Here is a 129,348-nt window from a genome sequence, read left to right on the forward strand (position 1 = left end):
CTGTTTTTCATTACAAGGAACAAACTTGTTTATGTAGGTAACTGGACAGTGAATGCTTCTGTTGGCTTTGGTGTTGCTGACTGGATCTAATTTGAGGAAACCTTGTAAGGACAGCTACCAGAGAGAGATATTGCCTGCAAGAAATACAGCCTAAAATGAACACTGACAGCCTCAAAGTGGAACAGACAGATGTAGTCATGTTTGCCAGAGTCCCACAAGCCCTTATTAAAAGCAGACAGGTCTGATGACTGCACAGAAAGGGAACAAGTTAGGTGTTAAAAGGAGGCAGTGTGCTCTGTAATATGTGGCTGCATTAGTGGATTACAGACAGGGTTTCACCTTTTCCAAGTGGAAAGGCACAGAGTGATGAAGAGCCCTCCATCGCAGAGATCTCTCCACTTGCAAACTGGCGCAGAAATTCAAAGGAAAAAGCAGTGACTTTATTTACTCAGCAAACATGCTGAGTAACAGTGAATCTCCCAACCAAAGTCTTATTCTTCCCACAGTGCTCAGCTGACTTAAGAGAGCACAGCAGCACTCAGTGCAAAACATTTTACCTCAGACCTGGCGACAAGCAGCAGCTTTCTGTTTAGCCTTTCCCTATCTTGTCACCCAGTTCTGGGGTGGTATGACGCCGCGTGCCGGAGATTCAGAGTTACTTCTCCCCTCAGAAGATGGAGCATTTATGATAAGTAAACAGATTTGGAGACAGGTCCTTCCACATGTGCAGACTGGAAGCTGAGCCGAGAAAGAATTGGGTGAGTCACGAACAATGCCTGGAAGCCTAAAAAAAATACCACAACAAAAAACCTGGAGTCCTCCCTACTTTGAAGACATAGTACTCTCCTCAAAAGCATAACCAGGAACAAAATGTTCTCCTGTAACACACCATTTATGGCTTCATTAGGTACCTTTATCAGTCACCTTCCCATTAATCTTAAAATTTATAATGCTGCCAGATGGACAGTCCTAAATTTAGAAACTATCCCTGTTCCTCTTGGATGCTGATTAATACAATACAAAAGCCTGGGAACAGCAGTGTAGAGCACACTGGTTTATGAGCAAGAGTCTGGAGAAGAGGTAGCGACGTGAACTCTTGTGTGGTCCAGCTGCTGGTCTGTGCCTGATGTGTCCGGCAGCGGGACTGGGCTGCCACAGGGGATTATTCATCAAAGTCTCTGTATTTGAAGCCAATTAAGACAACGGTGCTTGCTGGGTCCCATAGGACAAAACTATACACCCAGCCCTATTCACCAGGGAGCAGCAGAAGGCCTGAGGAATGATTATTACTTCCCGCCTGGGAAGAAACCATGCCCTCCCACTCTCCTGAGGTATACGGTCATGTCTCGTGGCCTTTGGCCCCAAGAGGAATTCAGTATTCAGCCTGGTATAGTAGGAAGAAAACTGGACTCCGTGGACAAGGGCAGGATCAAGAACACGCCATCCTGTAAGGGGAAGACAGCAGCAAATTGACCAGTTGTATGGTACCATTGAGCAGATTAGGAGGTCTCGTGGTGAAGAACTGTTAAAAGGATCACAAATTGATCTAGATTGTTTACATACCAAGAAAGAAGCCAAAAAAGCCGTAACTCCCCTCCTGTAAGTCAGTCAAAGCTCTTGGCACAGTTTATGTTCGATGCCGATTAAGTTTTATTCATAGGGGTGGCACTGATATTGATACCCTGTTTATTTCACTCAGGAGGGACTGAGTACTTTCAATGAAGCAAACTATGACGACATCACAGGGGGAACCAACTAACACTCAGTTTGAGTAATTCCTGAAGTCCAGCCAATGAGAGACATTAAACTCCTTGTTGTCCCTTCCTTCCTAGCTAAATTCCATTGGATTAACACCAACCCCTGTGAAATGATAACCTGCCCCACCCGCAGGAATTAAAAAAGGTTTGAGCTGTACCAGTTTCTTTGAGCCATCTATCCTAAATTTGGGTAATTCTTCCGTATTAACTAATGTTAATAAGTGTGGGGACTTGTGTGTGGGTGAGGAGGAGAGGACATGGGCATGTTCCGTTTCAGTGTAATTGATGGTCAGCTTCCTGATTATTTACAACATCTTACTAAATGATACTATGGCCTATGGGAAGCCAAGTAGATGAAGAGAATGTTACAGCAATCTAATTACTGACTCTCTTACAGTACTCTTTACGACGGTCATTAAAGCATTCCATATGGGTTCCTACCGCTAAACTAAAAAAAGAGCAGACCTAGATTTTGACATATGAACAATCTCACAGAAGACAGGGTTCAGGGTCACAGGTCAGTACAGCAGTGCCTGCGGTGCCCAAGCCGTGTCTGCAATGTAAAGGGCACAACACTGCAGCGTAAGTGAAGAAGAGGGGATGGCACGCGCAGATTAAAGCAACGTGCTAGACAGACGTGGACTCACTGGGACTCTACTGAGCTTAGGGGAAGCCTGTCCTGAACTACTGGTCTCAGTTCTGCTTGTTGATAACTCTTTTCTTGTGGAAGTGTGAACACCTTCTGTCATCTTCCTAATGAAATGAGACTAGCTGTCCAACTCCAGCTGTCAAGAACCTTTGTATGGACTCTGAATCATGATCCCTCTGGAATCTCCAAGTATAGCAACAGGCTTTTGCATTCTTGATAGATCTTCCTTTTCAGGGCACCAGTTTTCTTACTACCTCTATACATTCATACACACAGCTACACCTCTATAGCTAAAAATAGCTATGGCTATTTGTTTCCTCTCGCTCCGTCTTCTACTCATGGCATATTCTTGGACACACTCTCTCTTGCTGCCATGTTTGTTGGCTCCCTGGAACACAGTAGGCAAAGTAAGAAGTCAGCTCTGCCTTTTTGTAGTTTCTGTGATGTTGTTTTGTGATTACATTTTTCTGGTTTTTCTGGATGTCTCAAAATATTTGCTTTCCCTTTCCTTTTTTAGCTACGACAAGCTTAGTAAAACAAATAGTATCCAGGGACTGACTTTTTAGCATTTATATATTTTTGTTGTATTACAGCTTTCCAAAACTTCAAGCAAAATTACTTTCTTCTTCTCTCCAAATTTTTTAACTGCTCATCAGTTATTATTGCCTTACCACTCATCTTACTGCCCTCAGTGGCACAAACGGAGAAAAATTAAACAGAAATCCCCCTGCAAGAAGGCCAAACCTCAAACAAAACTAGGAGTTAGAAAGGTGGTAAGAAATAGCTGTTGGGATGTACTGTGGCATGTGTGGTAGCTGGAAAATGGGCCCAATTAATCTGACAGCTGGAGATGGGTGCTGAGTTCGTGCAGTTTGTGGGCTGGTGGCTGGTTCCTTCCCCCTCTCTGAGCAGGCAGGAGCAGAGGGACCGTGGCTGGGCAGGCCATTTCTGGTGCCTCAGGAGCTGCAAGGCCGGCGCCCCTCCTGCTCGTGTTTGTAACCCAAGAGGCACAGAAGACCCTCCAGTAAAAGCCAGGGCTTCAGCACGGACAGAGGCGGGAGGGGCAGACGGCCTGAGCCTGGGGAAAGCTGCCCGGGGGCGAGGCGCCGCGGCCAGGCCACCGCCGCGGCCCCTCCTCGGGCACCTCCCCGACACCCGGGTTTCCCGGTGCCGGCGCGGGCCTGCCCCGCCCCCCCCAGCCCGGGCCCCGCGGCTGCCGGCGGCGCAGACCCCCGCGGCGAGCTCGCCGGCGCTGGCCAGCTGCCGGGGCTCACCTCCTGCCGCGCCGGCCGGAGGGGGCGGCTGGCTGGGCCCTCGCGGCTCCCGCCCAGGCCCCCGACAGCAGGGCCGTGCGCCGCGACCGACGGCCGTTAGCCCGCCCCGGCCCCCTCAGGAGGCGGCCGAGTGCTGACCCTAACGGCCCCGGCGTGACGTCACAAAGGCCCACCGCCCGAACGCGTGACGTCACAAAGCCCGATCCCGACCCCGCGCGATCCCCCACCGCGGAGCGGGCTGTTCTCCCGCCCGCCCCGGCCCACAGGGGGAGCCCCGCCCCCGAGTGGGCGCCGGGCCGGGGCCGTGTGAAGCGCACCTTTTGCACGAGTCCCGCTCGCCGCGGGGCGGGACTTGCGGGGCGGTGGGAGGGGGAGGTGGGGGAAGCCGATGGGCTCAGCCAATCGGAGCAGCCGCTTCCGGAACGTCACGCGCGGCCCCGCCCCCTCCTCCGGCACGGCACGGCGGGGCGGGGCGGCCGCGGCCAAAGGGCGGTACTAGGGGGGCGGGGCCGCCTGTCGCGAGGGCGCGTGGGCCAATGGCGAGCGAGGCGGGGGGCGCGGACGAGCGGGCACCGCCAGGCGGGGGGGGCGGCGGCCAATAGGGCGCGGGCGAGGGGGCGTGGCCGTGCCGGCTCGGGTTCCGTGTGGAAAGAGTGAGGGGGCTCGGGTGCAAAGTTTGCTCGCCCAGCGCTTGCGGAGGGAGCGGCGGTGGCCGGGCCGCCGGCGGCGGGGAAGGGGCTGCGCTCGCCCTCGGGGCTCCGCTGCGCCCGCGGGCCGCTCGCCGCACCGACCACCGGCCGCTCTCCTCGCGCCTCCGCCGGGCCGGGCCGGCAGCCGCTGCCCCGGCGCGATGTGCGGGGGGATGGCGGCGAAGGGGCCGGGCGGGCCGCGGTGGTGGCAGAACCGGCGGGCGCGGCTGCTGTGCATGCTGGCGCTCACCTTCCTCTTCTTCGTGGTGGAGGTGGTGGTGAGCCGGGTCACGTCGTCGCTGGCCATGCTCTCCGACTCCTTCCACATGCTCTCCGATGTCATGGCCCTGGTTGTGGCGCTGGTGGCCGTGCGCTTCGCCCAGCGTACCCGCGCCACCAAGAAGAACACCTTCGGGTGGGTGCGGGCCGAGGTGATGGGCGCCCTCGTCAACGCCGTCTTCCTCACTGCCCTCTGCTTCACCATCCTGCTGGAGGCCATTGAACGCTTCACGGAGCCCCACGAGATCCAGCAGCCACTGGTGGTCATCGGCGTGGGGGTGGCTGGACTCATCATCAACCTGCTGGGGCTCTGCCTCTTCAACCACCATGGTGTTGGGGGCCATGGCCATTCCCATGGCCACGGGCACTCACACAGCGGCAGGCAGCACTCCCGCAGTGGCCCCAAGCCCGAGCAGCCACCTGGGGATGGCGAGGCTGCGCTGCACCGGGAGGAGACCAGCACCTTAGTGGAGAACTGCAGCAGCTCCAACGGAGTCAGCCAGGAGAAGCTAGGTAAGCCCTGCAACGCCTCTGTCCCATCCCAGCACAGAAGTGCCAGGAAAGCAGGAGAGGTCCCTTCCCTGAGTAGGGCAGTGGGCATCCTGGTCCCACCTGGTGCAGGCTTTGTGGGGACCACCTGTCCTTCCTCCTGGGGAAGAGGCAAGAAACTTTCTTAGCGGTGCTCTCGGGCACACAGCTGTTACACCTCTACCTCACACCTTTCCTTCAAGTGCTAAAAGGAGCGCCCTAAGTTGTGTGTTTGTCTTGCAGACAGGTCAGAGTGTGAAAGAGTCTTAGGGTAAAACAGTTTGCCTTGGAAAAAGTTGGTGCTGGTAGAGAAGGCACATGACAAGTGTTTTTTGCCTAGCGACACAAGCTGTCACAAGACGTTGCCCTAATGCCATCTGAACTGGCTGCACATCAAATAGAGCACAGCTCAACACCTTGGTCCTGACAGCTGGATCTCTCCGTTGGGTTGGTTATTAGCTACCTGAGAAGCTAATCTCAATCTGAACGTAACATACTGAAGTATATTCCATTGCAATAATGTTGTACTTCGTGACATCCGTATTAATAGGAAGAAGTCTTGGAAATTACCAATCAATCAGAACTGTGGAATTCATGCAGTAGGCACTGAATGTGGAACTCACTGGTGTCAGAGTACATGCGTGGTTTCTTTGAATTAGTTTTCTTTAGCTTTCTAAAGCATGCACCTTCCCACTCACTTGCACATAGGGATAAATTTAAAATCTTCCCTTCCCAATTGTGATCAAACCGTCTATTTTGTGGGAGGGAATTTCTTGAGTTATGTTTTTTTAATGGATCCAGAAGCCTGAATAGTTTATTTTGAAGTTACATAGTCAAAGCCAAGTATTGTGTGCTAGCAGAGGGAAAGGTGTGTAATTGCCATTTCTCTGCTTTAATCATATGGCATCCCTGTTACCAGGAGGCAGGGGTTTCAGTCTTCAGAACCCATGTCTCTCCTTTATTTTCAGGGCAACATCAGGAGACCACTGTTTTAGCTTAAATTGAGCTTTAATTGAGCAGAGTGAACTTTGCTACAGTTTCGGTTTTTCTGTGGTCAGAGGTTCCAATACACATTTGAGAAACTTAGAATTTTCTTTCTCTCTCTTTCTTCAGTGTTTTGACTCCATGTTGGTTTTGAAAAGACAGGTTTTGCAAGAGGATGGGAAAGTTCCTCTGAATATAGTACACCATTTTCTTGACCACATAATAAGCTCTTAATGTTGGTTTAGTTCCAACAAAGGTATCCTAATAATTAGTTTCAAACAATATAAAATTCCCTTAACCGTTGGTCTGATAGATATCTTGGCGTGTGAATTGTTCTTCCATGGTGAAACATGGTGAAAAGTTGTGCTTTTAGCCAAGTTTTGGACTAGTTCTAGACTAAAAGATTAACTTATAGCATGGATTAAAATGTATTCTGGTTTGAGCTAACTTGTCTAGAACTTCTCATGGATGTCCTTCTGGCAATAACAAATAATTTGTTGTGGGTATTTAGGTGGTAATAGGGCATAATTTTGGTCACAGCGAAACTTTGAAATAAGTTTGTATTTCCTTCTATGCCCTGTCATGATTATGTAATGGATGGAGTTATTCATAGTTTACCTGTGGAAATGTTACAGGTAAAGGTGCTTGGAGACTGGTGAGAAACTGCAAGATGTGTAGGTGAAGACTAGGGAAATGACTGAAAGTGGTACTATGCCTTCATTCGAAATTACAAAGAGGGGTAGACCCTGATTTCCTAAGGTGGAAGTGGAAAGCTAGTGATAGCCTTATGGGCTAGTCCTGCACAGGTATCTTTGTGCATATACTTCATGTGAAGTAATCAGTTTATAGTTAGATTTCAGTGAGGATGTTTCAAATGGACACGTTTTAACCTTTTGCCGTCAAAAAAAGTCTCAAGAGCTTTCTGGAACCATGTTTCCTGTTACCCACCCTTATAGACACGTCTATTGACTTTCCAAATGTTCTTTCCTTTGAGTACTTGGTACGCAGCAGAGTGTCAGAAAAGTTCCTCTTTCCTTGCTCTCATCGTGGACCCTGAGGTCTGAACTCTGTAACCTGAGATATTTTCCTCTAATTTATTCATTTCTCTGGAAAGTTACAGGTCCCATATTCCATAACTCTTAGAAGTTGTGTGGAAAATGTAGCTGGAGCTTTAGGACAGAAGCGTGGTGCACGAGGTTATGAGCCTGGGGCTTGGAACTGACCCACTCAGCCGCCTTTGTAGGAGCCCACCCCTTCTCTGTGATTACAGAATCACAGTCATGAGAGCAGAGTGGCAGAAGCTGCAGGTCATACTAACATGTTAGTGTTTACAAAGGTCTGAACTGAATAACCACGGAAGCAGTAAGAGCTCCTCGTTTCAGTTTGTCGGGCCAGTGGCCAGTCCCCATTACATTTCTTCAACACTGGAAGTTTTCTGTCCAAAGAAGAACTTTTGAAGAGAAGTAGGAGGTTAATCATGTAAAATACTTTAAATTTTGAACATTCGGAGATGTTTTTCTTTCAAACAACATTCTTCTTTGTAATGATGTATGCATTTATTCCTATATATCTAGTTAGGTGTGATGGAGTGGTAATATCACAGACAGTTTTGACAAAGGAGGGCACTAAAATGTTCATTTATGCATTGCATGGTCCATGACATATGGCTTTGGGCATCGACAGCTATATGTCACTCAACAGCTGTATGTCACTTACATAAAAATGTATTTTTAGTGCTTTTTTTCATTCTGAAATATAAATAACACTAGTTCATAGCCTCAGAGAGCTTCAGTGATAGCTTACACCGTCCTGTAGCCAATACTGCTGATAAATTCTGCGGTTTAGACCTAAAAGCTCAGCTCATTGTATCTCACAGTTCTGCTGGCTCCATGTGCCATCTCAGAAAAACTTCCTTTTCCTTGAATTCAGAACTCTTTTGGAAATGAACTACTAAACCTGAAAAGAAGTTACTATAAAGCAGTATCCATACAGCCTTTGAGCTTCTGGCCTCATAAATTTTAATATAAAATAGCAATGCAGTCCTATGGTTTAAGGGAGATTTTAGCAATGTGATTAGCCTTCTGGCTTTTCAAAAGAGCGAACAAATGTAAGTTACTTACCTACTTAACCAGCTTTTTTATATATGCTCTGTAATGCTGCATTTTGTTTAAGAAATGAACAGTGAGTAGTCAAATGGTTAAACAGCTGGAAAACGTGAAAACAGTTTTTCGGTAGAATAAATCAAAATGCGGTCATCTTCATTCTTTGCCAGTCTACATCTTTAAGCTCTATATAGAAGCAACTGCCTTCTAGTCTATTTAGATCAATTATTGGGACAACTGAATATTTCTCAGCCAGAGAAAAGGTTGCTAAGTGTTATGGGTAGAGTTGCTTGCTTTTCAGTTTCGTACTCAATGTGGCAAGCTTAATGTTGGTTATTATTTTATACGGAATTATGGTAATGTGTAGTATTATAGCGTATGTCTAATCATTTTACTGTTTTCTTGTCAGGTGATATGAAAGATGACATGACTGACCTACAAGTGAATGGGAACGCTGGTCATTATCCTCTGGATGTAGAGGAGGTTGAAGAAGACTCTAGTGCGCAGCTTAACATGCGTGGAGTTTTTCTGCATGTTTTTGGAGATGCCTTAGGTTCAGTAATTGTGGTAGTGAATGCCTTGCTCTTTTATGGGTTGTGGAATCCATGCCCCAAAGATGGGCCCTGCTTTAATCCATGTGTCAATAATCATTGCATGGAAAATGCTACTTTATCCCAAACACTTGGCAGAGCAAACAAGTCTGAGCAAGAGAGCATTACGGTGGCTGGTCCATGCTGGTTGCTATATTTAGATCCCGTCCTTTGTTTGATCATGGTTTGTATACTCCTTTACACAACTTACCCGTTACTTAGGGAGTCAGCCCTTATACTTCTACAGACTGTTCCCAAACAAATAGATGTTCATTCTTTGAACTCAAAATTACGTACCCTTGAAGGAGTTGAAGCAGTCCATGAATTACACATTTGGCAGCTAGCAGGCAGTAGGATCATTGGCACTGCTCACATAAAGTGTCCTGACCCTTCCACATACATGATGGTGGCAAAGCGCATAAAAGAGATCTTTCATGACGAAGGGATTCATGCAACTACCATTCAGCCTGAGTTTGCCAGCGTTGGCTCTGAATCAGGGAGAGGGAAATGCGAGTTTCCTTGCAGGACTCAGTGTGCTTTGAAGCAGTGTTGTGGAACAGGAGAAGATAGTACTGCAAAGAAGACAGAAAAATCTTCGTCACTTAGTATTTCTTGTTCAGAAGTTGTCATTGAATTTCCGAAAACTAGGAGGACTAAGTCGGAGAGCATCCCTTCAGTTAAGCTAGAGGCAAACACCGATCAAAATGAGCAGTTTGAATCATCTTTGTAACTCCCCGAATGGTGCTACCTGAGTTTTGGTGACTTTGAGAACAGCTATATTGCAAGAGGAAGAGACAGACGTTTGAGATGCAATTTTGCCAAGTAGTGTAATTGCTGAAGTCCTTGTTCTTGTCATATTGCTAAATCTAGAATGCTTGTTTTAAAGAACATAATGTCACTGTCATGATACAATGTGTTTGTGTTGACTTTGTACTGAGACAGACAGAAAGTGCACCAATGCTGTAACAACTTCAGAAAACCAGTTTCAACATTTCAGCAGAGACACTTTTTGCTGTGCTTCAAATTAAAATATTTTTTCCAGTGAAAAGGTGTTTGAGGGATAAGCATGTAGGAACTCAATTTGTGTTACAGATTTCTTGGACCTGCTCTTTCCTTTAATATTTGATTTGTAGATATTTTAATATATTGTTTATTTAGAAGCCCTAAGGAAACCAAAGTTCATAGAACATTTTTAAAGATATAACTACTTAAAACTGGAAACCACTTTGCAGTTTCACATATTTTTCTTAAACCTATATAATAATAGATGTGAAGGCTTTTCTAATGAATTTATCATATAGCATATTTTAAAGAGAACATCATGTGATTGTTAGAAACTGTCCCCACTTTTTCTGGTAAGGTAGTGAGGTAATTAAAATCAACTGCTTGTGAAAATATCAGATGTGAAAGGGGTTTTTTTCTATCAAAATGGAAGTTCAAGCTACTGTATACTGCTCTGTGATCAAGACATGAGACTGACCGATAAAGTAATGCATACTTTCATATTTTATGGATTTTCTGGTGTTTTTCCTTATTTCCAAGTTGTGTCTGGTCATAAAAGTCTTTGAAGTTTAAAGAATCCTTGACTCACAGTGCTATGAATGAAGAGCTGGAGCTTCATTTTTAACTGATGCTCAGTTTACTAAGATAAAAGAATTAGTTATGTCAGTAAGTGCTCTGTCGGGGAAAGTCTGCCAAGCACCGACAGTATAATTCATGCTTTTAAGCATAGACGGTAGCCTCCGTAACAAGTAATTCAGTAGTGCATTTTGCTTGTAGTTGAGTGTGTCTGTAAGCGCTTGCAGTGACTGCAGTCCTGGTCCCCGCTGTGTCCTCAAGAGTCTTGCGCTGACTTTTGAGGAAGCGGGGCAGGGAGTAGGATTTCATTCACTGTATTTCACACTTTGAGATGTTTATGTATCACATAATTTCACTTATTAAGTATCCAAATCTATGGTTTAAAATGTTAACTCAGTTAATTGACAACTGGCTCTAAAGAAGCTGTTACAGTATGCTGCCAACTTACACCTTAACAGAGGAGAAACTGGTCTATGGACTCTGTGAATTTGGCAGAGACTAGACGAGAGTTGAAGATAAAACATACAAGAAATCTAAAACCCTGACCCTTTCGATCCACCCTCAAGTTATGTATGGGAAATAATGTCTTGTGATTTAATTGACTGCTCCTATGCTCAAAACTGGAAAACAACTCAGATCTTCCATTGTTTGCTCTATGACTCTGGACATGATAAACACTCTGCCTCAGTTTCCCTGTCTTAAAATGGGGATAATACCTACCTCACAGGGGTGTTGTGAGGCTTAACTCTTGTGTGAAGAGCTCTGAGATCTGTTACTGGAAGGCACTGGAAGGAGTATAAGATACTAGATTACATGGTATTTACTACTACTACAAATGTATTGCAATACCTAGGCACAACAGAGGGAACTGAGGATAGTTTTGGCCTTATGAAATTCTTTGATGCTGTGGTTTTCAGGTTTTTAACAGTATTTAAATGTAGATTTTTTTAAAAAGAATGTTTTGTTAGTGAAGGGAATGTAGCTTTGCCTCCGGATACAGAACACCTCGCTAGTTTGCATTTCTAATATGTGTCTCGTATGATAATTGCTCCTAAGTAGTTCAAAATAGTCTGCTGCTCGTCGGACCTGGATTGGCCCAGGTCATGTCAGTGGTCTTACCCAATTTCTCAGTAGAGCATTGCAGTCAACTCTCGATTATCCATGGGTGGATTACCAGTGTTGTATGTTAACTGTGCAGTCTACAGGGCCAGACTAGCTCTGTATGGCATGCCAATGCGTTGGCCAAATGCTGTGTGCCAAAGCATTGGAAAAGTGGAGGAGCTCAGTCCAGTTTCACGCGAGCCCCCTCTCGGAGGGTTTGTTAGCTTGGGTGCAGCGCAGCACCATGCAGTTATTTTGCCTCTTGGCTGCTCAGATGCATCCACAGGAAGCTGCGGTGTGTGGATGGGTCGGTTCAGCTTTGCGCTAGCTTGGGGATGTTGGTGCTTCACAGCCATCAGCATCGCTCACCATTTTCTGTGTTTATGCTTGTTGTATAGTCTCATAAACTAACTTAAATATGTTAATATAGTATTTATGTATGGTTTTGTCTGAATTATCTTAAGTCTTTCTTCTGTTACCTGTATATGATCTAGAGTTGACTGTTAAAAGAGATCTTGTATGAGACTACATTTGCAGAATATGCTACCACTGCTAGTATACTACAAAGTATTAACCAAGTAAATTTTGAAATGAACAAAGTACTATTTTTTTGGAAATGTGTATCCTTGCTTTTTATGGTAAACTTTCACTGATTATTTTGATCACTAGTTTAAAATTGGTCTCAGTCATTAGTATGAATTGTTGCAGTCCTGCTGTATATCACTAATGCGCCATAGAACTACTGCTCTTTAGTTTATTTAAAAAAAAAAAAAAAGCCAAGACAAACCATAGTAGCACTGAGAAGCCTGACTTACTTCTCTCCTGTTGCTCTTATAAAAAAAGAGCAACTCTTAACTCTTGACAGTTGCCACCGTTGGTTAACAGTCTCAGTAAATGCATCTGAATAGATGGAGTTGTAGTCACTAATTCCATTGAAACTATTTAAGCTTTTTTTTTGTGCCAGAAGTCATATTTTTCTATTTCTGTGTCCATTGCAGGCAATGGCTAGCTTAAAAGACAAAAATCTCTCCCCCATGTTATTTTTATTATCAGGACAGGATGCAGATGTGACGACGATGATGATGATGGGGGCAGAAGGGGGAGTTGTGTGGCCTCTCCGTCATGTGTCGTGTTGCATGTGCAGCACCAGCTGGTGTTAACGGGGCCCTTTAATCTCTTTAGCCCTCAATGGTAAATTCCCTGAAAGCATATAGTCGGGTCAAGGTGGTGGCTGTACAGCAGCAGGAACACAATTTTTGTGTTTGTTCTGGCTGTATGAGACCCGACTGTAGTCTGCTAGCTTGCGATATAGCTTGATTTTTTTAACCTGATCTGTCTGTGGTTACACAGACTTGATTTGTTCTGAAGATCACAGTTCCAGAATACTGGGAGCATTCAAAAACACTGCTCAGTCTCTCTTTTTTTTTTTTTTTTTCCACAAAGCATGAAACTAGTGAATCTCATGTAAGTGAACACTGCAGTGGTGGGGAGCTGATTGTATTGTGTATCACATTCCTGAATTTTTAAAATAAAAAAATATGGAACACTGATTTTAAGGAAAAATAAGTTTGTATTTCAGTGTCTAGATTGTTTATGCTTCTGATTAAATGTGTCAGAGATGTAGCAAACATCATTGGGTGAAATATGTTACACTTAGTACGTGTCTCATCCAGAAACATGCTATTTTAGAATCACTTCTTAGATTATATCCACACCTAAGGTGCAGTGCAGAACTAATTCAGACACTCAGTGGGCTAGCCCCAGTACCGTGAAGCTTTACTTTTTAGCAGAGTAAATTGCTTCTGTGGAACCCCTTATCATGTTAGCTCAATTGCTTGCAACATCCACTCTAGGCTTTTGGTAATATGTGTTATTGCTGCATCATGGTATTCGGTATGGACATACACAGTTATGTAAAAGACAAAACTAGCCCCAACTTGTGACTCCCAAAAAGTCATGGCAAGGCCTCAGTCCTGTAAATTTCTGTATTCATGAATAGTTTCATTGGGCTGACGAGTAGTTACTTGCATGCAAGGAATTACTTGCGGGAGTGAGTTCAAAGCTTCTGCCAGTACAGCCTGGCTTTTGAAGAACGACTGAAAGTACCTAGATTTTATGCATGGATTAAAATCGGGAGTACTGTGGTGTTTCTAAATTTGCTGCAGAAATACTATCAGTTTGTTATAATTCCAGGATTTATTCCTTTTCCCCATTCTCCAAAAAGAAAGAAAAAAAGCCCACTGAGTGTCCCAAGACTTGTTAACAAGTTTAGCTAAACTGACATTGCTGTTTGCTTCTGAAATTGGGCCATCTGAATTTATTAAATGCTGCCTAGTGGAGTTTGGGGAGGAGGGATAAAGATTCTTGCCATTCTCCTTTGCCTGCCCCCTGCTTTGACTGCACTTTCTAATCTCTTCAGCTATGGAGAGACCAGGAGGGATGGAGGGGGTGAATTTTGTAGCTAGATGTTCTGAGTTCCGCGTGGAAGGAATGGGAAATACTGCTAACTATATTTAAAAGTGTATAAATATGCTCTGACTATTTTAGTTTCATAGCATAGCATCAGTTACGCCCTTTTTAGGTATGCATTTAAGTTGTTCAGCTCTGTAGTAACTTTGTTTTTTCTTTCTCTGCTGGACGGAAAGAGGTGGACGGTCCATTTGCCTGAGCTAAAGCCAGTCTTGACAATTTTCCAAATCAAACGTAGCTTTCCTGATAACAGGCGGTCTGATTATTCCTTATGACCTTTGCTTTGTGTTGTTAGCTGCCTGTGACATACAGGACCATGTTTTAGCAGGTTCACATTTATATTTTTTTGCATTCACTGTGTTATCTGAGTAGCTGAAGAGCAAAACCATGATACTGAAAAATGTCTTTCATTTATATGTCTCCAAAAAGCATATGGGATTAATTTGGCTTCTTTTTTTTCATGTCCTGGATCCTGTTTCTGAGCAAAGTTAAAATATAGTTGGCATAGCTAGTGTTCATTGATATTTCTTTTTGCCTTCTTTTGAAATAAATAATAATGTTTGGGGTTTTTTTAAGTATTAAAGTCCTGAGAAAATAAATGGAGCTCTTGAATGTCAAATACTTTTAGTTGGGATTTCTTTCTCAGGTCAGTTCCTAGGAAGAAATGCACTTTCACCATCTCCCAGAACCTCAGAAGCAAGTACAAAGAGCACAAGTAGAAGAGGAGGTTAATAAATGGGTTGTAAAGTGATGGCCTCCAACTGTCTGGATTCCAGGTGCAATTAAAAGAATAGTTGCTCAGTTCTAGTATCATGTGAAGAATTAATTATGCAAAATGCGCTTTTTTCCCCTGCATTTTTTTTCCGTAAGAAAAACAGCCTTTGAAAAGAATAAAAAAAAAAAATCTTCCTGTCCTTTTAATTGGCCGTGGTTAAATACGTAACATATGGGTCAATAGGGTAGGGTTCCTAATAGAAGTCTGTACTGTTTTCATTTAATGTCTTTGGAAGATAGCTACTTTAGAGGAGAAGATGCTTTGGTGTTTTTCAGCTTCATTTGTTTCAATTCAGAAACACTGCAGTTTGTAAAGTTTGTTGGGAGAAAAGTACTGACTGCACAAAATGATAAAGCTGCCAGCAATAATACTGAGGAGGGCAGGATTGTTATTAATACCTGCCTTGAGCTATTCGTGAGCTTGCACTGATGAGTTCATTTTGGAGCACTTCACTGGTGCAGCTCCAGCAGCTGCTTTTTTCTGCTTCCAGAGGGAAAAGTGATTCCATATTATTAGTTATACATGCAGGAGGGTATGTTTGGTTGTACAGTAAGCATTGCACGTGAGCTTGAGTTTTGCCATTTTCCGAAGCTGCTTCTACCTCATCATGAAAAGATGTGATTTAAACTTAATATGAAGGTCCTTTATGAGACATGCTAGTGTGGGAATTTTTAATTAATAGGGTGCAAAGGGAAGTTTCAGGTCTATAGCTTACTTTTGCTTGTACATGTACCTTTACCCATGCCATTCCTAGGCCTCCTACCTGAGATGGTTGCCTGACCACCTCAAGGACCAGAACCAGCTCCCAGAACAGCTCTTTCTTGCTGCTTTTGCATCGGAGGAGCTGATGCCACAGGGGAAGGGCAGGATGGGAGTGAAGCTGTGTCTGACTCCAGGCAGGCGAGCACTTTCAGCAGGAACCTTCTCCTCAGTCCGATTCTTGCTAGAATCCCAAACCTGGCATGAAACCCTTGCCACCGAAACTTTGGTTAGCGTTTACATATACGTATTTTGTGTTATCTTTTCTTTTTTTTTGTGACAATCAACACAAACTTTAAAGTAGTGCTCAGGCCAAATTGTAATCCCCCCTCCTGTCACCCAAGCTCCCTTTCTAGTCACAGCGTTGGTAGGCATCCCAGCGTTTCCCTCACAGCAGCTAGTGCAGCTAAGAATAGCCGTGGCGATGCTGTGGAACAGGATGTGCAACCTGCTGGGTTTCCTGCGTTTGTGCTTGTGTTGCTGGCCTGGACTGAAGCCTGTCCGCCATCTTCCCTGCTAGTACTGCTGGACTCGCTAGGTGAATTTGTTAGATTTAATTTGTTAGATTAGGTTTGCTGTGGGTTGGCCTACGCTTGTTTCAGTTGCGTTCTGCACTATAGGCAATTGCATTCTGCAGTATGGGCAAAACCTCAGCTGAGTGAGGTATTTACTTGCTGCCAGTCTTTCTTGCTTCAGAGTATGGCTGCCGAGTGTAAGCGGTTGCTGCTGGCGCTGCTGGCCGGCTGCAGACAGCGGCAGACGAGGGCTGCAGGCCGGGATTCAGCTTTGCTGGTTGGTTTGACGTTACCGTGCCATCCTTCTAGCTGAGGGTGCAGCTCAGCGGGTGTGCGCAGCGAGTACAGCACGGTGAGTCTCAGCAGGTAACTAGGTCATCGGTGCTTACCTGATCTTGGTGCCCATACCCTAGTTTAGGAGTGAACAACACTCCCACAGATAAATGCTGCACATATTGCTATACCCTCGAGATTTTTGCATTAGGCAGCATTGGCTGGAGACGCAGCCCATCATTCTTGTCCTGGGGTGCTCTAGGACTCTCCCCTGGTCAGTTCCAGACAAGCTCATTTTCCCTTGAGAAAGGTATTATGTGAATTAACAAAATTTGGGTGATAATTTTCACTTGTATTTTTGTGACCATGTGGGAAGGTTCTGACCCAAATGGATGGGGTTGATTCTGCGTGCTGCCAACCCCTTAGTAAGGAGGGGTTGGGTTAAAATACCAGGTAAAATCTAGGCTCAAGCAGTTCATCTTCTAAATATCCATAGTGGCAGAGGTCTTAGACTTTTACGTCATGCTGTTTTGAAGGGATTTGCTCTTGTCACATTGCTGTTCAAAAAAAGAAAGGAAGGATTGTGTTTAATTATCACAAGAATTATTAGCCAGCCTTGGTAGCTGTGTTTCCAGTTCGTCTGAAAATCTCCCTGCATATAGTAGATGCACAGTAGAGACACTGACGAGTTAGTTGGCAAGCTATCACTAAAAAGGAGGTGTTTGGTACATATGCTTCAGCTTGGAAGTGGAATGACACTTGGCACCATAATGTCCCAGTTATCTTTTTTTGAAGGAGTAGGAAAACTACAGAACTAAATATTGAGTCAAGCTGCGTGGGCAGAGCTCCCATGTCAGGACACACTGACGTCACGGTTGCAGCGTGACATCGCTGGCCGTATGTTAAAAGCTCAGAGCATCACCCAAGCTGTATACGTTATTCAAAACCTCAGTAACATTTGCTGAAAACTTTTATGGGTTTTTTTCCTTAACATATCCAGAGAAGTTTAGCCATGCAGCTTAAACATCTCACTACCAATTTAGAAGACGAGGTGGAAGGTTTTAGACCGTGGTGTGTAATTCACCTGCGTTGCAACAGTGTGTGTTGCTCTGGAAAAAAACGTGCCATTGAACCCAGAGTTTGAATGGCATTGCCCTTGTGTGCCCTTTCTAAAAGTATCTATGAAAATGAGGTAATATCAAAATAATGTTTCTCTACTGAAAGCTGTTTGGATACTAAAGTCTACAGCTTCTGCAGTAGCCGTCTGTCAACAAGAGGCTGGCTGTCTCGCTTGCAGCGCTCCTGATCGCAGATGCATCGCAAGACCAGCATCTGTGGTGCTCTTAATTGCTGGCCTCTGCCTGGACAGTTATCTTAGCTATTACTGCATGTTTGGGAGTTGCGCAACTATTAATGTGACATGGAAAAAGAAGGGGACAGACACGGGAGTTCTTTAGATTTTTTTAAGAATGGAAAATTTGATCTGCGAGATTTTTGCCAAAACTTCTTTCAGCTCTGTTAGTATCAGGAAGGCAGATCGCTTCTCCCATGGTGGTCACTCTGGTTAGCAGAGAGCAAATGAAATTACAGCATCAACGGAGAAGATGAGCAACAGAGTGTGTATGGGTTTTGGTTTTGGACTGGTTATGTTTTTTCCCCCCTGCAGCCGTTTCAGTGAGGGTAATGATGTTCTTTGGTCTTCCTCTATAGCTCTGCAGCGCTGAACAGCTTATTGCTGTGAGACCTACCCGTGATGTCTGTGGAAATCAAAGTTAGTGAAGGACATGGAAAAAAATGCTTCAACAGATCACAGCTGAAACTGAGACCTTAATCTTTTCAAGACTGAGAAGGTAGCCAGCACAACCTCAGCTGTTGCATCAGGAAAGGATAGTGTGAAGTACCAAGCTTAGCACACTGCTATAAAAATGGTGTACAGAACCAGGTAACAGTAGTTTTGTTTCACACCTGAGTGTATGAGAAGTAGCCTATATTAAGAGACTGCAGCTTGGCAAAAGTAATGTCTTTGCACGGAGGCTTTGTTGCTGGCAGTGGTTAAAATCCTGATAAAGCAGTATTTCTCCAAATGACTTAAGGTAAAGTCAAATGCAGAGAGTCCTTACGCAATATGGAGTTCCCCTTTCAAAACAGCGGTTTGGAGAGAAAAAGTCATTGGTCTGGGCTAGGACAAAAATTGCTTAAACAAGATAAACAAGGGTGGACTGCTGCCATCTTTCCCTTCCCCTTTATCTCTAAACCTTAACCTTAAATTACAAATCTGAGGTTAACACAGTGCAGTGCATCTGCAACTACTGAAACCAGCTACCTTTTAATAGATCTTATTTGTTTCGATGATGATGAAGGTTTGAAAGTTCCTCTAGGTAACAGAAATATTTCTATGCTTTTAAAGTTCAAATGCAAGTATTTTTAAATATTACTAAGAATGTTTTCAAATTAAATAATTAGTTCTCCCGATAAAGCATTTCATAATCAACAAGAAAATTATTTACTAATTCTGTATCCTTGTTTCTAATCCAAGTAGTTCACAGAACATAGAAATAAACTTCATTTTCAAAAACCTGTCCAATTTTTGCGGGCATGGTATTTTAAAAATATCAGCTAGAAAGAAAGGAGGTTTCAGTCATAAAATTTGAGCTAACTACACCATCTTGGTAGCAGGTCACTCGCCACTAACAAGTACTTTAGTACTGTGCAGAGGTCTGAGTGGCTGTAGAACATGTTGTGAGAACAGGGACCACAGCAATAAAATAGGGTGGAAAAATCTTTGCTTGAGCTTCACAAAGAAGGAACTACTTCAGTGATATGTAAGAAGAGGTATCTGTTCCTAAGTTGCATTTTTGCTTGTATTATGCATAGCATCCTGCAAAACTAACCCTTCAAGATACTGGTTATGTGATGATGACTTTACTCCAGAAATGCCAGATTAGGTCGTGTCCTGTGCAATGGTTTATCCAGGCAGCAGAAGTATGGTAGGGAAGAGTGGAGAGCATGATAGATGCATTTCTGGACTGTACATCACTCGGCTGCTCTTTGGAGTACATGCATTCCTTCTCTTAAATAATGTGAAAGTGCGTTCGGGGTTTTACCCAAATCTGATCATCCTGGTTTTCAAACAACTTTGTTCTGACAGGTTCTTTTTGAAGGAGAATATCTTAACCAAATTGGCTTCAGAGTGCCTTGCCACGACAATGCCTTCAGGTGCCACGTGCTGGCTGGCTGAGCCAGTGACACTGTATTTTCCTGTGCTCAGTGAGAATGAAAGACTCTGAACCAAGTCATGTACTGGATGGAGAGTATTAAAGACCTGGAAATGTGGAAGAATGTGCTGAAGATGAGGCTAGATTAATTCTCAACACCTTTAGCCTTTGTTAAGAAAGGGTTTTTTTTCTGTAAATGTGATTAATCCCAAACAGAGCTGCTCATATTTAGAGGAAGAAAAGCTTAAGATTCACTGAAATTTCACCAAGGTGCTTTTTGGTAGGTCTAAGCTGTTTACTAAGTAAATTGGGTACAATGGTAATGGTTGTTACAGAACTCCTTAGAGCATGTTTTCCATCTCCTACCATCTGTGACAAGTCGATTATGAATATAAGAGCCTGCCCTGGCACAGTGTTGGGAACTCTGACAGAGGTGAAAAGGGCTCTCTGTTCATGGTGCACAGGAGGCTCTGACCTCTGTCATGCTTTTCATCCATCAGACATCGCTAGATAGTGTTTAAAGAAATATGAAGTACTCTCTGAGACTAGAAAATGTGACTGCTTACTTTGCAGTAACCGTGGTTCTCTGAGTGGTCTCATTTGTCTCCATATGAACTTCAGTTTCCCCAAAAAGCTAAAATTTCAGTTTACGGATGACCTCGGAAACAGGGATGGGAGGCGGCTTGTAGAAATCTCGTGGGCGTCCAGCAGGACTACAGCCGTGCTAGGGAAAGAAGCCATCCTCCCTTCGACTGCACCCCAAGCAGACCCAACCTGAGGGATGGAAAACCAGCAGTCCTCCTGGGAGAAGCCCAGATTGCTGCTGGTTAATCCCTGCAGTACTGCACCGGTTTTGGGGCGACAGCACACAGGAGAAGTGAGGGCATCGCTACCTTGAGCTGGGACATGGGCGGGCCAGCTAACCTGTGCTCTGAGCAGCTCCTGTCGCAAAACACCCATCTAACGACAAATGCGCATACAGCACTCTCCCTCAACATTTAAAACACTCACTCTCTGTATAGGAAAGGCCTCCAAATCAAGGCCATGTATGGCATGGGTGTAAAGGGAGCCATGGGCTGGTAGAAATGGCCCTGCCAGCCATGTAGAAACTCTGATACTGGGCTACCAGTCCAGCTGTTCCTGGGATTAATGCCGCTGCTGAGTTTAGATCTGACGAATGAGTCTCAAAATTCAATTTATGCAGAAATGACTGCTTAAACCTGGTTACTTCTTCTTTCCTTGTGCAGGTGGCTTTTCTAGGCTGTCCGCTTTTTCCATGATGACTTCTAGGCAGTGCTTGGGCAGGGGTTGTCCCCTCCCAGCATAGCACTGAGCACGCGGGTAGGTATCCTCCAGGCAGGGCTGCTGGATGTTTCCTAATCTGGTAACGGGGAAAAACACCCACCACGAGAGAGTTTGCAGCGCTTCACTAAATAAGTAATAGATACTGAAGTCTCCAGGACTTTGGAATCACATGGACTCTGACTTTTCGTGCAATGCTATATAGCGTTTAGGTAAAAGGTCAAAACTATACTTACTCTAAAATAAATCTATACTGTAACATGGAGGCAGAAAGACAGACAGAATTAGTGCGGCTTCCTTCTTTAATAGGAGTCAAGCTGAGACGGAGAAGGAGAGTTTATAAATGTTTTCTGTTTAGTTTTTTTCCTTTCGCACTTTGCATGACTTCTTGTTAGAAGGCTGGAAACAGACTTCTGTTAACTCTTGGTTATTAAAAAAACAAAGAGCAGTCTTGGAAAGAAATTGGGGTCTGAACACACAGCAGGGTAATGGGAAACTTAATAAATATCCTGTTGTTATAACATCTGTCATTTTAGCATTAACAAGCTCATGACTTTAGCTGTTGTATGATCACAGCTCCACTCTGCAGATTAAGGCAAAGGCTGTTAGACCTTTCGAGTAAAAGCTTTCTGCACGGCAGGATGCTTTAACCTCTTGTATCCTGAAGCTATTTAGCTAAAGCAGCCTGAAAGTGATATTGAGACAGACTCCTGTGCGGGTCAATTAGGAGGGATACAGAAGCAGTTAGGCTCAAGGGTTTTCCTCATTTTGTTCTCTTTGATGTCCAGAAGAGCCAGGGGGAAAAAAAAAAAAAAAAAAAAGTGTGTTGTTTTCTGTTTGGTTTTTTTTTTTTTTTAATTTTGATTTGGCCATACTTTGGTTCTCTTAAAGGTTGTAGAGAAGAGATTTAAGAGACTGCCTTATTAAATGAATAAACATCACAGGCACAAAACTACAGTAGATGTCCATTGCTTTTAAGTCAGTCAATGTATACCAACCGCAAACACAGAGTGGTATTTTAGTTCATTTAAAACAGGCCTATGTAAGGACCAGAACAACTGTACAAATACTGAACTCCATACAACGTCTCTCACCACCTGTTTCTGTGATTTCTTTAGCCTGTTGACTCATATTTTTCTTTTCTGGAAGCTACGGAAAATGCCTGCCATGCTGAAAATGCTCCTGGTTTGGCTTTAATCTCAGACGAAGTTCATCCAAAACAGTTCCATGGTGATAATGTTTCTGACTTCTTTATTTTTGCTTTTACGTGTCAGGTGGTGAAATGAGAGCCCTCCATGAACTGTATGCCACCAGTGCTGCAAAGATACAACAAACATCACTCCCCCAGTACATGGCTTCTTAAGCAGGGAGGAGCAGAAGGGCTGAAAGAAAGAGGTTGTCTTGGTGCTCAGGAGAAGTCCGTACCATGTCAGGTGCAAGCAAGAGCTGTGGTTTTAGAAGAGATCTATAGCCATCTTGTCCCAGAGCACTCAGTTGTCCTCCCTTGTTGTCCTCCCTCAGGGCGAGGAAGCACCACGTCCAGCTCACAGCTGCCTCCAGGACCAGTGTCAGCCTACAGAAGTATCGGTGGACCACGTCTCATAGGATGTAAGGAGAAACCACCGTGTTCACATGCTGCTTAGATGCTTCCGAAAAGCCCAGAGGCATCAGTTTGCATTCCCAAGTGCTTCCAAGCCCCTGCATACTTCAGGAGCCTACATCCCAAGTGATTTTTCATAGAATTTAGGCTCCTTAATGCATGTTTGGCATGTTAAAGCTCCTTAAAGCATGTTTGTTTGCTTTAAACAGGATTGAGATTGTCTTGGAAATGCTACTATTCTGTTTGGGGAAAAAAATCTTACGAACAAGTAAGGCCAGGTGTACAGCAGAGATGCTACCTCGTGTGGCATGACTGGAAAGCACAGACGTGATCTGGGGCACTGGGGCACACAAAGCCCTTGCTCAGGTCATTAACAAGCAGCTGGTTTATTTTGTGTGCTTTCAACTTCTATTCCTTTTAATGACCTTAAAGCAAGAGCAGGAACCTACATCCTCCCCCCAAATTTTGAAAGTACCAGCACAAACATTTCAGTAGCTGGTGGTGGTTTCACTGGAGTGACAGACTCGGGGAGGGAGGACTTTTTTTTTAAAAAATGCTTTAACTTCCTGAAATAGTTAAAAAACCCACCTGACTCCAAACCACTATTCATTTTGAAATACTTTTCCCTTTTGTAAGTGAATTACAAGTTCAAATTCTCGCAATGTTTTGAGTAGAACAAAACATTTGGACCCCAGTAGCTTTTGCTAAAGACTTTCAGAGCTGCTAACATCTAGAAAATCAGCTATTTGCACAGGGCTAATTAGAACCTGTTGAAGAATGAGAGAAATGAATCCCAACAATGCAGTTCAACGGTAGCACTAAGATCTTACAATTAAACTGTGCTGTTGGATTATGCATATTAGCACACGAATTACTCTTTAAATGATAAATGTTGAACCAAATAATTATCTAAAGCTTCTGGGGGGGGATAATCAGTAAGGTTAGGCTGGCAAAACACAATGTTTTTCTTTTACAAAATACAAATAGAAGTACAGCTTGCTGAAAACACAACAAATTTTTCCCTGTGACTGAATTGCTAGGTTAAGCCCCATTTCTTCTTTTTGAAATACGGGTGGCACCTTATGCTTTTTTCCCTTTAAAACCAGGCAAAAATTAGAATAATCAAAACCTTGAGGAACGCCTACCAGATTTCCAGAGACTAGCTGCAAGAACCTATGGAGGTGCTAATTTACGTCCTTCTCGCTCCAGCAAAGAGGCTGCTGGGAACATGAGGCCAGCTACATGGTGGGCAGCATGGCTGCATGGACGTGTTGCTCTCCATTTGATGCCAGCATGGGCGAGTGCAGCCTTGCTGCTGTGCCTGGGCTTGCAGGAGCCAGGTGCCTCCAGAGGGGCTGCACCGCTGCACTCCTCGTGCATGGCTGCAGTCACCATGCACCACTGCAGTCCTCGTCCACCGCTGCAATCACCTTGCACAGCTGCAATCTTCGTGCACCTCTGCAATCACCATGCACGGCTGCAATCCTCTTGCACGGCTGCAGTGCTCATGCGCAGCTGCAATCCTCATGCATGGCTGTGCTGGGGTGGCCCTGGGCAGGTGCAAGGGGATTGATTACAGGGGCTTGGCCGCCAGTGCTGAGGGCAACCCCACGCTTATCTCACAAAGCAGCCCGGCGCCACCCTGCCTCTCCCCTGGGCAGCGGGGCAGCCTGGGGACCGCTGCGCTTGGGCTTGAGCAGGCTGTGGCCAGCAGCGGTGCGACACCTTGCCGGCCTCCATGTACAGCGGCAGATTACTGAGCCCTCCACCGTTGCTCACTCGCCCAGGAAGTTTTAGCCCAGCCCCCTGCCCCGTGCTGGTGACCGCCCCGGGCATTGCCTGCAGGATCAGTCCTGCATTCTCCTGCTGGTGGGTCCCTGTCCGGAGCTTCCCCACAACCGCCCCAGAAGACGCCAGCCACCCCGGCACTGCTCCTCCTGAGCGCAGCCCGCAGCGGAAACCAGCGCAAGGGGGTTTGTAGCAAACAGAGCGACAGTGAGGCTTGCCGCAGGGCTGCTGCACAACCCCAATGATGTGAGCAATTGCCCTCGCGCTATAAAATGCAATTTGCCAAAATGAAACCGCTCCAGCCACATGCACCCGACCGCAGCGTCCAAGCAGCGCTGGAATCGCCGCCACCGCAAGAAAACGGGTGGCCGCCATTAGCAGGGAAATTCATCTTTTACAAGAGCCGCAACGGGCCATTAGCTTTTAACCAGATTTTAGGGGTGGGAAACAGCTTTCCTGTTGGGCAAACCTTAAGAAGGAAATAACTGGCTCCAAACATCCAGGGGCGGTGGGGAGTTCAGAGCAGAGTTAGCTCTGAACTCCACAGCTTGAGCTCCTCGGTACAATGCAGCCAGCTCCTGCGTGTGGATGAGCCGGTGGTAGAGCTGCAGGGAGCTGCCCTTATTTATTTGTTCCTACCGCACAGGCTGAGACAAGGGCTGTGTTTTATGTTCCTCTGCAGGAAGGTGATAAAGTGCCTGGGAGCTGCTGAAAACCATTCACCAATAAATTCAAAGGGAGAGGCCATTTCTCGTGCCTTGGAAGCTTGCAAGAGCTGAGGGATGCTGGAAGGCAGAGAAGACCGAAACAGCGCATCGCACGGCAGTGTGGCAGGAGGCACCGGAGCAATTTTTCTGGTTCGTTTTGTTGCTTGGGGTTTTTTTCCCTCAATGATTTTTACTCTGCCTGTGGCTAAGCAATCAATATCTCTTTGCCACCAATAAATATTCCGGGCTTTTAAATGATGGTGCATTCCAGGGTGAAACAAATCAAGTGCGCGATTGCTGCCCTCTTGTACTCAAACTAATTCTGTGGGTCTAAATGGAAACTCAGAGAGAGATTCCTGAACCGAGCTCTCCTGTGGCAGCAGATCTGAACAGGGGGAAAACCGTCAGGTCTGGCTTCAGCCGTCAACTCTGTCGCTGACCCCTCTTCTTTCATTGAGATGAGCAGAAATTCAGGCGAGCTGTGTGAGCAGCTCTGCAGGCTGAATCCATTGGGGAGACGGACGCGGTTGAGCATCGGCCTGCCCGGGCTACTGCAGCGCCCTTGTTTCCCTTGGCAGGAGTCTGCAGAGCTGGACATGAGCTCAATGGGCTGGCATGCCAAGCATAGCCCGGGCTGAGCGGCACCAGCTCAAATGCCTGCCCCCTGGGGTGCTACACTGGCAGGGACTTCGGCTTTGACCTGTTGGTGCAGTGGCTGATCGGGGAGCATCCCCCGAGGACCTGCTACTAAAAGCAATCCTTCCCTTCGATACCCATCCCAGGGAGCCAGGTGGGAACCTGTCTGGAGCCCCGAAAAGTCTGCCGTGGCTGTGACAGCAACTGATCCCATCCCCGTGTGTCCAAGGGAGAGCAGATCAGCTTAATTAAGCACTGGGGGAGCAATGTGATTTGCTTCTTAAGCGGAGCTGGATGATTTGGTGCAAATAAATTGTTATAGGATACATTATTCTCTTTGGTTTCTTATGGTGTTTTGCTGAGGTGGTAGAGGGATCGTGTAGCAACTGCTGCTGTGTTTCTCCTGCAGCATCACTGCTGCTTGAACCCTGCAGCAGAGAAACTTTACGGGACAGTTTAGGAAATATTTGACTCCATTTCCCAACTTCTGCTACAACAAGAGCTGTTGCTTTGCAGGATTAGGATGACTGCGGAAGATGGAGGGCAAAGACACTGCGCTGCTTTGCCAGGAGCAGATGTAGCATAGTAAAACACAGCCAGCCCAGAGCAGGCGGACGCCTCATGTCGGTGACCGGCAGCCCCGCTTGCTCATCCCCCAGAGCCGTCACCACCGGGTCCTGGCCTCCTGGGTGGGGGGACCGAGATCCCTGTGGAGGGTCTTCTCTCTATCCCCCTTCTTTTTTGAGGGGAGGGTGCTGCTGTTTTAATACTTGCAATAGTGCACTACCTGTGCATTAATCCTCATTAGCTTGTGTGTACACATGAGTGATGTATGATGGGCCTTGACATTTGCTATCAAGAAAATGAAGTCCTCCCAGTTTCAGGTCACCCTGTCCTGGTTTTGTACCAAAGCTTTTCATATCAACAACCATTTTGTTTCAATAAGCTAATAATAACGCCTGCAAAGCCTGTGTATCCGCAAAAGGCTCCCCACAGCTGCAACTGTCAGCAAGACAGGAGCTAAGACTGCGGAGGTGCGAGTGCCGAGGAAGTCTGAGCCCTTGCCCGTGGTAAGTCTTAGGCAGTGTTCGTGGAGCCAGGCCCATCGCAGGGCTTCGGCTCTGTCCTAGCCCGCCTCCACTGTGCTTGCGGTTGAGTTACCACTTGGGAGAGGAGGGAGCAGCGTAAGACCAGGCTCCACAAATAATTACCAAAAAGTCTTTACTCATACTTTCTCTCCGAGGAGAAGCCTCTGGATGGCAGAGGAGGCCAGATAAACGCTTCATGTCTTCCACTGCAACAGGAACCAGCTCTGAAAAAATCTGCATTGGCATCTGGCAGGAATATTTGGAGCATCGGGACTTGGCCTGCTGCTTCTCATAGAAATCAGGGAGAATTTCGTTGTTTGCTTCTCTGGCCCAACTCTGCTCCTGTGGCTGGCAACCCCTGCTAAAGAAAAGTGGGGTTTGCTGCGGAGGGTATTTGCAGCGGCGGGGGGCACTGGGGAGGGGGCGGGCTGCCTGCTGGGAGGCCCTTTGGCCTGAGTCCCTCTGTAGCCCTGAGGCCTGATGCTCATTTTTCTTCCCCTTGGGTTTTGCCCAAGGGAGCCTGCAGGTTTGCTGCTGGCCAGCGTGCAGTGTGTGCAGCTTGGGGCCCCGGGGCTGAGAATGAGCTGGGGAGATAAGCTATCTGTGAGCATAAACGTGCCTCTAGCCTTGCACACCTTGTAGGAAAAAGCAGAATTTCTGAAAAGGAAGACACGCTGAGAGAGGGGCTGGGCAGTGCATGCCTTGTTTCTCACCCTCTTTCCATCAGCACCCACTGCTGCGTCCTTTTGGAGGCAGGCGACAGAATGAAAGATCTGTCAGACCCAGTGTGGCAGTCCCTAGGTGACAAAAATACAGGGATTTATGAACTGATGAACATGGGATACTTCTGACCCTGTGCAAGTAGAAGAAACACTCTGCTTAGGGGCTAAGCCCTGAGATCTTCCAATGACCAGGGCACTTGTGGCTTTTTTCTTGCAGCTCCTGTGTCTGGGTACCCTGATATTCATCCACATGCGGCGAGCTTTGAAACACATACTCCATGAGCCAGCGTGCTGTTCAAGAAACAGTGGTTTGGGCAATTTTTCAATCCTCCAGCACAGTTTGGAGCATAACTCTCATGGGCTGCAGTGAAACTTCCAGGCAGGCGAGGTGGCTGAGCCAGCGGAGGTGTTGCAAGGTGCTGCTGAGTGCCACTGCCATAGCAAACCCCGGGAGCAGCCGGTGACTCAGGTCTCTGCTATATTCCCTAATGAAAGACCAAAGGATCTGGTGTCTTGGTATTAATCACCACAAGCTCAGCTCTCCACTGTTAGTATCTTTCCAGGGTTTTGTGTATCTTTGCGTGTTTAGATAACCAAACAATTTTTTGAGTGCTCTGCTGAGAAAAAACACTGGTAGCAGACTCCTAGGAGGCAGCACCATGGGCTGAGTAAAAACTGCAGGGCCGTTCTGTGTTACACTTGTTGCAAAGGGAAAAACCCACGACCGCTGTGCCGTCACCATACGCTACACTGTATTTTGAAATGAGCCTGACATGGATGGGAAATAAGAGCTGGAATGGCTGAGCAAACAGATATGCAGCCAAGCAGAGTCTGTTTCCACCATGCCCTGTGGAGTTTCTGTGAGCCCGGCAGTCCACGGGATGCATTAATAAGCGAGCTGCAGCGTTCCTAACACTCAGCACATCCCTGAGAGGCTGTAAGGAATGAGCTGCATCTGCTGCAGCCAGGGGAAGCTGCATCCTTTTGCTTGCTACGCTGCTGTTTTCATGGTACGTTTTATGTCAGCTCCGAGATGGAGAGAAGCACCTGAGCACCGGGGATTTGACACCGTGACCCCACCGCATGTGTTACGCTGTGACCCGAGTCTTCATGGCTCGCTCTTTGGCCTGGGTGCTTTTAGGTCAGGTATGTAGTTCTGCCCACAGCCTGTGCACCTACCTCAAGGTCTAACTCACTGTGCTGCCTACTGCTTTTATTTGCACAAGTTTTCAAAAGTGTCATAGTGGCCAAACTTGATGGATTGCCTGCCTGAAGTAACTGGATGATCAGCTGAAGTGTTTATTTGGGTGTATCGATTCCTACTTGTGTCCTAATATTTTAATTGCTGAGTTCAGCCTGAAAACTATTTTGGGGAACTCTCTTTGGTATTCTCTGTTCTTGAAGTGAAAACCCCTTTGTCTGTACATTTCCTGCTTTCCTATATAAAAGAAAATAGGATTTTATATTTGAGTAAGTAGAATGCAAAGCACTATCCAGCAAGTCACTTTAATGTTGGGCTACTTTCTGTTGGTGGGCAAGAATACACTTCTGTTTGTTTTTCTTAGGTTTTTGTGATATTCTCTTGCTGTGAGAAATGAGCACTGCCAAGAAGAGATGAAGACATGGCTTAGCTATGAAGGGGAAGTAAAAAAGGCTGACAATCCAGGAAAAATACACTGCAAATGCAGAGCTGCTTTTTGGGCTGATTCCCCCGAGCTGTGTGGTTGCTGGGGTGCTCAAAGGCAGGCTCGTGGTTTCCTTAAAAGGCACCCACACAGACTTCATTTCCCTGCAACGCGCGCATGACCCTACGGAATTTCTGGCAAGTCCCCTTCACGTGCCTGCCAGCAGCTGCCTGTGCAAAACATGACAGTCGGATGTGCTGCCAGCCTGGGGAGCCTGAAGTTTTCCTAAGGCACGAGCTTGCGGATATCGAAGAAACGGTCAGGAAGCATCATCCCAGAAAACCATCTTAAACAGAGCTAGACTCAGAGTTGGCATTTCTCTCCTCTCCCAAAATCACCAGATGCAATTGCAGGTGCTGATGGGCTAGCTGGCATCGCCTGGCACATGGCACAGAGCTGGAATGAGAAGGTGACCCAGCGCTGCCATTGAGCTAATGGCAGCACACCAGGTATCTCCTCTTCTCCTCCTGCTGCCAGAGAGGCGGGTAATTACCGTATCCATTTTAGAAATGAAGAAACTAATGCATGCATAGGCGGAAGGGTAGAGTTTTAAGAATATGTGGGTGTCTGAGATGCAAATTCTTTGGGAAACACCACGTTGCACCTGATTTGCATCTGTAGGCATCTAAATACTTGTACCGATCTGACCCAGAGGGCCACATACAAGGGTGCAGGGAGCATAAGCAGCGGCACAGGGTGAGCTCCCGCACTCCCTCGCTGGGGATCCCTCGCTCCTTGTGGCGCCTGGGCCAGTCGCTCCCCTGTCTTTGGACCCACTCCAGGGACAAGTGCTCCTGGGTTCCCCTGAACGGCAGCGATGACGGGATGGGATGGGATGGGATGGGATGGGATGGGATGGTGTTTCCCTCTTCACCCTGCAAGAGCAGCCTGTTTTGGCAGCCTCGCTGATCCTCCCAGCTCCTCCTCCATGCTAGCTTTTCTATTTCAAATCTCAACAGATTTATTTTGCTTCAGGAGTAGGAAACCTGTTGGTTTTGCCTGCCTGAATATTGCCCCGGCCCAGGCTGGATGCTGCATGTCACCTGCTGGGCGCCATCAATGCTCCTGGGCAGGAGGCAGAGCCGATGCCCGACGCTCGCCTCTCCCAGTCTCCTCAGGACTTTGGACACTCCTTTTTATGACGATGACAGGAGTGTTGAAAGCTATCACTCAAGTTGAACTGCAAAAGAATGAGGGAGATTACCTCAGTGGAAAAATAGATATAATTATCTGTAATAGACTCAGTAACTGTGTATGCAATCATTTCCTCCTGAGGACCTTGGTGCACTTGATTAACTTCCTGGTTTCTGTGCAAAGAAGAGTGTCATCATAATTTATCATTAATGAACCATCCTGTTCCTAACCTTCATTTTCCAGTTTTCAGTACACCTGTGGCATCATTTTCTCTAGAAAAACAGCCCGAGTCCAGCTCAGATTTTTTGGGGAGCTTTGAGGGACAATTTTGTTAAAGGTCAAGAAGGACTTTTTCAGCTGCAGCCAAAGGCTTTTCCTTTCTTTCTGAGTCCAACCGGTGGGTTTCCTAACTTTGTCGTGGCTCTGAAGTCCACCTGCAGGCATCTGCTCGACTGTTTCTGTTGGAGTCTGGTCCTGCCATTTTCCCAGAGGGCATCTAGACGGGCAGCCAGATCTGGCCCTCCCTTAGCAGTGCCCTTTCTGTGTGCTTTCCCACTTTCTTTTTCCATATGAGCAAAGAACCAAAGGTCTTTGCTCCCAGTGCTGGGACTTAGATTTATCTTCATGTGGCAGGAAATGTAAGGTTGCAAAATGTTGGGTTTTTTTCCAAAGTCTTTACCATAATGGTGATAAAAATATTCTAATTGGCTTCCCTGTGTTGCGTGACCTTAGTACGATGTTTGAATGAGGGTATCCTTTCACCCATGGCCACTTGCACTGGTCCACTTTTCAAGGTCCAAAATGCGAGCCCTTTTTCCGCAAGTAATACTAAGATGCTTTAAAAAAAAAAACCCAAAACAGAAAGAAAACCTGAGGAAAAAAATTAATTCCATTTTCCTTTTCAGAGAAAACATACGAAAACAAATACGTGAGCAATGTGATGGAAAAACACAGCCTTTGTGTGGGATAGGCTTCTGCAGCTGAAATGCCAAATTCTGTATCAGTCTGAACTACTGCCAATCATCTCTTAACCAAAAATATTTGGTTATTTCCACAGCTGACTCCAGGTTTTTTACACACACACCCCCTGCAGCTGGCAGGGGACTAAGAGCAGTAGAAGCCCAGGAGGAGGCAGGTTTGGGGAAGAGGCATGACTGTCACGGTAGCAGTGCCATAGGTGTATGAGAAATACCGTGCAGAAGAAGCAAGAGCAACCGGCACTGCTGCAAACACCTGATAGCACGGGACTGGTAATGTGGGAGCCTCACACGAGCACAGGGGGTGAAATAAAAGGACTCCCTGGTGAAACTGGAAATTGTCAAAGAGGCTGGCATTCAACTGGGCAGTGGGATCAATGGGGGAGCTCTTGAGAAATGTGTACTGCCATCTCTGACATTTCATCCCTTATCGGGTTTGAGTCGCTGTCTTTTGCGGCACAGTTATGTGGTGAGGCAAGGTGGTTTTGGTGATAATGTGTTTTATTCTAGTGACCTCGTTTTTGTTGAATGTCTTGTCTTGGACCTTTTGCTGTTGCTAATATGTGTGCTGAGGAACAATGCTGCAATGCTAAGAAGATGCCAATTAGAAAACCAGTGAGGTCATTTCACACCACTTTCCCAAGCTCTTTGCCTAGGTTTCTCCAACCTTTAAAAACAAATTACAAATATGCGTAAATACTTACTCCCCAGGGCACTGGCCCTTTTGAAGGCTACCTGTCCTGCAGGAGCCAGTGCCTGTGCTGCAGGGGTTCAGTGTCACTTTGGGAGGGTCCAGGAGATCTGGCATTTACCTCTCCATTCACAGTGGCTGGTATACAGAGATGGCTGGGCAGGATGAACCGTGCCCTGGGGACATCCAGTGACCTTGGCTCCAAGTGGCCCTCACACCTCTCAGGTCCCTGCTGCAGGCTAGAGGCCATGATGGGGCTGGAGGTGGCATGGTGGCCTGTTGGGAAAGGATGCCCTGGCCACAGAGAAGGGGTGCCCCAGGTGGACATCTCTTCTGGAATTTTTTGGCACCGCCCCTTGCTGTCTTAATGCCTTCATTCACGTCACTGGTAAAGCTCCTGCACTGAGAGTAGAGGGTGCATCGCTGCTGCTCTTTCTCTCACCACCACCCTCAGCAGCCCCTCCTTTCCTGTAACTGTTCTTGTGTTTGGGAAGCTTCCCCCCCCTCCCCGATATTTAGCTATATTTCCCTCTTGCCTTTCATGTCCATCATTGCTTCTTGTCTTACTCTTTTTTGTTTTGTCTTGTTTGGAGCCTCTCTGCATGGACAGAGGGGCAGAGCTAGCATCCTCCCTCTTCCTTGCCTAGGGCGTGGCTCACATCATAATACTTTTCCTTTAGTTCCTGAATGAATTTACTGTCAGACAATAGCACAACCAGTTGAAAACCCAAGAGCAGTTACGTATAGCTCAGTATCAAACTGTCATAAATTTACTTGCTTTCAGGGTTTTCATTAAGAAGTTGATGATAGAGCAGTGAATACACTACTTGTGGGTGCTCAGAGTCAGAAGAAGTTGTAACCCCCGTCTCAGGAGGAAAGGCAAGCACAAGCTGAAACACCCAAGCTGCAATCGGTGGCAGAACATCACTGCAGGAAGCATCATGCCTTTTCAGCTGGTGTTGGCTTTCTAAGGCACCTCAAATACTCTGCCAGAGTAATTAGTAGTGATCTGAATCAGACAGCGCTATGTACACGTCTGTCTACAATGGTGACATGTTTCATCATACGTCTGCAGTCAACAGCAATTTTGAGGTGGATACACTCCCTAGCCCACATTAATCGCCTGCCTTGTGCTTGGTGTCACCCTGCGAGGGAGTGTTTGTCCCAACCATCGGTCCTTCGGGTTCCTGCTCGGGGCGAAGCTTGGGTGCTCGCTGTGAGCACTGGTCTCTGTGGCCAAGCACTCCCAAAGCTGAGATCACCCTTCATGGGTCTGCCTGGTATCTGCAAAAAGTCCTTGCTGTTTGCAGAGAGACAGTCGCTTTGCACAGGTCCTCGCATTGTCTCCATGTCGCTCTGGGAGTCCCAGGCTTCTTGGGGGCAGTGACTGCAAAGTGAAGGACAAAGCTGGAGGGAGATGTGTTTAGTTTAGCTGGGACAAGTCAGGCGTTGCCTCTACCAAAGAAAAGAGCAGGTTTTGATCCCACCATGTTTTCATTTGTTCTGAAGGGAAAAAAATGGGTAGTTTATTGGGTGCAACACAGACATTTCACTCTCAGCTCCAGAGGCTAGGTAAAGACTTCCCAGTCAAACCCTTATATCTCCGGTAAGAAAGCTGGAAAATAGGGGATATAGTGTTGCTCTTTCACCAAAAAAACATTAATAACGTGCAGCATGGACTCTGTCTTTTCTCTGACTACTCTGTAAAATGCCGCTCGTCGGGCTGTGGCATAGATGTAGCAACAGTTGGTCAGGTCCAGACACCGCCTCTTGCTTTGAGCGGCCAGGCTGAGGTCATGTCTCTGTTCATTTTATTTTATTAATTTGATTTTAATTCTTTGCTTTCACAAAAGGCTTGTAATACACGATGGAAGGAGGGGAAAAATTAACGACTGGAGTTTTGCAGCTCCTTCCTTGCTGTCTGCAGGAGCATTTTGGAAGCCAGGAAGGGGCCACGAGGGGTGAGGGTGCCCCTCGCCCCTTTGCAGTGCCAGCCGGAGACCGTCTGCGGGCCTTCTGAGGCCCATGGGAGCGCGTAGGTGGAGAGCACCCATGGGTGGATTGGTGGCCCAGGGCTACCCAGCTGTGGAGGCAACGGGCAGCAAAGCCGGTGGGGAGACCATAGCCTTCAGCTCTCCCCTCACCCAGGGGGGGAAAGGGAAATGCCTTGGCGGGGAAGCACAAAATGGCAGTAGGGGAAAGGAAAGCATGCAAGGCGAAAAGGCTTATGCATCCCTGGGGGGAGAGAAAGGTGGGAAAGGCAGAGCAGGGAGACATGGGGAGGAGATTCTGGCATGAGGCGGAGAGGAAGGGTGGAAGCCTTCCTTTCCCAGAAGGGAGCTATGGAGACACAAGCACTGTGGAGCCAGCAGTTGGGGCAGGGCGAGGGGTGTGGGTGAGAGGGAGGGAGACACAGACCGACGGTACCTGTTCTGTGCTACTTCACCTGTGACTGCTCGTGCAACTCTTCAGGCCTGCCGTTGTGCTTCATTTTTTCAGTCAGCCCCCAAGATCTCAATATAAACTTGCTTGTCTTACCCCGGCTAGGGCCAACCCTCCTGTCTCTGTGCCCTCAGTGCCAGCCACGCTCCGTCTCCTTCCCCAGAAAGCTCACTTCTCTCTGCCAGCCCATGATGGTCGTCCACAGCAGAAGCGCCCGCCAGCTCCATCCAGGCTGCCTTTCCCCACCTCAACCCCCTCGGATGAAACATGGGCATCTGCAGACACTGGTGTGATTTAGATCAGCCTCCAATATCGTCACACTTCCAGGATGACCGTGGCTTTCAAGCTGCTTCTAGGAGGTGGATGACCATGTGCAATGTGTCCTGCAGAGCTTCCCGAGCTTTGAGCAGGTGAATGCTTTGCTAGAAATTGGAATATGACAATCCTGCGTTTGGTGGTGCCTTGGTTTGGTAGGCTCTTCTAGACTTGAAACTTTGAGACATGGCATCAAGGTGCAAAATTACATGCGTGTTTGTGGTATATGTATCCAAAGTGAATTGGGATAGCAGAAAGAAGGACTAGATGCCCTTGTCTTCCAGAAGGGAGCTGGCATTTGATGGAGGCCCAGACAATCTCCTTTGAAACAGTACTAGTTTACAGGGGAGGTATGGGATTTGCGTTATTTTGGTGTCCCATTCTCTGTTGCTTGTTCTCAGCAGGGACTGTGCTTGCCCCCAGTGGTGGTAGATCAGATTTATTCACATACCTCCTGTCTTGTGTTTCAGTTGCTCTGGCAGCTCTCTAACTCCTGGTTGTGGTGGGACACCACTGCGGACGGGACACGCAGAGAGCATCCCAAGGAATTTCCCAGGCATAATGTCCCTTGGGACAGAGGATGGGGATGTCTGGGCACTGGGAAAAGACAGTCGTCGGGAAGATGGTGATGTCCCTTGTGTGAGCCAGGAAGGCTTCTGGCACTGTCCAGCCCCCAGGAGCCACCGCGGGGGTGAGAGGCTGGGGTTCTGGCCACCAGCCGGCCAAGGCCTCGCCTTTTCACATCATGGAGCATCACTTGCGGGCGAGATCGCAGTGGGTGACCAGCTGTTGTGGTTTAGGCCCAGCTGGCAACAAAGCACCACGCAACCGCTCGCTCACTCCTCCTCCCTGGTGGGGTGGGGAGGAGAAAATACAATGCAAAGGCTTGTGAGTTGAGACCAGGACAGGGAGGGATCACTCACCAATTATGGTCACAGGCAAAACGGACTCGATTTGGGGAAAAATAAATCAATTCAGTTTGTTACCAATCGAATCGGAGTAGGATGATGAGAAATAGAACCGTATCTTAAAAACACACCTTCTCCCCACCCCTCCCTTCTTCCTGGGCTCAGCTTTGCTCCCAATTCCTCTACCTCCTCCCGCCCAGCGGCACAAGGGGACGGGAATGGGGGTTGCGGTCAGTTCGTCACACACTGTTTCTGCCCCTCGAGGCGGGGGGACACTCCTCACACTCTTCCACTGCTCCAGCATGGGGTCTCTCCCACGGGGGTCAGCCCTCCATGAGCTTCTCCAACATGAGTCCTTTCCATGGGCTGCAGTCCTCCACGAACTGCTCCAGCGCGGGCTTTCCCATGGAGTCACGGCCTTCTCTGGGCCCAGCCGCCTGCTCCAGTGTGGGGTCCTCCATGGGCTGCAGAGGAATCCCTGCTCCACAGTTAACCCTCCATGGGCTGCAGGGGAATCTCTGCTCCAGTGCACCTCCTCCCTCTCCTTCTTCACTGACCTTGGTGTCTGTATGGTTGTTTCTCTTACATCCCACTCCTCTCTTTGCTGTAGCACTTCTTCCTACCTCAGCAGTCTTTTCCCCTTCTTAACTATGCTATCACAGAGGCGCTACCACCGTCGCTGATGGCCTGGCCTTGGCCAGAGGCGGGTCCGAGTTGGAGCCCGGGAAGCTTCTAGCAGCTTCTCACAGGAGCCACCCCTGTAGCCCCTCCCCTGCTACACAAACCCAACACACCAGCTGATGGTCTCCTGCAGCCCCGTGGGCACCCGGCCCCATACAGAGATGGGTGCCAACAGACAGCTGAGACACCTGCTTACCAGGCCGGAGGCACTGACCTGCCACAATGTCCTGAGCTGCAGCTTTCTTCAACAAAATCACAGGAAATCACTTTTCTCTACCAAATATGGCCTCATGAGCCCAGGGAGATGTGATGCTGATAGGCGTGCTGCCCAGCTCCCAGCCTGCCGGGCCGCCAGGATGACTGCCACAGGGGTGATAACCTGCCTTGTCTCTCAAGGGTGGCTCAGATTAGAGCCAAAGAAAAGATGTTTTTGTCTGCTCCGTTGTTCTCCAGGCCCAACACTTGTATGTGACATGTTACCTGCTAGGTACTCCCATATGACTCATGACCACAAAAATAATAAAAAAACCTAATGGGGAAGCTGGCCTACAAGGTGTTACTTGCTTGCTGTTGTTGTCCAGGACTGGTGACTGCTGCTGAAGGCCTTCTACTGTATAATGACAGCCCAGCCTTAGCAGGTCTGCCAGTCCATACGGCACTGCCGAGTGGCATACGTGCCTATTGCTTCCATGAACATGGCACCAGAGGATAATTATGTGCACAGGAGGAGGACAGGATAGAAACCCGATCGGGAGGATAAGGAGAACCTGCTCAATGCCACTGCGGGATTACATGCGAGAGCCCGGTAATGTCTGAAGAAAGAACAGTCGAGATACCATCGGCTACTCCTGTTATTACACCCCAGAATTCATCAAGGGCTGAAGACAAAAAGCCGGTTAATTATTTATGACATATGCATAAAAGGGGAAGGCAGGAACATACAAAGGGCTATTTCATAATTTTTCAGCCTAGCGAGGCTGCTTGGTTCATATTAACCAGCTCTTCTTCTTTTAAGTCTAATTTTGAAATTTGCCAACAAACTCTTCCCCTCTGGCATCGGTCAGGCCAGTGGTAAACTCAGATTTCTGCTCTGCTTGCTTAATTGGTACCTCCAAACCCAGGGTTTATTTTGCCTGCCTGCTTCAGCTTGTCTCAGGCCTTAATTGCGAGGTCTCTGGGGGATGGCTTGTTATGTATAACGGGCTAACGTTTTTCAAATGGCACAGCTTTTCCCTTTGGAAGAAGCTGATTCATCAACGCGGAAACATTTTGCACAATCGTCTCGACTTCGCTTAAATTTCCAGTTAAAAGAATGGTCAAAGTGCCTCATTTTGATATGGCCAAAAGCGTTTTCTTTTGTCTCATGTTGCAGTGTGGTGCACTGGACCTACCTGGCGAGTTGGGGGCTATGATTCCCTGGAGGACAGGGGGGATTGTGCCTGAGCGTGGGCACGGGTGCTGCGGCCACTGCAGTGGCACAGTCCCATATTGCATCTGACGCTACGTGAAACCCCTCTACCTTCAGCAAGGCTGGGAGCTGATGGGAACAGTGATGAGCTTCCGGCCAGTCTCCTGCACTTCTCAGAGGTCCACTTCAACCATGGCCTTCTCCTGGAGACCCATCATGTGGCCCTCAGGCACCCTTTCCATCATGCGAGGAGTGTCCACAAGCTGGTGAAACGCATGCCTGCATGTTTTCCTCTGCTCAGGAACAGCTCTTGCTTTGCCTTCGAGCATTTTCCAGTAAGACTGAAGCACCTCCATCCTAGTGAAGGAGTGGTGTGTCTAACTGTGGATTCCTTTCTCCATCAATTAATTGTTGTGCTCTTGAGTGTACCTCCATTTTTGACCCTTTCCTCAAGAGCACTTTCATTGCGGCATAACAGGAAGTTTTTGATGAGCACATTGTTGTTGGGATTCACAGAGCAGGCTTTGTGCTGCTTCTGAAGAAAGTACATTTGGTAGAGATTATTTTTCTGGAATGCTTTAAGGGGGCACATGGAGAGGAAACTGAATGTGTCCCCACAGTGGTTTCCTTTCAGGAGGAAGCTGCCAGAGGGGCTGGAGCCAAGGCCAGCCTAGCCCCAGCATCTGTGAGTGCTTCAGGAGGAGCTCGTGGCTGAGCCAGTTGGAGAGGCTGACCTCTCCACCAGAAGAGACAGCGGCTTGCCGACCGTGCTCCTTGGTCCTCATTCCAAAGCGGTCAGCTCTGCCATCCTCCCTGAGCACCCAGGAATGGTGTCAGTATGTCACCATTAGTTTTCTCCTTGTGTAGCGTGCTTTGCTTGTTGTTTTTTAAGCAGTTGCAGCTACGGCCTCGGGGACAGGCAAGGTGAGCGGCGTGCTGTGAGATGTGGAACTGAACATGATTTCAGATGGAGAGGCTGGGGTGGCAAACCACGCTATGAATTCTGTGGTAATTATCAAAGACTGCTAGCTTTCAGAAAGGAGCCAGCTCATTCCCACCTATCTGTAGCTACTGAGAAAACAGCTAGGGGAAAAAAAGTGAATTTTCAGTATGACAGACACCACGGCATGGAACCGGGCCAGGGAGTCTTCCCTCCCAGGTCAGCCTGAGCAGAGTTTATTGGGAACCAAAGACTGCTGCATGTGTGATGGCTTTTTGCTCTTGTTCCTAGTGTGCTTGTTGGACATGTCAGTTGGGAGTCCAAGCAAAAAGAACCAGAGGCGAAGGAGTAGGAGCTACAACGTCCTCCTCATCCTTGGTGGCATCCTGTTTGTCTGAGGCCTGAAGACATGGCTAAAGCCTTCTGCATACCCGATGGGTGGTTAATTTGACAAAATTGGAACAGAAGCCTGTATGTTTAAGGGACCCAAAAGCCAAAACCATGTCACCTGTTATTTCAGGAAGTCATGGGTTGAGCAGCTGAACTTATATGAACTTTTTCCTCAGCAGGGGATTTTGGCAGGAAACTGTATTATTTAAAATTTGGTGACTTACCAGGAGCTTGCTTCAAAAGGATCTATCCTGCCCTTAATTATGATCCTTAGATCCAGGACTTTTATTTTGTTTAGGTGAACAAATGTTGTGAAATGCCTTTGTGAATCAAATCTAATCAAGTCGGTATTCTCCAGCTGGAGCCTGGAAACCTGCCCAGAGTGCATGGCAGGGGAGGATGGTGCGAGAGGCAAGGAGCAATGACAACCTGCCAGAGGACAGCTGAAAAAGGTGGAGCAGTGAACTGCCCTAGCAGACAAGGAGATTTCTGCGCTTTTCTTCTCTAAAACGCCTGAACTCCAGGACACACTGGGTGTGTGAGTTTACTCCAGCGAGCCTGAGGCAGTTTCAATTTATGCAACTGCTGTTTGCTGAGCAGATGAGAGGCCCAGCTCTCTCTGATCTCGGTGATGTTCAGCGAACAGACTCTTCTGTAGCTCTCTCCAGCATCCAGATGGGCATCTGCCCAGTGCCAGGTGTGGATGTGTTTTGTGTTTTTCCAAGCCATGCTTTTGAGGGGGCTTGAAAACGAGCATCTGAGGACCCCGTAGGGACTTAAGAAGAAGAAACGATTAGTATTCAAAGGACAGAGTGAGCAGAAGGAAGGGATGTATTCCTGAGTTTTCATTCTGGACATGTGACGGTGACTCAACTCCAGGGTTGGGGTGACACATACCAAGGGGTCTTGGGCACAGGGATATGCAGCCCTGTCAGCCTCAGCACTCCGACAGGGATTGCTGGTACGGTTGCAGCTGCATCTGGAAGGAGGACTGCCCTCCAGGGTCTCAGTGCATCCCCAGGCCTTCCCTGAGTGATCTGCCAACAGCACGTGAGCAGGCAGTGACACTTCTGGTCCTCTCTCCACAGCTAAAGACTTGCCCTTTAACCTGGTCACTTTGGGGAAAACCTGGGATCCGATCTCCGCAAAAGTTTGTGTCTGCGGTGCAGCTCCACAGCAGCAGCATGTACTGGCAGCGTCTGCAAGCACCAGTGTGCTCGTTGGAGACGCTGGCAGTCCTGGCGCATCGCTCCCACAGGGCAGGCTGGCCACACAGAGGGAGCCGCAGCTGCAGATCGGCAGTTTGGGATGTGCTGATGTATCTATTCTGTACTGATCTGCACAGCTGGAGCGACCAGCTTGACTTGACATAGGCTAATCTGAGAGGCAGAGAGGAGTCTTCTTGTCCTCCCATGTCTCCTCATGGGAGTCTGTGGTGCTGGAAGCACAGCGCCGTCCGGCACCAGCGCTTACCACATGCTTATTAATGGGAAAATTAGGAGAAATGTCAGCTATGCCGGGCACCGTCAGGCTGACAGCCTTCGGGAGATGCCACGGTTCACAAAGTTAAATGAGAAGACTGCATCAGCTCACCCCTCCTTCACAGCAGACAAACAAATGGGTGTGTCCTCTGGGTGAGCATCGTACCCACACGCTGTGTTGACGTGCAGTGCTGCGCGGGGGTCTCAGGTCTTTTGGGGAAGGCAAGGAGCCAGAGCCCTGCCGTACATGAGGCTGGAGGAGTACCATTGCTCTTCAGCATTGAATCCAAAGAGCCCGACGTGACCCAGAGCAGAATGTAGGACAACCTTGCATCAGGCCCGAAGTACACACCTGCTTTTTAAAAACAATCAGCACGTTTGATTACAGTGCAGTGCGGCAGCCTGAAAGGGGAGACAAACAGTATGACTAGTATTTATCATCGGGACTGTAATTATGCCTGCGGGTCCCATGCTGCCTGGGCCCCAGTGTGGTAAGCGTTGTACGAGACATGATAAAAGATCATCCCTGGCCTGAAGAAATTAGAATCTCATTTAAAACATCCCAGGAGGGCGAGCCAAATGGGGATGGTGTAAGGGACTGAGGTTGGGAAAAAGCGGTGTGAGTTTGATTACAGATAAGGCTGCTTCCTGGAGGCTCCCGCTGAGCCGGGAGGGTTTGCTGGCACCTTTGCCGCGCCACGTTGGCTGGCTGGTGGAAACGGGCACGCGGGGTGCGGAGGCAAGACGCGGTGGCGTTACAGGCTTTGAATCGAGGAGGAGGGAGGTGGGCTGCAGCTATATATATGTGTGTGGGTATATATATATATACGTATATTCAGAAGGGGAGGAAGGAGAAGGCTCCTTTTCTCAAGGCTGATGGAGGATGAGGGCCCACCGAGTCCTCCGCCAACAGCCGAGACCACCGTCCCCGGTAGAGCAGGCGCTCCCGCTCGGCGTATGTCCCCGGCGCTCACCGGGGCCCGCAGCACCGCTCCCGTTCGCCCGGCGCCCCCGGGGCAGGAGGCGACCGCCGGGTGCCGCGGGGCCGGTGCCGGTGCCCGCCGCGCGGTGTCACTGCCGGCCAGGCGGCCGCCGCAGCGGAGCGGGGGTGCGGCGCCGGGGGGTGCGGGCTTGCAGCCCCGGGGGAAGGCGGCAGAGCCCCTTCTCTCCCCCGCCCCGTACCCCCTACAAATCCCGCGGGCGGGGGAATGCTCCGGGACAGCCCCCGGGAAGGGGGACCCCGAGGGTCTGAGCACCCGGGAGCACGGCAGTCGCCCCTCACCCTTCCCGTGCCGACCCGCCGGGCTGGAGGGAGCAGAGTGATGAGGGAAGCCGGGAGCAAGCCCCTGTCCCTGCCGAGGGCTGGCGGGAGAAGCCCGCATCGACAGTGCTCAGTGTGAGGCCCAAGCAGCTCCGCTCGCTGCACAGCCCAAGGAGAGCAGCCAGAAGTGACTAATCCGAGCTTGGGGCAAAGCTGGGCTGAGTGCAAATGATTGCTCTTTGATTTATTAGTGGTGTTACTGATTTTCACTTCTGTCTCAGCGCGGGCTTTAGAGCAGCTTCCAGCTGGCTGGCCTCCAGCTGCTACAAAGGCACCTACAGCTGCTGCTGCCTCACCTGCCTGCTGCACCTTTCCCATGCAGGAGGCGCTGGAAAGCTCGGGCCTCACATTTCTCTTGGTGAAGACACATCTGGCGTTCCTCAGGTTGCCTGCTGGTAATTATTTACACCGGACATCGCAACTTCCCGGTTACAGATGGGGCTTTTGCACTACTAGAAAGGAGACCAGGGCAGTTAGTGCCATTTTGGCATATGCTGGACCCTCTTCTTTGGGCAGGGAGAGGCTGAATTTTGCAGCCCCCAGGCTGAACACACTTTCCCCTGCGTTTTACTTTCAAGAACAGTCTTCTGCAGGCTGTAGATTTGGCAGCTCTGTTTGGGAATCTAGCCACAGGGAGAAGGGAGGTCTCTCAATCCCCCGGCAATCTCCATGAGTGTGGTATTAACCCGCGCACTGAGGAAAGCCAACTTTCCCCTTCTTGCCAGAAGCTTGTTCAGCAGGGTTGCTGCAGATGAGTCCTTCCTCCTAACAAGCAGACATATCTGAGCCAGTAACCTTGCTCTCACGACGCACAAAGGGCAGCATTTAACCATGCTACATTTTCAAGCAATCTTAACTTAATTCTCCTTTGAGCAGATTTTAATAGCTTTCTTTGCTTCCTCTGGCTTCAGAATTTGCTTTCATAATTAAGGAGCCTGAAATTTCATATGTTTCTTTATGATGCCTGAAATTTCCTACAGAAATCCATTTTCTCCTCCAGTTTGAACAAGTTACCAGATCTAATACGAGATGACAGGCAAGAATTTCATACAGTAGGGCATACACTGAACAACAGTGTCTCTGCAGGCTCCTGCCCTCCAATACAACTCACTCAGGGTAGCTTTGGAAGAAAAAGCCCAGTATTTCCTAGGCATACTTAATCTCCAGCTCGCCTGTATTGTTTGTATTTCTGTGCACAAGTATTTTGGCATATATGTTCAAACCACTTTGCAAGCAGTGGATCACCATCTTTGGGGGGTCAGGGGTGGCAGGTAATCAACCAGCAACTGATGTTTGTCTTTGGGTTCTGGTGTGGCCAACAGTCCCCCAGGCAAGGCAGGGAGCAAAACAAGTGAGCAGCAAACCTCCCTCCTTCCTTAAGCTTCTGAGGGGCATACTCCATTCACTGGTCCTTTGCCTTTTAGGGGTGTTCCTCAGTTTAAAGGGCTTCGCCTCAGATACAGGTGTGTCTCAGTGCAAGTGATATGAGCTGCAGCGATACGGGCTGCTCTCACCGCTTCTGTGCAAGGTCTCATAGTTTGTTGTTCTCCCCGAGTGCCACCACACAATTACGGAATTCTGTGACAGTCTTGCTTTTGGGTTAAAAAAAAAAAATCAGTTCTGGCACTCATCTTTCTAGAAAGAAGCTTCACAACATAACTGGAGCACACCCAAGAGGCTGAAAATCAGAAGAGAAATGAAAATATCCTGCATTCGGTTTTATGTTAAAGCTGGCAATTTTGAAAGCACATTTTGTGTGCAGGCTTGGGGAATGAGTGGATTTTGATTCACTCCTTGGTTTTGGAGTTGGAAATAGCTGTCTCACTGCAGGTGGAAGTATTTGCTTCCGCCACATGTCTAATGCAGAACTGGCCTGTGCGTAAAACTATAGAGTAAATGATGGCTGCTGAGACTTGGCAGGACCGTTCTCATCTGAATTAGTTTCAGAGACATCTGGGCCCAGAGATGCAAGCTGGCGCTATCCCGGTTGTGCATTATGCCACCAAACCATCTCATGCAAAGCTCCCTTCCCACAGGTGGGTATTAACAAGCACCACTTGTTTCGGTGCTTGCCAGTGCCTTTCTTCACTCCCTCCTCTTCACCAGCTGTCAGTTTGCTAGATGATTTCTGAATGTGGCAGGTGGATGCCATTTTCTTTCGTGACCGTTGCAGCAGCTCACACCAGATCCTACTTACGCCCTTTTGGGAGGTGCAAAATTAGGCGCTGGTGGGTAGAGTCCTGTGGAGCGGCAATGATTTGGGGGGAGTTGGGGATCTGCCTCCCAGAGCACAGCTTATGGATGCTTGAGGCCAGTGCCAGGCCCCCAGCGCTCAGGAGACTTTGCGTGGCCTCTGGTGAGGGTGATGTCTTTGTCAGCAGCCAGCTTGGGCCCAAGAAGGACTGCCCCGAGCGTGGGACCGTCTGACCCCAAGGGGAACCTGGCTAATCTAGGCAGGAAGAAACTTTCTGGAGACAAGCACCTGGCAGGGCTCCTCCTGCCTGGAGGGAGGCAGTGAGTAATTCATGAATGGTAGGTTTCTGCAGCATGAAGGGAGTAACGCAGCATCTGGACAAAACATAAGCTATGCAGTCATTTTAGCTGCGTTAATGCATATGGTCCTGCTTGCTTGAGGTATTTCGGAGATGAACAAATTCCTGCACTCCCACAGATAAATTAAATGATGCTGTGTACAACAAATATTGTATAACAAGTTTATTAAAGGCTGGAGAAGGCTTGGGCTGCTATGAACAAAGGTGTGGGCAGAGATGTGGATTGATTTGAATGCATCTACATGATATTTTTGTGTATAGGGGTATTTTAAACCAGCTTTACAATTGGCAAAGTTGCCTTAAGTTGAAAAAAGAAGTCAGACTGGATACAAGGAAAGGCTTTATCCCCATGAGGACAGTTGAACACTGGAGCAGGTTGCCCAGAGAGGCTGTGCAGTCTGTGCCTTCAGAAGTTTTCAAGACTCAGCTGTATAAAGCCCTGAGCAACCTGGTCTGGCCTCATCGCTGACCCGGCTGTGAGCAGGAGGTTGGGCTGAGATCTCCTGAGGTCCCTTGCACCTTGAATTATCCCTGATCCTGTCTCCATTCCCGGAAGGACTGGGCTTTGCCATGCAGCCACGGCTCAAACGGTCTCTGTGCGCACACCCACGCAGACACGTGCTCACCCCTTCCCTCCCTCCCTCCCTCCCCGAGCAGCTGGTATTTTGCTGGTGGGTGATGTCACCCCATTTGCTTACTTAAGAGAGGCATCATTAGCGAGTAAGTAATTTATGTAATGCTGCTGCTAGTGCAAATTAAGGTAGAGCCGAGTTAAGCAGGCCCAGGGCAATGAGGGCACGCTTTGCATGGTGGGCTATGGAGAAAATTGCTGCAGGAGGCTAGAGGGCCGGATTACAGGAGATCAGAGGATCGAGGAACGCTGGGTTTGTTTCCTATTCCCCGTGCCCTGCATGGCAGAGCAGTGATGGGAGAAGGTTTTTAGTCCGTTGCTGTAAGGGAGCTCAGTAAAGGCGGGTTCCTTGGCAGTGCCCTTTACCCAAAAAGACCTGCCTTTGGAGATCAAATGCAGACTCAGCTTTTTAAAAAAATAGTTTAAAAAATCGGTCACTGTTGTAAGATCACTTTTTCTCTCTGCCTGTGTGGATTTCTGTACCAGTTTTGCCTTGTGAGGCTGTACCGAACCCCAGAGCTACAGAGGTGCCGTAGCAGCTAAGGACTAGGGGGTGGGGGGACGTACGGACCTCACGGCAAGAGCAGAAGCTGCTCTGCAGACTTGAGGGAAAACTTTAAAGGCGAAACTCGGGAAAAAGGGAAGGAGCTGCTTGGAGGTTGTTTCAGCAGTAGATGCACCCTGGTGGTTTCTTCTCCCCAACTTGTGTACTATTACTGCTTATGCTCCAGTGGCTCTTAGAAATGACGGTGCTGTTGTGGAGCAGAACTGGTGCACAACAGAGCGTTTGCCACCAAGGATGTATCTCAGACCAAACAGAAAAGATGGATGAAGGAAGGACAGCAGCTAGGGAGGGCTGACCAGGGAACATGGCACCCTAAAGCACCTGTCTCCTGACTGTACCATACACCTCACCTTCGGAGATGTGTGTCAGACTCTGGATTCTCCTGAACTCTGAGGGAATTTGAGTGTACAGGGCTTATACCTATCATAGCTTAGGTCAGAGTCTGACCCTCCTCACCTCAAGTAATTGAGCAGATGATGTTCCTGCCCAGCTTAGCCTACACAACATCGGTTTGCTCATGCTGCTAACAAAGGTCTGGTTTGGATTAGCACACAGGGCTAGGTGATCAGGAAGGAAAACAAATGCAAACATACAGCCCTTTGGTAGGCAGGATAATAATCATTACTCACTGGCTCACTAACAAGGATCTTGCCACTGTGAAAGAGTGTTATCGAACAACATCCTAAAAACACCGTTCTCTGTAAGGAGGGAGACCAGACCCATGGAAGAGAGGAAGAGAAAGCAGAACTGGTGAACAACATAAACATTATTGATTTTCAGAGTTTTAAAGTGTTATTAGGAAAGCTGTCAGCGTATCTTAGGTGACTGGAGAAAGGCAGGGGGACAGCTTCTACCAGGGTTCGGGCAGCACAGTCTGTTCTCCTGCTGATCTGAGACCCCTTGGTGGGAATCTGGCAGCCGTGAGCACTGAGTGAGTGCCGGCTGCAGGCATGGAAAGCCACCAGTGCCAGCTGCAAGTCAGAGCAGCACTGCTGGGCACACAGCTGGGGTGCAGGGTGGAGGCAGCTGGGGTGCAGGGTGGAGGATGCTCTGAGATGGATGCGACACGCTGGTCCCTTCTGCCAAAGCAGCGAGTGCCGCAGGAGCTAAGCTGCAAGCTCTGCAAAGAGGAATTACAGTAGTCAAGCCTGTGTCATGAGTGCATGTATTTCTGCTGAGAGACCCTGATGGGATCTAACAAAGGGATAATGGGAGAGGAATACCTTTGAACCATGTGAGCTCTCTCCGGCTTTCCCAGGAAAGGAGGGGCTGAAAGGTCTGTGGAGGCTTGCCCTCTGCATCCACCTCCACCCTATCCCCGCCAAGAGGCAGCTGGAGAGGAAAGAGGGGATTTTCGTCCTGCCAGCATCTGCCAAGCACTACATCTTTGCTATAATTTGGGCTAAGGACAAAGGATCCCCTGTTCACCTGGAAGATTCCTGTTCCCAGCGTAAATCACACAGCAAGAGATACACAGCTGGTTATTAGTCTAACCTTACACCTCACCCTCAGCCTACTGTAGGCATGACCCCTACTAGCAGTTTCGTTTGTGCATTTAATCACAAGTTCGTTTACCACTGGGAACTGATGCTGGCACCTGAGCCTTCTGGGCGTGATTCCAAAGAAAGAGGGAGCGCACCTCTGTCCCTCAAGCTGGAGCCCACTGAGATTGAGATGCAGTAGCTCAGCTGCCCTCTGTGGAGAGGATGGGCTTGGGACCTTGGGATCTGGAAAGGACCCGCCTTCTTGCACTTGTCCAGGCTGATGAACGCCGTCTGCGCCCCTTCCCTAGGGCAGCCTGCCTGATTTGGGAATCCATCCCCCGGCACTGTCCTTGGGGCCGTCTGGCCAGGGAGAACTGCTCTCTCCTTGGCTTGGTTTCTGTACATTTTTGGGCATCCCAAAGGACTGCACACCAGTGCGTTCAGCCAGTCTGAGGGTGACTGAAATTGCACGGAGTTTAAAAGTAAAATTATTTGTTGCTGCACAAACCTAACTAAATGCATGCTTGTTATGCTATGTATTGTTTTTAAGCAAAACTATTCTTATGATCACATTCATTGACAATTAAAAGTTTATATATGGAAATGTAGCTAAAGATATGAATGTTGCTGCTTGATTATAATGACAAATTGCAAAAGGAAAGAAAAAAAATAGTAGTTCTCTTTGTTCTGCCTTTCTTACCTGAAGTAAGAACCTGGTTAAATCAGTTAACCATTATCCTACACTTCAGAATAATACTGCTAAAAATGAAACATAAAATTATCCTGTCATTTTTCTGTCGCTCACTTGAGATTCAAGCTGTCTTTCTGCAAAGCTTTTAATTTCCATTAAAATACCTTGTGGCAGGTGCGTGGAACTTCAGCAGCAGCAGCAACGATCCACCCCGAACCAGTCCAGCCCTCGCCTCCTTCAAGCACGCCCCGCCTGGCCAGGGCTGTCCTGCTTACTGCTTGCTCAGAGGGAAATTTTGCTGCTTCTCCCTGCAAAGACCCTCTTGTAGCAAATCCGGCCAGGAGCGCAGCCCCACTCTCCTGCCTTCATGCCCAAACTGTGCTCCATGGGATGTCCAGCCCTTCCCTGCTGTGCCAGGGAGGCTCATAGTTACTCTGTGACCCTTGCACGGACAAGCGGGGCTGGCGGCCTGCCCCAGCACAGCCCCCTGCAGAGAGCCGAGGTGGCTGTGTGGCTGCACAGCTGTATGCCGGTGTTGGGAAACGGTGAGCTGCTAGGAAGGTTTTGCTGGGAGCTTTGTGAGGCCAGTGGGAACCTGCTGTGATCCTCAGGAGTGAGCCAGGGGAGGAGTCCAGATGTGAGCAAGAACAATCTCCTCTCCTTCATGGCAAGTCTCTGGTGCTGGGATGATGCTGGCCTTGGCTCAGATGGCACAAAGACCAGTCCTGGCAAGAGCCCATGCATCTGCACGAGAGGGCCAGAATGAGAAAGACAGATGGGCCGACGGTCTCAGCACGTGCCATAAGGAGCCAGCTTACTCTGGCAAAAGCGAGAGGTGCAGGTCAGCTCTAACGCAGCACCACCCCTTTGATGCCAGTGAGAGTCCCTCCGGAGACACAGTGCTGGGGTTTCTGCCTCAGGCAGAGTCCTCTCAATTTTTGCACATCATGGATTACGATTATGCCTTATCTAATGGATGGGAGGCAGTGCTATTTGGGTAGTAATACACATTCACATTTGGTTTGGCTATTTTGGTGCTGGAGGAAATTTTTTCTCTACTGGATCATGAAGAGGCCCACACTGTTCCCATCTGTTTGAATAATGAGTGTCTTTGATTGATCGGCCAGGCAAACCGGCTAAACTCCCTCCGAGATTCTGCTCCTTCAGTTGTCCTGAGCTTCTCAGTTTTATCTTCGAGCTGTTGGGATCAAACAGAGAATTTTTTAAAAGTCTGAGGAGAGTCTAGAAGTGAATTTGTTTCTAGTTTTGGCTGGAGGACTCTGTGCATGTGTCGGTTGGCACACAGCCGATGCACGGGCCCTGCCCAAAGCCAGCCGAAGCACTTCGCCCAATAGAAATTCTCATGCTTTCAGTTTTATGTCTTCAATCCACAAGCTGCCACTCTGATTTTTCAGGCAGTCACTCTGCTTAATGCTAATTTTAGGATTTCACCAGTAGTTTCTAGACCAAGCTTGGCCTTACTTTTCCTCCCCAGGTTGAAATGTCTATACATCACATCACTAGAGCCAAAAAATATGTGCCAGCTGAAACAAGCTTCTAGCCATGGTGCCGTCTCCAAGCAGTCCTTGTATGAAAATTTTCATGCCAGGTCAAAGCAGGCATAATCCAGCATTAATAGCGGTGACCGTTCCTAAGGACAGACCTCAGGCAAAGCCAATCAGTATTTGCCATCGCACCAACTCCTTCCAGAGCAGTGCTCGAGGACATGCCATTAGTAACCTGGTACAGACATGTTCAGGCACAGGTGGTGCCTGGTGATGAAATCTGAGTTAAGTAAGTTGTTTCTAGCAGTTAAATAGCTGGTTGCAGGCTCGAAGGTAACTGTGAACCAGGGTTTTTACTGGTGGAGGAAGCAGGCTGTGGGAGGAAGGGCCGTCTTAGTGCTTACACCTGCCACGTTCAGAATGAGCAGTAAAAATATCAAAATAGCTAAAAGCCTGCCCGTGGTGCAGGGGGTGCATGATCTTACAGTAAAACTGCCCTGTCTCTAGTAATCCAGTCTCTATTCCTGTTCATTTAAAAGCTGTTGTGTGCCTTTGGTGCTGCTGACAGTGAGTGCTGGCCAGGGCCAAATCCTTCCTCCAGCTCTATGCAGTGGCTCACTTTTGACCTGTAATATTTGGTGGGCTGTTTTTTCAGCAGAAACTGTCAATCACGTTAATCAATGTGGAGGACATATGCTACCGATAGGCAGAGATCATCAAGATTTGGGACTAGTTTCGTTGTTGTCACCTCTAACCTGAGCTGCATCAGGAAAGGCTGCTCACTTCTGGGCCCTGCCTGGTTCTTACGTAGGAAGAGACGTCAACACTCCTGGCAGCTCACCTCTGCTTGCAGAGATCAGCCCACGCTTGATCCCAAACTCCCTTGGAGTGCAGGGAGCTCGGCTCCTCTTTGGTTTGATAGCTGCTTTCCTTTCACAGGCAGCGGTGACTGCAGTTGAAAGGCATTGGTTTCTGAAATTGAAATATATAGTTTTTAACTTTCTCAGAGAGCCTTGAAACTTCTGCTAGAGTCACAGGAAGCAAAAGCAGTGATGTTAGAAATGAATGAATGAAACGTGCCTCATCCACCGCTGAAGTTCGTCTGTGCTCAGAGCTGTCATGCCTGGGACTCCCCGTCCAGCCCATCGCAAGCCTTTGGGGTGAGCAGTGACTCATTCCCCTCATTCTGCTTTTTACACCTCCACACATCTGCCTGTGTTTTTAGAGTTGCGCTCCAGTGAGAATAACAGTTTGTTTACTCAGTGAAGGCAACATTACTGGTGCCTCAAAAAGCTCTGGATGGTCCTGCTATTGGTGAATGGCACCAACATTTTCCTAAGTTATGTGAAACGTGTTGACATGCTGTCAGAAATATTATAAAGAAATAAATGGAGGGGTTTTTTCAATAATTGTGGTTTGACACAGGAGGAGCTGGAATTTGCACCCCTGTGGCTTGCGGTGACTGAGCCCCTCTACGACCAACCTGTACTGCACCCTGTTACTCTGCAGCACCGGGACCTGGTGTAGTATGTGACCACCTCCCCCAGAAAAACATTTGGGAGGAGAGACTTAGTGTTTGCAGAACCCAGAGAGACTGAGATGCTGGAGGAAGAAGGACATCTCCTTTGCATTTCCCTGGGACTGTGATTGTGACTTCCAGGTGACAGCTCCCTCCCAAAGGCCAGGGAGATACAGACAGCTTTGCGTTAACTCACGCGCCTGGGAGACTAGGGCTCATCTGCCAGCTTGGTCTGATGGGGATCCTTGCAGGAGGGATGCAGGTAACTCCCACCGTGTCAGTGGTCCCCTCACAGACCCTAGTGAGTTGGTGCTGGGCTGTCCTGTCTGCCAGGCAGCAGATGCAGCTGTGCGTGGGAGCTGCTTTCCACACAGACGGTTTCATTAGACCAAGCCAAGCTCTTAATATGAAGCAGGGCAGCGGTGCTGGCTCCAGTGGGTTTCAGCTGTCTGTAGCAGAGATGAGGTCTCCTCTCAGGACCGGCGCCTGATGTAACTTCCTTGCAGCCAGCGTGCAGAGTGAAAGGAGGGTTTGGCTTTCCACAGTCATTTTTCTGAAGTGACCCACTGTCCTGGTTTCAGCTGGGATAGAGTTAATTTTCTTCTTAGTAGCTGGTACAGTGCTGTGTTTTGGATTTAGTGTGAGAATAATGTTGATAACACGCTGATGTTTTAGTTGTTGCTAAGTAGCACTTATCTTGAGCCAAGGACTTTTCAGTTTCCCATGCTCTGCCAGCAAGCAGGTGTACAAGAAGCTGGGAGGGAGCCTATGTCCCTCCCCAGGACAGCTGACCCGAACTAGCCAAAGGGATATTCCATACCATAGAATGTCATGCTCAGTATATAAACAGGGGAGAGTTGGCCGGGAGGGGTGGATCGCTGCTCGGGGATCAGTCAGCGGGTGGTGAGCAATTGCATTGTGCAGCACTGGTTTTTTTTTTCCCTTTTTTTCCGTCTTCTTTTTTTGTTATATTCCTTTTCATTACTATTATTATTATTATCATTATATTTCATTATTATTATTGTTAGTATTATATTTTAATTTAGTTATTAAACCGGTCTTATCTCAACCCACGAGTTTTACCTTCTTTCCCGATTCTCCTTCCCATCCCACTGAGGAGCGGCTGCGTGGTGCTTAGCTGCTGGCTGGGGTTAAACCACGACAGCCACACACTCACTTGGGGCAATGCCTGAGTAGATGCCTAATCTGAAACCTGCTAATAAAACAACAGGAGCACTGTCTTTTTAACTTTAAAGATATTGGACCATCTTATAGTTGAGCATCTCTTGTAGCTTCCTCTTGTTAAGTTTCCTAATTGCACACTTATTAAAACCAGATTTCTGTGACCCTTGTATTTTGTCCCCTTCAAGATGGCTGCTAAATACGCGTTTAAAAATCCCAGGTGTGTGTTTGCAGGTTTGTGCATGGCAGGGCAAGCGGGAGTGAGAGCTGGTAATAGAGGACAGCAGGAGCTCTTGATTTCCTCCTCCTTCTATTGCTTTCACATACTTCTAAAACAAGGTGCTCCACAGCCATGCCGTGCAATCTGCAGCAATGAGACTCCATTCTATCTTTGTCATTTCAATTTCTTTCTTTTTTTGCTGACCTGAAAGACTAATTCCCTGCCTCTGTGCCTTGCTGTCATTCAATTCCTGCATCACAACTCCTGACTCCTGTAGTGTCTGAAGTACAGTTCACCCAGTGACATGAGGCCTTACTCCTCAGCTCAAAGCCTGAGAGGACACCTAAATGTACGTAATCAGCTCCCAAAATTGTTGTGTGTGGAATGCCCTTTCCTAGACACGTCCATCCTTAAATCATCCCAAACAATGCTAAGAGGGCACACACACATTTTCCTGCTATTACAGAAGAATTGCTCATTACGGATTCCAGGACTCCACATTTCTCAGACACAAGGTAAGCAACATGCCGGGCGCCAGCTGTGCCCAAGCTGTCATCCCTCACATTGCACATCACTTGCTATGCACTAGTTGACCTCTGCCAAAACATTATCCCAGCAGTCACGCCACATTTGGCTGTGTAAGGGGTGCCAGTGCCCTCAGCCAAGCAGAAGACCGCAGCATTGCATCTGTTAAGTGCAGGCTCAGAGAAGTGGCCAGATCCTTGGCTGCCATAAATTGTTAGGGTTGTGCTAACCTCAGAGGAGCTACCTGCATTTGCAGTGCATAATCACTATTTAGGAATCTGGGCCATTAACGAGACAGATGGTCTTAATCCTCTTCTTATTGGATAGTTGTGCACATCACAAGTAAGACTTATTGGACTGTTACGGGCAATCAGCAGAGACCTCAAGGACTACGTGTCAGTGGAAACTGAATGACTGCTGCCTCTGCAGCTCGTCCCTCCCAGCCAGGTTGGAGCAGATGGCAGGCGAGAAGCTCTCCATATGGTACCTGTTCAGTCACTGAAAAGAAGACTGGTTCTCAGGACAGTTACAGCTTCCATAAAGAATAAAAAAACCCACCCACAGAGCTGAATAATAGCTCTAATAGCCAGGAAACACCTTAAAGAATAAACGTGCAGGTAAATCCTGTCACAGAGCCATCTGAATCAGGATGCTGAAATCCCTGTGAGAGTTGACCAATGTGTTTCTGCTGAAAACAGCATTCCTCGCTGGTGTTATGATTTCATTACAGTTGGTATCATAACTCAAAAACACATTTATCTGTCTTTGTCAAGCACCAGTACGGCATGACAGGGAAAAAACAAAGCAGCACTGTTTTACAAGCTCAGTGAACACTTCAGCTTACTGCAACTCAATCTTTCTTTCTTCTTGCCCTTGTGCTACTGCCTCAGCCATTTTTAAGTGCTGGCCCTGCTACTTTATAAAGTGTCATAGTGCGCATGGGTGCCCACCTCCACCTTCCAGCTTTCTCTTGCTAGCACACAATGAACATCAGTTCAATGCCAAGGATCGGGCCCCATGAGTCAGTGTGATTTTTTGGCCAATTTCTGTGGCCCTTTTTAAATCCATAGCAAAGCTTTTCAGTAGAGTTAATGAATTATTCTGCAGAGGCCAGGCAGTTTCTGGAACGCTGGACTCAGACATCACAGAACTAATCCTCCTGTAGCCCTGTCACTGAAAACACATCATTGTTTCTCCCCTTCAGCTTCCTTGCATTTCAGCTACTGGTACAGGACCACGTTCATTCTGGCTGAACTGTGTTTCATGAATCATGGCAAGCCACTCCTTGCAGAGATGATAATCGTTCTAATCTTCTATCATTATCTCCCAAAGCATCAGGAACGTGCTGGATAAATATTTGCAGCAAAAATGAGACCTCAACTCCCTGTGGCTGAGCTAGGTTAAAATCTGACCTTCTGCTTTGAGCTCATCTCCGCTCTAAAGCTTGAGTGTATGGCAGGCACAGATGATTTGCTCAGAGCAGGGCTGAAACGAGAGTAAAGAGAGGGCGAAGGCGTCCCAAGCCAGCGACTGCTCTGATGTAGGCATGGGTTGGATCCCATGCTGGTGTGAACAGAGTGAAGTCAACACAACTGTGGTGGTATACCTTAAGCTGAATATCAAGTCCTTCAGGGTAATAGTTACTGAACTGCAGCCATCAGAAATGTGCCTCATCAAAGGAAAAATACCAGAAAAGTTAAGTCACCAGGTCTGCTGTTTGACCACCTAGAGTGGGACTCAGTCTCCCTCACAAGCACACATGCTCTCTCTCACAATAGAGTACTAACTGCTGCTGCACTGTTTATTTTAGCCTATCTGCTCCTCCATAATCACTAGATCAGCAACAAGATGTTAAGAAGTCCTTTTCTCCACCTGCTCCTTCTGCAATACAGCCTGTTGCAAAATGGAGCAGCTTCACAGCTGTGCAGGACCCATCATTCCTGCAAGGCAACCGGTCAGCGTGGGCACCAGGGTCCGGCCCCAGGGCCTCTCTACACCACATTTCATATGAGGATGTAGGGCTGAGCTCTGAGGAGGAACCAGAGCCATCCATATCATAACTCAGCGCAGATCCCAATGTTGCCCTGGTTTGTCTCCAGGTTTCTGGGAGGCCTTTAATGAGTCTTAGGTCATGAAAGACCAAGACAGAGAAACACAGAGCAACTGAGGAGCATTGTCCCCATACAGGCACTGAAGAGGCTGGGGCTGGTATTTCTCTACATCAAGACTGTTACTTTGTGACGGCCATATATATTCATAAGCACATCAGAAAACCAACGCAAAGTAGGCAGTGCCAAGGCTCATTTCTCCAGCTCAGCTCTCCTGATAGATGCAGGGACTGGCTGGGAGCCTGGGGAGGGAGATGTGCTTACACCCCTGGGCAGCGGAGGGAGGCCAGTGCCACAAGCTGTATGGTGTGCACATTCACGGGCAGTGAGGAAGACATACCACTCGGCAAAGAGGCACGCTGCCAGCTGCTGGGCACCATAACCCGAAGAGTCAATCTGCCGCTGCCGAAACACAGCCCACTCCTCAGAGCCAGCATCCCCCACGTTTGTGCGGCTCCTTCAGAGACCATCACTACCAAGGCGGTTTGCTTTCTGGTACGACCTAACAGCAGCTGGAGGGAAAGCTAACATGGCAGTCGGACCCTCTGCTTTGAATGTTGTAGCTTGTTTGCCACTAAAATCTCACTCTAGAAGTTACATTTCCCCTCAGCATTATGGCTGTATGTGCACTTCCCTATTAAAAGCACTCAGACTGTCAAAGAAAGCTGGTCACTTCCCGCAGGAAGCTGTGTTGGACTCTGCTTGCAAAATGAAGATGATACGAGCTGTCAGGCATGGACAACATACTGTGCGTTTATGATGTCCTCCTTGCTGACAGACAATTTCACTTTAGCAATAAGCAGCTGAAAGTGGAACAGGTTATTTGTTTTGCATTTTACTTTTTGTCAGTAATTTTCCAGGGGAATATCTCTAGTTCTGGTACCCGCTGCTAAAACGGGTCCAGAGACAGCAGTGCCTAGCCCTCCCTCTTCAAGAGAGTAGCCTGGTCATTCAGGTTTCTGTTTCATCTTTTGCTGGCACTTGAGGCTTGTCTGCATGAAAAAAATAAGACAGTATTGAATATTATGGAATATATTATTTGGAAGAATTGGGAAAAAGCAGTCTTACAGCAGAATAAGAGTGTCCTTGCAGTAGCTGCTCTCAAATGAGACAGTCTCTTCCTCCTGGTAGGCAATCTCTGAGCAGGCTACCATTTCACAGTAATATCAGTACTCAGGAAAGAAAGCAGTCTTTCATTTTTAAACCATTCCTTTCCCGGTCAGCCATGAGTTGAGCAAGTAATTTAGCGCTGGCACCACTTGCAGACTGTCAGCCCTTGGTAAGCAGAGCTGTGGCATCTGCCTCCAAACAAGCAGAGCTGTGGAAGAAGCTGTGCAGGTCTGTGTGCCCACTGCCACGAAGGACCTCCATCCCCTCCGAGGGGCAGAGCCCTAGCGTGGGAGCACGGCTCAGTCTCAGAGCCCAGCTCCACCTGTGGCCTTTGTCTCCAGACCACAAGCACTGGAAATGAGGGGTGTGGAGAGCGACCTTCTCAGAGACTAGACCGGGAATGGTACCCACTGCTGCATTTCAAACCTCTTTTCCCTCTGTAAGTCCATGGAGAGGCCAAGTGAGTACGGTGGGACAGAGGCTGTCTTTTTACAGAGAATTACTTGAATGCAATGTTGAACAGAGATATTCAGTATTTTTTTGTAACTTCCATGAGGGAATGGCTTGTCTTTTCTTGATGTAAGGGGGTGGACAGCTTTTGCATATGAAAAGAACTTCTTGCTTCTACTTTTTCTCTCCAGACTGCCTGTGCTCTTGCTCACAGAGCTGCCTGATCACCCAGTCCTCAGCTTTTCAGCAGCTCCAGTCCCTTTATTTCAACAAATGATCCCACTGACTAAACTGGTGTTTTCCACATTGGGCATAAGGTACTGGAATTCCTCACTTTCTGGGATTTCCTGGTAGGTAAGGGACACAGGGAGATCAGTACCTTGCAAAACGAGAGCCTGCATGTTCTAAATTTTCTTCCCGAGACACTAATCATAGAAAAGAAACAAAATGCTCTGGTACAGTGGCTGCAATTTGCCTGGTTCATCTATAGGGAGGAAATCTTCAATGAAGTCCTTATTGGTTCCCATTTGTCCCTTCAAGTTAATGCAGATAATCCAGGATCAAATCTTCCTCTGAATTTGCAAACAAGTTATAGCTTCAGCCTGGGAGGACGTTTGTCATGTACTTCAGAGGCTTTGCGTATATATGTCTAAATGAGTGGCCTGGGAGTTACGGTTGGCCCTGACTGCCTTTGTCTCACAAAAAGGCAGTGCTTTGGGGGACATATTTCTCTGCTTTTCTTGCAACACTGTGCATTAATGCCGTTCCTCAAGCTAAGAATAGATAGTCTTCATCTTGATGGCTGTTGAAACAGCATGGACCAGAACAGCAAATCTCAGTAATATGCAGGCCAAATCCTGCTCTCGGCTGCACATAGTCCCATGCAACAATTTGAAAGTTAATGATGCACGAGGGACACTGTGGTGTAGATGAAGTACCATAACAAAGAAGTGCTGGTTGAAAAACCACTCTTAGAGCTCTCTCTGGTTCCTTTATCTCAGTGTAGGAGGTGATTTCAAATAAGGTCTCACAGGGATGTGCTATGAGCCTGGTTCTACTGGATATTTTTATTAGTGTCCAGTGAGACTGACTGGAGAATATATTTATATCATTTTGCAATGACCTTCTTGCCAGAAAGGACTGAAAGCACCTGGAGTGAGGGCCTGAGTTACAAATGATCTGGACTAACAGGGGAAATGGCCCAGAATGAAATTCAGTAATGACAAAGGTGAAATGATATATTTAGGAATGTACAACTATACAAGTGGCAGAAGTACTGCAAAATAAGAGCTAGGGGTCACAGCAGGTCATGAGATAAAAACAAGTCACAGGTATTCTACTGTGGCAGTTGTTCTCCCCATCTCCTTGGTATAAGATGAGGACAAATCAGGTTAATTTGTGTGAAGGAGAACTTATGCTAGATATGAAGAAAAATATTACTGTGAAACTTGTGAAGCACAGCTAGCAGCCAAGGGAGGCCACAGGATCCCTGCCATCATGGGTTTAAGAATAGATGAGATGAAGACCTGTCAGGGATGGCCACTGTGTGCTTCATGCTGCCCCAGTGCCAGTGGTGGGTGAAGTGACCTCCCCAGCCCCTGCAGCTCTGTGCATGCTCAAGCCTGTTCAACATCAGTCATACCTGCCTTGCAGCTTCTCCAGCAAAGTCCTTCCCCATGCTTGGGCCAGCCGATGATCCGGAGCTGGAAAGAGGGCATGCTGGGGAGGTGACACTGCTCATGCTGCTGCTGTGGGGCCCAGGGAGGGCACTGACACCAGCCACCGTTGCTGGGAGGAGGCTTCACCACCAGTGGTGGCCACCTTCAACACCTGGGCTCCCATGGCACAGGGATGGGCAAGTCAGCACTGTTGTGCTGGTCCCTCCTTGCTGTTTCACTGCTAGGCTTGGAGCTGGTCCTGCCTTCATTTGGCAGCAAAGTGGACCTTATTCTTAAATCCTTATTTGAGGGAATACACTTTCACCACACAAATAGTGCCCCAATGTTAGTGGGCAGCAAGAATAAGGCCCAGAGGGATAGGATTTTTATTCTGCACAAATCGTGGGACAATTGCACAAACGTGCTGAATTTCTCCTTGCGGAAGAAGAGGTCATAGGAGGGCATTTCAGCCACCATGTGTCTGTAAGGTCCTACCTGGACTTTGCAAAAAGAAAACGGAAAGTGACAGTCTTGTTGCCGTATGTTAAGAAGAGACAAAAGAGCACTGACCAGCCTTTGAGAAAATAATTTAAGAGGATTGGATTTTGAAGCACTCATACACACTTGGAACAGCTCCCTCTCTGTTATTCTGAAATAACCCAAGATTATTTCAGAAAGTTGCCAAGCAACACAGAGGCCATATATTGTAAAGACTACATAATACAGACGCTTGTTTCTTTAAAAACAAAAACAGGGTCTAAAGGACAGATCAGGAAAATCTTGTTTTTCTGAGTCTCTGTTGGATTTCTTGTCCCTCTGCTTCTCCCCCCCCCCTCCAAGGACTCCCTCCCTTGCCCCCCCGTATTCCTTCCTTGCTTCATTTTCTGTATTGGGAAGAAGGAAAAAACAATGTGGTCAAAGAGACAACAAAAAACTATAAGAAGAGGCAAAACTAAGTGTGACAGCATTGCAGTAAATAAGGAAACACCAGTTAAGTTAGACATTAGCAATGCAGTTTGTATTTGAGCATTTCCAGATGGATCTTGATAAATGCAGCCCAGCTCTGCACCATTTACATGTCCCCCTTTGCCAAAAGGAACAAAGGCAGTTGCTGTAGCACTCATAGGAGAGGAAAAGGGGGAAAAAGAGATGGATTTAATGGTACACTTTTTGTCATTTTTTACTATTTTTGTTTCTACTCTCTGAGGGAGCCAGTGAATGAAAGGCTTTAAAACAGCTGCCTGGCACTACTATATAAATGCTGGGGAAATGCATACCTTGTGTGTACAGAGGGGTGGCAGGGACCTGTGCATAGTCCCCACCGTGCTGCTCCTTCATTTCTTCTCTGCACACTAAGCCCTAGGAGCCCCTTCCTCTACATTCTGCACCACACTCACTGTTTCCCTGTGTCACTGCAAATGCCAAGTAATAATTGGGTTACTCTCTTCTCTTTTGAAAATCTAGATGTTTTAAACTTTGTTTTTCATAAATAGGTTGTTGGAAAAATTGTTAGCCTCTGAAATGCAGTTAATCTTTGGACAAATAGACTTTAAATGGTGCACTGTTGTCTAGCAACTATACTATAAACAGCCCTCCATTTGTCTCCTGTGGGTAATCACTGATTTCTTGGGGATTAAAGCTTAAGTAACACTCCAATCTAGGTGCGTGCATCAGACCACGGCGTATTACAGCAGATTACGCCTCCTAGTATACAGCTTGCTTAACCATTTAGAATCACAACAGAAAACCGATGGCTGCAATGATAAGAAAATGAGCGCTAGCTTGTCAAGTAATTAATATTTTGAGTTACGATGTAGAACATTTTATTGGCAGGCTCAAAAGGAGTTCTGTCATACAGAAGGGTGGAGTGGCAGATAAGCATCAAATTAGAAGATCTCATCTAGGCTGAGCCTGAGTTATTTCAAATATATCTTGATAGCTGCTGCCCAACAGCCTCTGCATGTTCTCTTGCATTTGCTGCCTCATGCCGCAGGTATGGAGTTTTACCTTCCAGTGGTGTGCAGGGCCATGCCGCAGTGAGATACTACAACTCACTCGTGGGCACAGAGGCTCAGGACTGATTGAACTGACTCTCTACGTGTTGTGAACACAATCTACTAGATGCATCTGCTTCCATAGATCACCGTCTGCTTAAGAGACTGAAAACATGTGCTATTGCTAAATCACTGCATTTAGCACCTTCCCCAGTGAAGCTCCCCTGCTCCCCTGCAGCATGTACTGTCCTTGGTTGCTGATAGTCTCAGCGTAATGCTGGGTAATGGATGACTGGGGTGGCCTGGGGCTGGCCGTAAGGAAAGAGCAAATGTTCGGTTGAATTTAAATTAAATTTAAAAAAAAATAAAAAAAAAATCACAGGCTCTAGATTTAGAATAAATCTCAGCATTTGTGGGATTAGAGTTTCAAATGTTGACCTCCCACGCTGAAAGAAATACACGTCTGTGGGTGGGTAATGCTACATATCTTTCGGAAAACGGGCGTTTAACGGAACGAATTATGTTCAAGACATTTATCTTAAGATTTACCTTAAGAATTCACATTTTAAAGAGAGCAAGTTTGATAAGATCTGAAAAAACAAACTCATGCTGGGGTTCCCCAGTTCCCCACCCTCCCCTTGCGATCCTACTTGAATGGCTTGTTCATGACCCAGAAGCAGCAACTAAAATCTCCCCTCGCCCCTGCAACGCTCAGGCTCTCCAGGCTTTAAATACAAAGTCAGGAGGCAGGAGAGGCAACACACTCACTTAGCCTGTCCAAAACCCGGTGTGCAGGACCAGGTAAATTGTTGTGACAGCCCCCAACTTTTCCCAGCCCAGCTGAGCCGGAGCGGTTCTTGCAGTTTCTGCAGCAGCAGACCCCTCTGTCTGCAGGCTCAAGTGGAGAAAGTATGGGGAAAGCAGGGAGCAGCCTCCCTGAACCGAAAGACCTCCCCAGGGCAGAGCCAGTGTGAGGGTTGCAGTATGCCAGCTTTTGTTTCCAGCTGTGCCAAAAGGCATTTGACACTTATGGCCAGTGTTTGAGTGCTCGGCAGGTTGGTGGAGCAGTGCAAGGGGCACCCCAAATGCTGGGTTGAAACCTGCTTAGATACCAGTGCTTTCCACGTGCTCTGTGGGTGACCCGGGAAAGAACCTGTGGATATAAGGGGTATCCCAGGGAATGTGGGCTTAATTCAAATGCCCACAGGGTGCCCCCCTCTGAAACACCACCATTTCAGAAACCTTTATTCTTAAGCAGTTGTTGGCAATGGGAAAGGGGTGATCCTACTTCCCTAACTGTGGGATGTAGGCTTTAAGGTCTTAGGATGTAGTGACAGGGAGATTTGGTACCCTGCATCTTTTCTTAAGTGTTTAAAAGAAGCATCTGTTAGACCCATCCAGGATACAGGCACACTCCAGAGCTCTGTCTGCCTCGGAGTGGGAAGAGTTGGCACAACTTTCTTTGGGAGGCACTACACAGCGTGATCCCACCAGGACTTGTTCGAGTTGTCAGTTCTTGCCTCCAGAGGATCTTCACGCTGTTGTGTCCTCCACTCTCAAATCCCCAAAGCAGTTTCACAGGCATCCTTGTCTTCTTTCTTCCTACTGATCTCCTCTGAAGGGGATGTGTCTGATAAAGTTAGTATTTCTTGCACAATACATCCCATAAAGTTTTAGTGATATAATTAGGTTATACACTGTATGGAGCAACAATTAGATTCCCTATATGCTCTGTATTTGTATTAAAAGAAACTACAGCATTATCATCTTCCTCCCTTCCCCTCCCCCCCTTTTTATTTTTTTTTTTTTAAATTCCTTTCCACATCAGCTCAAATCCCTCCATTGATTTCAGTAGACTCTGGAACAAACTCAAATAGAGTACGGACCAAGTCTTGGTCCTGTTGAATTTAATGGCAAAATCCCTGTTGTACTGAGTTTTGGACAGTACAAAATTGACTTTTGGATGAAAGAGAACAAACAATTGAAAGTTTCCTGGGACTAATGAAAATCTGTCAATTGCTGTCAGTTAGATTTGCATCAGTGTAAGATAAAATAACACTTATTTGGGTAAGACAGAGGCAAAACCCCTTCAAATATGGTGTGAAAGCAGTTATGTCTCTAGTACTACAGCAATTTTCATCACATTCTGAAAATTAAAGCTTAAAAAATGATTACCCCTGTAAAGGTGACATTATGGACTGTGTCAGCTTTTGAGACGTGGTCATTTTAAAAGCCAACAACCTTGATAATGTCCTTTGGAGAGTATTGTTTGTTAATAGTGTACATTAGGAATCAAGCAATCATAGAGAGTGCAATTAAGCGCATAATCACAGATATTTTTGACATCTGTCTACTTACAGGCTCCATGACATTTTTTTGCATGTCCCCCCCTGCAGCCTAGTGTCTTCAATTAATTTATCATGACCATCTGTGTTGTAATTTTTGCTGCTCAGCTTGCCTTTCTACATCTGTTTTTTGGCTGAATATTTCATGACACTTCATCATTTTCACTCACAGTGCTAAAAATACGGAACTAATATTTGCTCAGTTAAGTTGCTTGGTTAAGATAATCAGCAATTAAACAGACCACTACACTTCTGTTAAATGACTCTTTACAATGGCGAACAGAAAGGCAAGAAGGAAGCAACAACATTTAAAAAACTCCGTATCAGGTTTTCTGGTGCTGTTTACCTCTGATGCACAGAGGTAAAACCATCAGTGGTTCTGCCAGCTACTACGGTGCACGCTCTGAATCCCCAGCTTACAGGATGTTTCAGAGAGAAGGGGATATGTCATGGCTGGAAGATTATTTGGTTATTGTGCTCTGGATAGTCTCCACGAGTATAAGCGTTTTTGAGGGCCATAGCTAACTACACTCACTGCAACAGGGCGAAGGATGCTCTGAAGTGCACAAGGATCAGTGTATATCCAGCCTCTCTTCACTGATTACAGTATATCAGAAGGAATAAGCAGTTAAAGCTGACTGCACTGAGTGGGCAATGCATGCAGCAAAGATGAAACATTTGTAGGTTTTTACTTGCTAGTGCCATCGAGGTTAGGGGTATAGTGCTCCTAGTAGGTAACTCATTCCACCTCCCTACAGTGAAGCAAATATTTTCTATTGCTTTCCTGGAGTCCTTTGAAATGTTTAGCTTGGGGGCTCATCCACAAAAAATATTTGGCCATGATACAAATCTTTTATCTGAAGTCACTGCTTCTGCCTAATTTTCTTTCCTTAAATTTCTTCCTTTACTCTAGTTAATACTAATTTTAAGCGATCTTTTTCCACTGCTGGTATTGTAGCACCCCGTGATTCTGTTTTCTATGGCTTCAGGATCTCTAGGTTTTAGTAAACCATAGCAACTGTCATCTTCTCCTGAAAGAGGCAAGGAGAGCAAAAAACCAACATCAGAGCCTACTCAGATACAGTAACAGGCCTGTCACTCAGGATCTTGTATAAGGTGACAGGAGAAAGGCTGTTCACTTTAGCAAGAGCTATCCTTGCAATAACATTATGGTACATTTATCCAAGACAAAAGTCCTTGATGAAGTACAACCTCTGCAATAGTCCTATCTAACAGGTTTTCCTGAGAAAGACCTGTATCCCATGTTCTTCATCCAGCTGTGCCCTCGAACACAATATCCAAGAATCTACCTCTTTTACTGACCCAGGATACTATTTTCTGAGTTGATTTTTTTAACCTTCTGGATCGGTGGTCCCTGATGGCATACCTCTTGTGTGAGGTCACACCCCGCAGCAGCTGAGCTATCAAATCCAGGCATTTAAGCCTTGCTGGGCACAGCCCCGTGCCCATGACCCAGCAATAGCATGTGGAGGGAGAAAGGGGCAGCCCCACAGTGAGGGGGGAGAGAAAGAGGTATTTGCTAGAAAAGACATGGTAACATCGCCAGTGTTTCTCAAATGAGCCTCAGCTACGAAAAGGCTGGGGACTGCTGCTACAAGACTGAATGAACTTTCTCTTTTTTGCTCGTAGTGCACTTCTGTGTGGGTGGGCTGACTGGATTTGAAGTAAACAGCAGGAAGAATATCTTCCCAGTGAATGAAAAACTGCTTTGCTGAGGGAAAACAAGCACTACAAAAATATGACAAACAGCTCTGAAAGTGGCACTTTTCTAAGCAAGTTTTTAAGCCTATGAAAAAGGCAACGTTCCCTCTGTGAGCCCCATTATATTCATTGACACACTTCACCAACTTAGCCAAAAAACAGCAGGCCCAATATAATCCTACCACATTACATTTGATTTTTGTCAGTGATTAAGTGAGATTATTTGCTTGTGGTTGGACCCATGCAGAAGATAGCAGCAGCATGATTGCTACCGATTGAAGAAGTCCATCTTCAGTGCCAGTGTCAGAGGTCTATGACTTTGACACTGAAATACGAAGGCTCTGCAGCTAACATCACAGGGGCTGCAGCTGTGGTGTTAGTAATGTGCTCAGGTGAGTCAGGGCAGCATCTGATAAATCATGAAAAATGGCAGTCCCAAATGGACAGCACTACAAATTACAATATGATGAAACTTGATTGTCATGGCGTGTCCTGGAAAATGTACCGCTGAATAAATCTTTACTCCATCTATGTTACCAGAGTGCTGCTACTAAGCAACTGATGATTTGAGGGCTGACTGATCAGGTAAGTCATATCAGTACAACAGTATAAGAATCCTTGGTTTCAACTGCTAAATAAGGTATAGGAGAGATGAATGATTTTTCCATTGTGAGGCTTACATATCTGCAAAGAAATGCTCCTGAAGATGTTCCCCAGTCATCAGTGTCTCTGATTCATGGCAGGGATTTCCCAGGAATTCACTGCATTGAAAATATAACAATTAATTTACCTGGTACCTAAGTATTTTCAAGATGGGGTTTGTTCTGCATTAGTCAGAGTTGACGACTTTTGAACTAAGTTTTAATGGATGAAAATGTAAAGGTCTTTAGCCATGTAAGATGACTTTTAATTAAAATTCAACAATCCCATGTTGAGCAGAGCATACCCAGAATGTTATAAACCTCTGCAAACTGGGTAGTGCGCTGGGCTGAAGTTGAAGCTCAGGACAGACACATAATCCTCCACAAATAATTAGAGCAGAAAATGCTTCTAATCTCTTTGTTAGTCTGGTTGTGTTATTTGATCTAATAATAAACTAGACATTAAAAACACCCACCTCACATTTTAATTTAGACTGCACCGGGCATCTTTTAACCTGTAATTTTTTAGCTGGTCTGTTTTGATTTATGCATGTACTGTACAGACATACATGATCTGAACAGCCACTGTCCTCTGGCTATGTAAGTACAGCATAAATACCAAGGTGTCAGAATTTGGGCCCTAATTTATGAAAGCTTTTCAGCCAGGACTTGATTGACTTTACACACATGCTTAGGTTTCACATGTCCTTGAGTGGTGGCACCAGTCTGCGTGCTTTCCTTAACCAAGGCCGTAGCTCTGCCATCTTCTGGCACAGCTCAACTCCCCTTGAATTTGGTGGGGGTTTGGCCAATGGCACTGGGGACGTTTCTGTGCATTTTTGCACTGCGGGAAGAGGCAGGGTGAGGAGACGTGGGCTCGCAGAGGTCACTCCCGCCGCGTGTGGCTGGGACCACGAGCGCGCCCCCATCCCCTGATACGAAGTGCTCCGCGAGGTGCGGGGCCTGCTCCCTCACTGCCCACGGCCCCGTGTAATTGCCCGTCTCTCAGGCGGTCTCCAGGCCCATTTTCATTTCTTTTCATCAAAATGATCCCTTACTAAATACAGCTCTCCTCACTGACCTCTTACTAAATACAATCACTTCTCAGGATTTCCAAAATCCACACACATCCCTCGCAGCTCCCAGTGCCCAGACCCCTTCTTGTAACGTGCTTATTTCCCAGATGAAGCGCTACCCTCTGACACTGCCTGTCCTTCACCTTCCCAACAGCAGAGCTCTCCCTCCTCCTCGCCCTCTTTGCCTCCCCCATGCCAGCTCCCATGCCGACCCCTCGTCCTTCTTCATCCCTCCAAACCCACTGAAACCTGGGTGACTTCTGTGACTGAAGTCCCTTGGACAGCTGTAGCTACTACTGAAGGCCCTGGCGATAAATAAATTAAATAGGTCCATTTACTGTGCCCTTATTTATCAGTGCAAATTTAATCTATAGAGGTAAGTCCCTACGGGGGGTCGACGCCGTCCCGGGGCCGGGGCCAGGGCCGGGGCCGGGGCCGGACGCCCGGGCGGAGCGCGCCGCCTCTGGGCCAAATCGGTTTAGCGTAGTCGCTATGGCAACAGCGGCTGCCGGCGGGGGAGCGGCGGGCGCGCCTCCGCCCGCCAGAAGCCGGCGGCAGCGGGCGGCCAGCGGCGGCTCCGCTTAACTTCGGCGCAGGGGCGGTGTTGAGGCGGCGCTGCCCCGGCGCGGCGCGGCCGCTCGCCTCAGCGTCGGCGGCGGGACGGGAGCGGGTGGCCGCGGTAAGGAGGAGGGGACACTGCCGGCGGCGGGCGGGGTGCTGTGGCCGTGGGGCGCCTCGGCGGGACGGAGGTGGTGCCAAGCGGAGGGGACCGCTGTGTTTCCCGGCCCTTGCCGCGAAGAGTCCGGGGTTGGGGCTTCCCAGTTTCTGCGTTTGCCGCCGGTGTGGTTAGCGCTGCCCGGCCCGAGAGGCTCCTGTGAGGGAGCGGCGGCCGCGTGCTGCCCGCCCTCCGCCGGGGCAGCGCCGTTAGAGCCGTGAGGCGCGGAGCTGGGGTGGGCGACGGCGGGGAGGTGGAGGCGAAGGGACTAAACCAGCGACCCTGCTTTACCGACGTTAGAAAGTCCGAATTCTGTGAATTACGTTCATTTCTTCAAAGTATCGGCTCAGCTGCAGATCAGAAAAGCCCACAAAGTTCTCAGGTTTTGGAGGGATTTTTAAACGGGTACCGAAGTCTGCCTAAGTCGAGAGGTGTCAGCTTTTTGACGGGTAGCTGTATCTGGTAGAGGTACTGGACCAAGCCCTAGTAGCTTAAAAGCACTGCTGTAAGCCCAGCTGTTATCCCTGGTCACCAGGGCTAATCCATACCCCAATGTGGGTTTAAGCTTGCTATGCCAGTTTAGAGGGCTTGACTTCAAGCCACGTTCTCTTTCTGGTACCCTGTTCGCTCACCCTGGGTCCGTCTGTCCGCACAAGCAGTGGGAGTGCTGCCGCCAAAGGTGAGGCGGGATGGGTGGGCAGGGAAGGGGGCCGGGGTGCTCCGACAGCTCTCCCAGGCTGGGCTCGGACACAGCACCACAGGGCTGCCTGCATGGATAAGCACTGGGTAACTGGTTATGTAAAGAACAGGCAGCCGAGGAGGAAAGCATGGTTTATGCTGCCTTGTGCTTATGCCACTCTTGTTTAAGATCTCTCAGATTAGACATCTGCCCTACTAAGTGTCTTCAGTGTGGAAGTCCAATGTGTAGTAACCCCAGCGTGGTACCACTAAGGTCAGTCAGATAGCTTTGGAGTTGTGGCAGTGTAGCTGAGAATAGACTACACGGTACATCTCTTAATTCTAACACATTAATTAAAATCTGTCTCAAGACAGCGCTCTTCACTGCTTATACGGCTGCTCTCTGTGGATGGGCTGTAGGTGGGTCATATAGCTACTGCAGGAAGAAAAGCATGGGCTTTCCCAGAGCTCTGCCGGTTGCTCCCTATGCTGTATATGATCTCTACAAAGAGAGGCTTAAGTTTTCAAACTGTAAACTTAGCGTTCTTCTTTTGGGTGCTAATTTTAAAACCATGTGTATTTTTAAGTAACTCTTGTCACAAGGACCAAACTAACACTGGTCCTAGTATTCTCCAGTACAGGGAAAACTCCCATATAGGCTAATAGTTCTGCAGTGAATTGAGACAAGAGTGAGACTTTGGGGATCTCCAGTAAATATTCTTTCTGATAGATACTGTAACCAAGGTTCAATACTGAATAGAAATGTACAGGCATCTGTTAAAATGCATTCTCACCTTATGATGCAATGAGTTACTCCTGCTTTCACAGAAGAGTCAGTCCTCAATCTGGATGGAGAATGCACATCTCACCCGCTCATTTTCACAGCACTCAGTCTGGTCAACGCCACAATATATGAATAAAAAAACCAAACTTCAGTGGACCTGACAACAGGTGAAATACGCTTTTGGGTCTGAGTTTCAAGCTCTTACTTTATAAAATTCTATAGGTAGAAGTATCTGCAGTGAATGACAGTATTAGAAACTCCAGTTTGTGACATTACTGCTTCTTTAATAACGTTGTGTAGTTACAATGACAGCAGAATAGACAAAGATGAGCTGGGAATCTCTCAGAGTTTTAATTTTGAAAGCCTTTTGTGTTGGAGCCTTCCATCAGATGCTATTCCTGCTTTATCACACCAATACTTTTTTTGTGGTTTGAGTAGTTTCAATAACATATGTGTCTGTGTTACCTTCTGAACTCCCATTTACATGGCTGAATGAATGGTGAAGAATACTTTAGGTCCCTCTGTCCTGACTGGAAACCTGGCTTTGTGGTCTGCAGAGATCAAAGATATAGAATTTAAGGTGTGTTTGATCCACCACAGCAAGATCTGAGCAAAATATAGGAGTTTTAATAACAAGTTAGGCAAACAGAGCAAATCAGTGTCTTTTAACTTCCTGGCTTCAGTAGGTTTAGGTAACAGTCCAGTATAAGTTGTATATGATAGAGTGTTTTTATGGTTGCTATTAGAAAATACGGCTTAAAGCATGAGTGGGAATTTGGCATGAAAATAGTCCTGTTTCTCAGCAGATGGAACTCATTTGCTCTGATAAGTAGACAAACTGTAAAATGCTACCCTGCTTCATAAGCAGATTTGAGTAACACCCACCCTTTTGCTTCTGCAGATAACACAAAGATTATCTTCTGTAGAGAGTCCCAGCCATTAGTAGAGCTCTAGGCTATTGGGCCCTTCCTTCACTTTTTCTTTAAGATATGTAGACTGGATTTTCATCTGGAGTTAATCAACACAGTTCTTTTATTTATTTCAACAAGGCAAATCTGTTTTATATTAGCGCAGCTCTACTGTAGATCATGAAGCCGTACCAGTTACATCAGCTACCTTTTCTCCTCATGTTTTGGCTAGTGATTGAAAAATACCTTTCTCATTCATACCTGAGCTTGGAGCTCAGTTCATGCTGAGTTCTTATTTGTTTACCCCTCTTGCAATCAAAGTGCAGATGTAAAATGCATCAGATAGATAGACTTGTTTTCTAAAAGATTGAAGCTCTAAGAATGTATTACAAACTACACAAATGCTGGGGAGGTGAGAGCAGTATTTTTCATGTGTTCTTAATTTTAAAGGGATTCATTACAAAAAATCTTTTGAGGGCTACTAGCTGTAGAAAATGTGACATACCCATGTATACCATAACCATTGTGGTATTTTCAGAAGGCCGCTCAAGCTTTCCTTTGGTAGAAATGGTACCATTTTTGTTTCTCTTTTGTCTTGCAGCACCTTGTGATATGCTCTGACTGTCCTTCTGTTATGCTACCTAGCGGTGATTTTTAGAGTCATGCAGATTCACAAATGGCTGAAGTGACTTGTAACTCTCTGTGGCAATTACACCAGACAAAGAGCCAGCCCATTTCTATAATGCTGAGAATGCAAAGTCTGCTGGAGAAAAACTAATACAGAAATTCGACTGTGTGCCGAACGGCAGCATGGCTCTCACACATTTTTGAGAGCGCTTGTCATTCAGAAGCAGACTCGGGCAGCAGCAGGAGCTGTCAGCCTGCAGCAGGCTGGTCGGACCATGAGCATTGCCCTGCTAGGGGCAGACAGGCATTACCTGGCATGCAAGGGCCTGCTGGGTGCCACAGTGCCCTGTCACGGTTAGCTCACTCTTAGACATTGCTGTGAGGCTCTTGTTGCTGTCCTTGAACACCTGCAGCCATGACAATAAATAATGTTTCATTTAAAGTGTTGGCTTGATCCTCTATACTTCTGTTATTCAAAATTCCTTGCTACTTGTAACAGGGTCATGTCCCTGGATATATTTTAACCATTGTGATTTTTTTTTTTTTTTTTGTCCAGAAATAGCTTGTGTCCATCACAACAAGAGAATCAGTACACCCATAAAGTGAAACACAGGTTCTCTGCTGTGGTCTATAAGCAGACCCCTGAGTGTCCCTAAGAGTTCTCTCTCTATTCTGCAGGTCAGAATGAGGAATGCTGCTGTATTAATATAATGATATTTGCATTGCTTCTAAGTTTCTTGATTGAAAAGCTCTATTATTTACTGCTTTTTCAGCATTAATTGCCTTATAGCAACTTTGGGAGATAGATGTCTGAGGTTATAATAATTTCCACGGAGATTACAATTGCATGGCAAGTAGCTGTGAACACCATAGCCTTCCATGTCACTAAACAAGAAGGGAGATTCCAGACAGATAGGAAGTAGGGTTCTTTGGGCCCTGGTAAGGTAAAATGCTCTGTATGGAGAGGATAATGGTAAGTAACTCTGCAGAAAAGCAGTGCAGAACAGAGAACAGGGATTCTTTTACAAAGCAATGATGGACTATATAAATAAAATTGAGAAGGTGTTGGCAGCAGTTTCTTAATTAGAACTTGCTAACATTTTTTGTTTGGAACAAAATTACAATGTCTTTATCACAGGAGAAACAGAATTTGGGGTCCATCTATGATGCTGTTGCTACTTAATGCTACTTTATGCAGGTATAGCTAGCAGCATAGCCGTGACCACAAATTCTGCCTGAGAAGCTGTTTAAATGTCGCATCAGTTAGCACATACAGACTTCAGAGATGGGTGTAGCCAAACCAGCTTTAATCTACCTATGAGTTGCAGTCCAGGGAGATACTAGGTACCCTTTACTATCCTAAGGACGCTGGACTCTTCTGGATAACGCAATCCAAACTTTACTGAAGAAGCAAATTAAAAAAAAAAAAGTTTAATATGCTCTGCAGTTTCACATTATCTGTTTTCCCTGTGACTGTGTGTCCTTTAAAAAGTACACTTATGAGCACAATTTGGGGATGGAGCTTGTCCCACTTCTATAGAAATAATTTTCCTTGTTTGTTCCCCTCTGATCTGGCATGTGTGGAAAAAGGTTGAGTGAGTATCTTGCATGAACAAATTCTGTCTCTGCTCTCTGACTGTAGTAGTAAGGAACTACTACCCACAAGAAGGGAGGGAAGGCATTTCCCAGCTCCTCAGCCTGGTTTGTTGGTATGCTTTACCTGGATGACAGTGGATTTCCTGGGACTCTATCTATAGCCAGCTGAGTGGCAACATTTCCATTGATGTCCCTGGACTTTGGATTGAGCTCCTACTCGTTCAACCCCTTAAGACTTTTCTCCTTCTGCTCTGACACAACTACCATACCCCTAGGACTACTGAGAGTCACTAAGGATTGTCAATAGTACCCCTGGACTGACGGACTGTGAAGGCAAAGGCAGACCACAGGAGACTTGTCCAACTGAGGACATACCTTTATAGAGAGTCCAGCTGTATTCTCTTTTTTTTTTTTTTTTCACAAATGCACATTTCCCACCCTCTGCCTACTCCTTTCCTGTCCTGGAGGGCGTTGGAAGCTGGGAACAAGGAAAAGGATCAATGAAAAGGGAATTCTTTATTCTCAGAAGTTCATCTTCTCTAAGGCAAACAGGTCCTGCTGATTGACTCATGGTTTACCAGAAAGCAGCCATGCTGTAACAAGTCTTAGCAAGTGATGATCTAGCCTGCAAGAGCCTGAAGGAGACTGATGTCTGTCGGGTTATATGAACAGCCTCCAGTTGGCCAAAGAACAGCCGGAGAGCAAGCTATGGAAACATATTCCCTTTGTTAGTAAAAGAGCTAGGAAAGGCTCAAATCCTGTTTTAGGAAGGTGAAAAACAAATAAGGCATGTGAACTTCGATATTTCTGATGATTCTTTGGTGCATTCTCTGGAGCAAGAAGAGGAAATCACATGGGGAAATATGGGAGAAGGTAAAAAAGTGGAAGATGAGGTGAAATTGTACAGAACATGCCGTGAGAAGAGAATGGAGAAAGCTGCAAAGTATGTGAGGAGAAAAATGAGGAATTGCTGACAATGTGGGGAACAAAAATGAGACTTGGAGAGAGGCAAAAAGTTCCTTTAGAACTAAAGCTAACGGGAAACTTTTACATGAAAAAGTCTCACAAGGACTTACTAGCAATCACTAAAAATTGAAGAAACCCCTCAGAGGCTGTGTGAGAGAGAGAAAGCGAGGTATTCCAGACTTTAACATAGCTAAGGTAAATGTATGCTTAACACTCTGTGAGGTGGTTGGTCAGACTTGCAATCAACAGTGTGAGGGGAAGGTTTGTCTTCTAGACAAAGGTCTAGGGTCAATGAGGCAAAAGTCTTGAAACCCAGATCTGTTTCTGGAGTGGAACTTACATAAACCACTCTGAAATTTTGCTTGAATAACACCAGAGTAGTTCATCAACTGGATTATGTCAGCTCCCAGGATAGCCTCTTACAAGGAGTCAGAAAGTGGACTAATTGTACAACATAAAGATCTGTATTCAGATGGGGCAATGTCTCTTTCTTTTAATAATTTTAATGTGAATGCTTGCAAAGTGTAAATTTGTCCTTTTCCCCAGTAAGAAGGTCAGGCTGAAACTTTTGCCTTCCTTTAGTTGCCCACATCCTGCCGACAGTCCTTTGAGTCTTTCCTAATCGGAAAGCCATTTTGAGTCATTTAATGATTAGACTGCATGTGAACTTTAAATTAAAAACAGCAGCTACAATTAATGGAGCCCACAGTATCTTCTGCAGGCTGCAAAGACCAGTAGTGGGAAGAGTGGTGGCTTGTCAAGCCTGCTAAATAGAGATGGCCAGTTTCCAGCTCTCAAAAGGAGGAGATGATGGATGAGAGATGGGGAAGGAAACAATCTCATACAAACAAGACTCCCTTAGGAACAGCCAGCACAAGCTGCCAGTGTGCATGAAATGCCTGCATGGGATTTTCCTTCATTTGAGAACAGGCCATTTCAACTGCAGGTGAGGTGCTTTCCTTACTTTATACTCTTCTCAGGTGGAAGCAGATTTTTCAAGTAATGTGTGGGAGACAAGGGGAAGCCCCGTTCAGAGTCAGTGGTATCCATGTTCCCATACCAAAAGCAAATCTGCCTGTTACCAGTGCTTTATGAAAGCTCTGGGACAGGGCAAAGCTCAGGTTCAGCAGGCCTTGCTCAGACAAGGTATCCAAAGTATTTTTCTAACTGATTGTCCTCTGCAATACTAGTGCTAGGTAAAACGGTTCTCCTCATGCAGAACTGCTTGCTTTGAGGGAGACCTGCGAGATAAAAACATAAAGGCAGTAAGAACAGCCCAGGACCATGTGAAAGCCAGAGCAGGTCAAATTACAGCCCAGGTCTCCTTGCTGTCTTTCCCAGTTCTGATCACCAAATTCCCCACTTGCTCCTCTTCTGATGAAACAGCTGGTGAGCTAGGAATAGCTGGAAGGACATTCCTCAGCTTCACAGTTATACTGCTTTATACTGATTTACCCCTAATGCCACTGAAGTCAGCAGAGCTAAACCAACGTGAGACCAGGTCATAGCCGGAGTAAGCACAAAATAAGCTAACCCTTTGCTGGTAAAATACAGAAGGGCATGCTCACCTTCATCAGATGAAGGTGCAAATGGAAATAATAATGATACCTTAATTGGTCAGGTACCTGTAAAAGCTTATGAAAAATTGCTGTTGTCACAGAAGCTGAAAAGAAACAGGAGACGCTTAAATCATTTACAACAGCTTGTGGCCTGTTCTGCTGCTCACTTTTGCTAGCAGGGCTCACCTATGCAATACATAAGGGGCGATAAGACCAAGGAAAAGGTCTTAGGCTTTAAGGATCTTCATCCTTAATAATGTGTAATGGTGAGTGGAGGCCACTATGCAGCAAGATCCAGGTACATGTTAGGATGGTGGGATTATGGAGTTGAAGCTGTCAGCACATCAATTCCAACCTGAGTTCATTCATGTGTCTTGGGCAAGTAAGTCAGCAGCAGGCAGCCAGAGCGCTGTGTGGTGATTTGAGAGCTGTTAGCTGGAGTCACCCTGGCGATGAAAGCAAATGAAAGGACCTGCTGCTCCTCCTCCTACAGAGCACAGAAATAAGATAGGAGCAGGATTACTTTCAGCAGCTGCTGACTATGGCTGCTATCATAAGGATAATCATAACTGATACTCCAGGGCGAAAACATTCACTACAGCAATCTCTCACGTATAAGTACTGTAAACTAGCAAAGATGTTAATGTTTATACAGTCTCAGAAGAGTACATGCGGCCTTACACACCTAGGTAGCTAGATCTGTGTCCTGTGGAAATTTTCAGCCCTTTCATGTCTTCCTTCTGAAGAAACTGGTATTGCTTGCTGGGAGAGGTGGGATATAGGACTAGAGAAACTAGTCCTTTGATGCAGTTTGGCAAACTTCCTGATTCTAGAAAAGCCTAAGCATTAGACCCTGAAATCATTTCAGACTTGGGACACTGTACAGACCATCCAGGTTTTTGGAGCACTTTCCTGTAATGGTGATTAGTAATTAACATTTTTGAAAGAGAGCAAGACTACATTATGGCAAGTGATAAAGGCATGAAAGCAACTGAAGCATCCTTCTCACCCAGTGCAGACGGTCACTGTTTTCCAGGCACTGAAGGCAGAACCCTATTGACCATTGCTCTTCTAGGGAGTCTGGGAGCTCGTGGCTCTCAGCTCTAGTGGGACTACTGGGTAGTTATGAGCTTCTGGTGATTTGCCTTGTCACTAAAGGCTCTAGGCCCCAATATGGCAGCTTAAATCAAAAGCATATTTTTCTCCCTTTTATGTCTGTCTGCATGTCTGTATCTCAATAGTGAGGATTTGCTCAGGCCCTACAGAATCAGGCTCTTTAATCCATTGCCCTCATGTTAACTTTTGATGCCATGTCCTGATTGGGCTCCTGCCAGGAGTAGCCTTTTGGTAATCCCAGCTGCAACCATTATTTTTGCCACCGCTTCTCCCTGGGGGCTAATGGAAGGGAGCAACAAGGCACGTAAGTGTGCTGTGTGGAGAAACAGATGTTGTTTTGCTCCTGTTCAGGTCCCTAGTGCCTGCTTTGGATTCCATTGTGCTTAAATACAAATACAATAGTTAATAACTTTGTTCCATGCATTGTCCTCTTCAAGTGACAACATGAAAGGATTGGCCGGGTGGGGAGTTAATTCCATCTTTTGCTGAGCTGATTGGTGCAGTTTGCTCTGCCTTTGCAGTTTGCTCTGCCTTCTAAGTGCTGGGTAACTAACTCCCCAGCAACAGAAACCTCTCGCTTACTTAGAAGTAATAACAGTTTAAACCTTGGTGTGCTGCTACTTCCCTCTCAGCCCAGCTTCAGTTCCCTTGGTGCTGGTGGTAGCACCTAAGGTGTGCTCTTCCAGCATAGCTAATAGTTGGACTTCAGCTTGTAGACGATGGTGTAGCCTCTCCTGCATGCAACAACATATTTGCTAAATAATGGTTAAAGCTGTGCCTGGCCTTGTAGTTAATAATGCAGCTATTGCTCCTGCCAGTACTACCTAAGTACAGGTGAGCTCTACCACTTATGTTACAGCAGCAGCAAACGTACCCAGGTGTATTGGGTTTGCGTGGCAATGTTTTCGTAGCAGGGGGGCTACAGGGGTGGCTTCTGTGAGAAGCTGCTGGAAGCTTCCCATGTTCAATAAAGCCAATGCCAGTTGGCTCCAAGACGGACCCGCCGCTGGCCATCAGCAACGGTGGTAGCGCCTCTGGGATAACATATTTAAGAAGGGGGAAAAAAAAACCTGCGCAACACCAGCAGTAGTCAGAAGAGAGTAATGAGAATATGTGAGAGAAACAACTCTGCAGACACCAAGGTCAGTGAAGGAGGAGGGGGAGGAGGTGCTGCAGGTGCCAGAGCAGAGATGCCCCTGCAGCCCGTGGTGAAGACCATGGTGAGGCAGGCTGTCCCCCTGCAGCCCGTGGAGGTTAATGGTGGAGCAGATATCCACCTGCAGCCCGTGGAGGACCCCACACCGGAGCAGGTGGATGCCTGAAGGAGGCTGTGACCCCGTGGGAAGCCCGTGCTGGAGCAGGCTCCTGGCAGGACCTGTGGACCCATGGAAAGAGGAGCCCACGCTGGAGCAGTTCATGAAGAACTGTAGCCCATGGGAAGGACTCATGTTAGAGAAGTTCATGGAGGACTGTCTCCTGTGGGAGGGACCCCATGCTGGAGCAGGGGAAGAGTGTATGGAGTCCTTCCCCTGAGGAGGAAGGAGCAGCAGAAACAACGTGTGATGAACTGACTGCAACCCCCATTCCCTGTCCCCCTGCACCACCTGGGGGGAGGCGGTAGAGAATTCAGGAGTAAAGTTGAGTCCGGGAAGAAGGGAAGGGTGGGGAGAAGGTGTTTTAAGATTTGGTTTTATTTCTCATTATCCTACTCTGATTTGATTGGTAACAAACTAATTTTCCCAAGTAGAGTCTGTTTTGCCCGTGACGGTAATTGCTGAGTGATCTCCCTGTCCTTATCTTGACCCACGAGCCTTTTGTTATATATTCTCTCCCCTGTCCAGTTGAGGAGGGGAGTGATAGAGTGGCTTTGGTGGGCACCTGGCATCCAGCCAGGGTCAACCCACCACACCAGGTCACCTATCCTGCCCTCCTCCCTAAGGATCTCCTGCTGGCTAGAATGTGGCTCCCAGCAATAGTTTGACTCCATGTGTTGAGTTTTTGCATGTAGGGTTGCTGCAAGGTCATGCCCTCCCATGAGGGTTCAGACAGGTGAGCCCTAGCCCCAGCTCTTCTGTGTGGGCAGGAGAATGCTTCCCCAGCCTAACCTGGAGGGAGCAATGTATCCTTATAACTTGACTTCAGACATAAGAACTGTGACTGTCATTTTAATTATGTGATGACTGGAAGTTCAAGGGAAACTGTGCCTCTTCACCCTTTGTCTCACCCTCTGCACAAGTTGGCTGCTATGGGTGAGATTTCTCAAGGTGCTCAGCACCAATCAGTTCTAAGTGGCTAATCCAGTAGTGCTTTTAGGTGCTTGAGGGGTGTGCGGGGGAGAATGTTCTTGGCTGAGGTGTGTTGATGATATGGCACTGTTCTTTTTCTCTCCTTCCCTACCTTCAACCCACTCCCAATGAAGACACACAGAGCACTATGTCACTGGCATCCTGGTTCAGGTGGAATGAGCCCCCAAATCGCATTTCCCAGAGGAACCCCACAGAAATGGTGGTTGAGACGCTAATGATGGAGCTGAGCTGGCAGACCAAGCAGGCAGAGAAGCAGCAGCGAGAGCGAGAGAATGAGTATCGCAAGATCAAGACTGGGGTGGACTACGGCTGGCTGGTCAGCTATCCAAAGCAGAGCTATGATATCCGCCCAGGAGAACGGCTGCAGCTGGAGGATATGTGTACCAAAATACATCCTTCCTACTGTGGGCCTGTCATACTCAGGTACAGTAAAAGATGTGATGATACAGACCTTTCCTTTCCCCCTCTCCTCTTTATGATATATGAGGAGGGAGTGAGAGTTGTTAGGACCAACAGAACCAAAACTTGGTGTCCTGTATCAGATGTCATGCTGGGACAGTGTCTTTGTGGAGGAAGGGAAATCTAATGTTTTAAGTCAGTATAACATGGTATCATTTCCTCCAAAAAGTTACTAAATGCCATTTCCCTCTGAGACTGGCTTGAGTACTTTACGCTCCTGAGCAGCCAGGCAAGCTTTATCCTGCCTGATGAACAGTTAGCATTTCAGTATTGTGATGGTTTTTGCTTCAGTCTTTAGAATCTTGGAATAATTGAGGTTTAAAGGGACCTCTGGAGGTATGTGCTTCAACCTCCTACTCAGAGTAGGGCCAACTTCAAAGTTAGATCACATTGCTCAGGGCCTTCTGTCCATTGTTGAGTATCTCCGAGGGTGGAGATTCCACGGCCTCTGAACAACCTGCTTTGGTGTTTATCCACTCTCATTGGAGCCTTCCTTCCTTGATTTAAGCTGTCCAGTAGGTCTATTGAGGCACTTGTCTCCAGTGTCCATACTAGCCAAAAGGTGCTATTGTGTTTTTCAGCCTGTGAGCCAGATATTCCCAGAGAAAGGAGGGACTGCATGCTTCTCCCTCCCCTGCCCTCCCTCCACACCCTTGACATGGAGTATGATCCATGTAGGACATGCAGTTGGCTTGAACAGCTGCGTGGTGCTTCTGCCTTCTGCAGTGTAGATGTAGACACAGCCTTTTGGACTTGCTGTTGAGCCTTTCAAGTGCTAGACATAGGATTGCTGCTTGCCAGCTGAGTAACCTTCTGTGAAAATGCCTTCAGAAATAGATCTAAGCCTGCTGTAGCATCCGAACTGGAAGGGAAGGAGATGACTCTCTCCCTTTTTGGGGGGGCTGTTCTAAGTTAAACCCTCTCCCTTAGCACAGTGCAAGTGAGGAGTAGTGACTCTGAAGTCTACCTTAGCCAAAGCAAAGTTGTGAAATGGGCCTTTGTAAGCCACTTCCCCTGTTCCAACATGTTCTTCAGTTGGGATTAGAAAGAAGACAGTCCTGGCAGGCCATATACAATGGGGTTCTCAGCACCCTGCAGTCCCTCACTGCATATGCTGGCACCTGTTTTCCCTTGAACAAATGAATCTACAGCTCCTGAACTACAACCGTAAGAGGGCTGGAAATAGCTGGTCCTCCGTCTTACAGTGGGGGCGGACAGGAAAGGATGCCAAAGCTACCTCTCTAGCCCTCGTCTTCCCCGGGGCTGAACCTTGGAGGCAAGCTGGCACAGGGCTTTGGCTCTTGCAAAGGTTGCCATGGTGGCAGAATCAGAGATTTGGGATCATTCAGTGGTCAAGTTCTCTCCAGTGAAAGTTTGCTGGGAACAGCACCTGCCTTGTATTTGTATAACTCCAAGCTATGCTGTAAACAAGCCACTACAAACCCCTTGGGGTTCAGAGTTATTTTCACCATCCCCTGGGCCACTGAGCAAGGCCTGTCTGGCAAACGGGTTATTTCCATGAGAGCAGGCTTCAGTCGCTGGAGTTGGGAGGCCCCAAGGTTCATCATCTCCTTCAGAAAAGAGTATTAAGCTGAGCCATATACAACTTGCTGCTGCTCTGCTTTTTTTTTTTTTACTTTTTTTTTAAAACAGAGACAGATCATGCAAGATGCGTGATTTCAGTGCAGCTTGTAGTGGTTGTTCACTGTTGTTCAAGATTCGGCATACTGCTGACAGTAGATAAACATACTCAGCAACATTGGTGGGCTCTGCATGGGCATAATTGAAAAAGGATAAAACCATCCTCTTACAAATCCTCTTATAAATTGCTATGATAGGCTATCATAAATTGTATTACAGTATGATTCAAGAAGTGGCATGGTTTTATTTGTTCCATACTATGGAGTTTGCGTGGTTAGCGGAGCCACATTAAAAAAATGAGGCTTGCATAACCATGTTATGCATCTCAATTCCATGATTGAGAAGGGAATGTCATAGCCACAAAAATGGCAGAACTGGATTGGGTCAAAGGTCTGTTTGATCTGATGTGCAATCTGTATGTGAGATAGTGGCCAGTAGCATCAGTGTAAGGAAAAGAGAAAAGAACAAGGCAAGCAAATACAACAGTACGGACAATTACAGTATCTTGTGTATAGCCTCCAACTTACTGTGCCTTGTAACTTGGAGACTTTTGGAGCCAGAAGTGGTCCTTCTGCCCATAATTGCCCTATGTGGCTTTTTCTTTCAGTAGTTTGTTTAGGTTGTGGGGTTTTGCTTTTCTTTTTTGAACACATGTAAACTTTAGCATTTGTGGCACCCGGTGGCCAAGTTCCACATCTGAACTACAACTCTGCTGTAGAAAACTGTACTTTGCTTGTCTTAAACTAATATGTACTAGTTCTATTCAATAATCCCTTCATCTTGTGTTGGAAACATGAACAGTTGACCTCTCTTCTACCTTCTAACTGAGAGCCCTGTGGTTCAGAAATCTTCATTGCTGACATGGAAACAATGAAAAAAGAATGCGGCTTGCCATGCTAGGAGCTGAAAATGTACAGGAGAAAGAAGGAGCATGCAATCTAACTAAAAGACAGCCAAAATTGGATAAATTCTCCTCTCAGAAAGTGAGATAACATGGAGATTTTAATAACTTCCCCAAAATTGCACAAGATGAGTATAATAGGAATTCAACTGAAATCTTCACATTTCCAGTGAAGTACTTTAATCACAAGATCACTGCACTGCTGATGTTTCCTCTTGAATACTCTGTGACTTTCTAATATGTAGCAACTTTTAGAAAAATCTTCCACCAAAAAAAAAAATCTATAAGCTTGCACTTGGAAATTCAAACGCAGAGCATCTAACTAACTGAAGCCCTTGGTTCTGTGTGAAATATTAAGCTTGATCCTTCCCCTTCCATCTTAAACATTTGAAGAGCTGAAGTCCTTTTTGATGTACTCAACAAGCATGTAATACTTAAATAACACAAGTAGCATGCATCTTGCAAGACTGCAGAGTTTGTTTTGTTTGTGTCATGCAAGGTCTCCTTCTTTGTGAGATTCTGAGCTCAGAGTCAAGGCCAGAACAAAACATTTTTGTATGAGTTGTCAGAGATGTCGCTTTATTCTCCAAAGGTCTAAATCATTAGCCAAATTGTCCTTTTCTGTGGCTAGTCACATATACTGAGAAGGCAGAGTTTCTATAAATTTGTCTCTTTAGATATGGAGGAGGCTGGAAAGGAGCACTTAAATGGGAGGGTTTTTTTCAGATCCAGTTTGCTTGTTTCGTATTTTGGGTCAATAGAAATTTTTCTTTGAGTCTCTTGAAATTCTGGAAGGATTCAAGTACACTGCAAATACCGTCAGATATCTGGAGACTCCGATTCACCTCATACAAATAAAGCTATTGCATTCAGGTGTAACTTAGGTTTAGGTTACTGGGTTGGAGATCGCTGACTACATTTAAAATTAAATCCTGGAGCCATTTGAAGGAAGTGACAGTGATTTTGGTGAGGCCCTTAGTACCTAACTGCAATGGTTAAACTGAATGAGTAGACTAGTAGCTTGCTAATACAGAATGCTAGATTTTTGCCATCTTACTCAGAGCTTTGGCTCTAATCCGAGCTAGTTATGGTCTGTTTCATTTCTTTCAGTTTCAGCAAAAGTGAAACAGTGGGTTTCTGTCCTCCTCTGCCCAGAGAGAAATTAAAAAAAACCCCTAATATGGAAATGTAAACCTGCATTTTGGTGATCTGAGATGTTATTAATACCACAAGCTAAGGACTGTAATTTTCTAAGGATTGTGTATAGCTGAAGTGGACTTCCTAGTATGCTTGAATGTAAGACAAATGACTAAAATCAGAAATTGATTTATTTACAATTATGAGCTTAAGTTTGAGGTGATGTGACATGAGTGTTGCAGTTAGTGTGAATGCCATACTCCTTTGGGAGTCAAGTAGCCTTCTCTAGCAAAGCTGTTCATAGCTTTACAATATAACCAGAATTCCTGCTCAAAATATAGATTCAGGAGTCAGCAGCTAATTATTAGCACTAAGCGCCCCATGTTTTCTTCGAATGACTAAATCTACTTAGAGCTCCCAGTTCAGACAGGTACTCAGGAATACACTGAACTATAAGCATATTGTTTAAGTCCATGGACTTCCATTGGATTTAACAGGTCTTTAAAGTTCAGGCTGTACTCAGGAAACCTACTGAACTGGGGACCTACAGAATAACATAGGCAGGTGACAGCGCTTTAAAAAAGCAGTGCCAGTACGAGCCAAGCGCAGCCAGATTCTTAAAATCTAAAATGGCCGTATAAGGAAACGGAAGGGTCACAATTTAAAGAACAAATTTGTCTGAACTGTGATTAAAACGCAGCCTGGACTGGGGAATGTGCTCGTCCCTATGTGTGCATATACATGCTCCCCAGGCTTCTGTGCTGGTTCAAGCTGAGTGTTGTTGACAGTCACGTCTAAGACTGCATGACTTGCATAATGTATTACAGGTTAGCTACCAGTAGTATCATAACTTGTTTCACAAATAAGATAGATAGGTATACTTTCCTGGTGAGTAAGGAAACCCTGTTGAGGGATTTCTAGATATGGTTGTGCAGTTGCCTAGTTTGAAGCTATTCCATGCAAAAGTGTAAGGGCGTTAACCTGTGCTAGAAGATAAGTGAGACTTGTGCAATTTTGTGTGCTTAATTCCACTGAGCAGCTGTGTGGAATTTGTTTCCCAGGATACAAGCCTATATTCCTTGATTCCAGTGGTTTTACTGTTTGTATATGTTGTGTCTTTTGTGCAGAGAGCAGACTGCTGGATCATCCAGCACATCAACTGGCTTTCATTGATAACCAGGGAAGATGGCTTCAGTTATGTGTAGGTGGCTGTAGCAAACTTCATCTATTTTCTGACACGCAGACTGGTTTAGCTAGACCTCAGCCCCTGATAACCTGTCCATCCTTTCTGCTGAGAAATATTTGTGTCATGCACACCTTTTGGACTTCATATGTGGGCTGTTGCTTACACAAACATGCTGGTGCTGAAGTTAGGTGGGCATTAATAGAGGGGTAAAGTTAGTTCATCCTATTGAGGGAGAGGAAAGGGCCCCTTTTCCCTTCTCCATCTGAATGAGAGTGGCTTTTCTTTGGGTGACTGGCAGACAGTCTGTTGGATTGCTTTCTCTTTGTTTTAGACCTGCTCAAATCCATATGAAGTAGTTTTTGTGTTGGTCCTGAAAAGTAAGAGGTAGACCTTAACAGCAAAAGCAGAGTTCACAAAACAATTCTTGCTGCCCTGCCTAAGGAGAGTGCAAACGTGCAGACAGCTACGAAGGTGGAAAGTTACACTGATTTTAGAAAACTATTTCAGCTAGATTGGTTGGGGGTGTTATTAGCAACACAGGGCATTAGCATTAGAGCTCTGTGCTCAGGGGGTAAATTTGCCATCGTACCACCCATTTTCTCTCTTGTTCCCAGAGCCAGTCCGAGGTCCAGTAACAGCCTGACACATGCTGCTACCTGCTCTGGAGCCACAATGTAGCAGTATGACACACAGCCTCTAAAACTGGAGGCAGTGATGAGGCCTTTTGGGTGCACAATTGCCAATATAAAAGAGAGGGATATACTGATATATATATGACAGCATCTCTCTTTAAAATACACATGGAGATAAAATAACGGAATGACTCATTCAGTTCACCTCTGCAATAAAAGTCCTTTGAAGGCGCTTTCCCTGGTATAATAATAATGTTGCAAAGTCTTGGGTTTCGATGGAGTCATCTGTCTATGCTTCTGACTAGGATAAAGGGAAAAGTGTATTTATAGTGGAAACTGCATTTTTGGCTCTTTGATAATGCAACTGAAGTGCCTCCTCAAAAGGCAGAAAGGATGTTTGCCATGTACAGCAAATCTGTTACAGTTGTTACGTGCTAACCCTCAGCAAGACCTAGTCTCTTGTTCTTACAGGCTCTGCACAATTCAGTTTAGCATCATTTGTGTAAGTACTTATGTACCAGCGTGAACCACAGTGCCTCAGAGGCTTTTTGCACCCAAATGTTCAAAGTTTAGAGGGTTTTTGGTGGGAGGGTGGAGGAGGGAGATTAGGAATTCATCCGAAGCAACTGAAATGGTTAAGGAACATCGTGGTGACTTTGGCAGGTTTCGTGTCAAACTCCTCTAGCTTGACCCTGAAAGGGACTGGTGCTTCTGCTGATACTGAGTTCCCTCAGCATGCAATACTGGTGTCTCCACAGCTGTACACGTAGCTGCCAATACTTGCTGTGAGAGAAGCACACTGAAATATCTGGGATACAGCACGGTTAAGATGTATGTCCAATACCAGGCCTCCACAGTAAGAGTCAAAAGGCATAAATGTACAAAGAGTCTTTTTGTTTTATCTCTGGTTTTCTTTCTGTCCTTACTATCTTGGGTACCCTTTGGTACACCATTAAGCAGTGCAATTCCATAGTGCACTGAACTCCTTGTTACATTCCTAGGGCTTATCAAAAAACCAAGAGGCAAGATCTTATTCTATCAGCTTCTGCTATATAAGGCTTATTTAAATGCAATCCTACTGTTTTCCATCCTCGTTCAGTTCTGTTGGAGAAAAATATCAAAATGCTTACAGACCTTATATACTTTAGCTTCCATTAAGTACAAATACCTGGATTTTGGTGAAGTACTAGTTTAGCTCTGTGTCTTCTTGTAGATATAATTTTTATGTTAAGAACTGAATATTTATTAGAAGAGTAGCCATATTACCATCTGTCATAAATGCATACTATTATGAAAAACTAGACTATCTATGTGACCAGTGTGTGAGCCTTGGGAGTTGATTCCACACTCTCCAGGCTGGGGACCAAATCACCCAACAAGGTGTCAGGAATGGTATGTTCTCTTCTTGGACCAGCCAGTGACCCACTCACTGACTTCAAAAAACCATGTTGAGTTCTCTGCTGAGAAAGCACTGGAGTAATTCACAGTTGTCTAATTAGATACAGCATCGTGCTGCCAATCAAGGTGTTATCAGCTGAGCCAGTCCACTATCTTACAGAAATCCATAGGAAGATGAAATACCACTTCACTGAAATTTAAATATTGAAAGTCTACCAAACATATAACAAAGAAGAGTTTTACAGGATTTTTGTTTGTCTAGTGGCTATTGCGTAATGCTATGGAGAACGAGAATTGGAAACGGGAAGTCTAGTGGGACTCTCCCCGGTTTATCCTCAGTTTCTGGTAAGCAGCAGTTCAGCGGCTACTTGAGCAAGGATTTGCATTTGGACAATCACGTTTAATCAGCATTTTCCACAAACTTGTCTAATTTTGTTTCTTAGGCTATTGATAGCACTGAGTTCTGATTTAATAGATGTTGTGTGAAAAGAACACTTCCTTCTGTTTCAAACTTGCCACCTTCTAGCTTTGTTTGGTGCTCCCTATTATTTCTTGTGCTTATGAGAAACAGTGACTCATTGCTTCCTTACATTCTCTGGCTTGCTTGTGATTTTAGAGACCTTGAGCATATCTTCATGGCCCCTCCCTGTTGTTGTTCCCTTCAGTCCAGGGAGTCCCATTTTGCAGGAGAGTGCAAGTTCCAACCTAGCACAGTGACTTGGCAGCCATCTGTAATTTGATGTTTTTAATCAAAGCTGTGCCTTTGACTGTGCTTTCAGATTCCGGCAACTCATTGCTGAATATGAACCAGAAGTGCAGGAAGTATCCCGGCTCTTCCGCTCTGTCCTGCAGGAAGCTGCCGAGAAGATCAAAGAGGAGGAAGAGGCCAAGAAGCTTGCAAGGCAATGGAACACAAAGAACAAAACCAGCCTCTCCTTAACAACATTTAAATCTCGGTCCAGGATTTCCCCATTCATCAGTGACATCAAGACCATCTCTGAGGATGTGGAACGGGGCACCCAGCCCACCAGGAGGGTCTGGAGCATGCCAGAATTTCGGAATGCCAAGGATTACTGACTCTATACTGAATAAGGTTTTTAGACAGTGATCTTTCAAAATCCCAGTTAACCCTTTTTTAGCTCTACTGTTTCTTCTTTGTTCCAGCTCTCTCTTCCTGCCTGTCTCTTGGAAGCTGTGTCCATAGTAACTGCTGCTGATGCCCGTGGTGTGTGACAATTTATTACCAACCATGCTAGCCTTTCCTTTAATTTAGTAGCTATTCAGTAACCTTAAGGGCAAGGCTCACTTACTATCTCATTTTTATTACTGCTTTCTTGTGGAAAATGAATTAGTTTTGTGATCTCCGTCTTCTCCCTTTCCTCCCCAGCCTGGATGTAGTTATCTATAAAAGCTTTTAGCCCAAGCTAGTGAGAGCTGCTGGCTGGACCGATCTTGCTGAAAGCAAGACAGCCACTTACATGAGTAAGGCTTGCAGGATCAGGCCTGTGAGTTAAAGCTTGTATCTGATTTGGAACTGAACTTCTTTTTCCAACTAATAACCTTCCTCAGTGCTACAAGAAACTTCACAGGTAACCTCAGCACTGCTCTTAATCAGCTTTTTGCTGACAATTCATAATCCAACCTGAGTAGAAACAGACCCAAGCTTTTTGAGATGAAAGACCAATATTATTGCACAGCAACCAGTTTATGCATGCTCAGGTTTCTTGGGGACTTTCTCTTTTGTGCAGGCAGAACCCCCTGAACCTTGCACCTGCAGAGTAGATAGAAATGTAACAACCTGCTGTGTAGATATACAGGCGGATACATCAGCGCTGTGTCAAATGCTGTTCTTGGTACTCAAGTGTTCTGTGTTGCTGAGGTAAGTGCTCCACCCCACATCCCAGTAGTAAGTCAGTGGGCTGAAATTAATGTTTATGGCTAAGCCTGAAAGAGCGCTACAGTATCAATGTACAGAGAAGGTGCAGAGAAGGGTGAAGGAAATCAGCATTCATCTACAGGGCTCTTTGTACAGCTGCAATAGTTGAGATCATTTTAACAAGCTGCTGCTGTGAGTGACTGAAGGGCTCTGGTAGATGAAGGTTTGTTCTCTCAGTCTTCTCTCATGAGTGCTCAGAAGAGAGCTTTCCAGTATCAGAGGCTGTTGGCCAGTGAGTTGATACTATTACAAAAGAATTTTTAGTGCAAACTGAGTAGCTTGTAGGCCAGCATGGTTCTGCTGAGACCTTGAAGAAACAGAAAAATGCTGCTGAGGAAAAGCTACTAGGGCCCTAACTCAGCATCTGTTGGGAGAGCTCTCACCAGCAAAGGAAAGAGAATGGCATGCTGTGAAAGTCATGGGTCCTGTAGAGAAGCCAAGGAGTAGGATGCTTTGTGGTGACCAACAGGAGATGGGGAAGGAAAAGAAGGATTTCCCTGTATGACTGGCTTTTGGGGAATCATTCCAGTGGGGTATAGCCTCCTGGAGGACCCTGTAGTTTTGTTGTTCCTTTGTCCGTTTCCGACTCTTTTCCCTGGGGATCTTTGCAGCAGCATATGGGTACTACAGCCAAGATAAAACCCTTTGAAGCTGTGCCAACTCTGGGAAGAATTCCAGTACATGAAAACTATCCTAGAGTAGAAATGTGCAGTTTCTTCCAGAGATGGGGGTCGGCAGCATAAAACAAAGATCAAGATCAAACTCTTAAGAGCTTTGTAAGACTGTGGGATTCTGGCTCTTCCTCTCTCCCCTCTGGGCTATCTAAGATTGAAGACAAGGCTAGCACCAGACTGTAGTTTCTAGTCCCTTGGGTAAACACTGCTGCCAGCAACCCTCCTAGGGCCAGAAAGCAGAAGCTCACTTTTAATCAAAACCTCAGAGCTTCCAATTACAGCATCCAGTTTGGGACATGCTATTTCAACTGTAGGTCAATGAGGGAGAGTTTAAAGCCTTCCGACAATCAGCTTGGTGTTTTTCAGCTGTATGTCCTTGTGAAGTAATGTGACTGTGTATATGAAGTAAAAACAAAGGCCTGACATACTTAGCATAGCCTTAGCTGTCTAGAAGATGTCAGATCTCTAGCAAGGGATCACCACAATTTGCAGAAAAATTCTTGTTTGGAAAAAAGTTAACCATACTTTTTTTTATGTATTTGCAAGCCACTGTATGGTACTGAAGGCTGAGATGAGTTCATGACTTTCATGCTACAGCTCTGTAGTCATTTTATTTGCACTCACGTTCTACTTGACACCTTCAGTATTGGCTGTATTAATGCAATATTTGATGGACTGCTGGGAGAGACAGGACATTCTGACACACTGACATACAGTGTGTCTTTGTTACAGTACAGTGTCTGTAATGTGCTCACTCTTTCTTAAGGAGAATCAGGAGTAAACTTCCTACACCGATGTACAAAGCCAAGGAAATCACCTGAAGGGTGTTCACACTATCACAGCAGCCTGTGATCATACTGTGTCCTTCATTAACAACCTCCAGCTAGCAGATACCATTCTTGTTTAACAGCCAGCAAAGGGAGACAAATCTGACCTTTGGTCAAAGCCATGTATGTTATGGAGGCCAGGCTGTGGCAGTGCCTGCGACAGCTGTTTTGCCTCAACTTACCTATCATTTCTATTTCCACAATAAAATGTAATCCAAACTGTTAAACAGTATCATTCTCCCTGTACCTCTTCTGCAAGTTACAAGGGGCTCACAGTAGTATCTGATGATAAAGGGATATTCAGATACCAAGCTATGAGGTTTCTATTCTTACTACGTGCTATCTAGTACTGTTAAAGGTATAGAAGTAGTACCATGTTTGCCTGTAGCCAGCTGCTTGGAGACTGACTGTGACCTTCTGCATTGTGTATGCACCAGCAGGTACTGAAGCAGAGCTGGGGAGGGGGTTAGGATGCACGACTGCTGCACTGTGCTTGTGGTGTTCATTCTTCTTAGGAATGCTGACTGAATTGTAAATGATCCTTTGGTCACAACATGCGGCAACAACTACCCACTCATGTTTGCCTTGTCCTAATTCCACATTTTGTGTGGCTAAATTAGCATTTTAGTTAAAATCAAGAGCATGCAACTCCTGCTATGGTCCATGGCACTGGGCAAACTAGATTGCTTTTGGATGAAGCTAACCCAAATGATCCATTGCAGCTGGCTCACAGACCATAAAGCTGGACTAACACTGGTCTGAAGTAAACCCTTATGAAACTTGTATAGTGTGAACATCAGGTCCTCACTGACAACTGACTCTACAGCTCTGCTCCTCCTGGGCTGCACTACTTGCTAGTGTAGAAAAAAAACCAACACAAAAACATTCTACACAGCCCTGATGAGATTCTCTGATCTGTTCTTAGCCTCTCCTGAGAGCTAGTCCAGTGTCTTAATTCTTTAAGAAGAATAAAAAGTGAAATAGCAGCGCAGCACAGCATCATTAACAAACAAACAAACAGGTGAACTGAACAAGAATCATTCTAAATCCTCAATCATTCTCTCAAAACTGAGCAAGGATTTCGGTATCAGCCCAGAGCATCGCTGTTGCCCCATTGCTGACAGTGTTATGCTGTCCAAAGGACATTGTTACACCCACGAAAAGGCAGTCCTAGAGTTACTATACATTCTAACAAGTAACAGCAACACCTCTATAGCAGCTCAGCTGCACTGCTCAGCTTCAAGGGGCTAACACTCCTCAGAGTCACTACTCACCTGAGAAAGACTGTGCAGCCCTGCTTCTATGGCTTCTACAGATGAGCCTGGCCCACAGGCTGTGGTAGCCAGCAAAGGTGTGCAGGAGGTGAGGTTCCTCACCCATATCAGCATACAGTTCAGACAGCTATCACGCCGTGGGGAATTGGAATAAGCTTCGCAGGAAATACCTGTCTGCTGAGATTGCACTGTTTATACATTTCATCACGGAACCTCAGAGAATTAAAGGAAAGCTGTGAAATATAAAACAATTTTTTGTACTTGTTGTCTTTAATTAAAGATCTCCTGAAATATAATCTCTCTGCATCTAGCCAAACACAACAGCTGTTCCACTGCCCTACTGTGCACTGTGTATGTATCAAAAGAGGAAGGCAAGAATGGTAAAGGCACTTGATATAAACAAAAAACCCCATCCTCGCTCTACAAGCTATAGCCTACCTTCTATCTTGCTACCTCTACAAACAGATCCCAAGATTTAAGGCGATAAATAACCAGGATTAAACAACTGCAAAGGTCTGAAATTCTCTGAAGCTAAGTGGTTTACACATACAACCTCGAATTGAAGTCTTCATCAACCTGCTTCCAAGCACGTCTTACATTAACCAGTATTACCACGAAATGAGAAGATATAAGTGACAAAATGGATGTTTTGTCTCCAGATACTTTTGAGTCACTCCGGTTGATTCTGTACCTGATCCTGGGTACTAGAACACCTTAATATTAGCAGATGGCCACAGATGGCTCAGGGCTCCCTGTGCTAAGCATCGTACATGCAAAGCATACACATGTTAAACAAAAGGAAGTAATTCTTCCCCCACACAAAGTATTGCTGAAGTATGGATTGCATTGCTCAGCACATTCTGGAGATCAGACAGATGAGTAGTTCCAAAAGGGGACTACATGAGTTCAGAGCGTTAGTACACCACAGTGGTCAGGATGCAGCCTACAGCACAGGGCTTAAGCCACTCCTTGCCAGAAGCTGTGGACAAGCAAATCTCTCTGTGTTGTTGCTTACACTACTTCCCCAAAACATTGCTATAGGCCTCTCCCAGGAGGAAAACTACAAACAGCTAGGCCTTGACTGGATGGCCAGTCTGATATTCCTGTGTTCTGCTACACCTCCCTGATAAAGGACATTGCACTACAGTTTTGCCCAAAAAGCATTCTGAGAAGCACTGGACTGCATGAGTCAAAGCCTTTTTGGTTGTGCCCTGCAATAGAGGAAGGGCTATTAAGCCTCCCTCAGTTCCACCCACCTGTGCCAGGCAGAGACATCATAATCTCGGTGCCTGCCCTTCCCTGGTACTGCCGTCCGTGCTGTGGGCTGTCAGCACAAGGGACCTCTTGTTCCCTTTGTATGATCAGACAAGCCATGTTTCAAGCTGGCTTACATCAGAAAGCTACTGTGCTGGCCCTGAGAGTTGGGTCTCGGGCCCAGGTTGCCCAATGACTACCATGTATTTTCTGTGTAGTTGCTGCACAAAGATATTCTCAAACTAAGGGAAAACCTTTGCAGGATGAGATCTTAATAAACATGACAGAAAGGTGAGGAAAAGGGCTACAAGAAGCACAGTGAATTATGTGGTGATTTATGGTTATCTGTGTATACTGTACACTTCATAAAATTATAAATTCTTAGGGTGTTGGCTACATAACCAGATTAGAGTATCTCACCTCTATATTTTAGTCACAATTGCATTTTGACTCTACCAAAAAAATCTAATCTGACCCAGTAGTAGATACTGCAGAAGTGTGGGAAAGAGCATGTGTGTTTTCTACATCAGAGTATCTACTCTCAGAATGTAATTACTATTACACCTGTTTAGTGATCACAATGCCATATTCTCAGAGGCTGCTACCAGGTCACAGTCCATGTGGAGTACCTTTTCCAACCTTATTCTCTGCAGTGTCAGGTTGCCCAAAGCAACAGATTGCAGCTAATTCAGTCTGAAGACTATTTAAATAACCAGATGTGGTATGAAGCAGTCACAGTGAAATACTCCTCAGGTATTCTTTTTTCCTATATTCTGGCACTGGAGGTCTGAAATTATTTAAGAGATGGAGAAGAGCAGGGTGCAGCTTCTGAAGGACTCAGGGATGGTCCAAGAACACCTGGTCCTTCCAGGTCCCTACTGGCTCTCAGCAACTTGCTCCTGTTGCATTCAACTACTTAGAATTTAAAGGCTTCCAGTTAAAGCATCAGCAGGAGAGACTATTGTCTGTCCACAGCACAGCCAAGAGCAAGAAATGAACAAAGACTGGATTAAATTCATAGGACAGCAGTCACAAACGTTCCCCATAAACAACACATAATTAGGTCTTTGCAGACTAATTATAGAGTTTCAGAATAAGAAAGTGCAAAGCCAATGTCCAAAGGTTTAAAAAAAAAAAAAAAATTTTTTTTTTAAATTTCCGTGACAGTCGAGCTGGACAGCAATGCCACCTGCCGGCAGATTTCCCAGCACTGATTAACCAGGAAACAGGCAGCAGCTTTCTAACCAGGCCTCTCCTGACAAATACAGATTCCTCACTCGCGCACTACCTTTCTCTCACACCATTGTCACCCAGAGAATAGCTCACGAATGGAAAGCAACGTGAACACAACTGATGTTAGCTGTAGTGTTTAGCACCTTATTGGGTGGCCAGCATGCTGGTATCAGAATAGTTGTCATCTTAAACATTGTGCCTCTGTGATCGATGTACACTTATCAGACTGGATACTAATGATGTTCTTCACACTGCTTGAAAAGGCTCAAAACATGCTTCCTTAGAGCCCTCAGCACCATGTCCTGCTCTTCCCTGAGAAAACACTAGATGTTTCATACTCCTTGTGAATCACAATTTAAGACCGAAATTGAACAGGCAGGAAAAAAATACCTGTTGTCAACAGCCAAATAAATCATGATCTCTGCTCTGGACAGTAATTTTGGACACTTAAAATCCAGCCATTTCATGGAGTGCCCAAATGAGAGTGGAGCTCCCAACCTTGAGAGCTGAGCAAGAACTTTGGAAACTTGTTTCTAAATATGCACAGCAAAGACCAGGAGGAGTACGTTTAACACGTACAACAAACCATATGAGAGCTCCATCCAGTGGTCAAGGCCCCCACCCGCACCTCACCAGGGCAGGTTCAGCAGGTGACCCCAGGGCAAGTTACTTCAGCCTCTCTGACCTCTGCTTTTCCCCTGCACACAGAGCTCACTCAGTTTTCCCCGCTGCACAGGATGACTGCACAGCTCATATATTCCTCCAGCATGAAACATCCAAGTACATCAAAAGAGCACAACTTGCCTAAGTTTAACCACACTAAATATTGAACAGGTATCAAAATTGCAGGCCCTGCTCAGCACTGCAGGACGATACATCTTAGGTTCAATGGAGGCAAGTACCTCCAAGACAAAGTGGTACTTGTAAGTATTTTCTCATCTTTGTCTCTTGTACATTTTTGCACAGGCAAAGGAGTCAAGTTCAGGCAAATCATAAAGGAAACAAGAGTAACAAAGAATTGCATTGCCCATGAGAACTGGCTGAATCACTTAATTACTTGCATCAACCATTCTTTCATGTTTGGGTTTTTGCCTGTTTTCCCTGCGTAAGAAAAGAAACTTATGTAACTGTGCTCCATCCCCTTCTGATAACTTTTGGGGCTACTACCAGTTGTATCAATTGTGGAGAGATCTTTAGAAATACCTGGTTCCTTTCCTGCTTCATGACAATTACTCACTAGATCCAGGAGGTCCAAATGAGCACCCTCCACCACGGGACTGATGAAAACCACACAGCCGTTTTACATTTACGCCTGCCTAACTACAGCACACAAGCGGGAGGTAGGACTAGTGTGGTAGCAAGGGCTTAAAGACCAACAGGCACAAATCCCAAGAGACCAAGTCTTACCAATTCTCCTGCTTGTGGCACAACTTTTTGTAAGTGGGACAGAATACTTAGAAAGAACAGTGCCAAGGAGGATGGGCATGGCAGCAGCAGCTCAGAGAATACATCCTTCCCCTCCTTCCCACCCCAGTGACTTCTGTTTCTGGAATTTCTGTTAAAAAAAAAAATCAGTTGAGTTCTGCATGATTTCCAGAATGGAAAACAGTGCAGGGACACAGAAAGAGGGTGTGATAGAGAAGACTGTCACACACACACACACACAAAAAAGTAGGTTTCACATCTGAAAGACTTCTGTTATTCAGCATTTGAGCAAGAATCTCAACTTGTCCAGCCAGGTAAGCTTCTGCAGCCGCTTCCTTGTCACCTGACCTCTGCCCCACTCCATGACTTCTGACAGCAGCAGTATCCCTCCATCCCTACCTCATACCTTTTCTACTGTTCCAGCCTTTGTCCTCCCCCAAAATAGTCACTTTTTTGAGACCTGGTAGCAAGGCTCTCTATCAGCCATTTGCATATCAGGTCGACATCCCACGCCGCTTCACAGTTCCCTCACGCATATTTCTCGATCTGTATTTCATCCCATTCCTCTACATCTCTTACCTTACTGTCATAACCTTCATGTCTGGTTCAGTCTTTGGTTCAGCTGCCACAATAGTAATCTGAAGCACTATTAAGAAGCTATGCTTTAGTAAAAAGGCCAACAAAATTAACTTCTTTCCTGAGGCAGCAAGGCATGGACAACTATTCTGGCTGTATGGGCCTGTGCTCACTAGAGAGACTGGAATCTGTTGGCCAGCTCCAAACAGCAGCCTCAAAGATACTCAGTCCCAAGAAGATGCACATGATCTCAGTGCCTGTGGGGAAAGATGGGGGAGGGAAGGATGCAACATGAACTCAAACCTCTTTAGAAACCCGAGAATCTACATGGAGGTGGGTAGGAAAGAAAAGGCGGCTTATAAAAGCAGCAACTGCTGCGAAGTTTCAGACAGCACTTATAACTGACTGGGCAGGAGAGAATAAAACTGAATCACTGCCACAGAACTTAAGCAGCTTGGCTTTCTAAAAGAAATGACAGCTTAGAAGTAAATGCTGGCATAGAAATACTTTAGAGCATCACCAAAGCATATCCAGCATTTCAAAACTGAACAGGAAAAATTCCTCTGTCCTGAAACAGCAAAAAAAGCTTGTTTTTTTTTTTTAAAGGAAAAAGTGGTCTGACTCATTTTTGTACAGTCAGAGTTGGCAACTACCAAAACCCTAAAAGAGGAACAGACCACATCGTATTACTAAAGGTCCTTTTGCCTTTTCCATACCAGCATGGAACAGTGAAGGAGTTTTTACAATCTTGACCGATCTTGAATAAGGCAGCAAAAAGCAGATTATTTCAATTAAGTCTGAACCTTCCAACCAATGCAGTTCTTTACAAGTGCGATCTCTGGGTTTCCCATTCCTATTTGCTTTCTATCTTCCAAATTTCTACTTCCCCCCCCCCCCCCCCCCCAAATTTTCAGGAAATGATACTATCTTTACTTAAAATATAACCTAGGGAATGGTAAGGATGTTAGTGTCTTTAAGAGTGTGTTTGGGATTAACCTTTTTAAGAGAAGTCCAGAGACAAAAGCTGCTTATCTGGGCAAGATGCTTTGGCATCGCTAGCTAGAAGATACCAAAGTAGCACAAATCAAAGCATGATCCCCATGAAAAAAAAAGGAGGAGGGTTTTTTTGTTTGTTTGTTTTTCCCCTACTGACATTTCAGAACAGTGCTTCCAAAAAAAGCTTCCATCACCAGGTTAAAAGTCAAGGAAACTCCAGTTCTTACCTATGTGTTTTCATGTTTTATGTTCATAAGGATGTAAGGACTTGCTCTTCTGGATCAGGGCTCTAGTCTCTAAAGAGTTACATCTCTGCAACAATTGCAAAATGTTTCACAACAAAAAAAACCTAGGGAAAAGACAGGATTCTAGCATCTTCAGAAGGTTTCACACATCAGAACAGTTTTAAAATTATCCCTTGAGCAACAGTAGAAATCTTCAGATTTACTTAAAACACCATGGCAGACAGATGCAAAGAGTTTTACGTTTGTTTGCTCTTTAATGAACTCCCCACACTCTGACCACTGTACACCTGATATTCTTGTCAAAGTCAACTACCCTTGACTCCTTTTCTCACGCATTCCTACATCGTGGTTCCGGAGGAGCACTTGCTACACAAGGGATTCAAGTGGAATTCCCACATCAGGGTTATGTACACAGTGGCCTGCTGGGTAATCAAAAGTCAAGGATCTGGAAGGAAGTGAGCAAGCACTGAGCAAACTACCACGGCCAATACACACACACACAAGTTATGCCGGGGTCCACCTGCATATCCAGACCCGCCTCATCTCACAGTGGACTGTCAACACACCTGGAGGGTCACTGTCACTGCCTGCCTCAGCAACATTCCTGTGGTTCTTCCTCCTTCCATTAGACTAAGATATGCGATACGTGTCTTGCTGCACTTCAGACAGATTTGATACACACCTCATGGGATCAGAAATGCAGGCCAGAACTCCAGAGGTTTTAGGTCTAGGAACTGCAACTCCAGATGTTGGGGGTAAACTATCTATTGTGAGCTGGCTTTGAACAGCTGATCCAGATAAACAAACAAAACCAGAGACCTATTCCTGCTTCTATTTTAGGATAAAAATCATTCAGCTACCATTATTGCTCTAGAGTATTTTACTGTTGCACTTTCTAGCAAGAGAGAGCAATAAACTGTCCAGAGAAAGATCCTATCTCAAACTCTGAAAGAAAAGAATGTATTAGTGAATGAACTGTCAAAAAATCATTTATGTAAAAGCATGTTCTATTTACAAAGGTCAACTTGCTCTTTAGGACAAGTAAAACTACTACTGGGAAAAATATACATATAGAAACGCCTCATCTTTCAAATAGACATTTACAAATACTCTGCTTTGCTTAAACTACTAGAAACATTACGACATTTGAAATTAAGAGTGCGTTCTGCATGCAGTTAGGATAGAAATTACATTATTGGACTTCAGTGTGTCATTTCTTATCATTGTCAACGACACGCTCTTAGGCTCTTCTAAAACACCACAGCCTGGCTATTACCTTAGGATCTCAAAAGGAGGACATGGATCTTCATTAACAAGTTATCAGTTACTCTTCATTTTGCCATTAAAAAAGGACATCCCAATTGTCTTCTCAGCAGGAGAGTCTCGTCTTGTCAAACTTGGCGTCCTTTTCCCTGAGTTTCCCTTTAGTGTTTTGCTAGGCATGATGATCGTTGGCTTGGTATATTTACAAGTCCTTGGTCAGCACTCTTCCCCTTATAAGGCAGAGTTCAGAAATTCAAGGAGTTCTGCACGGTTCCGGTCTCTCTGTAGAGCAGAAAAGCAGAGGCAGTGGTTTAACAGACCTGTACTCAGTGGACCAAGGCTGCATAACCCTGCTTTCTCTGGGGCTTTCACATCTCGGCCCGCTGCACAGCAAACGCTACCACATTCAAACAGCTGGATATGACCAGCTACCAGTTAGGTCTGAGTGCCTGGAGGAAGTGCAAAGCAATGGGTACTCAGGAGAGATACTATAGGAAACAAGCTGTCACTGTCGCTATTTCATGATACATTTTCTAAGTGGCTCCCCGTGGAGGCTCCATTGGGTTGTCATCATGTAGCTCATAGCCTGCTCAGGAGGGAACTCACAAGCAGAAGAGATGCAGTCGTCTGGTGTCTGAGGCAACTGTCACTCTACACACAGCAAGTCTCGTGCTTCGGGAAGTATCATTTTTTTCTATGCATAAGCAGCAGCTTGCAGCATAACAGAAAGGGAACCATGAATTTAGGTTCTTTCTTTACATAAGAGATGGCCCAAACAGTCAAAACACTATTTTCCAGTGTTTTTAAAAATCACAATTTATAAAACAATCATTGAATCTTAAACTATTGTGAAGAATGGATGTTGTTCAATTCAGCATGTTCATGACCATGGACAAAATCAAAAAAGGACCAACATCAAATATTTTGACATCAAATACTGTAACAAGCAGGTTACTGGGATAAGGCTAGCAAGCATTCAGCACAATTTAACACAAACCTCAGTGCCACAGAAAGAAGATAATGTATTTTTGATCAAATTTAACTTGGAATGCTCAGGTCTGCTTTGGTAGCTACAGAATGAACTGTTATGGCTGAATTGGAATCTGCCAAACCGGATACCTCAGCAAAGTAACACTTTTAACACATACTGGCTAGTACCAGAAGCCCTCTGCAGATCACTCTAAGGTGTGGAAACTGCTGAAAATAGTGAACATATTATTTAAGTGCTGAGTCCAAACACCCACAGCAATAGCACAAAATGCTATTCATGATATCTATTTCTCTTGGTATCTCAGCAAAAACATTTGACTGCTTTGTGAGAATGCATGAGCACATGGTCCTAATACTACTATCATCTTTTTTTAATTCCTCTCTAAATAATGCCTAGTCTCACATGCGTTAGAAAAACAGTAAAGCAGCAATTACCACAATTGATCACAAGAGACTGGAAGAAGATGAGGACAATTAAAAACAGTGCAAATTAAATCAACAGAGAAAGCCACGAATCAGCTAACGTTACTGACTGAAATTCTAAGAACCTGCACAAGCATCCTTTGGTTTATCTATTCATGCCTGAGCATTCCAAGCTCACTCATAACACAAAACCTGCCAAAAGAATGAATAAAAATTTCTCAGGCGGCATCATAGCCACATTAAAAGCTACAATCAATTTACAACTCCTAACAGTAAGAACTACTCTTCTACAAAAGACTACTATTCCAAAAATATTAAAAGATACAGTATTTTCCCTTAGGGATATATAGACTATTTTAACTCTTACCTCTTTATCCTTCTTAGTCTTCTTTATTTTCATCTTAATTTTCTTTCCAGTTATCATGCTGTAGTTTTCATTCTTCTTTTTGTTTTTAAAGAACTAAAACGAGATCACACATTAGAAAGACATAAGCTTTGCTTTATTTTGTAATGTTACAAATCTTAAATAACATTACAGACGATAATCTTTTATACTTCCTAACTGCCCAAAACAATAGAGATAGGTTTCTATTTGCTGAGAACAAAACTGGTGGTGTTATAAACATTTTTATGACAGGACAGATTAAGTGTTTAGATGAGAAATATAATGGGACTTCAGACTCACACAAGCATACCTTGGAAAGCTGGACAGGTCCTGTTTTCTCTCTCTTTTTCTTCTTTTCTTTCTTTTTCTTCATTTTGTTCTCTTTTTTCCTTTTCTACAAGTATAAGACAGATTACAGATTCACAAGGGCAAAAAAAGGAAACCCACAAGTAGCTCCTAACACCCTGGCTAGTCAAGACAGCCACTACTGCTTGCCCTTACCACTGCTGAATAGGTACTATCTGAAGGACACAGAAAGTAATGCAGCAGGGTTAGCAAACCTTCAGATCTTGAGAAACAGAAATGGTCTGATCCTTGATTATCTCTCTTTTAATGTAACCCCAATATATAAAATCACTGAACAGAAGGTCCTAATAAAACAAAAAAGAAAAATTACAACAGCAATAATCTACCACTCTCTCTGTCTGACTATAAATAGTTTCTTCTAACGGAAATTCTATAAAGTTATCAAGACTCCCCACTTTTTTTTCTTCAGAGACTACTCGAAATTCTAGCTCAACCAGCAATGACTGGCAAAAGGAACCTTTAGTATACTGTCAAGTATACGCCAACCTGTCAGCTCACCTGCTGTAACCCTAAAAGCACGATTCAGACTTACATAGCCACAGACAAAAGCATTACACTTTGTCACGGTTTAACCCCAGCCGGCAATTACGCACCACGCAGCCACTCGCTCACTCCCCCCACCAAGGGGATGGGGGAGAGAATCGGGGGGAAAAAAAAGTAAACCCCATGGGTTGAGATAAAGACAGTTTAGTAGGACAGAAAAGGAAGGGAAAATAATAATAATAATAATAATAGAATATACAAAACAAGTGATGCACAATACAATTGCTCACCACCCGCTGACTGATGCCCAGCCAATCCCCGAGCTGCAGTGTCCGCCGGCCAGCTCCCCCCAGTTTATATACTGGGCATGACATAATATGGTATGGAATACCCCTTTGGCTTGTTTGGGTCAGCTGTCCTTGCTGTGTCGCCTCCCAGTTTCTGGGAGGGCAGTATGAAAAGCTGAAAAGTCCTTCACTTAGTATAAGCACTGCTTAACAACAACTAAAACATCAGTGTGTTACCAACATTATTCTCATCCTAAACCCAAAACACAGCACTATACCAGCTAAGAAGAAAATTAACTTTATTCCAGCTGAAACCAGGACAATCTTACATGACATTGAAGGTTATCAAAATACGAAGAACTATTTTCTGTTTGTTAACTACTTATTTCTCTTAGTATATATTTACCTTTTTGTTGTGTTTTTCTTTTTTCTTTTTCTTTGATTTAGACTTAGGAGAATCTAAAAAAACCAAAGCAAAACGCTGTAACTTTAGCATTCTGAAAAAGGCACTTGGTTTTACAGATAAGGCATATAGAAACGTAAAACATAAGAAGAAAACGCTTTAATTCAGCTATACATATTAATGCTGGTTGAAACTAACCCCGAGAAAAGCAACACATTAACTTACTGCCACTTACTGGTCTAACGCGGAAACTGATTTACTCAGTGATTACTTATACTAATATATTATATTAATAGAGGCAATATTTCTCTCTTCTTTCTGCAGCTGTGCTCAACAGATTGCAACTATCTGTTTTATAGCCAGGGATCCTGACTCACAAAGAAGGCAACAAAAAGTACCGTTGGGGCTGACAAACCACTGAAAATATTATCACTGTTCAAGGCAAATGAAAAACTTCTCGTACTTACCCAGCTCACCTTCCAACTTCAAGGTTTTTAGTAAATTTTGTAAAGCAGAAACTCACAAATTCTATAAGCCAATCATAGATTTTAAAGATTACACTGTGACTGCTATGTGAGGAAGTTGATTTTGAAGCACCAGCTTTGACTATGGGACTGTAAATCCAGAGAGATTGTGAAACAGTTTACTAGTCTTCCAACAGACTGCCTTCAAAGTATGAGCTCTGCAGCTTCTTTACAATAAATTCCAAGCAAAAGATAATATTATAGGAATATACCAGAGCACAGCCAGGCTCAAAAGTTAGAAAAGTCTAAGGTAAGGCTGCCCAAGCAATCTTCTTTTGGCCTCCTAATGACAAAGGCAGCACAAGCATGTCAGAAGAAACCATGAAAATGGTAATTCTATCACCATATTCAGTCTCTTGGTAACAACGAACTGGACTAAGCGCCAACCAGGGATGGTATACCTGGCCAGAGGGCTTTTACAAATGTTTGGCAACATCAGGAAATGGGTACATTCAAGAACACTGGGTTTCCTTCCAGATTCTGAAAATCAGTACACTATGGTGAACAGACACTTGGTCAGTTTTATCCCTTTGCCCACATCTCTTCCAGACTCAGTTTTTATCTCCCACCATCCTAGCCACAGTTCTCGTGACCACAAACCCTAGAAGAACTTCTCTAGACTTCTGCACTGAACTGTTGACTTCCTAGGCTAAGCCAGGGCATCTTTTCCTCCTGTTCACTCTTTCTGAGTTGCCATCCCTCACCATCTGGCCTCCTCAGTAGCTCAATTCATTTCCATACTCGGCCCCCCTACCTCTCTAGTTCTAGCACTGATTTGCCTGCTTGTCTCCCGTCTGAGGGGAACCCCCTTCCCAGCTCCACCTAACAAGCTGCATTCCCAGCTTCTATATCCCGATGTCTCTCTTTCCACAGCAAAGTGTGTCCTTTCTGCATTCAAGTTAGCTTCATTTTCCACATAACCTACGTTACCAGCAAGGCTGGAGAAGGCAGGTGGGGCATACAGCTCAAGAGAGCAGAAGACAGTTTCCCCCACTCTCCTCTCGGTTGTCCCAGCCACTGCCCAGTGTCTAACAGCCAGAGTTAAAGCTGCACTCGCTAAATAAGAAGAGAGAAACACAGATGAAAAAATGCTGGAAGAAATCTCCATTTTGCTATCCCAAGGAACGTTAACTCCACTCCTGCTGTACCCGATACATGAGACTGGGGCAACCTTTGTCATTCAAGGTCTTCAACTGCAGGTTAGGCAAGCTATTCCACTGTTCTGCTGCTAGGATGTATTTGTAGTAGATCTAATTCAAATTCTTCCTGTTGCAATTTAAGGTCATTATTCCTTGCTCTGAAAGTCACAGAACCATCTTCCACTCCCTCTCCATAGTGGCAACTACCTACACCTATATATGTGTCTTAGCTCAATTACCTCACATCTTTTCTCCTCTAGATGGAGTAAATAAGAGTTGTTTAAACATGCCCTTGTAGGACATTTTTGCTAGATCGTCTGCTCTCCCCTGTGAATGGGAAAACCTCGGGAATTTTTAGCTGTAAAGTTTTAGGAAATCTCTGATCATACAGACTGACAACTTGAGCCCAATTCAGAATGATTTTTTTCCTCAGATACATGTTTCTTGACATCCATGCCAAGCATGTTCACACAGTCAGTGTCTGGCATGCCATTTTAATTATTTTTAGAAGCTTTAGAGTGTGTCACATGGGATAAAATTCATTCAAGAAGAAAGGAAGACCCCCCCCGCCCCATCAACTGTACAAGTTCATAGATTTAAATATTTTCAGAATATATTTATGTCAGATACATTGAATCAAGCCACTGAAGTATGAGAACAAGTAATATTTCCATACAGATGTAAATCTGCTTCAACAGAAACAGAACTAAGTCTCTGTTAAACTGTGGAATACACAGTCACAAATATGAGGTCCTGTACCAGATGGTGAAGTTTCAGCTGACCCTGATTTTAGACTTTTCATCAGGAGAACTCTAGTTCCCAATCATAGTAAAAAAAGATAAAATACACTTCAGCGTTTAGCCTGACACATTTTATTTAAAAAATGGCAATTTGGCCACTTTACCTGCAGTGATACCAAATATTTTGACACAGAATATCAAAACAATGCTGTATTGATGATTATATCAAGAGTTTCCCCTTGAGGTCACAAGTTATATCCACAGAAAAAAATCTGCACTTACTCACAGACAGTATCTACCCCAAGTCCTCTGAGTAAGCAGCAGCTTAGTATGGAAAGTCTTAATCCTGCCATGCTTGCATATGTGTTCCCATTGAACTTGGTCATTGGAATTAATGAACTGAGGACTGAAATACTTGAAATGTTAAGACCAAAGTAAGACTAAATCAAACACCTCAGCTCTGGTCTAGATAGATGGGTGAAGTAGAAAAAGATCTGCATTCACTATACTTTCAAAACACAGAGTTTTAAATATATACAGCATATAGTTACAAAGTAACATTTCTTTGAATGGCAGTTTCTATTTTGAAGTTATTTAAATTAACACAGGAACACTGCATACTGTGTGTGAAGAGGTACCTTAACACAGCAATAGGAAAGGGTTGAGAGAAACACTCTGAACATGCAGTACTGGTATTCCACACAGTCCCTTTGTGGTGATTTAGCCACATTTAAAATAAGCTTTAAATGTTTCCAGGAGTGCTATCAGAATTGGTAAACATCATGTGTATGCATGGAGGTTGCTTACCTCTGCTACTTGAAGAAGACGACCTTGATGACGAGCGTGATGAGGAAGAAGCGGATGTAGCGCTAGAAGACGATGTGGATGAAATGGATGATGATCTGCTTCTACTGCGTTTTCGTTTCCTTTTTTCTTTTCCTTAGGATAACGCAAGGCAACAGTGACAAGCATGCTGGTAACTATGGTCTACAAAAACGACTCTTCACAGAACTTAAGCACAATGAACCCCTAATTTTGAGGAGTTCGTGGGCTTTTTTTTTCCCCTCTTCCAGTGCGCCATGGTCTATTACCATTAGCAAGTGACAATGCTCAACATCAGGGTCAAACACGGTAACTGATGTAAAGGATAACACACACACCACCATAGCACTGAAACAGATTAGCAACACCTACCTTGGACTTTCAGCTCTTCTTGTGAAGTTGCACAGGGCATCCTACTTTTTTCATCCTTCCCGTTATCCATATCTAGTGAGAGTCAAAAATACGTTCAATAACATCATTTCCGAAAGACTTTGGGGGAAAAAAAAAAAAGAGCAGTGTGGAGACAGAGGAAACCAGCGAGCACTTCTAAGGGCAGCCCCACCGCCACCCCTATCAAACGCATCACACTATGGCGAAGTGCAAGCTTAGGCTCTCATCCTCTTGCATCGGGAATCCGAGGCCAAAACCCTGTTTTCGTGTCACCGTCGATGAATGCGCCGTTAGCGCAGACGCAGGATTTTCTGCCACAGCGGCTACGCTGCGGGCTATCGGTGGCTTACAGGATCCCGCCTAGCGCGGCCGCGGAGGAAGCCCTGGGGGCCGCGCACAGCCTGCAGCCGCCGGCGGAGCCCCGAGCCTGCGGGCCAGGGACCCGCGTCCCGACCTGCCCTACACTCGCCGCGCCGGCACTCGCCCACCCGCTCACGACCGTACGCCAGCCCCGCCGGCAGCCCGCGGCCCGGGAGGGGCTCCCCCGCCGGCCGGGCAGGGCCGAGCCACCGGCCGGCACACGGGCGCGTACGGGCCGCGCCGCGCCGCCATTTCCTGGGAGAAGACCGGCTCTCACCCCCTCCCCGCAGCCGGGCCCGGCGCGGCGCGGCGCGGCGGCTCGCAGGATCCCCCTGCCCGACCCACCCCGGGAGGGGGACGGCCGCTCCCGCTCCGGCTGCCTCCCCGCCGACGCGCTTACCGAGGCCCGGCCCCGGCCCCGCCGCGCACCGGCTGGCGACCCGGAAGTGCTGGCGGCGCCGCCGCTTCCTGTGCGGGGAGCCGGCGGCGGGAGAGCGGTTGGCCGGGCTCTGGCCCCTGCCCGGCCGGCACCTCTCCTCGGGGCTGAGGGCTCCCAGGGGCCGAGGCGTCTCTGCCCTCGGCCTTCCCCGCCCTTGGGTGGGCGCCTCGGGCGAGGGCGCCGGGCGTCGCACCGCCCTGCCAGCCTGCCCCCGCCACCCCGGAGCCCGGGGGCTCCGGCACAGCCCTGCCAGCTTGGCCAGGCGCCTCCTGCGAGGGAGGGGACGCTAGCCCAAACTTACACGCGCTTGAACTCCTACCTGACCCGTACGCTGGGCTTGAGCGGGTGTTTTGAAGCCTTTGCTGAACCTTGCCCTCAGCTGAAGCAGAAGTTAGTTATTCCATGTACCCGTTCAGAAGATTAATGGCTCCTGCCACAGGAGCCTGTCCCCAACAAGGCTTGTTCGTGCTTCACAAGATCTGCAGGGCATCCTCCCTCCGTTTCTCACCGCACCGCCCACCCTGCCTGGCCACCATGGGCCATTGCCTTTGCTCGGTGCCACCCTGCTGTTCAGCTCTGCAATTAGCCCTAACGAGCTGTGGCCTGGTGCATGGGCTTCCCACAGCTCCAAAGGAACAGCTCTGGGTGAGCCGCGTCCAGCTGTGGCTCCTGCAATGGAGCCCCCCCCCAGCCCAAGCTTCCCCCAGCATGCTGTGGCGGTGGCACCAGTCTGCGGACACAGCCCTTCTGCATGTGTTTTATCTCCACACACAGATGCGGGTCAAGCGGAGTTAGCTGTAAATCAACTAAGGGAGCTCGAGTCCTGCCCTGGGACCTCGTTTCCCACTCCCTCTCGCAGCGTGAAGGCTGTTCTCGCACTGCCCGCGGCAGCGCAGTGCTAAAGCTGTGCATCACCTCCACCCTACATGCCGTATTTACGGAGCTGGGACACCCCGTGGCACTGAGTGGGTGTTTGAGCGCTCACAGAGGAATGGGAGTCAGATGCTAACATTTTTCCCAAGCTGATTTCCAACACTTCGGGCTTAACCCCACCAAGTTTTCCATTCCCATTTTTAAAATACCATGTTCTCAAGCATGAAGTCATCATGGCATACTGAAACAATTCCTCTGCTACTGGCCTGAATCGAAACAAATCCAACCACAGCTGAACCCAAACCTGCTCCAAACAGAAATAACGTCCCATTTTGATTCTGACAGATCCTCGGACCTCATGGATCTTCACCTGATCTAGCTTAACTTAGAATTTACTGAACGTCTATGTGCAGCTGCTCTACGATATTCAAGTATAAACCAAAATATCTGTGAAGCACATTGATTCTTAATCTAAAGTAGTGTCGGGGCTTTTTTGGATTGTAAACAAATATCCAGTACTCCACATCCTTCTAAAAAGTCTGCTTAAATCCAGCCAAAAGGAATATATGCCACACTCACTCCAGAAGGATGGTAACATTATTTATTACATTAATTTAAGTACACAGTGATGACATTTGGCTAGAAAAATGTCTGTATCATAGTAAGAGATATTCAAACAACTACAAACTGTCAATAAATACATTAAAAACATACTGTATGCTGATGTAGAAATACCCTACACTCTTTTGGTTACTTACCCAGTACAATATTATTGAAAAGTTTTTTGGTGTTTTTCATGCAACATCAAAATTCTTCCTGACAATTCATGCTATACAACATTTTTTTCTTTATTAGGAATGGGATGAAATTTAAAATCCTATTTACAAGTAGTAAAAATTGCTGAAAATTTTAACATAAATCTCTCAATTTTTGTAATAAAAAGAACCAATTTAAAGAAGGTTGTCTTTAAAAAAATTAATTTTATCAACTGATTCTTTATAAAACAGGCAGTATTTCAAAAGGGATGTTTCCATCACCCAGGATGAATCATTTGTGCTTCAAAATTTTAAAAGGAATATTCGTGGCAAAAACCTAAACCCAACTGGTAGAGGAGAGAGTGCTGTACGGACTGGCTAAAACCGAACATGCTTTCAAAATCTGTCCAGGAACACACTAAACACTTATCCACATCACTATGCCATCACCTACTCTAACAATCAGAAATGGAGTTTTAATAATACTTAGCTCTTTTCATGCTCAAAATTCTTCACACACATTTAAACAGTCCTAATGCTTCTGCAAGTATTATTATCATCCCCATTTTACGCTTGGGGTGGTGGAGGCGGAGAGGGCTGGAAAGTTGCCAGGATACTGACCACATCCTTTCCCTCTTGCCTCCCTCGATTCTCCAAGTTCTTTATCGCTTTCTGTATTTTACGCTCAACATACTAGAGGGTCCCAGGAAACACGGGTGGTACATTGCCGTCAGTTATTAGTGGTTATTATGCAAGTTGTGCCACTTTGAAAGTTACATGACAAATACTAAAGTAATAATTAACGTGAAGTCCATGTCCAAGGCTCGGGATTGATGTCCTAGAATGCCACACCATTTTCAAACCAAGCTTGCTCTTTCTGTAACAAAGCGTGAGGGACATGAGGCCTAATTCTCTCTGCTGTACAGCCAAAATGACTCTTAAAGTCAGTCATGGCCGTACAAAAGAATAAAATCTGGCCCTCACCATCTGTCCCTGGGAACACGGAAGGCCCCTACAGTGGCCCAGTATGTCCTGACACTGTACAACAAAAAGGACTTCTAGATCAAAACAAAGATTTCAGATGTGCTAACTCACCATAGGGTGCAGATAACTAAGGTCTCTTCCCTCCCACCCCTGAATTTGAAAATATTTGTGTCTGAATTATGTCCTAGAAACCCTGTGGGAAAGTAAGTGCCTAGCAATGAGATTGCAGATATAAAATACGGTATTTTGCCTTGTCTTAGTATTGCTCCCCAAATCATATTATTTCAGTTGATATCAACACCCCACACAGAAAGGGCATTTTTGATTTTGCCACATTTGCCCTCTTGAATTTTCTACCTTATACTTTGCAGTCTGTGCCCTGTTTTGATTGTTATCCTGCCTAGTTTACTCTTAGTCTAAACCCAGCTTGGTTTCTTGCTGTCTTTTGACAAGCTCTGGGTTTGCTCTGCCAGGGGACTGCAGGAGCAATGGATAACACTGCGGTGTTTCACGACCTGATCTGTGAGAGATGAGAGAGACACAAAATTCTGTCACTTGTAATAACAAAATGACCGAGTGTGCAAAATTACATCCCTCTTACAAGCACCCAAAAGGCTTTAAAAAGGCACGTGTATTCTTTGTCGCTTGTTCCTCAGTGCCTGATCTTGGTGGTTTTAGTGTGTCTCCAATAAAGCCCATACAATGCACACGTTCCCTTGGAGCGAACTTGGAGTGAAAATTAAGATACGTACTTCATAGTTAGCAGTCGTTACTCAGCAGCTGTCTCACCTTTTAACAAATGGTAGAGCTGCGTTACCTGTGAGAACTGGGTTCTTACAGCAACCTCACTCCCTAGTCCATTTTCCTCCTCCTTTCCCAAACATCCCCATTTCTAGCAGAGGAGAACAGTGCATGTTACCTGGGCTTTTTCTCAAGCAGATATCCAAAGCTGTTCCTGCCTTCTGTAGAGCTGGTAGGCCAGAAAACATCTCTTTTGTGCAGACGTGGGAGCAAAAGTACAGGAGTTTTGCCCCCCTTCTTCCAGCAGCGCAGCCAAGAGCTGGCAGGCTGGCCGAGTACCCTGCTTCTGGCCATGTCCTGAGAGGTGAGAAGCGCCTGCAGCTTCTTTTGACTTCAGATGGGGACTGTGGATGTTTACCGACAATGGAAATCAGTCCCAAGGCACTAGGCAGGAACGGGAAAGACATAACAAAGCTATTGTGACCTGGGGGTACTCTATACAGCTGAAATACCAGGCTAGAAAAGTAAGAGGCATTGGCACCTTCCTCTGGGCTTTCTGGAAAAAACAATTAAAACAACAACAACAACAAAAAAAGACACAAGAACGCAGGCAAATGTTTTCCCTGCCTAACTGAAGCCATTCTCCCCGCTTCAAAAATCTAGGAGACGGAGGGATCAAGATACATTGATTCAAATGTGCTAATGTTGAAATGTTTCCATTTCAGGCAGGTGAAATGCACTTGCACGCTTGGGCATGGCTTCAGTTCTGTGTGAGGGACGGGAGCCCACAGGCCTGCTTGGGCTCCAGGGGGCTTACTGGAGGAGTTTCATCTCCAAACGCCAGTCTGGTGATGGGAGCTAAGCATTGCCCCCCACCTGGACTGAGCCAAGTCTGGATCGAATGCATGTTCGCATCAAACTGGACTTCTAGCTGCCTTAAAAATGCAGTCTTGAAAAAAAAGGTTAAAAAAGGAAAGGCTGATGCTTTGGCAATTCATTATCTGTTATGCAGTCCAAAAGCCTCGAAGCATTATCAGTAGCTTGACTAGTGGCAATTCACTATTGCATGGCTGGTAGTCACCAAGAAAGCATTTCTTAACGGTTAAAGCAGTCGCATTGATCGGGCACACTTTTCACAACTCCTCCAGATCGGTTAAATCCACAACCACTTTCAAAAACAGAGTGTCATCTCTGATATAGGTGTTCTTTGTGTTCTCCAGGACTGTGTGCGGCACGAAGCGTGGACATCCAGAGGCAATATTCATCTCTCCGTCCGGCCTTTTGAAACTGCTGCTATTGGGGTCAGCTCTAAAGACTTCCACAATGTGATTTTTTTTCCCACTTTGGTCCAAAAGCATAAGTGTAACTTTCTGCTTGAAAGGCCACAGTAGCAGCGAGTCAAATTCCCCTCTCATCACTACGAAGTAGAGAGAGACGTGTGTTCCCTTTCCTGAGCCATCCCCGTTCAGGTAGGCTCTCGCACATAACCTGTACCCGCAGCGGCTGGTGTAAAAGGGCTGGCTGAATATGGAGAGGACACGGCCTTCCACCGCTTCTTTCTTCTTCATCTTGTAGTCCGTGATTTTCCAAATTAATTTCCCATTGTAGCACGTGCCTTCCAAAAGCTTAAATCGTTCTTCATTTTTATTGAGCTGTGCTTTGTGAATATTGATCTGGAGATCGTGTTTGCTGGACTGACCTTCCAAAACAACTGGAAGGGGAAAAAAGAAAGAAAAAAGAAAAAGGGGCGGGGGGGGGATAAAAAAAAAGAGAGGGAGAGAAACATTTGGTAAAATGAAACTGTCAGAGCACTGGATGCAAAGAGCAGCCAGACTCGAGCTGACAATACTGAACTACTCAAGCCTGAGTCCAGGCTGTTAACTAGTGTTACTGCACCTGTTAACTTTTTAAATTGTAATTGCAGCTTGTAGTTGAATAAGGAAAACGGGTAACTACAAACCAGATTTAATGCCCGACTATGGACAGTACCGCTGCCTCCATCACAGCGCACCAGCCTGACCAAGGCCAGCTCTCTGGCCCTGCAGTGCCACAGGAATTCAGGAGACATTGTGGAGTAGGGGAAGGCGGGAGGACGCGGCACACACCACCCCAGCTTGGTCTTAGAAAGCAAGGAGAAGAAAGCCCTTTCTGGCGAAGAGCTGCAACTGACAGCCTGAAGCACCAGAGCCTCTACTTAGCCACCAGTAAATCAGCAAAAACCCCACACCCATGCAGAAAAGAACTGAAAGTCCCAACACACCCAAGCGCTGATCGTATGTCTCCATGAGGGCAATCTTCTGTTTTACATTTTCAATTGTGTCAAACAGGGGTCGCAAGTCCAATTTGCTTTGTTGCTGGTTTGCCATCTGTATTAGCTGTTTCACTTGCGATTCCAGGCGCGCAGACTTATCCAGGTGACTGGCCAGAGCCTTCCCAGTTCATGCCATTGGAAGAGGGTGGAAGCAGAGACAAGACACATTCATAAAACCAGCCATTTCATTTAAAATAAGATAAAGAAGCCTTTAGCATGTCAGCAATATCAACTATATGGTGCATTCGAAAGTACTCTGCTGGCTTAGGAATGTATCCAAATGCTCCTTCACAATTAATTTGGCATTTAGTGACTGAGAAGCTGCCCCTTACTCAGATCCATTCGCACTGCATCATTTCATTCAACTGATTATTCAAATTTACACCTGCATATTTGCCGTGGGGATCTGGCAATGAGGATTTATACAGTGCTTTTTGCCCAGATCAGATATCCAAACTTCTATATTGGTTCAAATGAAAAGAAAATACTGTATTGTAAAAAACCGAGAAGGGCTTGTGAAGTGTCTGGGAGATTTGTTATTGCCCTGCTATTAATGACAACTATGACTGGATAAACACGTTTCAGGATGCAAGAAAGCAATTGGCCAAAAAAGTTAAAATTAATGTCTCACCTGTGTGCTTACCATCAAGTTGCTATTTTTACCAAACAGTTGTGTAAACTGTCTGAATTCTTTCTCACACTTTTTAATGGCCTCTGCTAGCTGCTGGATTTTAATCTCTTTACATTCCAGACTCTTATACAAGTCAGATATCTACATATGGGAAAAAACAGAGTAAAAACACTAAGGCACACCAAAACATAGAACAAACAAATTAGAACATATGTGACTACATAGCAGAAAGTGGAAAGGTGACAATGCAAAGCCTTTAACTGAGCTAGATAGCACTACTTAATTCACAATTCAGGGATAAGCACTGGCAAGTACTGAACATAAGGTAGTCATACTCTTTAATAGATCTGTGTGGCAACAGGTGCAAAGAGACTCGTATCTCTTATCCCCATCATGATGATCCATTCGGTTCTATAGGGGGATAATACATACTTACATGCACGCATGTGTGTTTCTGTGTGTATGTATATACTTTTTTTTTCTATACTAGGGTCTAAGCAGTAAGAGAGGAATTAGTGAGTAGTACTAACTCCAAAACCAAGTTGTAGCATTTTGGGGCACTTATTTTTAGCATAAACAAGCAGAAGAGTAAGTCAATCATCAGTCTGGATGCATTCGCCTTAGCAGGATTGGCATACACCCAGTGCCACCTGCTGGGAGCCGCAGAAGCGATCACGAGTGGAAAGGTGCTTGCAACTGGCTCTGCACTACTCTGTGCTGCCTCTACAGAGGGAGTGACTTGGGCATCTAAAGCTGCTTTTTGGAGCAACCTGACCAGCCACTGAAACTTTAAAATGCTTTATCTCCAAACATCGTATCCACTGTAAGCAGAGACAGAAAGCAAATGACGCAAGCAATGGCAACGAGCCTCCCACCATGCTTGGTGAGAATATATGTGCCTGAGCACAGAGAGGTTTCCATCTAATTGACTGATTCATTAGAAGAGCTCATTCTGACTTCTGAGGTGTACACAGATGATAAAAACAGTCTTTTAAAGCGTAGCTGAGCTAAACCAGGCAATAAATGCAGAATCTTGTATTGCCTTCCAACCAGCCAAGAACTGCTGAAGAGCGCTCGTTAAATATGACTTACCTGTTCTTCCAACCGGGAGTTCTTGTCTAAAATCTGCAGCATGTGTTCCCTCAGGGCGCCGTTTTCATGTTCGGCAAGTTTCCCTCTTTTCACCTTAGTGAGGCAGAGGGGGAAGTGAAAGAATAAAATAATAAGATACACAGATTTTTGTAGCTGTTAGTAAAAAATTTATTGATGCAAGCATTTAAAATGTCTCCTCTGTGCTTTGAAAGTGAGGGAATGGCAGTCCTGATTCTCTAGTACAGCATCTTAGCCAATACTAGAAATGGTTGTGAAAGAACAAAAATTGGTTATTTTGATTAATTACTCTAATTGATTTGGAGACAAATTCCAGTCCCAGTACAAACAAGAGCTATAAAAGAGTACCTTTACAAGACAGCCGTACTGCTTATACGGGCAGTCCACTTCTGCCTCAGGGCACACCGCGTGGTGCTTTTCAACCTGCATATATTAACAAAGAAACTTGTAATGAAATAAATATTAAATAACTTGCCGCACTGATAAAATCTGAATGCCTGCATAAAGGGTGAATAAAGGCCTATGTCATGACACCACGGATCATGTAAACAGGAATATAAGTATTCAGAGTCAACAAGCAAGCCAGACATTTTTCCGTACTGCAAAATGCCAATGGTTTGCAGTGTCGGAATACCTCATTTGTAAGATGGGACGTATATCCCTTTTAGGACCAAACAAAGAAAATACTTAGAGCAATGAAGTTTTATTGGCACAGGCCAATGTGGTCTGCAACGAAACTTTCAGTTTTCATAAATGTGTGTGATCTGCTGAATCACAGTAAATGAAAAAAATAATAGTACCTCCTTTTTCAGAATTATTTGTGAACAGTTTTGGAGACAAGGCACAGGATAATCAGGACAGTCATTTTTCTCATGATTCTGGGGAAAAATAAACAAAACAAGGCACTGGTTTGCATTTTTGTAAAGTAGTACACATAGATGAAGCTATGCAAAAAGTAATCCCAAACATACATGTGCAAGCCCCATATCAGATTGTTGTTCATAAGAGAGCAACAGTAACTGGTATTATTTAAAGCACGTTTATTATACTTTCTCCTTCAGCTACTCAGCCAAATTTTGTTTCAGGAGTTGTTAATCCCCACTGCAATGCTGGAAACTTTTCACTCAGCAACATTAAGAGGAAACATGTGCTAAGGATTCCCAGGAAATGCTTTATAATCTTACCTTTATGTTAATTAACACCACATATTTACTACAGTACTGACACATTTCTTCTCGAAATTTACAGTGCTGGCTCAAATGCTCTTTCAAGTCTTTCCGAAGAATTTGATCACAACATCCATCATTAGTGCATTGCACGCTTTCAAACAAACACTGCTGAAGATGCTCCTGCAACACGCAACAGCACATTAAACCCCAAAGTATTTCATCGCATCTCCAGTTGCCCAACAGACCCACAGAAACATTCGGCAGTTTGGTAACAAACAAAACTCCAAATACTCTTTCCTCCATAAACTTTCTCCTTTTCCAACATCAAAACTAAAGTGAATGTGAAAATTTGGAGAGTCCTTTGTATGACTTCCACTTTTCATTCAATTGATATACCAAAAAAAGGCCCAAACGGCCAGTATGTCTTGGCAAGTTTTCTTGAATCAACCATCACGTGGCACCTAAGCATACAGAAGGTATGTCTAGATGCTGTGGACATACTAAAGCTACATAAAGCAAATGGTTCTTATTAAACAAATAACTTCAGGCAAAGCTGGAACAAGCTAACAGCCATAATATTTTGAGCTTAACATTTGTTACTTAGAGTGTATAGCTAATCACATTTTTGTACTTAAACCACATTGCTACAATAACTCTGAAGTCTGAAGACAATCACTGGAATTTAGCTTATTATAAATACACAGAGTTCGCATGAAAATCAAAGGCTTCAAAATTTGATCAAGCAAACTAACCTGATATCGTCCCAGAATTATTTTTGAATTGCAGTCAGGAATGTTTTTGCAGAACACATGCAAGCTGAGAACTTCTCTTTTACAGCAGTTGTCTTTGAATACCTGTAAAGGAAGGAAGCCAGCCTTCATCTGCAGTCACATAGGATGTTACAAAGAATATAAAAAAGCAAAACATCACAACAAATCTTGCAAGCATGCAAGTGTAGACTCCATAATTGCGAGTATGGTTCTTGATAATTCATATTGAAAATGTATGATAAAAATATAAATTAAAACATATATGAATTTTCTAATAAGCATAGGGGTTTTTCCCCATATAGTTACTCCACAGATGCTGATCCATCCCACAGCCAGCAGGATTAGTAGCTCAGGAGCTACAAAACCGCTGCCAGAGCCTGCCTGTATCTAGAAAAAAGCAGCTGGAGCTAATGGCCCCAAAGGCCAAACCAACTCTGTGCATGCTCCTCTGATGTTCAAGCAATGCAGCGAGGCTTTGGGATGGAGACGATGCTGAGATATCCCTTCTATAGGCTCTGAGAAACACCACCGTTCCCCATCGTGTATGCAGAAGCAAATTAAGCCCTCAGAGCAAACGTTCAGTCTTATTTAGAGATCTTCCTGTAAGGAGCATTATAAGGCTGGTCACTGTTGTGCTACTGCCATCAAAATTTGCACAAAGTAGAAGACAGTGAATGAAAACCAAAAATCACGTGGACAGTCTGATTACAATTTCCTATCAGGAGCAGGAGAGAGAGGAAGAAGACATTTGATTTCACTGGAAAATTCATTCTGGCAGGGCCAAGTATGTAGCAGACTTTCAAGTCTTGGCATATAAATAAGGACAAATGAATCCATTAAAAAAAAAAAATAAAAATCAGTAGCTTGCAAAATAAGAAGCAAGAACTTATCTTTTCCTCTAAAAAGTTACCCAAAAGTAAATTAAGTCTGCAGGGTTAATGAGATATAATGGAAATAGTTAAGGCAGCAAATTATAACCAAGGGAAAACAAAGACAATCAAATAAACAAGATGACCCAGCAAGATAGGGCATTAAAAAGGCAAGTCAATAAACTCTCCACTAAAAAAGACATCTGATGACTGGGGAAGATTTAAAAATTTGTGAAACTCTTCAACACTTTACTGGAAATACAGAAGACTGACATGAAATAACTTCAGAACATGAGGTATAAAATAAAGCTTTAGCTATACACCCATACTTCCTTTTCGGAGAGCATCACCAAATACACTGCTTCCCTTAGCATCATTTCAGAGACAAAAACTGCTCTGCCCCTGACGACTAACAGACTAAGAGCCACCTTGTTCTCAGCTGTCTTGCCTTTTCCATGCAGGTGTTGACTGCTGAAGCAAAACTACAGCCACTTACCTCGTGCATTTTTATCGTTTCTTTGTCGACAGGACAAGTGGGTACTGCATTCAATTCTCTAGATCAAAAGAAGAGTCATGTTAACCCATGGAAAATTTGATTTATTTTACAAAATCAGGCTACGCTAGAATCTGACTCTGGCAGCAGTACTAGGTACCATAAAAACCAAAAAAGTGCTTTGAAAACGCTTTCGTCTGGCAACTACACAGACAAATTCCGCCCACAGCTCTAAGAGGGTATTAAGCTGCGACAGTGAATACGTAACAGAAAGCAGAGTTTGTCCTATAAGTGTTGATGAGATGTTTTTTGATTAAGAGGACTTTGTCACTCTCTGGCCATCTGCTGCTTGCAAATGTCATATCTGAAAAAAATCCCATCGTGTGCATTAAACCCAGCCTTTGCCTAGCACAAGCAGCGCAGTCCTTGCTACGCCAATAAAAGAAGATCTAAGGGCTCCTGCCTTAAAAGGCTTCCAGAAGTCCTATGATAAAGGACAGAAAACACTTATTGAGGCAGTGCAAAAGGGAGGCAACCCAGAGAGAGAAAGCAGCAAACTTCAAGCATCTAAAATTCATAAAGGGTAAATGGCGACATCCATCCACATAATCCGGCTTCTCTGCAGCCTTCCCAGGCCAAATCCTGCCCTCGGGTACACCAAATGGTACGTAATGTATTTCCAGACAGGTCTGCGGGGTAAACTCATTTGTACCTGCAGGTAAATCCCAAGCAGATGGATGCCAGCAGCCTTGTGATCTGACTGTAGTATCGGGTAATACTAACATCAGTTTTATAACTCCACTAAAATCAAAGAAATTATACAGAAGCAAATGAAAACAGCTTAATCTAACCACCAGTGCCAATACTGTGAGACATTAATGCAACAAATTCATCTGAACACCACAACGCTAGACAGACAGATCGAAACAGCATCTCACGCAGTGGTGCTTAAGCTTACATCAACAATTTCTTTACGCTGACTTCCCTGCATTTACCAAAGTATTCCTCACCAGCACCAGGTAAGGTCTTTAAAGACACCTTTAAAACACCGAGCATGCAGTCATTGAGTTCAACAGAGTCTTTCCATTGACTCCTTCAGCGTTTTATCAGATCGGTACTGTTATTATGGCACTCACTGCTGATTTATAGAAGGCGTTGACTTCTTTTTAGGAAGGGGAATACGGGGAGCTTGCGGATGCAGGAGGAGTTCGCACTGACCTCAAAGAAAGAATGCACTGCTGACAAAATCGGTGCCCACATCCTGTCTGGTGGGGATTGTGAAGGACGAGGTGGCAGTAGGCACACTTGTACCGGTCTTCTAAGGTTTCAACAAACTTGTAGTCGGCATCAGGCTCGAAGTCCAGAGAGACGGCGTTGGCAGAGTTCTGGCGCATGAAGATGCCCGAGAGAGCACTGGGTTCGTCGCAGGCCATGGGAGCTGCGCTGGGGACCAGACACAGGGAGAATCCCTTCAAATATTCACCGGCAGCCACGCTGCCTCGGCTACCGCTTGCAGCAGGCTGCCGCTCGTGGCAGGGTTGTCATCTGCAGCAGAGTGCGACAGATTTTGGAGGGAAATGCGGCGCCAGCTATGGAAGAACAACAAAATGCTCAGAAAGCCACAAAATGATGGTTACGTGACAAGCATCAAAGCACACTTCTTTGGAAAAAGAGTTTCACAATGAGAAAAGTATTCCACAGAATTGAGATTTTTATGGTTTTTTTAATTTTCTTGCAGAAGCTCTTAGTCTCAAAAAAATTACAAGAGTCACAGACACGGTTGGGGAAAGCAGAGGCCAAGTCTTGGCCCCAGTGTCTGCCAGGAAAGTCTACACTTAATGTAGAGCCCACCCACATGACTTCACGAGTTCATTGCACTGGTTCAAGCAGGAGACAGCTTTGTGGTTCACAGCAAGGAGCGTACGAAAAAGGCAGCAAGGGGATTTTACCTTCAGTTTAGGTGTTACAGGAGTCAAATCCTCTTAACTTGACATCTTTCTTTTTCCCGTTGATCGCTCATTTATAGCGGTAAACTCTAATCCTATTTTTTCAAAGTTTTACTTAATTATGTGCAAGTTCTTGGCTATATTAATCCTGCCTGAAAGAAGCGGTGGGAAAAAAAGAAATAAAAGCAAGACTGCAATCAGAAGCATGACATAAGTTTTTCTCTCAACCTACCAAAGCTCATACACAGCACAGGAATGCAATGTTAATTTTCTAATAGGAAAAACAAGCAACATTTGTTTCCAGCCCTAAGTCATAAACCTTGAGATTTGCCACCGGTCCCTCAATCTTGCAGTAGTTTTTTTTGCAAGCAGCTCAAGACCTAGAGCCGCTCTGGTTTTCATTTCTTGCGGCTTTGCGTTCAGAAGACATTTTTTCCTTACAGGATGTGTACAAAAGCACAACGCACCTGAGCTCTCAGATCGTTTCGCGGGGGAAGTGCTCAATTTTATAGCTGTGCTGTGGGACGCTATTTCTCCTCTGTGTGCATCACCCGCCCTGTCAGTCACTCGAGTCACTCTTACTGGCATCAGCACCTCTCCGAGAGCTCTGACTCAGCTCCTGTAAGGCCACCGAGGGTATCTGTTGCTTTTGTAGGGAAGCAGGGCCAACACATCACCATTAATAACCTTACAGCTGGCATGAAACAATATGCCAAGTACTGATATACTGCCCTACCTCCCTGCTGCAATGGATTCCTGGCCCACGAAAGCAGTGATTAGTACTGTGCTACGCACAGCTCAAGCACTGCCACAGACCACCTTAGGCTTCAGAAAGCAACGTTCATTTTCCTTTCTAGTTTAATATCCCACACTGGGCGAGGAAATCCTGTGGACAGATAAAGCACCTGATTCAAAAACAAGCCAAAGTACTTAACCAACAAAAATGTATTTCACAGCAAACATTTACGCGCTCCTGTAACTCAACACTCTTGTTCATGGTTGTACATAGTATTTACCTACCCAGTTTGTGAGAGCCTCCCTGCCCTCCACCAGGCTGAATGTCAGACTTACTCCAGCACAGCCGATCATCTAACATTGGTAACCCACAGGAATACGAGCCCTAATCATATTCCAGGCATAAAGACTTATTATTCCAACTGCAGTTTGCAAATTACCCTGTTTGGTCCCTCCAAATGAACAGCCTTCTGCTTCAAACCAGAGATGATTGTCCATGTTGTTCCTTTCATTTTTAAACAGCTGACCTTTTCTCCTCTGAAAATGGGGTTCCCGGTTCTCTGATGCTTAATAAGGAGCAATTCTATTTTCCTCATGTCAACCAGAGATGCCAAAATGCAGCCTGAGGGATTACCAGCCTCGTGCCTGGGCTGCCTCAGTAGCAGACGCCAGCAGCAGAGCGTGCCTGCTGCTTCAAAGGCAGAGGGAGAGCTGTCACTGCTAACTTCCACAGCATAGACTACCTACAGGACGAATTTCCTACGAACTCATTCTGTCGCTGGTCGGTGAGAACCCCAAAATACATTTCCTTCCTCTTTCTTATTAGTGCTCTCTCCCATTTACATGGCATCCAATTTCCTGAGTCCTGTTACACTCCAGGACTTATATCATCTGATGGTATGGTTTAGCAAGTTAATGCCACACTGTGTAAAAACACATAACAACAACAACAAAAAAAAAATCCATGTTTTACCCATTTTGCCTTTAAGGGTCTACCTTAACTCCAGAAGTACTTCCAGCTGGGGTGAACAATGTTACAGATGTTTTAGGCAACAAAGTTATGGGATGCATTAAGAAGAAACACTGTCACTAGGCCAAAATCCCATCCAGAAACTCCTTCAGAGCTCTCGCTGCTCATTAAATCAACCCCATTCATTCCCATCTCTTTCTGCAAGGAGCACTCTGCTGTGGTACAACGCCTTCCAACCCTCTTGCTGAAATGAGAGCCTTTACCTCCTTAAACGCTTTCATGACAGACCCATCCCAGATCCCATTCCTAAAAAATGGAGACTTTTGACGCCTCCACGAAAGCACCTCCTCCACCTCAGCCTGGCTCAGGAGCGTGTTGCACAGCTGAGGGCACCTCAGGGCACAGGAAAGAGCACTTCAGGCGAAAGGCGAGCCTGCCTGCTCAGAGGGCAGAACGGAAACCTCTGGGTGCCCAGAAGACCGGGGACATTTGCCACTGCTGCCAGCCTTGCAGGAGGTTTGCTGCGGGGTTTGCAGCTGTTTTGCTGGAGGAAACGGGCTGCCCCAGGAGAGGGCCTGTGGATGGCGATGCTTCACCCAAGCTGGAGAAGTGCCCGTCTGAATCAGCTGGGGAGACGGGCTCAGAGGAGCCGAGAAACAGCAGCCCTGTGCCAGACCTACCACCGGCCAGCGCTTGGCGGGATGCGATCCAAACCATCGCAGGCGGTGCGTAATTCCCATCCCAGCGCCCACCGGTGACTCAGGGCGGATTGCAGAAGCTCTTCTTCCACTTCTGGCTTCCAGCACCCGTGCTCTCTGAACTGAAACCAAAGGGAAACCGTCAGGGGAAAAAGTGCTTTTTTGTGACAGCGAGAGCACGCCGATGGTTAACTGAATCAATTTCCTGCTTACGCTAATGCCTGGCCCACGTAGGAGATGAGGTACGCTTTCAGTTCTGCCTGTTCACAGCTAAGAGCAATGGGAAAGCATCCTTTCTTTGCATACACTGTGATATTTCAGCACGCGTGTGAACTGTAATGCCATTTTAAAGTATTAGAGCGCAGCAGGCTCATGCTGTGTAACGATGCTCTTGTGGCAGACGCACAACACATGCGGCAAAGGGATTTTCATTGCAACTCCACTGCAACAGCACATACACAAAAAAACCCCCCAATCTATGGATACTGAAAACCTACATGTCAAAAAAAAAAAATGGATTTCCATATACTGAAATAAATAGAATTAATTCTGACTGCACATAGAAAAGTACTATGAATCACTAGAAGCTAAGCCCAAGTCCTATAAACAGCTACCAAAGAGTGGGAGCTCAATGGCAGCGCAGTACAAAGAGCTCCCAGCTGCACCTTCCTACCATTTCAGCATCCCAGCCCTGCCTGCACCAACAGCAGCACACGCAAAACGCTTCTGGAACAGCTCTTTATATAACGGTGTTGTACACAGATGCTTTAACCTCACTGGAAATAATCCAAGGTGGGGAATTTTCATAACAAAAATCAACTTTCTTAAATGTCGGCTATCCTGTTTTAAGTACCACCACACCAAACCGAGCCCAAACGTTTCCCATTAAAATGCTCCACACTTAGTATATCTTACTGTTCAGAAACTGAGCAAGACACGAGCAGAATGTGATAATAAGGATAAAAATCAGCATGGGCATGACTTACTATAATATAAAATTACATTAACATTTTTAAAGCCTTGTTCAAACAGTTCCCCTCCAGCAGCACTGCTGCCTATCTATACCACCAGCAGTCAGAATGGAGAGAAGCGGTGTGCAATGCCGACATCACATTGAACTATTGCAGACAAATTAACTTTTTTTAGCCACAAAAACGTACTTACTGCACACAGAGAAAACCATCCCTATAATGTGGCCACTCTTTTTAAAGAGAACGTGTTTTTCCTGTTTTCTCTCAGGTGAAGCCAAGCCCGCCCGAAAAGTCAGCAGATTACCCCACAAGCTATGAGTGCACCACGACAGCAGGCTGCAGCACCAAAACCTCCAGGACGGCAGACCCGAGGCACAGGCACTGAACGCCACCACGTCTTTTAGACTGAGAAGGGCAAATACGTGAGTTGTTATCACAGATTTGGTCGTCACGCGTGGACAAGACGACAGGATCCTTGGTCCTGCTGCCCAGCAAATAGGGGCTGAGAGCACGGCTTCTGCCAAGTTCACTGCGTGAGGGGAGGGTAACGCTCAGCTGCCCTCCAAGATTGGGGTATTGCTCAGTAAAAAGCACTGTGATCGCTTTTTACTTTCCATGCTTCCATGAAATACATACAACAGGGCACAGAAAAAAAGTTATACCCCTATGTTCCTATACACCTAGCTCTAGTTCAGCTCTATTGCTTTGCCCTAAGGCACTTGGTAGAGACAAGTCTTAGAAAATGCCCTGTCCCTCCCTCTGAAAATTATCTGCCTTTTATGGTACATCAGAACTGGAAGCCTGTCTTAGTCACAGTGGGGAAAGTTTTGTCAAATTTAGAGGTCTAAGATCAATTCACTTCATTGGGAGCTGACAAGCAGAAATATGATGGAGGGGAATATACCTTGCATTGAAATGAGCCTCTCCAAGCTGCCTTATAAACTGGGTAGATTAGCTGCCTCCAGTATTTTTGAATTAAAATAACAAAGTTATATGATTTACTACTAATATAAGGTCCTCCACAAAAACACTGCATTTTGGGGACAATACATGCCCCAACTCTTAACATAGGGAGCGGAACAGGTAACAGAGTCTGCTAAAGAATGTCTAAAAATATCTATACACTTTGAAATACATACTTAAGATACAGCAGTTTATATGGAGTCATGTGAAAACAGCAGATGATGACATCTGACATCACTGAGGGATCATCCTCGTCCCTTCCAACCCAGGAAGAGTTACAACATTTTGACTGCTGACAACAAAACGCGCTTGCAGAGTCCTCATGGGGGAGAAGGACCCCGGCTGCATCATTTGTGGCCCCCCAGCCCAGAGGCTGCGGAGGGAAAGGATCCCCTGTTGCACCAACACAGACCCACCGCTGATACTCAGGGCTCGCTCCTACTTCACCTGGCAGCAAGTCAGCCTCAGGAGCTGTTCTGCTGTTGTCATAATCGCTTAAAAACCACGCTGCAGTGACCGGCTGGTACCCAGGAGAGAATACTTCTAACAGCAATAATTTCCTATTGGGTATGTGCCTGAGGCCCCACAGGGGATGTTGCTGCAGAAGGCAGCAGAACAAATTTGTTTTCTTTTGTATATAGGCAATATTATCCAATTCAAATTCCAGTATTACCTTACTCTCAAAGCACAGTAAAACCTTACTAAGCAAGCCTCAGTTTGCTAATCTCCATAGGCAAATTTTCACTAAGCAAAGTAAGACAGTAGGGTTTCCTTTGCATAGAGTTACAGTCAAGCATTACAATAAATCCCCGTAAGACTAGACTTCATTGGTTTTTTTAAGGCATAGATTACAACACAGACAGCATTTTAAAAAAAATTTTAAAAAATACACTCATACAACTAATGAAGTGTGTCTGGTGCTGAAGTAGCTTTGATTTTACAGCCAGCTTGCTTATTTGCTACATCTACTCTTTTCCCTGGATCTCCTAATCATTAATTAATTAATTAATTTTGTATTATCCAGAAATCTCTCTACATCTAATCAACACAATATTGTTACAGTAATATGGAAAAATTTTGCCTTAAAATAATCTCATTCACAGCTGGAAAATAACTTTGCTCTCATCACTTCTGTAGCAATACCTGGATGTTTTACCACCTTCCCGAGCACCAACAGAAATTTTGGTAAGAAGGCACCGCCACTCACCCCTACGACACCCCGGCACCGCTTTGCCGGTTCAGGGGGTGAACTCAGTTCCTGAGATGTTTCGGGGTCTGCAGCCTTCCCCTAATGCAGCCCCGCGCCGCTCACACCCCTGTGTGCCATGGCTCACCCCTGAAGAGCCCTTCAGAGATGAGAAATAACTCTAGCAACGTTAGGCTCCTGCTGGCATTAACAAGACACGTTTTGGTAAAGCCGTACCTGAAAACTGTAGCTGGTCCTCAATGGGGAGAAAATGAGAGAGAGAGCGAGAGAGAGAGTGCGCCAGCGTAAGCTTTGTGGTTAAAACAACAGTATGAGCATTTTAAAACAGCAAGAGAGTGGAAATCCCCCAGCGTAGCTTTGAAAATATCATGTCTAAAAATGTTTTAAAAGTGTTAGGACAAAAGGCAAGCCACTGAAAAGTATTTTCTCTTACTGTGTTGATGTAGGGACTGCAGATTTTACCATCTGGAGCAACACAAGGTTACCAAGAACCTTGGTAAGAACTTTTCTCACAGTTTTTCTCTGAGATACAGAGGAGTTTTCACCTTTCACAAAAGTGGTGAGTGATGTACACCAAAGAAAAAATACATGGGCAGCAGGAAACACATAAGGATGTAAGGAAAATCCAAGTCCAACCCTGTGAATCCCTCCACGGTAGCCCTGGCGAGCCCGGGTGGACCCGCTTGTTGCAGGAAGCGAAGGGACGATTCATGGAGGAAACGGCACCGGCTCGCTCACAGAGCAACTACATCAACTCACGCTACATGCTGCACAGGCATTTCGCATTTAAACCAGAACTCTCCAACTGAGATAAAATCCATTTTAAGAAAACAAATGTTTATATTTGGGTTTGTAATAATTTAAGTGGCCATAAACCCTAATGATTTTGTAGCCTGAACTTAATTGCGCACACAGGATTCCTGGCAGCCTTCATCTCCACTGATTCTGTGTCAGCCTCCTTCCCCAGACCAAAACGTGCTGCCCTCGTGGCAGTGCCACAAGCTCCATCTCTAACCCCACTCTTTCCTTATTCTCCTCTGCCCCCTCCCTTGGCTTTCTAGTCTCTTTTTTTTTTTCCCCTCCCCTAAAGTAAGGTATCTTATTTTCTATAAAAGCAATAATTTTTAAGTCTCCTGTTATTTAAAATACTAGTTTTCCAGAGGAAGCTTCTATTCTATCTTGTAGTAAATGCAACACATACCCTCGTTAGCCTTTTCCCTTTAACTGAGCTTGCTCCCAGAGCATTTCTAACCTATTTCAATTTCCATCTCCCCTCCCAGGAGGCATCTCAACCTACTGCATGTTTTCCTGAACCTTCCCTGAAACTCTGGAACAGACAAGTCATCACTGAAGTCAGTGGCAAAGGGAAAGGTATCGATTCGAAGGCATGCTGCTTCTTTACGGGATCAATTAAATTGATCCAAGTTGTATTTATAGGCGCAGCCTAAGCTCACTTCTACACTCAAGCTTTTTAAACCAAAAGATATTCTTTCGTCCTTGCCATGAACTCACGTCCTCAGGGTGCATCCTGGTCAAGCTGTTGACTGTACACAACCTCTGCACAGGTTGGCATCAGAACAGCAAAACAGCTTGTACGTGGGCTTTCCTCGAACCTGGCAGCTCCGGAGGAAGGACGGATCCAGCCGGTTTTGTCGGGAGGAGGCAGGGCTGCAGAGAGCGTAGTGCTCTGCGAGCACAGCGTCAGGAAGCGCCATCTGCTTCTGGGAAGCTTTGGGGAAAACCCCAAATGGAGAAGTTGAGTAGGAGCAGGATCTCAATTTTAAACAATTTCACTCTGCAGATGAGCAGAGAGCAATAGGCCAGTGTTATTGTTCGTGGGCAATCCTTGATCTCCTCCAGCGCCAACTGCAGTGCTGAAACCCTGACCAAGTTTCAAGCAGGCTCAAGGGGATGAAGGTGAGTGAAAAGACAGACAGCAACGGCATTTAGGAAACAGAATGAAGGAAAAGAAAGAGAGACACAAGAACAACATAAGAAATAAAAGTTACTGAAAAGAGGTAGCAATAAGGGACGGAGAGCAAGACAACTAACGGGTTTTCATTTTTTTTCTTCTAGTGTATTGGAGGCAAAGTGAACTCCTCACTTTTCCCAACAAATAAAAGGCCATTACACATTTTGCAGAACTAGGTCTTTGGGGCTTTAAAGTTTACATCTCCTTCCCTGCCCCAAGGGGACACGCTATCCAGGACTTCAATTGCTTTGACCATTCAGTCAGTTTGGCCATGGATACCTACTCAAGGCGTAAGAGGGTCTTGGTTTTCATTTTCCACGCCCCTGACCCTTTGACTTAGTTTTAATGAAGAACTTAATCAGCATGATACAGAAACCGATGAATCAACTCAATGGTTATTCATCCAAATTACTAGGATGAACTCAAATTTTGCTAAGGCTGGCCACTCCCTTCTTCTGACGTGTTTCCTTGTTCCAGGGGTAAACGATTCCCCCTGCTGCGGCCTCAGGAATTTATAAGTTCAGTGGATTTTGCTGTAACGCATACATGTGTTTGATGACATACGGACACACATTTTCCTAGTCACAGTCCTCACCGAAAAGGTAAATGCTAATGTCAAAACCCAAATGCTATCGGGGACCCCATGAACTTGCTGTTGGGAAAGCAGTGACAAAGATTATCAACATTTTCTTTTCCTAAAAAAACAGGGGAAAGGATATGTTCTTAAGAAGTCCTTCCCATGAGATCAAACAAGACAGGCTGGAGATTTACGGAGGTACGAACTGGAAGCAGTGCTTTCACGCATCCCCTTCTCTACATGCGATCTGCAGTTGAAAGCTGTGCTGCCGCCCGTCCGCGCACGCTGCTGCAGCCAGGCAGAACTGCAGCTGCACAGCAAGCTCCGCCACTGCCACGGGCCTGGATGAGAGCCGGGAGCGAGGCGCAGGGACCTGCCGTGAGGGTGAAAGGCACAACCGCCCCTTTTGCCATCAGGCAAGGTGCTGTGTAAGAAGGATGCTAAACACGCCACGGGCAGCATCCAACCCCGCTCTCGCTGTTGGCACCAGTTTTAGCTTTATCGCTCCCAGCAGTGAACAACGTCGCTGTTTTTAGTGACCTCAAGGTGCATCTCAGGCAACACCAAGGTCCACGTTCGTAATTCCTCAGTAAAAAACTGCCATCACACAAGGTTTAATGTTGATGACAATGAGACAGACAAATGGACAAGTTTTTTTTCTTTATAGATAGTGGCCAGTAGCCTTCCATAATATCTTTCACTGAATATGTGATCTGGCAACTGTTTGTACCTGCTGTCTCTAAGGCAATATTAAGAAATGAAACCTTTGATTTTTGTTTCTTTCATAGCTAGTAAGGGCCACATTCCAGTTTTGAGCGCATGGATATAGCGGACAAGCCTGAAAACCATATGACTTAGCACAGACCTGATCATTGCGTGTCTCACAGCGACTACTTCAGGAAAAACTGCTTTGCAGATTGTTCCTCTCCTTGAGGTTTGGTTAGTCACTAGGTGGCTTTGGGTAATAGTAATAATAATAATAAAAAACAACTTTTACGTTTCAATATTATCTTCTGCAAAATAAGCACACAGCAACATACTTACCCTTAGAGAATCCCTGTATGCAAATGTCAGTATATTACATACAAAAACTTGCTTTATCTGTTGTGTCATGTCCGTCGTCCCCCCACCCGAGACAAACATACTTAACTATAGAGCACTCTGGGCAGTCCCATATCAAAACCACTGCGGTTTAGGGTGCAGACAGTTTCTCACACATTTGTTTATTTGTTGCAAGACCAAGCTGGGGAGACTGTGGAAATTTTTGCAACATTTTTATTAACAATATGCATGACTCAAGTTTCCTCACCTTCCCAAGCCCAGCCACACACCAGGGTAAAGAGGCTAACTTCTTTCCTGGGCTGAGAGAAGAGGGTGGAAAAACTGCACATTGCAGCCCAAACTGGTACAGATAAGGGACTGAGGACTAACAGTATGAATATTAACTCTTCACAGTCATTTGCCAAGAAACTTGGACAGAAAAGGACCAGAAAGCAAAAGAAGAGGTTCTGAAATCCTCACCGTAACTCAGGACTCAGACCCACGGGCGCGCTGGCCGTAAGGTACCCCAGCCAGCTCCTGCAGCAGCACCCTCGGGTTGGCATGCCGCTCCGGGCAGGCCACTAACTGCGGCTGAGAACGGCATATCTGCGAGATGAAAGAAACTACCTGTATCACTGCAGCCACCACCAACTGTCTCGAGAAGATCAGGAGCCCAGGAAAAGTTACAACTCATACAGACTCCCTGGAGGGCCAGAGAGAGGAACATCTCTCCATAGTCAGCTATTTATTGATGATAAATAACATGTACTTATGTAAAATCAAAGGGTCAGACAAAGAACTGAAGAAGATAGAGGGCTATAGGTTAGCCTAAAGACGGGACACAAATAAAGCCCAGGAGATCAAGCACCCTACAAGACAGCAGCTGCCCACTGAAGGAATTTGGCAAAGTGACCCAAACAATACGTGGCACAGAACGAAGAGCTCCTGACCTGACTCGTAGCTTTGATGGCTGCATAAAAACTATGCTCCTGTCTTAGGGAGACGGATAAGGGAGCCTGTGGGGTGAAATAAAGAGCTGTCTGGTTTCTGCTCTTTGCACTCATTTGAAATTCCTTTTGTCAAAGTCTCCAACAGCAGCTTTCTAGCTTTAAAATCTTGTCCCCTCCTGGATGTCATTCCTCATCCTCTCTAAACTCCACAATTACTCCCGTGCCCTCCGCAGTTTGTGTGAGCGCCACAAGCTTTTCTTTCTTCCTTCCTGGTGTTACTCTGGATCTTATCTTTCAGCAGCTTACACCTCTTCAGCCAAAGTTTCCTGCCAACTACTCACAGATGTGCCCTATTGCCGCAGACCATCTTCCTGCATAGGCTGAACTCTCGGCCTCTCCGCCGGTATCAGGGCTGTGGATGACTACCAACTCAGAGGTAGCCCACTGCCCCCAGCCTTCCCCAACAGGCTGCCTTCTGCACAGCCCCTCAGCGTCCAAACCTGACACAGCCAGCCCGTATTCCACTGGGGTCCATAACCTTCATACCTCTCTCTTGGGCTTGAAGCGTTAGATCTTCACAATGTCTCACCAACTTCTGCTTCATATCTCTATATGATACAGTATTTCTTGTCCACTTACACTAATAAAACTCTTGTCCATCATCATCATCCTCTGGTTTTCCAAACACTCATTTCTCTTGAAACGCAATCTTTTGCTTACTTATCCACCCAGGGTGCTGCTGCAGGGATCATTTTTCTAAGCCACAGCTATAACCCCAACACCTCTCTGTCCATCTCTCCGCTTCCCCACTGCACCAAAACCTCTTGACTTTCAAAGCCTGTTCTAGTCTCCCTCCACTTGCCCCTGCCTCCCCTCCAACGATTTAAAAGGGCTGGTTTCACCTCTGGCTAAATGATGATACCAGGCTCCACTGCCTCCTTGTTATGTATTTGAGCAAGCGTGTACTGGGAGAGCAGATTTTTTGGAGGGATATTAGCAGGCTATTCTAATTCAAATCTCTTCTGTAAAATCTCCTTTGCCAAGCAGCTGGGAACAACTGGCTTCTGACTATCACACTGGTCCGGAGGGTCGCACTATCTCCTATTGCTCTTGCACACAGGCGCGTCCCTCCCTCCCAACTTGAATTATAAACCCCCCTTCAGCCAAGGGCTGCGTTTTTGCCCTCTGCTCGCACAGCTCCCAGCACACTGGGGTCCTCACCCACGGCAAGCACTTCTCCACGTGACAGAAATAAAAAAGATAATCAAGGCTAACAGCAAAGCAAGTTACTCTGGGTGTTTTTAGGCCGAGTGTAACACACGACCACCACGGCTCGCACTAAGATCAAAAGCAACAATGCAATGCAGTCCTCAGAAGAAACAAGATGAAGTGCAATACCAGCCAGGCCGGTACTCCTGCACGAGAGCACCCAGAGCGCCTCAATTTTACATTCATCGTTAAACCTGCATGCTCGGTACAGAATCAGCTGGGGCGGTTTAAAAATACAACCGTGTTCCTGCTGCCAGTCTGGAGACATGCCTGACCTGAATACACCCAGCTATTTTTAGCACATCACTGCACTCCTTTCAGCCATCCCGTATTTATAAAACGGAAGTTATGAGGAAAGTTGTTCTTGGCTGGCACCGGAAAGGCGCAGCCAAGCTAACAACAGGCAAAGCAATTCAAGAAGTGCAACAACAGGAGCTCTCCATTTTTCCTTCCAAATCTTAAGAGTGTTGAAAGTATTTGGTGAAAGCCTACTGCCTCAGTGCGCTCCCAGAGTGCTGTTAATCAGGGAAAAACAGAGGACTGGCTGGGTCTCCCTGCACACACACACACACAGAGGGGAAATTCCCTCCCCCCAGCAGAATTCAATTGACACCGGCGGGGATACTTGTTACAGTTCCCTGCAATTTAAAAAGATCAGAGCCGCTGCAAAGGCATTCACCCGAGCACTCCCTGCTTCTTTGTTTCCTTCTCAGCCTCCAAAATTTCAGCCCTGCCAACCTCCGCGGCATGCACCGGGCCTACGTTTCCCTACAGCATCGCCGGGGGAAGGCGGCGTTGGTGCGTCTGTTCGCGAAAGGAGAGAGGAGCTCAGGCTGCCAGCCCGCACCGGAGCACGCCCGGCAGGGGCTGGGCTCAGCTCTGTAGCCCGGGGGAAAGCTCCAGCGCCATGAGAGAGGGGCTCTTCCACACCAACGCAAAACTCCGGGGGGGGGGCACCAAGTTCACGTTTTCTCCGCGGCCCTCCTTTTTAAGCGGAAAAAGCGCCGCAGAAAGAAAAGCGCCGCGCAGACTTCCCCTCGGAATCGAGGGGGCAGGAAGAGCGCCTTCAGAGAGGGTGTCACACGCCGCCTGGGGCCTCCCGCCAGCCGACCGCCACGAACGCGACCCGGGGCCGCGCCCGGCCAGCACCGGCCGCCGCCACCGCCGCCCGCGGGCCCCGCTCCCCAACACGCCCTCGGCCTCGGCACCTGCCGGCCCCGGCCCCAGCGTGACCCCCGCGCCCGCGGCACCGCCCGCCGGTCTCCCCCCCCCCCCCGCTCCCCGCCGCACCTGTGCCGGCGCTCGCTGCCCTCCGGGCGGGGGCCGCGGTGGCCGCCGCCGGCGGCGGGGCGCGGGAGGTGCGGGGCCGCCCCTGGCTGCGCGGGGCGCGGCTCCGTGCGCGGCGGGGGGCGCGGCGAGGAAGCGCTAGTGGTGCCGACGCCGGCTGCCGCTGCCGCCGCCCCCGCGGGTGGGAGCCGCTTTCGGTTTCATGGCAACACCCGAGCGGGGAGACCCCGGCGGCGGCGGCGGCGCGGCCCCGCCCGCAGGG

The 129,348-nt window shown here is 46.0% G+C and overlaps 4 protein-coding genes across 5 annotated transcripts; 2 read left to right on the forward strand and 2 right to left on the reverse strand.

Annotated features, from left to right (window-relative positions):
- Positions 1-4,530: 4,530 nt before the first annotated feature.
- Positions 4,531-10,355, forward strand: SLC30A1 (solute carrier family 30 member 1). Its single transcript, XM_050894825.1, has 2 exons — positions 4,531-5,161; positions 8,672-10,355. The coding sequence occupies exons 1-2, from the start codon at positions 4,531-4,533 to the stop codon at positions 9,580-9,582; spliced, it is 1,542 nt and encodes a 513-aa protein (XP_050750782.1). The 3' UTR covers positions 9,583-10,355.
- A 56,009-nt stretch (positions 10,356-66,364) lies between these two features.
- Positions 66,365-89,372, forward strand: RD3 (RD3 regulator of GUCY2D). Its single transcript, XM_050893570.1, has 3 exons — positions 66,365-66,410; positions 77,100-77,409; positions 85,120-89,372. The coding sequence occupies exons 2-3, from the start codon at positions 77,114-77,116 to the stop codon at positions 85,415-85,417; spliced, it is 594 nt and encodes a 197-aa protein (XP_050749527.1). The 5' UTR covers positions 66,365-66,410; positions 77,100-77,113; the 3' UTR covers positions 85,418-89,372.
- A 6,379-nt stretch (positions 89,373-95,751) lies between these two features.
- On the reverse strand, positions 95,752-103,809 carry LOC127014286 (protein FAM133-like). Its single transcript, XM_050893571.1, has 7 exons — positions 103,756-103,809; positions 102,978-103,049; positions 102,591-102,722; positions 99,384-99,436; positions 98,152-98,235; positions 97,824-97,916; positions 95,752-96,325 (listed from the first exon to the last, which is right to left on the reverse strand). Exons 2-7 carry the CDS (start codon positions 103,045-103,047, stop codon positions 96,275-96,277), a joined length of 483 nt encoding a protein of 160 aa, XP_050749528.1. The 5' UTR covers positions 103,048-103,049; positions 103,756-103,809; the 3' UTR covers positions 95,752-96,274.
- Positions 103,810-107,789: 3,980 nt separating this feature from the next.
- On the reverse strand, positions 107,790-115,933 carry TRAF5 (TNF receptor associated factor 5). Of its 2 annotated transcripts, none has more exons than XM_050893565.1 (10): positions 115,719-115,933; positions 114,504-114,561; positions 113,121-113,222; positions 112,384-112,548; positions 112,000-112,077; positions 111,548-111,622; positions 111,182-111,274; positions 110,090-110,230; positions 109,408-109,576; positions 107,790-108,858 (listed from the first exon to the last, which is right to left on the reverse strand). In XM_050893565.1, exons 1-10 carry the CDS (start codon positions 115,931-115,933, stop codon positions 108,281-108,283), a joined length of 1,674 nt encoding a protein of 557 aa, XP_050749522.1. In that variant the 3' UTR covers positions 107,790-108,280. The 2 variants fall into 2 exon arrangements, with proteins under 2 accessions (XP_050749522.1, XP_050749525.1); XM_050893568.1 differs by having other exon boundaries at positions 112,384-112,575; positions 113,115-113,222; positions 115,719-115,922.
- Between the last annotated feature and the right edge of the window lie 13,415 nt (positions 115,934-129,348).

The sequence above is a fragment of the Gymnogyps californianus genome, chromosome 3, assembly GCF_018139145.2.
Source record: "Gymnogyps californianus isolate 813 chromosome 3, ASM1813914v2, whole genome shotgun sequence".
Lineage (NCBI taxonomy): Eukaryota > Metazoa > Chordata > Aves > Accipitriformes > Cathartidae > Gymnogyps > Gymnogyps californianus.

What these genes read in the sequence shown, in the direction of transcription:
- SLC30A1 (XM_050894825.1), top strand. Translation starts at nt 4,531, where the DNA reads ATGTGCGGGGGGATGGCGGCGAAGGGGCCGGGCGGGCCGCGGTGGTGG. An exon ending in AGTCAGCCAGGAGAAGCTAG is followed by an intron (nt 5,162 to 8,671) that starts GTAAGCCCTGCA and finishes TTTTCTTGTCAG; the next exon opens with GTGATATGAAAGATGACATG.
- RD3 (XM_050893570.1), top strand. Translation starts at nt 77,114, where the DNA reads ATGTCACTGGCATCCTGGTTCAGGTGGAATGAGCCCCCAAATCGCATT. An exon ending in TGTGGGCCTGTCATACTCAG is followed by an intron (nt 77,410 to 85,119) that starts GTACAGTAAAAG and finishes CTGTGCTTTCAG; the next exon opens with ATTCCGGCAACTCATTGCTG.
- LOC127014286 (XM_050893571.1), bottom strand. Translation starts at nt 103,047, where the DNA reads ATGGATAACGGGAAGGATGAAAAAAGTAGGATGCCCTGTGCAACTTCA. An exon ending in AGAAGAGCTGAAAGTCCAAG is followed by an intron (nt 102,723 to 102,977) that starts GTAGGTGTTGCT and finishes CGTTATCCTAAG; the next exon opens with GAAAAGAAAAAAGGAAACGA. An exon ending in AGACTAAGAAGGATAAAGAG is followed by an intron (nt 96,326 to 97,823) that starts GTAAGAGTTAAA and finishes TCTGCTCTACAG; the next exon opens with AGAGACCGGAACCGTGCAGA.
- TRAF5 (XM_050893565.1), bottom strand. Translation starts at nt 115,933, where the DNA reads ATGGCCTGCGACGAACCCAGTGCTCTCTCGGGCATCTTCATGCGCCAG. An exon ending in AAACGATAAAAATGCACGAG is followed by an intron (nt 113,223 to 114,503) that starts GTAAGTGGCTGT and finishes CTTCCTTTACAG; the next exon opens with GTATTCAAAGACAACTGCTG. An exon ending in ACTCCCGGTTGGAAGAACAG is followed by an intron (nt 110,231 to 111,181) that starts GTAAGTCATATT and finishes TCCCATATGTAG; the next exon opens with ATATCTGACTTGTATAAGAG.